We start from the raw sequence: 137,634 nt of genomic DNA on the forward strand, positions 1-137,634 counted from the left end.
GCGCCGCCAAGCCGCATCCGCCACAGCCACCAGCGTCCGCTAAGCGTAAGGCGGCGCCGCTCAGGGCCCGGCCATAGTCGAGCCTGGCGCATGCGCCGCAGCCCCTCCTCCGCTCCCGGCCCCCTCCCCTCCCTCTTCCCGGCGGGTCTGGGGCGGCGGCGGCGGCGCGGTGACGTCAGGGCGTTGGGGCAGCTCCTGTGACAGACGGAGCTGGAGCGGCGGGGCGGCGGCGGACTCCGGCGGCCGAGATAGCGAGGGAGCGAGCGAACGAGCAGCGACCCGGGGTCTAGGATCGAGAGAGAGAAGGAGGGGAACGCTCGGGCGCGAGCGAGAGAAACCGCGAGCGCCGGACTTGCGCTCGAGCCCCGGAACGGCAGCGGAGCCCGTCCGCTCCCCTCCCCTCCCCCTCCCCGGGACCGGGCCCAGCGCGCCATCCTCCCCCTCCCTCCTTCCCTCCCTCCCTCCTTCCTCCCTTCCCTCTCCCTCCCCCCTCCCCTGCCGGTGGATGGGAGTGAAGGACGGAAGAGGCCCTGCGGAGGCGGCGGTGCAGCGCTCCGGTAAGGCGGCGAGGGTCTGCGCCCTCCTCTCTGTCTTCTCTACCACGCTCGGGCTGCTGCGGGCCGGGCCCGGCGGCCTGACGATGTGGCTGCGCCGGTCCCCTCCCTCCCATTCTCCCCTCCCCCTGCCGCCGCCTCCTCCTTCTTCTTCTCTCCTCGCTCTCAAAATGGCGGCCGCGACGGCCGTTGAGTGAGAGACACGGGAGGAGGGGGGACAGGCCGGGAAGGGCGCTGGCCTCGCTGCCCTGTTCTCCTGCCCGGGTTCGGGGGTGCCGGGGCCGCCGGGACTCCGCCCGCAGCCCTTCCCGAGAAAAGATCGTCCTCCTCCCCTGGTGACTTAGCAAAAAAGTATTCTGGGCTAGGAAGGGCGTGGGGAGCAGGTCGCTTTCTGATCTTGGGAAGAAGGTTCGGCTCTTCCCTCCCCGGCCGCGGAAGGCGAGCGCCGCAGTCCCCACCCCATCCGCGGTCGGCGGCTCGGGGACCAGGCTCAGCCCCGCGCCGCCTTGGCGGCCACAGGGCCTTTCAGGCGTTCCGTCCCCCACCTGTCCTTAGGATGGGGTTGACCTGAGGAGGGTGGGCCGCCCCCTTCCTGGTCCCCTCTGCGGTGGTCCACCCTCGGCCCCCACTGAGGGGGAGCGACCCGACCCAGCGACCCATCCGCAGTATCTGTCCACGGCCGGGCAGGATTTTCCTCCTGCCACCGGCTCCTCAAGCGGGAGCTGCCCTTTGACGTTCTGACACTGAGCTTCAAGGCCCTCATCCGTTCCCCTTCATCTAATCTCCCTACACCTTTAGGAAACGCATTACCCGTATACCTCCTCTAGCCTCCCAGGTGAGAAAAAATGCCTCTGAGGTGGTAGGCAGATTTTAACTCTTAACTACCTCCCTAAACATGAACGTAGAGAGGAGGTTTTCTGTATCGAGATAGGAGAGCACTAGGTGCCTCGGCTTTATTTCTTATTTTGCCTTTTTTTTTTTTTCAGTGACTTAGCAAGAAACTCCTTGGAAGGAGAGTAGGAAATTGTCTTTTGAGGCTGGGGTTTGCCTCCAATTTATACCAACCCTTTGGTTAAGAAATTGTGCTTTTGAAGAGAAGGACCAGATTTGTGGTCTCCTTCTCAATGGGCGATGTCATGCCAAGCCCTCCCCCTCTCCCTTTTCCTTACGAGGCAATTGGAAGAGAATAAAGATATTGTTATTCTGATCTCTACTTTAGGTACACAATCCCCGAGATTCATAGTGTTTTAAAGATTAAGCAAAAAAAAAAAAAAAAGCCATTTTATAATACTATTTCTGTTGGAGGGTGAATTGTTTTGTGTGAATTTCATTTTGAGGCTAGGGTGGAGGAGATAGTGCTTGGGCCTTTCATACCAGTGAGGATGTCATCCCTTCCCTTTTGCTACAGTAGTGTTTGCTTAAATTTTTTTTTTTTTTTTTTTTTTTGCTGCAGCAGGGCTTGATTGCTGCAGGGTCCAATCCCTTATCAGGAAAATTTCCTGCTTGGTTATGGTGATAGTGCTATAATGTTGGCTATATATATAAAAAGCTTTTACTTAGCCTTTATTGAAAAAAAATTCTGGTTTGGTTCTAAGGCTTTAGCTAGCCTTTAATCCCTAATTGGTGTCATTTAGGACAGTTTTGCAAAATAATTGTTAGTTGCAAATTGCAGTTTTTACTAAAGCAGAAGAGTAATCTGTAGAGTGATATATTTTTTCATGTCCTATTATAAATGATCATTGTTTGGATTGTTCAGAAAGGGAGGGGATCTCCTAAAACAGATTTGAAGGTTGGTATGTATTTTTTTGAATCAGAGTAAGGAACTCAATTTTTCACGTAAAATATTTCTGCACATGTTGATTTTTGATGGAGCAGGCTCTAGTTTGGTGCTGCCCCCACCTCCTTTTTAAAAAAATTGGCTAATATTTGTGGATGCTGTGAACAGCCATTGAGAGGAGAAGACTGGGTGGAGTAAGAGAGCAAAAGCTGTGAAATGCTAGCTTGCCCTTTCAATAGCATTTTTCTCTTGCTTATGTTATTTCATGCTAATTCGTGCTACAACAAAGGCGTTTCTCTGTAGTAAGTCTTAAAATCCTCTTGTTTTAAATTTCCCCCTTTTTTGCAAGGGTGGGTGTTGAATGATTTGGGTACAAAGCAGTGTCCCAGCTCTAAAGCAGACACTTATTTTCTGGCTATATATATACACTCTTGTTAATTTTATTGTTTAAGTCAACTAAGTGTAAATTAATGCCAGAAATACTTGGATACAAATAATAATAGAAATATTTTGAAAATCTAATAAGGATGCTAGAGATGTTTTCTTTTACTTTAGTTTGTGTTGAAACAGTAAATATTTGTGATTTTTAAATAATGAGCATCAAAGATGAGAAAAAAGGATAAGATAATTTGCATTAAAGGTCGTTTATTTAAACCTTTTTTCTTGGGTGGCCTTGAAGGGGGCCTTTTTGTAAGGTACTAGCATGAGAGGGTAGGTCACTTTAACGTCTTGTGTCAAGCACTCACGTGAAAGGACATCTTCAAAAGAATTTCAAATTCATGTGATAAATGTGACTTTGATCAGCATTTATGAATGTCAATATTCTTACATTTTTTTACATTTTCATAGTTTTTTAATGTGATTAAAAAGTGGAAGGGCTCATATATGGCGAAGAATGAGAGAGGTTAGAAATGATAGTTCACTGTATTATGTATCTGACATATTCGTATCACTGCTGTCTGTAGCTATAAAAGTGTACCTAAAAGTATGATTTTTCAGTAGATTATTACTTGATCAGGAGCTTAAGATAAGGTGGCTTAAGAGAGCATTAGTTCTAAGTGTTTGTGTGTTTCTGATTCTGTGGCAGAATCTTTTGCATAATTTGGAGACCTGTTTTGAAAAATTTTCATAATCTTACATTTATAAAACTTTTAATGAGATTGGAATGGATTTTAGTAGAGCTACTTGACATATATATTTTTCCAGCTAAAATACCTAGTATAAAAGATTTGGAGATGTTTCTGGTAGGGAAAAATCAGTATCTCATAATTTTTGGTTTTCTAGCTACATCATTCATGTTTCACAGTGTGTATTCTACATATATATCTTTTAGTTGTAAATGTTTCCCTCTTGGTTGCGTACTAAATAATAGATGGCAATATATAACTTCACCTTATGGCATGTTTTTTAAATGCGTAGGAAAAATAAGGACCTCAATTCTTGTTTACATGTGATTTGTAATATTCACAACTTGTCATCTTAATAAATAAGCCATAAAAACACACACACACACACTGCCATCAAGTCGATTGCGACTCAGCAACCCTACAGGACAGAGTAGAACTGCCCCATAGTTTCCAAGGAGCGCCTGATGGATTTGAACTGCCAGCCTTGTGGTTAGCACCCATAGCACTTAACCGCTACGCCACCAGGGTTTCCAAATAAGCTGTAGAAGCTATCAAAGTTATTAACATTAGGTTGGAGATGTCTTAAAAAACAAACCCATAGTAAAATCTTAGGGCACTGAGAGTGCGTTTTCCCTTAACCGTTGAGGTCTAAAGCAGTGAGTCATGCACTCTTGCTAAAGGGACTTAAGGCTCAGTTGGCTTTAAATCTGGCTGGCCATGTCTGCTTGTGGTCCTAAAAGAGATTATTTACTTGCCTCTCACTCTCTGTTTTGAAAATATTTTGTTGTGCCAGATAACCGGTTTTTATATGCTTTGGGAAGAGAGAAATAGTTAACTTCGAAGTGGAAATTCTCTGCCACTGATCTAATGTCTTCCGTGATACAACTGTAATTGTCTTTTATTTATTAAGTTGCTTTGTTTAGAATAAAACCAATGAGTATGCGGTATGAGTTCTGAAAAGAAAAAAGCAGACCTACAGTTGCACATGTTTAGCTGTAGAGTGAATCCTAGTTGTTGAAGGCCAAACGTGAGAAACCTGCACTTTGTGTGAAGGATGCTTTATTGCGTAAGCGTAATAGTTGACTGCAATAAAGGCTTTTTGGACTGTTGTAGCTTTGTTGCTGGTTTGGTATGACACTTTGGCTAGTCATTTAAATTGAACCTTGGTTTAACTTCTGCTATGTATGTAATTTTTAACTTTGCACTGGAGTTATAGATTTTAATTGATATTTTTGAAATGCTTTGCTCTCAGTGGAGGCAGGCGTCATAGGTACTTATTATTTTAGTTTGTTTCCTCTTAAAAGATGATGCCTTTCGGTTGAAACTTAGCTTACCTAGTTAGGACTGATCTGAGCATTTGTCCAGGATGTTTCTGGAAAGGTAGTCCCTTAAGGTGTTGTCATTAAACATTTCCCTAACCCGTTGCTGTCGAGTCCATTCTGACTCAGAGACCCTATGGGACAGTAGAACTGCCCCATAGGGTTTCCAAGGAGCATCTGGTAGATTCAAACTGCCGACTTTTTGGTTAGCAGCTGAGCTCTTAACCACTGTACCATCAGGACTCCAAACATTTCCCTAGAACTTTGCAAATATATTGAAATTGGTACTCATTTTTGTGTGTTCTGGCAGTTACTTTTTGAGAGAGATTGGTGTTTTTATGGATGAGTGGACTAAAATTTAGGGAATTTCTTTTCCTAAGGTCACAGGTTAGGTTAGTGGCTAGAACAAAGTAAACGTTTTAGCCACTGAACCACTCAGGTATTGCCTTGCGTGATCAAACATTCCTTTTTCTTTTGACAAATGGATTTCTTTTGTAACTAACTTTTTTGTTAATTTCTTCTTGCATTTATTTCCTGCGTAGTTTAAATTGGCAATTACTAGCATATGGTCTTATGTTAACTATTGCTAACTATTTCACATGCATATGACCTTAGGCATTTGAATAGGGACTTCCAGAAGGTGTCTAATAAATGATGATAATATGAAGATGAGTACTTGTTGAATTTGATGGAACGAAGGATTATGTGAAAGGAAATGTGCTCTCCTAAAGTTCTTTGTAATATTTAACTTCCTGTGGTCTCTCTGGAATTAAGATGATAGAGGGAAGAGTGTTTACTACTTTCTGTACAGAAATCGTACGTTGTCCTGGGGAAGAGAGTCACACTTCTGATTTAGTCATGTCAGGGCCACAAAATTGTCGACTATAAGAAGTGGATTAACTCAACTGGAAAAATTACCTATACATCGTGATTATTTGCTTTTGAGGCTTTTACGTGTTGAAAAGATTTACTTACAGTTAATTGGGGCTGTTAAGAAATATTCTGAGAAACTGTCTCTTGATAAGTGAAGTTAAGAATCTGGGGAAATTTTAAGGGATTTAATGTTTGAAATCATTGTAGAAAGCTTTTTGTGTATTAAGATTTTGTACTTTGTTGATTAAACTAATCCACTTTCAATCTATGGTAAAGACAGTAAGTTTTATGATATTAGTGTTTTAAATGCATAAAGCATATATTTCATGTGGTCATCTTTCCATGTTCGTTTTTAATTTATCAAAAATATGCTGAGTATCAAAAGAAGGAAAAAGAAGATAATCAGTTGTTTGATTATTTGGGGATTTTGTTGTTAATTTTTTCTTGTTGACTAAAACCATATATTTTGGCTTCTAATCTCAACTCCACAATTCACTAGCTATGTGCCTTAGACAAGAACCTCAATTTCCTTATCTATAAATGGATAACGATAATAGTACCTAACTCAGGATTGTTGTGACTGCTGAATAATAACTGAAAACCATACCCATTGTGGTTGAGTTAATTTCAACTCATAGCTACCCTATACCAAAAAAACCTAGTACTATCCAGTCGATTCCGACTCATAGTGACCCTATAGGACAGAATAGGACAGAGTAAAAGTGTCGCATAGAGTTACTGACCTTTCGGTCAACAGCCCAACGCTTAACTACTATGCCGCCAGAATCCTTATCGAATGATAAAAGGACTATAAATTCCTCAGTAAATGCTTATTATTGTTGGAGACTCTTTCTTAGGAAGATAATTAATTTATCCTACAGTTTAGCCATGTAAGAATGCGGTTACTAATGTATTTTTGTTCTTGTAGTTTTGAGTATGTTTCCTAAAAATTACTATTAGGGATTCTTTCTCCTGTGGTAGCCATAGAGTGTATCTGAAACCAGTTGGCTTCAAAACTGCTTAGTGAGCCAGAAGGGCTGTGTAAATCATCGTCACGTTGAAAAATTAATGTTTTTAATATAAAATTACATTGCAACCAGGCCTTTTTATTTAAACTGCAAAGTATGATTTATTTTTATTTTAACAATCAAAAATTTTGTTTAAAATTTTAAATACTATTAATTTAAATAACACTATATTTTCCCTGTTTTTTAATAAATAAACTTTTTATTTTGAAATAATTTTAGATTTACAGAAAAGCTGTAAAAATACTGTAGACTTCCCTTATATACCCTACACCCAATTTTCCCTGTTAACATCATGCTTTTATCATACATTTGTCAAAACCTGGTACAGTTGTCAAAGCTAAAAGATCAGATGTGGTACATTACTGTGAGCTAAACTCCAGACCTTCTTTGGTTTTTACGAGTTTTTCCATTAACGGCCTCTCTTTTGTTCCAGATCCAGTCAGGTTTACCACATTACGTTTGATTGTCACGTCTCCCTAGTTTCCTCTGGTCGGTGACAGTTCTCAGTTGTTCCTTGTTTTCCACGACCTTGACAGTTTTGAGTACTGGTCACGTATCCTCTAGAATGTACCCCAAACTGGGTTTGTCTTTTTTTTTTTTTAATGATTAGATTCAGGTTTTTGGAAAGAAGACCACAGAGGTAAAGTACCTTTTTCATTACATCATACCGGGGATTCACAATATCCATGTGACATCACTGATGATGTTAAACAGCACCACTTGGACAATGTAACGTTTGCCAGTTTCTCTCCCATAAAGTTGTTGTTTTTTTGTTTTTTGTTTTTTTTTCATTTCCCTACTTTATTCTTTGGAAGCTAGTTCTTAAGTCTAGCCTACCTGGGAAAGAGGGGTGGGGAACAAGCTCCACTTCCTAGAAGGGGGAATACGTACGTACATTACTTGGAATTCTGCTATAAGGAAGATGAGTCTCCTCTCCCCCATTTTTAAAAACCGTTTACATCCTTATTTTAATTATAAGAAAAATTGTGTTTAGAATTTTAAATATTATTTAATTTAAAAATCTAATTTTTTTCTGGTTTGTATTTAAGATAAAATGTTTTGATGTATATACTAGTTTGGAGAATAAAGATCAGAGAAAGCCTTTGAAGAAGCTACATTTGAGTATATTATACATGAGTCAGAATTGACTCGACGGCAATGGGTCAATGGCTATATCATCCAGTAATTACTCTGAGAGTAAAACTCAGTGTTGACTAACTATCCAGACTGATGTGGTTACATGGTTTATAAATACCTGTTGCTGTCGTGTCCATTACAACTGATAAAGACCCTATAGGACAGAGTAGAACTCCCCCACAGGTTTCCAAGAAGCAGCTGGTAGATTCCAACTAACAGCCTTTCGGTTAGCAGCCATAGCTCTTAACTGTGCTACCAGGGCTCCAGTTTATATATAAAAGAGTTGAATTTTAGAGAAGAAGAGCTCCATTATGGGACTTGTTTAGAGAGAGACTACTGTAATCTGAAAAGCAAAGCTTATTAAGGTATCTCATTCATTGGTTCTGTGCTATCGAATGTACCTCTTTCTCCCCCCACACACAATTTTTAAATAATACAGCAAAAAATAAAATATTTAGATTGATTAGACTCTTAGTTTCAAAATGAAATTGGTAGCTCTATGTCCTGAAAAGGAAAATTTATTCTGCAATAAGTAGAATTTATAATTTGAGGGTAAGATAAATACTTGAGAATTGCAGTTCTGTTTTTATACCTTGTGCTTCCATTATAACATTTCTGTATAGAGACCCTCATTGGGTTTCTGCTTTTTAAAAAATTATCTGACGCCGTTACGTATTTTTGTTTTCTAAGTTTTCATCAGTTTTTTCCCCCCAACAAACATTTGTTTAACTATTCAGTGAAACCTGAGAACCTTGCTTTTCTGTGTCTTATATGTTTTCTGTCTTTGATAGACTGCACCTGCAGTCTTACCAGTTTTTTATTGCTCATTTTAGTGGAAAACATTTGCGTTTTCCTTCTCTGGCAGGTTTCCAGCTTACACACCTCTGGCTTTTGCAGGTTTTACTATATTGTGTACCAGGCATTGGGAATGCAAACGTGATTGCCAGGCCCTGCCCTCAAAGACCTTGAAGTTTGTAAACACGTATTTAGCATACAAGGTAGCATTATAACCAAGCTTAGTTGCCATCTAGTCGATTCTGACGTAGAACTGCAACCCATAGGATTTTCAGTGGCTTGATTTTTTTGAAGGTAAGTCTCCAGGCCTTCTGCGGCACTTCTGAGTGGACTTGAACTGCCAACCTTTTGGTTGGCAGCCAAGCGCGTTAACTGTTTGTACCATTCACGTGGTAGCCTAACAGTGCTATAATCACAATACCTTGTCGAGGTCCCAGAGTTTTCAAGGAAGTCTTCACAAAGATATTGGTAGAACATTTTTGAAGAAAGCTGGTCAGGTTGCTTGGGAATAATGGGGAGGATATTCCAGGCAGAGGAAGTAATTTGTACATAGCCACAGAAGTGCAACTAGGTGGGCTAGGGAATCCCTATGTAGTTCAATATGGCTGTAGCGATGGGTAAGTGTGGAAGAGAGAACATAACTCTGTAATGGCCTGCAGACAAGTTTTTCCAAAGTGCGGTGCATGGACCATTTGCATCAGAATTATCTGTTAAAAATTGACGTTCCCGGGCCCACCTTAGACTTAGAGGCATTGATGGTTTCGTAGCAGAATTCTTTCCTACCATGTGGAAAACCTGGGTTTGATTCCCGGCCAGTGCACATCACACACAGCCACCACCCATTTGTCAGTAGAGGTTTGCATGTTGCTGTGATGTAGAACAGGTTTCAGTGGAGCTTCCAGACCAAGAAGGACTAGGGAAGAAAGGCCTAGTGATCTGCTTCTCAAGATCAGATAACGAAGCCCTGTGGATCACTGCAGTCTCCAAAGTTTTGTTCTGTTGTGCACAGGGTCATCATGAGTCAGGGGCTTAGACTGATGCAATCAGAATTCCATGAGGTGACTCCTGGGAAGTCTGCATTTTCAGTAAGCTCCCTAGTTGATTATTTCTGGGAACCACTACTTCTGCCTGGTGAAGGATTTTTAAAATTGTGCTTTAAGCGAAAGTTTAGAAATCAAGTCAGTCTCTTATACAAAAACTTATATACACCTTGCTATGTATTCCTAGCTACTCTCCCCCTAATGAGACGGCACACTCCTCTCCACCCTGTATTCCTTGTGTCCATTCAGCTAGCTCCTGTTCCCCTCTGCCTTCTCATCTCACCTCCAGACAGGAGTTACCCAAGTAGTTTCATGTGTCTACTTGGGCCAAGAAGCTCACTCCTCACCAGTGTCATCTTCTGTCTTATCGCCCACTCCAGTTCCTGTCTGAAGAGTTAACTTCAGGAATGGTTCCAGTCTTGGGCTATCAAAGGGTCTGGGGACCATGACCTCCAGGGTTCCTCTAGCTGTGTTATATTGGGTTTAGTTATGAAACTCTATGGGGCAGTTCTACTCTGTCCTATAGGGTCGCTATGAGTCGGAATCCACTCGAAGGCACTGGGTTTTTTTTTTTTTTAGGTTGTTGTGAGAAGCATTTGTCAAGCACTTTAAACAATGCCGTAGTAATTTAACTAGTAAAAAAGGTCTGCCTTGAGCATTATGCTCTTTTAAGAACTCTATGGGATCGAATTGACAACAGCAACTTGAAAGACTGGATGGGAATTTTAGGGGGCAGTGAGTTTGTGTTAATGAGGGAGGAACTGTTTCTCAATTTCACGCTTGCCTGTCTTTAGATCTCACACCCTCTTCCCTGTTCCTCCATAGAGTGAGTATAAAGGAGTATGGGGACGTAAGAGGAATACATATGTCTCAAGGGAAGGTGGAGTGGGAAGGCTCCTAGCATATGTGTATATGTAGTAAGTGCTACATAAACATTTGTTAAATAAATAAGACAATAAAGAGTTGTTTTTAAGTAGAGAAGCGATGTGATCAGATAATATTTTAGATAGATGATCCAGAGGATAGATATTAACAGGCCAAGACTGGATTTAGGGAAACTTGTTGAAATTAGTCCAGATGAACCAGTTGCTGGTGAGTCAGTTCCTACTCATGGCGGCCTCTTGTGTGTCAGAGTAGAACAGCACTCCGTACGGTTTTCAGTGGCTGATTTTTGGGGAAGTAGATCGCCAGGCCTTTCTTTCAAGGCAGCTCTGGGTAGACTCGAACCTCCAGCCTTTTATTGAGCAGCTGAGCGTGTTAACCATGTGCACCACTCAGGGACTCTCCAGTCTAAATGAGACATGATAAAGGTGTGAAGTATGGTAGTAGTGGTAAGGTTGGACAGAAGGAGAATAATTCAAAAAATATTGAGGAAAGGTGAATTTGACAGGACAAGTTCTTTGATTAGATATAGAAGAAAGAGAAGAGTCAGAGTTGACTTCTACATAAGGTGGTATTTCTAACATTTTTTAAAGCAAATATTCTTTTGAAGTACTTTAGATCTTAGATGTCTTCTGTGTTAGTGATATATGATGCTTTGGGGCCAAGTTGTGATAGTTTATAAAATGAGGATTAAAGGCCTGAGATAGTTTTTAATCTGTAAATTTACAGGCCATTGCTATTTTTCTTCTTAGGTAGAGATAATTTCTCTTTAAGGACATACCATTATGCAGAAAACTCTTATTTAGCCCAAGTCCAAAAAGCTCGACTGTTATGTTGTTTTTATGTTACATTTTTACATTGAGATTTGTGATGATAAACATAGTACCATGGTAATACTGTAAGACTTTGAAATGACTGCTCAATCATTAAAGACAAACTAAAATTTGTAAATTCTGTTGTATCTATTTTTTTTATTGTTCATTTATAAATGATAAACTTTGATAGCTGTTCATTCCTTGAATAAATTTTAGCTCCCAGTTTCTAGATTGGAGCCCTGGTGGCTAAGAGCTACAGCTGCTAACCAAAAGCTTAGCAGTTTGAATCCACCAGCCGCCCCTTGGAAACCCCCTGTGGGACAGTCCTCCCCTGTGGGGCAGTCCTCCTCTGCCCTATGGGGTGGCTATGCGTCTGAATTGACTCTATGGCAGTGGGTCTTTTTAATTCTGGATTTAGCTTGTAAAAATATTTTTTCTCGCTGTTCAGTTTTATAAAACAGGGAAAAACTTAATTAAAAGTGAATAATTAGAATTTGCTTGAATTTGTATTTTAGGTTCTTAATAAAATGATGAAATGCATGGGAAATTCATGTCCTCATATTATCTTGAATCTGGATCCTATATTGTTGTGGTGTACATTGTCCATTTCCTTTTATTCCTGTTACAGACTTTTCCAAGCATTGAAAAATACAGAATACAGTTCATTGGCAGCTTTGTTCTTCTGTCTGGCTCTTTTTCATTCCTCTCTTTCCTTTGCTACCCACATCCAATCTGTTGACAAATTCTGTTGAATCTGCTTCTGTAATAGAGTTAGACTTTAGACTCCTTGAGGATAGGAGTATTCCTGGAGCAAATCAGTATACTAGTATTTGAATGAGTGTTTTTATGATACTGCTCCCATTCTAGGTGCTCCAAAACTGGTACATGATATCAAAAATCCTTACTGAAGACAGTTAAGAGAGGAGATGATATTTGAACTGAATCTTGAAGGATTAATAATTGCAGTGGATATGGGAGGTCATTTAGATAATGGGAACAGCAACATACACAAGAAGCATGAAAAACTATTATGTGTATGTTGATAAGTAGTTGGGAGGGGGTGGGTTGTAGAGTACATGTGGTATATGAGGCTGGGAAGTACCTATAAGTCAGATTGATAGCATTTGTATGTTACATTCTGTTTACTTTGTAGGTGGCTTGGAAATGATTGAAGAATTTCAGGCAAAGGCAAGCATTATGTATAATCAGATCTGTATTTTAGATAGATTATGTGAGTAACAGGGAGGAAATTGAAATTTGGAGGTAACTTAGGAGACTTGTTCAGGAAGAAATGATTGGTGCTTGAAATAAGATAGTGACAGTGAAGGTTGTTGAGAAAGGTTTAAGAGGTAGAATTATGAATGAACAGTGTGTTGGGCAGAGGGAAGTGTAGATGACAACTCAGATTTCTGGCTTGGATGACTGAGTGGATTTGAGAAACTGGGTGTTAGTCATAGTGGAGACTAAGAAGAGGAGTTGTGTAGGATATTACATAAAACATGAATTTTCCTGAACCACAGTCCTCAAGTCACTTTCTTGCCAGAAACCCACCACCAGCTCTTTACTGTGTTTACTGAGCTATGTTACATGAAAATGCTCGACGGCAGTGGGTTTTTTTATTGCCAGAAACGTGGTGCTTAATAGATGTTAGTTTAATTCTGAATGGACATTCAAGGACTTTTCTCATGTGCCTCAGCTCATGTTTTCATCCTTTTTCTCTCATTGCCTGCCGTGTATCCTGTGATTCAGCCTTATGAAGATAATTTCTGTTCCTTATGCTGCTTTCACTCTTTTTTTTTTTTTTTTCAAATTTTGGTGAAAATATACACAGCCGAAGGAGCCCTGGTTGCACAGTGGTTAACGCTTGGCTGCTAACTGAAAGGTTGGTTAAAACCCACCAGCCGCTCTGCGGGAGAAAGATGTGGGCAGTCTGCTTCCGTAAAGATTTACAGCTTTGGAATCCCTGCGGGGCAGCTGTACTCTGTTCTGTATAGGGTCACAATGAGTCGGAATCAACTTGGTGGCATTCGGGTTTGATTTGGGGATACACAGCCGAAGATAAACCATTTCAGCAACTTCTACCTGTACAATTCAGTTACTGTTGATTACATTCTTCAAATTGCGCTACCACTCTTGCTATCCTTTTTCAATTTATTCCACCACTATTATCTTAAACTCACTGTCGCCTTTCAAGTTGTTGCTTTCACTCTTCACTGCTCGCTTCCTCCCCTTGTCCTGTGTATACCCAAGTCCTTTTTGTATCTGCATACCAAGTTCTCCTTTTCCAGGCAGCCTCCGTGTAATGGTCAAGATTGTGTGTCAACTTGGCTGGGCCATGATTCTCTGTTTATATGTGATCACCCAATGATGGGATCTGCTGTGAGTAGCCAGTCTGGTGAAAGGGAGTTTCCTTGAGCATGTGGCCTGCATCTGAGTAAAAGTGGACATTCTGGCTTTTGCCCTCTCTGGATCCTGCAGCTGCCTTCTGTTCGTCTGACCTCTGGCTCTTGGGACTTGAGCTAGCAGCTTACTTGCCGACCTTGGGATTCGTGGATCTTCACAACCTGTGAGCAAGGGCCCTGCTCACCAACCTGCTGATCTTGGGTTCGGTTAGCCCCTGCAGCTGCATGAGTCAGGAGAAGCCTTTCTGTCTTGCCTGCTGATCTTGGGATTCGTCGATCTTCACAGCCTGTCAACAAGAGCCCTGTTCTTCAACCTGCCAGTGTTGGGTTTGCCAGCCCCTGCAGCTACGTGAATCAGGAGGAGCCTCTGTCCTGATCCATGGACTTGGGATGTTTCAACCGTGTGAACCGTTTCCTTGATATAAATCTCTCTCTATAAACGCTGGTGGCGTAGTGGTTCAGTGTTATGGGTGCTAACCAAGAGGTCGGCAGTTCGAGTCCACCAGGCACTCTTTGGAAACTCTATTGGGCAGTTCTAGTCTCTCATATAGGGCCTCTATGAGTCGGAATTGACTTGATGGCAACGGTTTTTTTGTGTGTGTGTATGTGTTCATACGCTCTGCTGGTTTTGCTTCTCTAGGGAACCCAGCCTAAGACGCTCCTCTAATTTATTCAACTTGGAAGAAATTTTCTTTTCTCCAAATTCATGATCTTAGGATACCTAGTTAGCACCTTTTCTTTGATTTATATAAAATGTTTTGTTATCTGATAAAATCTGAGACAATGCATTTAAAAATAGAATAGTTCCTAGCACATAGTAAGTACTCAATAAATGTTAGTCATTATTATTATGGTGATGATGAAGGTGGTTAACATGAAATGATAGTAGTCCATCTTTACTTTCTGCCTACTCTTAATGGCAGACTGATTTGCTCTCTGTCCTCAGACACTAGGAAAGCAGTGTGTTTTGTTTTATAGTGGTATGTGAAAGTGCCAAAGGCACTATACAATATCATCTTCAGAGTAAAATTACTGTCTTTGTATTTCCTTACTATTCCTGAGCTGTAGGAAGGTGAGTAGAAGGGTAGGTACACGCATGCATTGTACAAGCCCTAAACATTGATTTTCTTATTAAATCTCACCACAGCTACTCACTACTACATAATCGCGCTACAGCTGTTCACTGCAGCAACTGTTTGAGGTCGATGGTGATACTAGTCCCTTTAATATGTGGGCAAATAGGCTAAGAACTTTTGAAAATTTGGGCTCACACAGTTTGTAAGTGGCCAAGCTGGCATTTGAATCTTGACTACTTGATTCCAAAATTTTCTACAATAGGGCCTCAGAAGTGTAGGGCTCATTCCTTAAGTGCTTTCACATAATTTACTTATCTATTTTGCCATCTGTCAGAGGGCCTATCATGGGACTTATACTCAATCAGAAAAGTGCTTTTTGTTTTTTCTTAAATTTTTTTTTTTCTGCATATTTATAGTTTAAAATGTTAGGTATTTTTATTATGGACTATGTCAAACATTCCAGAAAAATACCTTAATATAACAAAATTACTACTACCAGAATTGACAGATGCTAACATTTCATCATGTTTGCTTCAGAGTATTGTAGTCTTTTCTTTTTTAAAGAAATAAAACTTTATTAACAGTTACAGTTGAGGTCTCTTTTGTATGTTTTTCCGATCCCATTCCTCTCCCTCTACCTGATGGTAAAGTCTCTCCTAAAGTTTGTACATATTCTTTTGTTCTTTGTTTTAATACTTTTTACAACATATGTATGTACCCATCAACAATGTATAATAATGCTTTGTGAATTGTTAAAATTTACGTGACGGTTATGATACTGTATATTATTCTACAGCTCGGTTTTTCATCTAACAAAATATTTTCTAGATGTGTTGACATATGTAGATTTAGTTTATGGAGTCCTTGGGAGGTACACAGTTAACACACGGGGTAGCTAACCAAAAGATCGGCGGTTCAGGCCACCCGGAGGCGACTCAGGTCACCCTGCTAATCTACCTCTGAAAAATCAACCATGGAAAACCCCGTGGAGCACAGTTGTACTCTGACATATATGGGGTGGCCGTAAGTTGGAGTCAACTTGATGACAACTGGTTTAGTCTGTTAAGTATTGTTAAATTTCTTATATATAATTACACTATAGTCTACATCTGGACTACAGGAATGAGCATTTAGGTTGTTCATAATTTTAGCTTACAGACAATGATGCAATAAACATGAGGAAGGTATCTGCAGACAAGATGGTATAATTTGGTTTTTGTTTGTTTTCACATGCAGAATTCATCCCCATGTTAATTAGATACTTGTTCCTTAGTAATTTTTGTGCTTTGAATTGAATGAGTAGAATGAACAATACTGTTAGCATCTGTTTTATTAGACCATAAATTCCTAAACTTTTGTACCACTTTTTTTTTTTTTTGCCTCTCAACCATTCAGACAACTTACATTTTTTTAGTACCTAGCCAGAGGTTGTACACTGGCAGCCTGCAGGCCAAACTCAGCCTGGAGATGTATTTCTCTTGGCCTTTTATAGTTAAACTCTTTTTTGAGTCAATACTTAAAAAATAATGATTTTACATAAAATCTGTATTATTAGATTCTAAAAAATTAGAAGCTCTGGCAACAGTATGGCCCAGATTTCCCCATGGCAACAGTTGACTCAAGCTGAGTCACAGCTGCCCCGCTTTACATGGGACACAGATACATGTTGTTTGATTTGAAGACTGGGCACCTCGTAGATCCTTGGTAAATAAATTCAGTAATTGACACTGAGAAAATAGCTATTTCTCAGTTACTTCCCCCAGTGGAGGTCAACATTGGTGTGAATAATAGTGAATTAGAAATCAGTTCAATTGAGTGACATTGTGCAGGTTTTCCAGTTGGTTTTGTCATAACATCTGGGCAGTTGCCACTGGTTGTAAACAGCAGGGGATCAGCCTCTAGAGGACCATGATCCTACCCTCGCAAAGACCAGCTTCCAGAGGAGGAGCAAGTACTGGACGATGCACACCCCCTGCCCCCTGTAAAAAAATCTGCCTTTGTATAATTGTGATTTGAACATAAAGCTCTTTTTTTCAAATCTTCATTCCCGTTGCTTCCATCCTTCTCCAGGCCCCTGTCTGCTACTTCCAGCCTTTCCTTGCTCTTCTCTAATCTATACATTACATCCAGGACAGTCACCATGAAACATCAGTTTCAGAACACTGCTCCTTTGCTCCAGAATTGCGTGATACCTGCATCGTCAGAATTCTTTTAGGCTGTCTGCGTTAGTATTCACCATTACCTTGTGCTCAAAAACAAAACGAAAAAACCACACAGAACAATTTTGTCCTCTATTGTTTGTATGGTTGGAAATATTATGTAAGCTTTTGTCTCTTGTTTTAAAGCAATGTATTTTTTCCCTCTTTTGGTTGCTGTTAACTTAGTTTTGACTTAAAAAAGACGTCAACTCAGAATCACAGGGCTATTGTAACTCTTTGTTATTTGAAAACATAGCATTTGTAAGCAGACATCAGAAGGGTGGTATGAATGATGCCGGAAGGTTAAAAGGTCTTTAATTTTTAAAGTTTTCGTAAAGTCGGAACAGCCACTTGATTTTCTACAGGATTTAAAACTTGGTATACTTTCCCTGACATATTTTAACTAGTGTTCAATTAAAAAAAAAATTACATTGAAACCAGGCTTAAGCAGCTGAACTTTGATGTATCTTATTGCCCGTATTTAAGAATTTTGTTATTTGGAATTTTTTTTTTTTTAAGAAAAGGATGAGAATAAAGTGACAAAATGTGTCTTTAGTTTCTGAGAACACGGTAAGTTTTCATCTTAGTTTTATTATGATGCCTCCAATAATCATTTAGAACTACTTACGAGGTACCTACTATGTGTTAATTACGGTGATATTTGGTAGCGATACAGTGAGAAATGTGTCAAGATTGTGGCTTTGGAGGAGTGTTGTTGGAGAGACAACATGAAAGCAGATAATTTTAGTGTAGTGTGAGAAGTGTTAAATATGTGTACATACAAAGTACTGTGAAATCAGAGGAGGGGGTTAAACTCTGCTCAATTTTTTTTTGTCAAAACTATGTTAAAATGGTAAATAAAACCTTCAAAGTCTACTTTATGTTAGCTTCTGAGAGCCTTGCTACTGTGGCTTAAATACCATTGATAAGTAATAGGTTAAACTTCTGTAATTGCCGTTATTGGCACTTTATGTGGTTCAACTAATATTTCAGTATGACAGTTAAAACAAAATTAAACATAGTTATTGTCCTTTGTCAATACTATTTGACGATTATTGGATAATTAATATTTTATTAAAATGAAGCTTCGAATATTGAATAAATGTGCTATTTTGGGAAAACATTTTTAAAAGTTCAACTTGTTTTCTCTTACTAAGAAGATAGCACACATAAAGAATTTTATTAACTATCAACCCAGTGCCGTCGAGTCCATTCCAACTCATGGCGACCCTCTAGGACAGAGTAGAACTGCCCCATAGAGTTCCCAAGGAGCACCTGGCGGATTCGAACTGCCGATCCTTTGGTTAGCAGCGGTAGCACTTAACCACTACGCCACCAGGGTTTGATAGTATTAACTATCAAGTACTGTGTAATTATAAATTATTTTATAATTGCCTACAGACACGGAAATATAGTTATTTAATTTGGAAAGTCTTTAAACAAAATTCGATTCCCTACAAATGTTTCTTTTTGATTGCCAAACACTGTGCTTGGTACAAGAGTTGCAAAGGTTCAGTCTAGTTTAGTGTTTGCCCCTAAAGAGGTCAGTCTAGCACAGAGTCAGCAGTGTATACAGTTATAAGGAATGTGGGAGGCAGCATAGTGTAGAACCAAGTAATTTTTCAAATTTATTTTAACAGTGGACACTTTTTTCCTGAAAAACTCTTATGTAGAAGCCCAATAGATAAATAGGTAAAAATGGAATCCTCCCTACTTGGCCTGCGCACTGTGTCCTCATCCCTGCTGTTTGAAATCACTGGTGCGAGAGTCAAAAACAAACCTTTTTTTGAGTCCTAGCCCTGCCACTTTCTAACTATTTGACTGTGGGTAAATGACCTAACCTAGTGAACTTATTTCATCATCTGTTAAATGGAGATGTTAGTTTTCTTGCTGGATGTTGTAAGGACTAAACAATGTAGGAAAGGCTGCTGGCATGTAATTTCACTCAGTAAGTATTAGCTATTAGGATTATATGTACAGGGCACAGTGAGACACTAGAAGAGAGTGGACTGGTCAGGGAAGGCTTCACAGAACTCATATGGGCTGCCTTCAGGCTGCATCTTGAAGGAGAATGGAAAATTGCCAGACATAAGAAGGGTCACAAGCATGTCCTCAACATTCCAATAATGAAGACTCGGGAATGTGAAATGCTGCTTCATTACACCTTTGTAGAGATAAATGTCCTGACCCGAGTTCAGGGTATCAATTCCTTGCATTTTTTGACTCACTTTAGTGCTAGGCCAGGCCAGACCAGGGTGAGAGACGCTAACTTTCTGTGGTTTATTACATTTTCTACTTAAATTAAAAAAAACTCTAAACTTGATTTTTTTTTAATTTTTTTTTTTTTTTTTTAAGGGAAAAACATTTTTTGTTGGGAAGAGGGTGTGGGGGAAGAGTTCTTCATCTCCCCTGACATCTTGTACAGAGTGTTTTGGTCATAAAGTAGTGGTACATTTAGAAATTCTTCCTAATTACATTTACATTAGTTTATTGAAAGTGAGGAACCTGTATGCCCTCCTCTCAGGTAAGTATTTTTGCCTGAGATCAAGTCAGTGGGACTGCTTCCATGGCTAAATTGTGGGCACCTACACTGACCTTGGGATTTTTGAGAAAGAGGACTGGGAAGTTTCTAGGAAAAGTTGATGAATCAGGAGTATTTTTCCTACCTCAGCCATGGGAGATCTTTCCTCATTTATAACAATAAGATTTTGGCAAAACATTTCAGTGTTAAAGGCTATCGCCACGAGAAGGTGGCATTAAACCAAGTGAAGGAGAGCTGAAGAAATTAAGATATACACGCAGTCATATAGCACTTATATGTGTTAACTCATTTATAGCATTTTTAACTCATTTAATCTGCCCAATAACCATTTGAAATAGCTACTGTTATTAAAAGTAAGCTGTCCCAGATAACTTAATTCATTTTCCATGCGAGGGGTTTGTAAACTACTGCTGACTGGTCAAATCTTGCCTGTTTTTGTACTGCCTGTGAGCTAAGAATGGTTTTGAAATGGTTAGAAAAAAATCAAAAGAAAAATAATACTCAAGTTTCACTGTCCATAAAGCATTATTGGAACAGAACCATACCCATTTCTTTACATGTTGGTTATTGCAGTTTTCTTGCTATAGTGCCAGAGTCGAATAGTTGCTGCACAAACCGTATGGCTCAGAAAGCCTAAATTTTTATTACCTGGCCTTTTACCAGAAAAGTTTGTAGACCCCTGGTCTAGATACAAAGAGGAGAGGACACAGTGGAGGTAAAAAGAACAAAGTTAATGTAGATGCAAAATAATGTGTTGTTATTAGTCATTTAGAACATACGAGGAAGACTAGTTAGATGTAATGAACAACAATAAAAAAATGAACAAGCAGACAGTATTTTCTTATTGAAAGATTTTTTTTGAAGTCTTTAAAGCTTAACTGTAATCAAAGATGTGTACTTGTTTAAAAGTGTTGGGGTGACCTCTTTTTCCTGTTAATATCGCCAAGGTATACCTGAGGGCTTTTGTAAACATTTCTTTGAGTTTGACTGACAGTTGTTGCAGTTACTACAGAAATCTGAATTCCTTGGCCTCCCAGTTGATCTTGCACTTGAGTCCAAGTAATATTTTCTGACACTGAAGGTTTCTCGATTTCTGCTGCTTTGAGCTTTTGCCTTTGACCCTTTAGTATTAGCTGTGGTTTGTGCTGCTGAGTGTGTGGTTGTCCACTGAGGATGGGCACCAGAATCACCTGCAGAAACTTCTAGAATTCGGATGCCTCCTCAGGATCTGAGGAGAAGGCCTGCCGGTGATTGTTCTCAGAAAGTCCCTCAGATGATGCTGACGCATGTTCATACTTAAGATTGATAGTTACATCTTTATTTTAGCAAATCCAATTTGGAAAAAAAAAAAAACACACAGATGTGACATTTACTGTTCTGTTTCCCAGAGGTGCTTTCCAATCTAATGAATCAATGCCTAAATGTATGTAGATTCTCCGAGTTCAACAGCCTGAGTTTAGTGAATTAGTTCTTTCATTTGATGTCATGCATTTAATAGAATAATGGAATCCAAGTTGGAAGTTACGTTAGTGAGAGCAAGTAGTATGATTTTTTGGTCTTCATTTCTATGAGGTATTTATTTGGCATCATAGGATTCTAGTGAATCTGGAAGTAATGGATTTCATAGGCTAGAACACAATTCACAGGAAACCTGACATTTTTAGAAGGAGTAGTTTACCTTGCAGAATCATTTAGTTTTGTCATCTTGCATATCAGGCTGTATATCTGTATAATAACTACAAATTGTCTTTTCCTCTTGTTTTCATGTATTCAAGTGTATTTTAACACTGAAGTAAACTTAAAAGGAAAGTATGAACCACAGTCTGTAAAACCATATCAGTAAAACAAATGTTTGTCTTCATTTCACATTGCCTTCCACTGTTTGATTATAGGCATACGTAGTTGTATCATACAGAACAACTGGTTTGAATAGAAAGCTACATACAGCAAAGTCTAAGCAAGTCAGAAGTCAGTTTCTTTGGAACCTTCACGTGTTCAAGATGGCTTCATGCCTGAGTCAAGGAAAATGAGGAAAACTTTATATTATTTTTGTTTTGGGTAGTGTCGAGCACCCTTAAGCAAATGGAAAGAAGTAAAGGTTATATCTAACATGTGATTGGTGGGTGTGCCGTGAGAATGGGGATGTTTTCTAATTAATGCCCGTAAAGGAAAACTAAGAAATGATGAGGTTAGACAGGCCGATAAAGTAGAACAAGGAGAGAAAAGGGAGGAGATGAAAGATCAGCAGAAGAACAGGATAGAATGCACTGTCCTGTACCTTCAGACCTAGGTGAAGCAGCTACCTGCTTTGCACCTGAGTAACTTTTGTTCAGGACATTGCTCTTGTTTGTTGTGAGTGGAAAACAACTGTTGACATTTGGCATCAGTTTGCCTGGAGACTACCCAGGCAGTTTAAATAGTATGAGGGTGAAGGGTATGCATTCCAGTATAGCGATGGGCTATATTACCTATAGTAATAAAGGTTCTGCTGCTATAAAAGTTTTAAAAAGCAAAGGTGCCACTTTGGTGACTAAGGCATGCCTGACCCAAGCTGTGGTCTTCTCGGTTACCTCATATACATGCAAAAGTTGGATAGTGAAAAAGGAAAAGAGAAAATTTGATGGCATTCAAACTGTGGTATTGGCAAAGAATATTGAATATACCAGGGATTGCCAGGAGAATGAGCAGATCAGCCTTAAAAGACATACAACCAGAATACTCTGTAGAAGTGAGAATGGCAAGACTATTGGTCGCTTTCTTTGGACACATCATCAGGAAAGATCAATCGCTAGAAAAGGACATCATGATTGGTAAAGTAGAGGGTCAGCAAAAACAAGGGAAACCCTCAGTGAGATGAACCGATGTAATAGCTGCTGCATTGGACTCAAACGTACCGATGGTTATGGAGATGGTGCAGGACCGGGTGGCCTTTCGTTCTCCTACGCTTAAGGTTGCTGTGAGTCCAAGCCTGCTCAACAGCACTTAGCAACAATAACAAATTTTATTACAGAGACCCGGGGTGGCTACAAACGGTAACGCACTTAGCTGCTAACCAAAAGGTTGGAGGCTTGAGTTCGCCCATAGGCACCTCACAAGACAGGCCTGGCAATTAACTTCCAAAAAGTAATGGAAACCCTGTGGAGCACAGTTCTACTTTGACACATATGGGGTTGTCATGAGTCAGAATTGACTTGATGGCAGCTGATTTTGTATTATTGTAACAGAACTAGAGGTTTAAGAGAAACCATCTGGTAATATGGATTCTAGTCTGCTAATGAAAAGCAAAGAACAAAGCCAAAAATGATGGATCTTAAAAGAAAAAGTACACATCTGAATATGACTTACGTTTTGTTGTCATAAATATCTAACGCTGATTTCAAAGCTCAAAAACTATTTCTGCTTCATTTCTTCAGATTAACAGTCTAATATTGTAGTTGTTGTGAGTGGAAAACAACTTTTGACATTTGGCATCAGTTTGCCTGGAGACTACCCGGGCAGTTTAAACAAAACAGCCTTTAATATTGTAGTTACTAGAGTTGATTGGTAGGATTGATCCTCGAAGAAAAAAGTGATATATTACTCTTTGGCCCAAGGGTAATTGAAAATGCAAAAGATTTTTAATAGCATGTGAAGTTTGAATGGGGGACTTAAATGTGGCAAAATGAGATGTGGTGGTTAGCTGCAACTAATAGAAGAGTGATGAAATGAGACTGCTGTTTCCTCCTCTCCCACCCCCCACCATCCCCAGTTTGCTTCTTAAACCTTGGTCAGATTTTTTTTTTTAACACTGTTTAGACCCAGCATAACTATAAGTAGTTTTTACTTCTGTAACTCAAACTGAGATCTTAATTCACTAAATTATTATAGAGAACATAGTTTTTGTATTCTTTTTTTTTTTTAACCATCTTTTTAAAAAGATTAACCTCCCCCCCCCCCCCGAAAAAAGCCAAACCCCCCAGGGCTGTCGAGTCGATTCTTACTCATAGCGACCCTATAAGACAGAGTAGAACTGCTGGCGGATTACAGCTGCCAGTCTCAAAATCACAGCTATGTTTGAGCCCATTGTTGAAGCCACTGTGTCAGTCTGTCTCGTCGAGGGTCTTTTTCGCTCACCCTCTACTTTACCAAGCGTGATGTCCTTCTCCAGGGACTAGTCCCTCTTCATAGTCTGTCCAAAGTACATGAGGCAAAGTCTCAGCATTCTAAGGAGCATTCTGGCTGTGCTTCTACCAAGACGTATTTATTTGTTCGTCCCGCTGTCCGTGGTGTATCCAGTGTTCTTCACCAGCACCATAACTCAAAGGCGTCACTTCTTCCGTCCTCCTCATTCGTCGTCCAGCTTTTGCGTGCACATGAGGCTGCTGGAAGCACCATGGCATGGGTCAGGCGCACCTGAGCCCTTAAAATGACATCTTTGATTTAAAGAGATCTTGTGCAGCACGTTTGCCCAATGTAATATATCCTTTGATTTCTTGACTGCTGCTTCCATGGGTGTTGATTGTGGATCCAAGTAAAATGCAATCCTTGACAGTTTCAGTATTTTCTTCATTTATCCTGATGTTGCTTATTGGTCCAGTTGTGAGGATTTTTGTTTTCTTTATGTTGAGGTGTAATGCATACTGAAGGCTGTAGTGTTTGATCTTTATCAGTAAGTGCTTCAAGTCCTCTTCACTTTCAGCAAGCAAAGTTGTGTCATCTGCATATTGTAGGTTGTTAATGAGTCTTCCCCCAGTACTGATGCTGTGTTCTTCATATAGCCCAGCTTCTCGGATTATTTGCTCAGCATACAGATTAGATAAGTAGGATGACAGGATACAACCCTGACACACACCCTTCTTGACTTTAAACCACACGGTATCCCCTTGTTGTGTTGGAACAACTGTGTCTTGGTCTATGTACAGGTTCCACATGAGCACAATCAGGTGTTCTGGAATTCCCATTCTTTGCAATGTTATCCGTGATTTGTTACGATCCACACACTTGAATGCCTTTGCATAGTCAATAAAACACAGATAAACATCTTTCTGGTATTCTCTGCTTTTAGCTACGATCCATCTGACATCAGCAGTAGATATCCCTTGTTCCACGTCCTCTTCTGAATCTCACTTGAGTTTCTGGCGGTTCCCTGTAAATGTACTGCTCCAGCCACTTTTGAATGATCTTCAGCAAAATTTGTAGCTGTGTGGATGTTATCCTATCACTGACAGCATTATACTTCAGGATTGACCTCGATCTGTTCTTTTTGACAATAAATGTGATGCCATTCCTCTTCAATTTGTCATTCCCGGCGTAGTAGGCCATATGATTGATTCGGAATGGCCGGTACTAGTCCATTTCAGCTCACTGATGCCTAGTATATCAATGTTTACGTGCTCCAGTTTCATTTTTGATGATTTCCAGTTTTCCTAGATTCACACTTTGTACATTCCATGTTATTAAGGGATGTTTGCAGGTGTTTTTTCTCATTTTGAGTCATGCCACATCAGCAAATGAAGGTCCCGAAAGCTTTAGTCCGTCCATGTTATTAAAGTCTACCCTGCTTTGAGGAGGCAGCTCTTCTGCAGTTGTATTTTGAGTACCTTCCCACCTGAGGGGTCATCTTCTGGCTCTGTACCAGATAGTGTTCCACTGCTGCTGTTCCTAAGGTTTTCACTGGCCAATTTTTTTTTTTTTTTAATAAGTGGATCGTCAGGTCCTTGTTCGTAGCCTGTCTTAGTCTGGAAGCTCAGCTGAAACCTGTCCACCATGGGTGACCCTGCTGGTATTTGAAATACTGGTGGCATAGCTTCCAGCATCACAGCAACATGCAGACCACCACAGTGCAACAAACCGGCAGACAGGTGGTGGTTCTTTAGTGTGTTTTGTACAAAATCTATGTAATAATGATAATTGGCAAATTATGTAAATAGCAAAGATAGTTAGAAACATCAAGGGGAGTATATATAATACCAGCAGCCATATAAATTATTGAAATATTTTGTTTCATCAGTGAATTTGAGAACTGTTGAATATGAAACTAGTTTTCTGAAAACCTGGTAATTTACAGGGTGTCATGAAGCAGATAGTTTATTGAAAAAAGTTGCTTAACAGATTTTATTAACTTTTGAAAATTAACTAGTGTGAAAAGATACTCAATTTTGCCTTGCCTTTTTGCTGTTTTGGAAAATATTGTTTGGATTAGGATTATGAGCCATAATATAATGTGTGCCATTCAAGCAAGATAGATAACCTGACCTTATTTAAATAAAACTTTATCAAGTGACAATTTCATAGGGTATGAACCATTGGTAATTATTCAATTATTATACAAACTTTATAAACGCCGGTGGCGTAGTGGTTAAGTGCTACGACTGCTAACCAAAGGCTCAGCAGTTCGAATCTGCCAGGCACTCCTTGGAAACTCTGTGGGACAGTTCTACCCTGTCCTGTAGGGTTGCTATGAGTCGGAATCGACTCGACAGCACTGAGTTTGGTTTTGGTTTATATAAACTTTTAGTGACTCTCTTATTAAAGTCTTATTTTTATATCTAATAATAATTAAACCTAATGACTTCCATTTTTATGTTAATATTCTGTTGATACATAATTAGTTTTCCCTCACACGTATCCCTTAATATACTTTCTGTATTATTTCCCCCTATTTCTAATTATAAGCTCCTAGTTGGGAGGGACTAATATATGGAATCAATGGTTAATAAAATGATTTTTTATAAAGGCTGTTTTGATAAGTGTGAAACCTGTTTTGTTTAACACATACACACTTAAAATGGGAGGACTTTAATAATTCATTCACTGTTTTGTTTTATAAAATTATTTCTTAGTATTCTGTTCTTTCCTTTTTACTTTATCCCTTTTTATCTGTGATGAGGTACTTAAGCAATAAACACATTCTTATCTAGGAATTGCGTTGGTGTAGCAGACAAATGCACTTAATATTAGAATATTAGAATATAGAATACCTAAGAGTTCTGCATACCACAAAGAGTCTTCTCAGTCATTATCTTGACTTTGGGAGGATTTATGAACCCACTTAAAATGCATGCAAACTTCTGTTTATCTTCATATGTGCTCCTTTAAGGGGAAAGATCTTAACTTTCATCACATTCAGAAAGGAACGTAGTGACCCCCAGAAAGGTTAAGAACTCCTCCTACGGAGGGAAATACTGCCTGGTTTATTTGTGCTGTTGTTTCTAAATAGTTCATTGCAAAATAGCAATTCTGAAGAGTTTCTTTTGCTTCCATTTGAGAACCATTTATTTGTCTTGTCATGTGATATTTTGCAATTAAGGTATATGTTTAAACATTAATCAAGCTGAAAAGTAACAAAAGGTAAATCTGCTAAGAAATACATAATCTTTAAAATTCTGTTCTTAAGTATGATAATTCAATCACGTGCACGTGGTTTCTGTTAACCAAAAAAAAAAATAAAGATAAATTATAGACGATGAAAGAATCTGAGTTAGAAAGAACCTTAGATGTTATCTATTTTTCATGTTATAAAAAAGGCCCAGAAAATTGAAGTGAGTTACTTAGAGTTATAGTAAGACTTCAAGTATAGACAGACTTGAACCCACATCTTCTTTCTTAACCTTTATCTACTATGCATCATAAGGAAGTCTGGTGGTGCAGTGGTTAAACACTTGCCTACCAGCTGAAAGGCTGGTGGTTCAAACTCACCAGGCACTCTTCAGGAGGAAAGACCTGGCCATCTGCTCCTATAAAAATTTCAGCCTAGGAAGCCCTGTGAGGCAGTTCTACTCTGCCCTATAGGGTCACTATGAGTTACAAACAACTTGACCACACCTAAAAGGCTCATAACCATTTCTGTCTTTACATCATCATTGCTCAGCCAGTTGTAATCAAAACATTAGTTATTAAATTGGGAAATGTTAAATTTAGTCATTCCACTCTCTGACTACAGCCTTCCAATTCTCCCAGGACATGTACACCTTTATTTCCCTTTGTCTCTAATCTCTATTTGTCCCTCCCGATTTTTACTTTCTACATAACACAACTTAGACTCTGATCCATCATTTCATTCTCCTCATCATGCTTTCATCACATATACCTTGCAGACCCTCCACCCAACCCTCGATCATTCTAAATGTGTGCCTTTTCTGTGTCTGCAACCAGACTGTCCATACCTGCTAAGGAAAAATTACCTGTCTTTGTAGGTTGGTGCCTCTTAAAAATTCAAGGTTTTCAACCTCAAAAATGTCCTTCCTATACCACCTATTCATTTCTTTTCTCTGAATCTTGATAGCAGCTATTTCAAGTGTTTTAATGCCTTCTTCCTTTTTCTCCTTCAGCAAATGACCTTACTTGGTATTTTCCAGAAATATAAAGGACATATTTGCATTTTTTTCCCCTTTCTGACAGTGTGGAAGAGGTGATCCTTCATTTTCTACATGGAGATCCTGTTCCTTTCTCCTCCTCTTCCTCCTCGTCCCCTCTGTCTTAGTCATCTAGTGCTGCTATAACAAATACCACAAGTGGATGGCTTTAGAAAGAGAAATTTATTTCCTCACAGTAAAGTAAGATCAAAACCCAAATTCAGGGCATCGGCTCCAGGGGAAGGCTTTTTCTCTTGGCTCTGGAGGAAGGTCCTTTTCATCAATCTTCCCCTGGCCTAGGAGCTTCTCCGCGTAGGAACCCTGAATCCAAAGGATGCACTCTGCTCCCGGCACTGCTTCCCTGGTGATGTGATGTCCCCCTGCCGCTGCTTGCTTTTCTCTCTTATATCACAAAAGAAACTGGCTAAAGACATTATCCAGTCCTGTAGGTTGAGTCCTGCCTCATCAACCTAGCTGCCACCCATCCCCCTCACTGACATCATAGAGGCAGGATACAACACAGGAAAATCACATCAGATGACAAAGTGGTGGACAGTCACACAATACCGGGAATCATGGCCCAGCCAAATAGATGCATATATTTTTGGGGGACACAGTTCAATCCATGACACCCCCTTAGATCCTTGCTCCAGTGACTATTTCCTTCTTATGATTTTTTCTTTAAACTGTTTTGGAAAATGTCAAATCCATAAATTAGAGAATAGTGTAATGAAGCCTCATGTATCCATTACCCAGCTTCAGCAGTTACTAACTCAGTCCTGTTTCAAGTATATCCCACCATTTAGTCTCACTACGCAAATTATTTTGAAGCAAATCCCAGAAATCTCATTTCTCCTCTAAATTTTTCACTATGTGTTTCTAAAAGACTTTTTGAAATAACCACAGTATTATTATTGCACCTAATAAATTCACAGTTATTAATTAATATCATCAGATATGCAGTCAGTATTCAAAGTTTCCCAGATGATTCATTTATTTTATAGTGTGTTTGAATCCAAATCTAAACAAGGTCTGCAAATTGCAATTGTTGATGTTACTTGCTCTTTTTTATCTATTGGCTTGTCTTTCCATCTCTTTTTCTTTTTTTCCTTGGAATTTATATGTTGAAGGAACTGGGTCATTTGTTCTGTTGGGCTTTTCTTAATCAGGATGTTGGTGATTATTATATCCCCTTGGTGTCCTTAACATACTTCTGTGCCCTCTATACTTCTTGCAAATTGATAGTTGGAGTCAGAGACTTGATCGGATTCAAATTTGCTTTTTTGGGCAAGAATACTTCATAGCTCTTACAGTGTTATTCCATCAGGGGATACATAATGTCTGGCTGTCTCTTTGTTATGTTAGCAGCAGATAGTGATTTTAAAGTTCTTCATTTCTCCTTTTTTTTCTTCACCATCAGTGTTTAAGCATGTTCTTTCATGTGGTTGAGAAAAACAGCAACCAGAAAAACTACATTTTAACATTTCTATCTATTTCTGCCTTTTGCCATTCTTTCACAGCTGCACTTCTTAAAACGTGTTTATGGTACCATCTCTACTGCACCTCCTTACACACATCCCATTTAGATCTGGTTTCTGCGTGTTAAACCATTTCCATACCATTTTGTTGAAACTGTTCTCGCCAACCATGCTGAGTGCGGACAATCCCTTTCAGACCTTATTTTGCTTGATAGTTGGGCATCCTTTGGATATAACATCCTTGAAATACTCCCTTGGCTTCTGTGATGTTCTCTTTCCTTTTTTTTGCATTTACCTCTTTAACTGCATGCTCTCAGCCTCAATTGTGAACTTTTCTGCTCCCTGTCATTCAAGTGTTGATGTTGCTCTGCCTGGCTGTAGCCTAGGCCTAGGCCCTCTGCTCGTCTTGCTCTACACATTCTCCATGGGTCATCTCATTCATTGCCATGACTTCACTTAACCATCTCTAAGCCAGTACCTTCCAAACCTCTTTTTTGTAGGTTGGTTCTCTTCAGAGCTGACTTGCTCGTACAATTCCTGCTGGAAATCTCACAGACTCCTTGGAATCAACCTGTCTAAAACAGAATTAATCATACTTTTCCTCATCCCTTCACACTTAGGAGTTTCCCCAGCTTCTAAGCCAAAAACCTAATCTGTGGAAGAAAGATCTGGCAGTGTGCTTCTGTAAAGATTTACATCCTTGGAAACGCTCTGGGGCAGCTTCTCTCTGGCCTATAGGGTTGCTATGAGTCGGAATTGACTCGATGGCAACTTTTTTCTTTGAATACTTCCTGGAATCTAGTGGGAATTCTAGGTGGCTGAATTTTTTTTGCAGCCTGATAAAACCCAAAAAACCAAACCCTCTGCTGTTGAGTTGATTTCAACTCGTAGCAACCCTATAGGACAGAGTAGAACTGCACCATAGAGTTTCCAAGGAGCGCCTGGTGGATTCTAACTGCTGACCTTTTTGGTTGGCAGCCGTAGCACTTAACCACTACGCCCCCAGGGTTTCCGCAGTGTGGTAAGACAAGCTAAACTTTAATTTTCTTTAAATAGGAGATTTAAAGAATGATTCTTTAAGGAATAATTATCTTACTTTTACCTACTTATACACTGATTGAGTTGACCATAATATCTTTTAGATAAAAACCACCAAACCCACTGCTGTCAAGTTGATTCCGACACATAGCGACCCAATAGGACAGAGTAGAGCTGCCCCACAGAGTTTCCAAGGAGCGCCTGGCTGATTCGAACTGCTGACCTTTTGGTTAGCAGCCGTAGCACTTAACCACTATGCCACCAGGGTTTCCACCTTTTAGATACTGTATAAAAATGGATTTTATGTGGTTGGAGTTATAAAGAACTCTGAAACGCTGTTAAATAATATCGAAAAATTAGGTTAGAGAAATAGATTACTGTGTGAGCACATAGAATCCAGAGTAGTCCATTCATTTTCTTGTTTTTAAAACACATGCTTCTAAGGGACACAAAATAAATTGAAATAATATTAAATTGGTTTCTGGATTAAGTGCATCAGTTAAGAGTGCATGAGATTGTTAAGTAGATACTTACATTACAAATATCAGCCATTTAAGGTTATTGGTGGCTGGCATTCGTCCCTGAACTTACTTCCAGTATAGTTGTCACTGTTTGATTTGTGTACAGTTTATGAAATCCTTATCTGTTTAACTTTTTTCAGGTTAAACTTTTTTTGTAAATTTGATTTTTATCTCTATGGAAGATTTATATTTATATGTTGATTGACGTAATGAATTTGATAGTTTTTATGTCTGGCATGTGACATGGTTGGGAGTGGGTAAGCAAATATTAATTTAAAAATAGTGCTGTTTGGCTCAGTAAACTATTAAAAATAATTTTAAAATACTCTGTATTTTGGCATTAATTGATTTCAACGTGGATTGAAAACATCTAATATTTGTATTAGCATTACAGTAAACCTCATCCTTGAAAGTGTGTACTACAAATAATTAGAAATATTCAGATTTTAAGTGAAAGAAATAATCTTTTTTTTTCTTCTCTTTTTTCCCTTAGGTGGAATGAACCTTACTTGTTGAATATCTCCTGGTTACTGGTTGGATTCACTTGTAAAAGGATCATTTTCCCCTGTGTGGAAGCCACTTCGTGGCATATTTAATTATAAATCCAGGGATTACAAAGCTTTTTGATTTCCCAAAGGAGGGAGATACCACTATATCAAATAAGCTTGACATTACAGCCAAAATGGTGCTCTCCCAGAGACAACGAGATGAACTGTAAGTTACTCTGTTTTGTGCTTTAAAAAAAAAATTCTTTCTCGTACGGGACAAAGCACTAAATTAAAATATAGTTTTGGGAGATTAAAGCCATTGTTGTGTGCGGTCAAGTCAATTCTGATACATACTAACCTTATAGGACAGAGTTGAACTGTCCCATAGAATGTCATAGGCCGAAATCTTCACTGGAGCAGATCTCCAGGTCTTTTATCCCACAGAACAGCTGGTGGGTTCGATCTGCTGACCCTTTAGTTGGCACCCAAGCATGTAACCATTGTACCACCAAGGGCTCCTTTAAGGTATTGTTGCCAGTGTTTAAATATGGGTTTGGGCAGTTTGATGTGATTTTAAAACTGAGTCTTACTTTGACATAGAATTAGTTTAGCCTTGTCACTTTGTGTATAAGCTTAAAGCAAAACGGTTATTTGGGATAAGTTTTATCTTAAGCTTGTCTTTTAAATGGATTATGTTCAGTAGGAAGATAGGTGCTTCAGTTTTTTTTTTTGTCTGGAATCCATATGTTAGAAAAATGAAAGCCTTTTGTCGTTGTTACTGTTAATGCCTTTCCTTTGCCTTGTATTTTTTCTCTTTTATCATCCAGTGGCTGTTACAGGATTTAAACTTTATGAAATGGCTAATTATGATAGTTAATGCAAATACGTTAGTGAGAGAGGCGTGAAATGGCTTGTCACTGCTGGGTTAAAGCATTCCATTTTTGTAGGTGAAGAATATAAATAAAAGTAAAATTTTAATGGATTTTCTTTTAAACAAAGAAACTATAGTTAGTTAATATAAGTTGCAGTGGAGAGATCTTATGTCAGCCTTACGTTTTTCTGTGCTTTTCTGCTTAGGTGTCCATAGTGTCCTTTCTCTTACCGTCGTGTTCACTAAAATCTATTATTTTGCTTCCATCTTCTCTGTTAAGGAAGTTTGTTAGACTGAGAAGGACAGAATGAACCTTGGTAAGAGAATTGAAACCTAAGATGGATAAAGAGATTTTACGAGAATACCTGGCTACTTCAAATGAATTCAGGTCTTCTGTCCCTGATAAATTACATCTACATCCCTGATTATCGAAAGAATGAGATTTACAAGAGAAAAAGAAAGTGTATGCCAGTGAATTTGAGATTAATCTTTAAACTATTCCGCTTTAAAATATTACTGTCCCAGCCTGGATTTGCAAAGAACAAGTTAGGTCAGACTTTATTTCCTTAAAGATTTAAAATTTTATTCTTATATAAAAGTATTATATACATGATAAACAGAAAAGTCATATAAAAGTATATTAAAAAATTTCTTTAATCTCTACTTGGGTTCCAGTTCTTCTCAGGGCAATCATGTTAACCTTTCATTTTTTAGACATGTTACTAATCTGCTATATAGAATGAGTGTCGTACACACAGTATGTTGGTTATCAGAAACGTATGTAAGAAATAATCCTTGTGGACAGGGTGGATAAATATGGACTGAATGGCAGTAATAGTACAAAAGAGTAGTTACTTCTAATGAGAAGTTTGAGTCACTGAAATTTGTCTTGTTTCGAGTTTTAAAAATAGAGGCCACTCTTTCAATTTTGTAAATTACACGAAGCTATAAAATATATTGAAAAACTGAACCAGAATCCCAAATAGCTGGAAAGGTGATTGAATATAAGGATGATGTAATTTAATAAAAACAGATATTGGGATCTAGTGGATAAGACATGATTTAAGGATTTTAGATAGTAATAAATCTTATTTTAAGGTAAGTTACTATAAAAGCTAATTTGATTATAGATTCATTTTAAGTTTCTTATTTTTTAAACTAGTGTAGGATAGTGTGTAGACAAATAGACATGCAAGATTGTACTTAGGGAGGAGAGTGTTAGGGATTGAATTTTGTCTCCCAAAAAGATATGTTGAAGCCCTAATCGCCATGCCTGTGAATGTGATCCTTTTTCAGAAATAGAGTTATTACAGATGCAATTAGTTAAGATGAGGTCATTAGGGTAGATTTTAATCTCTTGATAACTGATGTCCTTACAAGAACTTAAAAGACAGAGTGAGCAGAAGGTCAGTTTGAAGACAAACAGGGATGAAGGTCATATGAAGATGGAAGCAGAGATTAGAATTAGCCTGTCACAAACCAACGAACACCTGGGGCTGCCAGAAGCTGGGAAAGACAAGAAAGATCTTCCCCTGGAGCCTTCGGAGAGAACATAGTCTTGCCAGTGACACTGTGAATTCAGAACTGTCAAAGGATAAATTTCTGCTGTTTTAAACCATATAACCAGTTGCTGTCCATGGCAATCGTCGTGTGAGTCAACATAGAACTGTGTAGGTGCTCCATAGGTTTAAACCACATCCGTAACCAAAAAACCAGACTCGTAACTGCTGAGTCAGTTTTGACTTACAGTGACCCTATAGGACAGAGTAGGACAGGGTTTCCAAGGCTGCGATCTTTACTGAAGCCGACTGCCATATCTTTCTCCTGCGGAGGCTGGTGGGTTCAAACCACCGACCCTTTGGATAGCAGCTGAGTGCTTAGCTGCTGTGCCACCAGGGCTCCTTTAAACCACACAGTTTGTGGTAATTTGTTACAGCAGCCTTAGGAAACTAACGGGGTAGAATTGTAATCATCTTGCAGGACGTTCTGGTGGTGTTTGTTAAAATTTAAATTTAAAATTATTGGTGACTTTTTTTTCTAACCATTTCACCTCTTGAAATGTAACAGAAACACCTAAGTACACAATTCCTAGAAACTGGGACTAAGATCAATGAGAGAGACTGACTAGGACCCAGTTTCTAGATTCCCTGTGTTAAATGTCACGTATTAATAGACTTTGAATATACAAGTAGAACACTTAGGACTATTTGAAATTTGGTAATTAGGAAAAATTTTTAAGTAGTATTTTTAATGTTAGAAAATACAGAAAAAGAAAAAAAATATTTCCAGATGCCACCTGTAGGCAGCAACCCAGTGCTACCGTTTTGGTATATAGTCCCTCCAGATTTTCCAGTTTCACAGTTGTTTTTTTGTTGCTGTTGTTTTTTGAAATTTAGAGTGAGATCATTTAAATCACATAACATAGTAGGTAAGAGCTTTTGGAGTCACAAACATGGGTTCTAGCACTGGCACTGTAGTTGCCTATACCGCTGTACGGATTTAAACAAGTCAGTCAGCTTCTCAGTCTGTTTCCATCTATAGCACTAGGGATATTTTATCATAGAGTTATGAGAATTAAATATACAGCATGTAAAATGCTTGGCTGGTGTGGTGCCTGGTATGAAGTAAATGCTTCATAAGTCTTGGCTGCTTTTGTTGTACATAATGTTCAGTTGTCTTTTTTTTTTTTAAAGCTTTACTGTTTATTTTCTCATAATATCAGGAATTGCAAAAATCAAAGTTGTAATCCCACAATTCATAGAAATTTTTGTTTTAAAGTTATTGTGAGTTAGAAAATGTTTTGTGTGTATGTGTTTTGCCTTTTGTCGTTCTTGTGAGAACTGCCTAATCATGGCATTGCTACCTTTTTTTTTCTATTGGGGTATTTATATTTTTCTTGTTGACTCATAAGGGGATTTTAGTTAACTAAGGATAGTTAGCGTAGTTACCCTTTTTCCTGTGTTGCAAATAGGTTTCATTTAGTGAAATCTGTGTCTTTTCCTTGGTTATTTCCTTTAGAGTCAGCCTTGGGATGATCTTCACTAATCATAAATACATAAATGTCCATTTTTATGTATGTTATTGTGCTTTAGGTAAAAGTGTACAGCTCAAGTTAGTTTCTCATACAAAATTTTATATATACATCGTTATGAACCTTAGTTGCTATCCCTATGATGTGACCGCACATTCCTCCTTTCTACCCCAGATTTTCCGTGTCCATTCAACCAGTTCTTACCCTTTTCTGCCTTTTCATCTCACCTCCAGCCAGGAGTTGCCCATTTAGTCTCGTGTATCTGCTTGAACTAAGATGCACACTGTTCACAAGTATCATTTTATGTCTTATAGTCCAGTCTATTCTTTGTCTGAAGAGTTTGCTTCAGGAATGGTTTTAGTTCTGAGTTAACAGAACCTGGGGGCCATGTCTTCTGGGGTTCCTCCAGTCTCAGTCAGACCACTAAGTCTGGTCTTTTTACTAGAATTTGAGTTCTGCACCCCACTTTTCTTTTGCTCCCTCAGGGACTCTCTTTTGTGTTTCCTGTCAGGGTAGTCATTGGTGGTAGCCAGGCACCATCTAGTTCTGGACCCAGGCTGATGAAGTCTCTGGTTTATGTGGTCTCTTTTGTCTCTTGGGCTAGTATTTTCCTCGTGTCTTTGGGGTTCTTCATTCACCTTTGCTCCAGGTGGGTTGGAACCAATTGATGCATCTTAAATGACCGCTCACTAGCCTTTAAGACCCCAGACGCCACTCACCAAAGTGAAATGCAGAACATTTTCTTAATAAACTTCGTCATGCCAATTGACCTAAATGTCCCCTGAATCTATAGTCCTCAGACTCCTGCCCCTGCTACTCTGTCCCTCGAAGTGTGTGGTTGTGTTCAGCAAACTTCCTAGCTTTTGGCTTAGTCCAGTAGTGCTGACTTCCCTGTATTGTGTGTGCTTGCACTTTATAATTAAGTCTAAGTCATCTGTAATTTATTTTTGCTGGTTACGTGAAGAAGGAATCTAACTGCCTTTTCCCTGAGTCATTATCAGCTTGACCAAACATTATTTATTGAATAGTCCTTTCTTCATTGATTTGAAAGCACCTTCTTAAAAAGACTTGCTTTGGATTTTGGATTGTTTTGCTTTCAGGAAACAGAAAAACAATTTTGATTATTATAGCTTTATAATGAATTTCAACAGCAAATAAAAAGTTCTAGTTTTTTGTGTTTTATAATTTTCTTTTCCTCATATTTGTGTTCTTCTGATAAACTTTAACATCGTTTTATGAATTTTTTTTTAAATGCCTTAAGCAGTAAATTTGAGAATGGGTTAAATTTATAAAATATTTTGGAGGCAAGTCCGTATCTTGAATATTTTGAGTTATCTCATTCAAAAAACATGGACTCTAGAAGTAAAATACCTGAATAGACAGATAACTGTGGAAACATTTGAGAAAATAATCTAAGAATAACAACAGAAATACCCTATCCTTAGATGGTTTCAGGATAAGCCCTTTCAGAGCTTCAAAGAACAGGTAATTCCTTTGTTATTTAAACTATTCTAGGACTTGGAAAAAATAGCAGCTCTTTTTATGAAGCTAGCATTGCATGATATCAAAATCTGTGATAATTGTAAACTCGTCTCATTCATAAATACAAAAGCATAAATTCTAATTAAAATATCAGCAAATAGAATATAAATATAAAATAATGTATCATGACCACCTAGGCTGTCTTCTGGGAATAGAGGCGTGATTCAGCATTAGAAGACTTTCATATAATTCATCGTGTTCAAGAAATAACATTTAATCCCCTACACTGAACCGGAGTCCTTAGGTGGTGCAAACAGTTAAGCGCTCAACTATGAGCCAAAAGTTTGGTGGTCAGACCCCCCCAGGCACCTCAGAAGACAGGCCTGGCAATCTGCTTCTGAAAGGTCACAGCCGTGGAAACCCTGTGGAGCAATTCAGCTCTGCACACGTGGCGTACCATGAGTCCCAGTCAACTCGACAGCAGTACCAACAACAACATATACCAAAATGTCATCCGATAAAACTCCAAATAGGTTTCTTATTTAGAAATTAAAAAAAAAAAAAACTTTTTAAGTGTGGAAGGATTCTTTATTAAATTGAAAAACCAGAGATCAACAGCTCATGTTATATTTAATGATATAATTTAATTCAAGAATGATTTGTCCATGATCACTGTGGTTATATAGCATTGTTCAGATGTACTAATCAATTCATTAAACCAAGAAAACTTAATACAGGTATAAATGTTGAAAAAGAGATGGCAGATATTTTTTCCGTATGATATGGTTACCTAGATAAGCCAAAAGAATCCATTGAAAAATATTAAAAATAATAGAAGAAAGTTCAATGAAGCAGTTGGTTTCAAAATAATTTAAAAATATATGTTTTACTATTTTAGTTTCATTACAGTAAAGTTGAACTTTTTTAAAGATTTGTTTACTTGTATTCGTTCTTTTGTTCACGCTCTTTCCTGTTATTGATCTTACATCTTTGAATAAGGCTTTTTATGAAAGATATTATTTCCTTGTGGTATTTTAAAGCAAATATTTTCTTTCTTTTCCTTATAATTATTTGTATGTTTCTTGTATAGTTAAACCTCTCTCCCTTTTAAAAAGTTTTTCTTAAATTACTTCGGTTCATACGCCATTGACTTTATATTATTGTTGAGTCAAATACATTATAATATTTTTCACCTGGATTCAGTAATTTTTTTATTATAAGTTTGGTTTTCAAAAAAAAAGATCAACAGAAACAAGAAAACTTACCACCCCATAATTCCACCACCCTAGCCAAACCATACTAGCACTTTTGTGTATTTACTTTTTTTGTCTCTGTGTATGTGCCACCATCCCATATTTGTAATTAGTCTATAAAATTTATCTTTTTTCTCCTACTCAGCATTTTCATAAATGTTATCTATATTACCTATGAAACCAAAAACCAAACCCGTTGCCATTGAGTCAACTCCGACTCGCAACAACCGTGTAGGACGGAGTAGAACTGTGTGTAAGGTTTCCAGGGAACAGCTGGTGGATTTGAACTGCTGACCCTTGCCAACCTTGTGGTTAGCAGCCGGAGCTCTTAACCACTGTGCCAGCAGTGCTCTGTTCTCTATTACCATATATGTCTTATTTAACTTAATTACTTTCTTCTTGAATATCCATATCATTTCAACTTTTATGTTATTCTGAATAGTGCTTTGCCGAGTATCAGTATGCATGTGTTTTTCTGATTTAGGATTATGTCTTTCAGTTAAACTCCTGGAGTAGAAATACTGGGTCTCAAAATTTATGCACGTATTTCTAGCTCTTTATTCTTTTGCCAAATGGTTTTCCAAAATGGTGGTGCCAGTTTACATTGTTACTAATCTATGAAGCATTGAGTATTAATATTTAAATTTGTTATATTAATTTAACAGCTGAACAGTTTTTTATATATATATATATAGCCCAGTTAGGCATGTGATTAGATCCCTGTTTTACATAATGGGGAAATTGGGATCTAGAGAGTTAAATAACTTTCTTCAAAAGTTTAGTTAGTTGCAGATTTGGAACTCAAATCTAGGTCTTTTGAAGCCACATTCTTCATAATACCTTTTTTAAGCTATTTTTTGCTTTAAAAAAGTTAGTTGAAAGAGCCTGGGTGGCACAGGTGATTTGCAATCAGCTGCTAACCTAAAGATTGGCATTTCCACAGAAGAAAAGCCTGGCAAACTGCTTCCGTAAAGACTACAGCCAAGAAAACACAGTGGCACAGTTCTGCTCTGTAACAACACATAGGGTCTCTGAAGTCACAAATCAATAACAAAAGTTTGACAATCATGGAAACTATAGCCATATTGCCGATACCACTTCCCATACAATGATTAAAACGTTTCTTACTCTTGCCTCAAAATAAAAGATTCTTAAGGGCCTTCTGAGTCATCAAAAGAAGACTAAAGTATTCTCAGTTTCTATTATATTTAACAGTTTGTTCTTTGAAAGTTTTTTTATTTTATTCTTTGGAAGTTTTTTTTAATTAAAATATTTCATTCAGTAGAATGCATCATATCCTGATCATGCCAGATTTAAAAAAACTACAATCTGACGTGCTGTACTGTAGGGGTACTGGTATTTTTCCTTGTTGTTAATGTTATACATGCCAAAACATAAGCCAGTAAACAAAAACACATATTTGAGAGCTTGAACCAAAATTATGAAGTTACTGATTGCTTCAAAAAGTATATTTCAGCATTTGTTGATAAAAGTGAAATGTAAACATCTCCAAAGATGATCAAGATATGGTGAGAAAGTTATATACCTGAAGCTCCTATTTTGTACGTGGGGTTGAAGGTCAGCCTAACTGCAATGCAGTTAGGGTATTTATGAATGAGGAAAGGGACCAGGGACACCAAAAAAAAAAAAAAAAACCATTGCTGTCTAGTTGATTCCAACTCATAGCAACCTTATAGGACAGAGTAGAACTGCCCCATAGTTCTACACCATCAGGGTTTCCGACCAGGGACAAGTAAATGATTAATAAGGCAGCACTGGAATGACAACCATGTATTATGACTCAGCCCATAGTAATTTTAAAAATATAAATCTGTAATTAGCAATATTATAGATTATCGAACACCCTCCTGTTCACTGGAGAGAAAAAACCGTGCTTCATCCACAAATGGGACCTATATTTACCCAGATACTTCTGGGGATGCTTATTATGAATATGACCTAATTTTAAAGGATCTTCATTTTCATGCTTTAGGGCTTGACTTACTGCAAGGTGGGCTTCTTCTTTTTAGTTGTTCTCTAATCTGCCTGCACACTTCTGATAAGTAGGTCTTTTAAAAATATCACTTTCATTATATTACTGTTTCTGTCATATTTTTTCAACCATTTCTCTCATTGCAGTGCCACCCCATTTCCAATACATATATCAGTTATTTAGATGAATTCTTTTTAGAACAGTTTTAAATAATAGTAGTGATTATAGGCATCCTTGGCTTGTTTTTGGCTTCAATGCAAATGTTTCTAGTGTTTCACTACTAACAATTAGTTGAGGGTTTTGTTTTTTTTTTTCCATGTTAACAGAGAACCTTCCATTGTTAAGGAATGTTTTAAAATAAAGAATATTGAAGAATTTATCAGATGCCTTTTGATATATATTGAGATCTGTCATATGTCTGTTTCTCAGTCTCCTGCTTTGTGTACTTGGAAGGCTGAACCCAAATTTTGCTTTTATAAAAAGGTTCTTCCATTTAATCTCATTTAGTTCTTGCCTGAGTTAAGTTTCACATACTTTGGCAACTTTGCTTTTGCTCCTCTGATACATTTACATATTCTAGAAGGCAAGGGACCGTAACATAACCTTTTTATATTCTCTACTCTGTCCTTTTTTTTTTTACTCTGTCCTATAGGGTCGCTATGAGTTGGAATCGACTGGACGACGGTGCTGGATATGGGTCAGTGTGGCATTAGAAATATAACAGACACTCATCCCCTTCTGAGTTCCTTCTTTCTTTTCTTCCTTCCTTGTTTTGTAGTGAAAATTGGCTTTACATTTAAAAAAACATTAATGTTTCAAATTTCAAACTTCTCAGTAATTACAGCCGTATCGGCTGTCCTGCTTATTGTGCAGCCTGAATTTACAACAACAACAATAATATTCTAAATAAGAAGGGATGTCTTACTATTACTATTTAAAAAAAAAAAAAAAAAAATGTTGCCGTCAAGTTGATTTCCCACTCATGGTGACCCTGTGTGCTACAGAGTAGAACTGCTACATAGGATTTTATTGGCCATAATCTGTATGGAAGCAGGTCTCCAGTGTCTTTCTTCCCCAAGACCAGTGGGTGGGTTCAAACCACCAACCTTTACATTAGTAGTCAGCGTAAACCATTTTCGCCACCTAGGGACCCTGCTATATAGACCTGTATTAAAGGAACAGTGGAAAGGATTTTGAAAGTTGCAGGTTTTCCTGAGGAACTAAGGCAAGATCTTCCGGTCTTTAGAGACATAGCTGACCTCTGACCTTACTAAGCTGAGTAACTTTTTTTAAATCTAATGTCAGTCAATAATTTATGTGTGTAGCAGTAACTTAAAACAACGTAATTAGGAGTCTAGTCGAGTGAGTCATACATATATTTCAGTTATCTTAGTTTTCAGTAAAGTTATTTTCTTAAGTTAAAAGGGTAAAGAAGAAAATACAAGCAGTGGTATGGTGGGATGAAAACTGAACTGTTCAGTGGCTCTCCTCTACTTCCTGGCTCCATTACTCAAAACATTTAAATATGAAAATGAGCAACAATAATGGTTTTGCTTTAAAAAAAAAAAAAAAAAATCAGCCTGGTTTACTTATTTGCTAGTTTTGTTGCTGCTGGAGTGTTGGGGGATGGGGCGACGGGGTGGGTGAGTTAAGTGTCAGGATGTTACCTCTGACCCAGTGACTGTTAAAGGGAAATTGTAACTGACAAGCTAGTATATATGAAGCAGGTGTTCTTTTGCTTGATGGTGAATATGAAGGTCCACTCACCTTGACTTGACCAAATTTCATTCTCCTTTACTCGTCCCCGTTATGGATAAGGTTTCATTGTAACCTCTTCCTGGACTTGTTCTTGTCACAAGATTGGCGATAATTGAATCTTGCCTTTGCAGTAGCTTTGTTCAAGTGTGATAGTGGAGGATGATAATTGTAACCCTTGGTCAGACAGATATGTCAGGGGACACTAGGTTGGAGCAGTGTAAGCCCTGTGGTCTAGAACTCTCTTTCCCCAAAGACTCAGTGCGCAATTTAATCATATTTAAGAGGTCGTGTTATGCATCTGAGACTTGGTTGATGTCTTGTGGCAGCAGCTTATGGAATGGCCCTGTCTAGCATCTCTGCCTTTGAGAATGAATTTGTTCACATTTTCCCCCAGGGTTACATAGTTTATCTTTGTATTTATTTAAAATGGTGTAGCCCAGGTGGTGTGACAGAGGGATGTCTTTTGGAGCAGTGTAGTAAAGACGGGCTCCTGATGGTGTGAACCTGCATGCTTGATCCCATTCCGCCTGGTCTTCTCTGTTACCCTCACAGTATGCTCCATAGCCTTCACCCTTCCCAGATTCACCAGGCCTTTCCTTAGCTCTTGTTTCCCTAATTTCTAAAATCTGTGAAATCAGTCTTTGTAGTGTATCCCTTTTAATGGGCCTGGTAAAGGAAACAAGTTAGCCTTTTTTTAAAACCTTGTTTTTCCTCATATAAACAATGAATTTTAAGTATCTATTTTTTTTATAGAACTCTCGATGGCAACGTGTTTTTTTTTTTTATAGAACTCTTAGTATATTTTTATTAAACCTTAGGGTGCTAGAAGGAGCCCTGGTGGTACAGTGGTTAAGCACTTGGCTGCTAGCCAAAAGGTCAGCAGCTTGAACCCACCAGCCACTCCACGGAAGAAAAATGTGGCCGTCTGCTTTTGTGAAGATGAGAGCCTTGGGAACTATGGGTCAATTCTGCCTTGTCCTGTAGGGTCGCTGTGAGTCAGGATTGACTCCACGGCACACAGCAGGCTGCTAGAGTACAGTTTGAAAAACATTGTTATCCTCATCTGGGCTTCAAAAAAACCTGAATTTGATTTCCAGCTCTACCACTTGCTAACCAAAAAGTCACTGAAGCCCTGTGAGCCTCACTTCCTTTACCTGTGAAAACAGGCCCCTCCCTCCATCCCCACTAACGCATGCTCTGTGAGTCCCTCTGCTCTGATGGAACTTTGCAGGAGCTGCAGGGGCGGCTGGCGTATTTTGCTTTTGTTGCTGGTGTTATCCAGTCTCTTTAGAGTTGTTATTGTTTAGCAGTCTTTAGCATTCAGAGTAACTTTTTAAATCTCACTTCCCTTTTTAAGAGTGTGAATGTGTGTGTGGATGGTGATGGGGATGTGTATGATTGATGTCACAGCTACGGAAAGTATCCTGGGGGATAGAAGAACAATTAAAAGCAGTAGGAAGTCAGCTAAAGTGCTTAAAATCTGATCTACTTAAGCTCTGTCTAGCCAAGGTCTGTTTATTGATGGATAAAGGTCTTTGATCTCAGTTCTTTTGATTTTTAACCGTTTTCTCTGATTCTAGACAGGGTTACTGGTTTTTGGTTTTCATTTATGGGGAGATTAATTTAAATTGCGTGTACTAAGTTTCTTTGAGAAATTATCATACCTTTGTCCACTTATCCATTTTCTTTTTTCAAAAGAGACAAAAGCCTGAACTCAGTAGCAGGCCCCAGAAGTACCCTTTAGGCTGTTAGAATCATAAGATTCCTCAGTCTTAATTCTTACTTTAAGTGATGGTGGTACATCTTGCCTTAATAAGAGGTTCCACATCACTGGAGCAGACAGTTGGTTTAGATATTGAGAGGTGGGGCGGTGGTGGTGGTTGTGAAAAATTAACTGGCCGGGGGACCGGACTTTTTCTAACCTGATAAGTGGCTAGAAGCTGGCTGTGACTGAATTGTATCTGATATGGGAATAGAATTGACTAGAGCTCTTCTGGGACTAGGCTGTAGCCTTTGTATATCATTGATGTGTTGCACAATTATACTTAATGCTATCAGACTCTAATTCAACTCTCATTTATTGACTGTATTTTTGTACACATATACCTTCCTCTTCGATGGTTCAGTATTAGATTATTAATATCATGTGATAGCACTTAATTTTCTAAACTTACCTGTCAGTGGTTTTTTTAGTTATATGAGCAAGTATCTACAGTATGTTTGTCACAGTGTTATAAATTTTGTAACTAAGGATTTTACTTTCATTGGGTAGAAAGAGAACCTTTCCCTGATATTCTCCTTCCCCAAACGTCACTGCTCTATCCCGACTACAATATTTTACGTTATTGGAGAACAGAATATTGAGGCGGCTTTAAGTTCTGAAACCACTCTTGCTAGGTGGGGCGGTGGTGGTGGTGAAAATACGTCTCCCACATCCAGCCATTACTAGAACCGTAAAGCCCAGTGGTTAAGAATGTGAATTTCTCAGTCAGATCTGGTTTTAAGGATTTGTGTATGGGGATTTTTAAAGAGCCATATTGTAAAAACGACGTGGGGGAGGTGTGTGATCTCCTCTCTCTCCACAAGGGGGAAAGAGAATCAACATCAGTAGCTCAAGGCTGATTTCTATGAGGTGGAGGTCAGACATGCCTTCTCTCTCAGCCATCATTACCAATTCTGAAACCGAATGTCCCTCCCATGGCACTCTCTACTTCTGTGGTGGGGTCTATAATTCATTGCAGTGGCCGCACAGAAACTCACAGACCATACTCACGATTATGGGGTTGTTAGGGAAGTAACAGGTTATAATTCAGGCTCAGGAACACTCAGGATACAGTTCTTCCTCAGGACAGCCTCTTTTCAGCTATGTTTGCAGGCACACCTCTCTCTGACCCTAGGCCTCTGCCCTGCTGAGGCGAGTGTTACAAAGCCTTTTTAGCCCGTGTACAGTGGTTAAGATCTCAGGTTGCTGACCAAAAGGTTGGCAGTTCTAATCCCCTAGCTGCTTATTGGAAACTCTGTGGGGCAGTTCTGCTCTGTCCTGTAGAGTCACTATGAATCGGAATTGATAAGACGGTAACAGGTTTGGTTTTTTGAGGGGTTTAATAAATCCCCAGAGGCACCCCAGGCACTCAGCTTTCTCACTCCATGGGCCAGGAAACCCACTGCAAGATCTCCTGCCAGTTTCTCCTGCCACTGCTTCCTGCCGTTGTCTAGGTTACAGCTCACTCTCTAGGTCTCCTGGTTCCAGGAGTTTTCTCAGAGCAGGGACCCCAGGTGCAAAGGACACACTGTCTGCTCATGGCTGTTCTTCCTTGGTGGTGGTAGAATCCTCCCTCTGCTATGGAATTGACTTTTTGAAGACAAAACTGACCGATCCCTTGGTGGGCCACAATTACCACATTTGCACAGTCCCACACGATGACATGGGTGGGAGTTACAAGACCATGGAGAAGAAGGCCACACAAAAGCGATCCATCTCACTGCATGTGTAAATCCACTTTTAAATAATTTATGAAGAAATACATGAAGATACATAAAAAGGAAACTACTCTGGTTGAAGAAGGGGATGCTGAGCTACACTTGCTTAGCCTGTTTCTTTCTTGCCCACTCAAGAAATGTTGGTTGAAATTGCTTTTACTACTTATTAGCCGTGATACATAGACAGACAGACAGCCAGCTCCGATGCATGGCAGCCTTACATCCAACAGAATGAAATGTTCCCCAATCCTGCATCATTCTCACAGTAGCTGGCATTTTCGAGTCCGCCTTTGTGGCTGTTTTGCCAGTCCATCTCGCTGAGGGTTTCCTTCATCCTTGTTGGCCCCCTACTTCACCAAACATGATGTCTTCCTCTAGCAATTGATGCCTTCTAATGACATGTCCATAGCAAGCAAGTCCAACAGTGTTCTGTTTTGATAAGGTTTTCACTGGCTAATTTTTAGAAGTAGATCGCCAGGCATTTTTTCCTTATCTCTTTTAGTCGAAAGCTCCACTGAGACGCGTCCATCCTGACTCTGCTGGTATTTGAAACACCAGTGACATAGCTTCCAGCATCACAGCAACATGCAAGCCGCCACAGTATGACAGGGTGGGTGGTGATGCTGTGTGGCCTCAGATAAGTCAGCCTTTCAGTATGTACTATTGGGAGTAATGCTACCCTCTGGTAATTTAACAGAATGGTGTTAGGGTCAAATGAGACAGTGAATGTTGGACTTTTTGTTTGTATTGGATTTAAAATTTTAAAATGTATCAATGTGAAATATGGCTATTTTGAGGTGCTGCTTTATGCACATGTGGAATTACCTACATCTTTCTAATTAATCATACTTGATTAACATATCTTTTTAAAAATACATTCGGTTAAGCCACACAGGATTTGGATATGTTGCAAAAGTTTTAGAAATTTAACCTCTAGTCTATTACAAAAGTTATATAAGCAAAGTCTCAGGGTATCAAACCCCCTCCCCACCTTTAAAGTCGGTAAATGTTAACCCAAGTGTTTGAAAAGTAAAGGTAGTGGGGAGACATTCATAACTGCTGGTATGAGCATAAATTGGTACCATTTTTCTAGGAAGCAGTTCGACAGTACCGATCAAAATGTCGCTTTATAATATGTATCTCTTTTGACTCGGGTATAAAAATGTGAGAAAGGCTTTTTCTATATGGAAGTTTGTTTGCGGTATTTTTTTAAATGGTGAGAAGTAGAAACAACCTGGGATCCAGCAATAGATTAAAGCTTAATATTATTAATAAAAAAAATTAATAGCTTAGGTAAAACTTGCTGCTCTGTAGAATGGAATATTGTTTGAGCATTAATAACTGATATTGTAAAAGAATATTATTGACAAGGAAAGATTTTCACAACTTGTTGAATAAATTTAGCAGGTTAAAATACTTGTTTAAAATTCGTATATATGCATGCATGGTGATGTGAATATATAGACAGAGAAAATGGTATGAGAAGACTACTAAAAAGGTAGTGGTAGTCTCGAAGTGTTGGGGTTATTTATTTATTATTTTTTTAAGTTTTCACATCATGGTTTTATTCCAACTTCTGGCAAAGGTCCATCCAAAGTTATGAGACCCAACTGACTTTGGAACAGGAGACTTGTGGTAGCTAAGCTGATCCCTTATCAAGAGGAGAGGTACATGGAGAACGTTCTGAGCTCACACCAGACATAGAGCTTGGGCTGGCAACTCTTTCCTACCAAATTACTAAATGCTAGTTTATCGCGTTGTCCACTTGGTTCCTAAGCACTGTCCATCAGGAGTGAAGGGAACTTGATTCTTCAAATGTTGAATCAAGAGACTGGATCATATCAATATCAATTTTCTGGTTGTGAAAATGTGCTATAGTTATGCAAAATGTTAGCACTGGAGGAAACTGGGTAAAAGGAAAATGGGGTATCTCTGTATTACTTTTTTTTTTTTATTAACTTTTATTAAGCTTCAAGTGAACATTTACAAATCCAATCAGTCTGTCACATATAAGTTTACATATGTCTTACTCCGTACTCCCACTTGCTCTCCCCCTATTGAGTCAGCCCTTTCAGTCTCTCCTTTCGTGGGGGTTATTTTTAATAAGAAAAATGTTCTCAGTTACAAAAAGAGTATTCATTTTACATTTTTCTCCTTTTAATATTCTAACCTAGAAAAGTATCACCATTTATCTTTCCTTTACAAAAGATTTTCCTCTAAGATTATAGTTGTTGTAATTTATACATGTTACACATACATATTATCAGTTCTGTGAGCATAAGTGTTGTCACCTGTGCAGTGTGTTTAAGCAAAGTTTTTTACATTTCCCCCCTTATTTGTTAAGCTGTTTGATTTTTTTGGAATAAAAAGGAAACTAAGAAATAGATGTCTTTCAGCTTTGTTTTCCTTATTATTGGGATATTCTAACCAAAGGGAAATTTATTTTTGTTGAAGGTTTGTAACACAGGCTTTGCTAACACAGAATATTTGATGGAATATCATGAGGTTTCTTATTTTGTTTTGTGTTGGAAGGCCCAAATAGGACTGACTGGTGGAAGTTAAAAAGAAGCAAATTTTAGCTCTCTGTAAAGATCTCTCTTAATGAATTGTCACCCGTTAGTAGAACAGGCCAGAAGGGTATAGTCTGTGGTATGAGCAGCACGAAGACACAGATTTTTTTATTACATTAAGAATTTACCTCTCCTCTAACCCCATGTCCATGAGTGTGATGTGGACTGCTCCCGCTAGTTAGTATATTTTGATTTTTGGCATTCTAATAGTTACCTGGAAATTCTGGTGACATAGTGGTTAAGAGCAATGGCTGCTAACCACAAGGTCTGCAGTTCGAATCCACTGGCATTCCTTGGAAACTCTATGGGGCAGTTCTACTCTGTTCTATAGGGTCGCTATGAGTCAGAATGGACTCGATGGCAACAGGTTTGGTTTTGGGTTTTTTAATAGTTACCTGGAACAGAAGGTGTTTGTTCTAATTCCTTATTATCCTTCCCCACTATTATTATTATTATTTTTTAATATGCCATTGAATTAAAACTTAATCCCACCAATTCTACAGTACTACTAGTGTGTGTTTTTATTTTCCAAAATAATTAGGTAGGCAGTGGCATTGATGTTTATATGGCAGTATTGTTTGTAGGAACAAAATCATATATCTCTATAATGAAATATAATTTCAAAAAAGATCTACATTTGCGGATAAAGAGTGATTGCTAAGATTGTTTAAGTGGCTTTACGTCAAAGAAAGTGCAAAGCACAGGACATTATGTGTAGTGTAGTGCATTTTGTTTCAAAAACAAGTAGTGATTAGACTATATGCAGGTATGCATGTGTATGGGTAGATTATCTCTGAAAAAAGTGGATGCTTCAGAGGTGGAATATTGGGGTTCAGTGATGGACCTCTATTCTATACCTATTTACATAGTCAAAATTCGTATAACCATGTGCATCTGTTAACTTTTAAATTATAATTAACGTTGTAAAAGAAAATGCCAAGCAATTATTTCTATCTTAGACTTAAGGTTATAAAAATATTGAGACATTGGAATAAGTTGCCCAAGGCGGGAGGGGGGAGGGTTCCTTACTTCTCTGAAAGAACATAAGGAAAGCATGAAAGGGCATCTGCTAATTCAACGTCGCTAACTTTGGAGTTCTTTTTAATTCTAAATGAATGCCATTCCATGATAGTATAGTTAGTTTACAACTTGTGCCTTAAAAAAAAAAAAAAAACAGTTGTGTAAAGTTTATCTTTGATATAAAAATACTTACTAATTATAATTTTATCGAAGTATTTTTCTGGGAAACTAAATTTCAGTTGCCAGTCCTTGAGCGTATATTAGCATAATAGGTAATTGTTGTTGTTGTTAGGTGCCTTCGAGTCAGTTCCAACTCATAGCGACCCTATGCACAACAGAACGAAACACTGCCCGGTCCTGCATAAATTGTTTTTATGCTTGAGCTCATTGTTGCAGCCACTGTGTCAATACACCTCGTTGAGGGTCTTCCTCTTTTCCGCTGACCCTGTACTCTGCCAAGCATGATGTCCTTTTCCAGGGACAGATCCCTCCTGACAACGTGTCCAAAGTATGTAAGATGCAGTCTCGCCATCCTTGCCTCAAGGAGCATTCTGGCCACACTTCTTCCAAGACAGATTTGTTCGTTCTTTTGGCGGTCCATGGTATATTCAATATTCTTTGCCAGCACCATAGTTCAAAGGCATCAACTCTTCTTCGGTCTTCCTTATTCATTGTCCAGCTTTCACATGCATATGATGAGATTGAAAATACCATGGCTTGGGTCAGGCGCACCTTAGTCTTCAGGGTGACATCTTTGCTCTTCAACACTTTGAAGAGGTCCTTTGCAACAGATTTGCCCAATGCAGTGTGTCTTTTGATTTCTTGCCTGCTGCTTCCACGGCTGTTGATTGTGGATCCAAGTAAAATGAAATCCTTGACAACATCAGTCTTTTCTCCGTTTATCATGATGTTGCTCATTGATCCAGTTGTGAGGATTTTTGTTTTCTTTGTGTTGAAGTATAATCCATACTGAAGGCTGTGGTCTTTGATCTTCATTAGTAAGTGCTTCAAGTCCTCTTCACTTTCAGCAAGCAAGGTTGTGTCATCTGCATAACGCAGGTTTTTAATGAGTCTTCCTCCAATCCTGAAGCCGCATTCTTCTTCATATAGTCCAGCTTCTTGTATTATTTGTTCAGCATACAGATTAACTAGGTATGGTGAAAGAATACAACCCTGACACACACCTTTCCTGACTTCAAACCAGTCAGTATCCCCTTACTCTGTCTGAACAATTGCCTCTTGATCTACGTAAAGGTTCCTCATGAGCACAATTAAGTGTTCTGGAATTCCCATTCTTTGCAGTGTTATCCATAGTCTGTTATGATTCACGCAGCCGAATGCCTTTGCATAGTCAATAAAACACAGGTAACCATCCTTCTGGTAGTCTCTGCTTTCAGCCAGGATCCATCTGACATCAGCAATGATATCCCTGGTTCCACGTCCTCTTCTGAAACCGGCCTGAATTTCTGGCAGTTCCCTGTCGATATACTGCTGCAGCCGTTTTCGAATGATCTTCAGCAAAATTTTGCTTGCGTGTGATATTAATGATACTGTTTTATAATTTCCACATTCGGTTGGATCACTTTTCTTGGGAATAGGCATAAATATGGATCTCTTCCAGTCAGTTGGCCAGGAAGCTGTCTTCCATATTTCTTGGCATAGACGAGTGAGCACCTCCAGCGCCGCATCTGTTTGTTGAAACATCTCAATTGATATTCCATCAATTCCTGGAGCCTTGTTTTTCGCCAGTGCCTTCAGAGCAGCTTGGATTTCTTCCTTCAGTACCATCGGTTCCTAATCATGTGCTACCTCTTGAAATGGTTGGATATTGACTAATTCTTTTTGATATAATGACTCTGTATATTCCTTCCATCTTCTTTTGATGCTTCCTGTGTCGTTTAATATTTTCCCCATGGAATTCTTCACTATTGCAACTCGAGGCTTGAATTTTTTCTTTAGTTCTTACAGCTTGAGAAATGCGGAACGTGTTCTTCCCTTTTGGTTTTCCATCTCCAGCTCTTTGCACATGTCATTATAATACTTTACTTTGTCTTCTCAAGAGGCCCTTTGAAATCTTCTGGTCGGTTCTTTTACTTCATCAATTCTTCCTTTTGCTTTAGCTGCTCGATGCTCAAGAGCAAGTTTCAGAGTCTCCTCTGACATCCATCTTGGTCTTTCTTTCTTTCCTGTCTTTTCAGTGACCTTTTGCTTTCTTCATGGATGGTGTCCTTGATGTCATTCCACAACTTGTAAGTAATAAGGGAGGCAAAATTGATGATCACTGTCACAAATTAATACCTAATTATATAAGCCTTATCTTGATTTATCTTGATCTGTAGAGTGCCAAAAACTTGTGAGGTAAACAACACATGAGAAACTTATTATGAAAAACTCAAGAAGAATATTATAATGTGGATACACTGTAACTATGGCTAAGTGTTCTGGAAGCTTTGTTTTTGGTTCCTTGTGAAATACTTGTATGATTTAGAAGGAAACGTTCTTAAAAGAGTATCTTAAAGCTTAAGAAATTTTAAACAAAATGTTTCTTCAAAATAGAAATGAAAAAAAAAAATAGAAATGAGATTTTGTTAGGAGTTATTTGGATTTGTTTTCTTTCAGAAATCGAGCTATAGCAGATTATCTTCGTTCAAATGGCTATGAAGAGGCATATTCTGTTTTTAAAAAGGAAGCTGAATTAGATATGGTATGTTTGGTTTTTTTTTTTTTTTACTATTATTCATAGTATAGTTAATGAATGGATTTCACTCAGGTATCAAGTTAACAGCTCCATATTCACAAATCTCGTCATTTGTTATTGTGTTCTACTTGGCAGTTAACTTAGTTTATGCTCCTTATTTTTATATTATCAGATTTTAAGTTATCTTTGGGCTTAGAGATGGTCTATATGGCTTGAACTATCATAGCTTTTAAATGGCTCTCATGTTTTTCTCTAGAATGAAGAATTAGATAAGAAATATGCTGGTCTTTTGGAAAAAAAATGGACATCTGTTATTAGATTACAAAAAAAGGTAACTGTTTCTTCTTTAAAGTTAGCTGTATTCAGTGTGTTCTCAAAACTTTCTGAGTATGTTAATATAACAAAGTATTCTTCTGCATTAATTAGTAATTATATCTAATATCGAAAAGCAATTCAAAACACATTTTCTGTGCATTATGAAAACTTTGACCTAGGCAGATCGTTGCTAGTACATGAGCCTAACTCATGGCTCAAATCTGCACAGCCCTGACTGACTTCAAAGGCTTGATGCTGGAAGAACTGGTTGGTCACTTAGAAAGGAAGCACTTGTGGAGCCAGTATGATGCTAGCGCTAAAATGTGTTTATGGACAAGTCATTTTCATCTTTGAGCTTTTCTTTTTATCTGTAAAGTGAATACAGTAAATAGTATTTCAGGCCTAAAATTGATACTTTTAGTAGGCAAAGTTGGAATAAGGAAATTAAATAACTTTGGTTAAGAGTTAATCCATATACAACTGTTAGAAAGATACTCAGTGAATGTTAGGTTTTCTTAGGAATATCACTTTATATGTTAATGTAAATTGTAGTTTGGAGGGAATTCACTAAGAATAGCAGACTTAGAGACCAAGACAGGCTTACTTCTCTTTCTATAAATTAGTAGTAGAACACTCTGACCAAAAATAAATTTAAAATTTTCCTTGAATTAATTATAGTTAAGACACAATTGCATTGAATTTTTCTCAATTTTTAGTTTTGTCACACCGTTAAGATATTTTAACCCCAAAACCAAACTCATTGCCATGGGGTCAGTTTCAGCTTGTAGCAACCCTGTAAGAGAAAGTAGAACTGCCCCATGGGGTTTCCAAGAAGTGCCTGGTGGGTTCGAACTGCCAACATTTTGGTTAGCAGCCGAACGCTTAACCACTGCACCACCAAGGCCCTTAAGATATTTTGGTGGTATATATGTTATTTCCGATTAAATGTAACGAATGCTTTGCAGATTACTGAAATGTTTTTCAGGTATTCGGCATGTATACCTGTAAAATAAAAGCAGTTTTGAAGAGTGTCAAATATGCTATTTTTATCAGAATCTATAAATAACTGCATGTTCCTTCTCAAGGTTATGGAGTTAGAATCAAAGTTAAATGAAGCAAAAGAAGAATTTACGTCGGGTGGACCTCTTGGTCAGAAACGAGACCCAAAAGAATGGATTCCCCGTCCACCAGAAAAATATGCCTTGAGTGGTCATAGGAGTCCAGTCACTCGAGTCATTTTCCATCCTGTGTTCAGTGTTATGGTCTCTGCTTCAGAGGACGCTACAATTAAGGTAGTTTTTTTTTTTCCTTCCCCCAAATTGAAAGATGTGCAAAAGGGTAATCGTTACAAGCAGACTTAAAGTTAATTGAGTGAAAGAAATAAAAAGATCCTGAAAATGAGAACGTAAGCAGAGGGACAAGAGATTCTTTGAAACTGTGTAAGTGATTGGTACTGAACCTTAAAAGACAGAATTAGAATGAAATTTCGCTGTAGCTCCTGAGAGGCAAGCTGCCAAATAAGCTCACTGATGAATTTGAGAAAATGCAGTGCTATTAATTTAGTGTTGGGCAGTGGGTCACCTTGTGTGCTTGAATAATTTTTACTCTTGGAGAATGAAGGTGAAGTGTGTGCCTTATTCTAAGCAAAGGTGATATATGAAAATACAGATTTATAAAATTAGTGGTTCAGGGTATGAATATATTCTGCAAACAGATCCAATAGAGGGTTGGTTCATTTAAATTGGGCTCTCCTTGATATATTTCATATTGGCTTTGATTCCAAACTAAACAATAGTTTTCTCCAGGGGCGTGAGGACGTAGGAGCTTTTCATTTTATCAGCCATATATTTCTCTCTCGTTTGAATTTTGGACAGTAAGAAAATAACTACATTTTAATATTTTACGCTTTTAATCAGAAAAAAAAATTGCCATGAAGTTGATTCTGACTCATAGTGACCCTACAGGACAGAGTAGAATTGCCCCATAGAGTTTCCAAGGAGCACCTGGTGGATTTGAACTGCTGACCTTTTGGTTAACATCCATAGTTCTTAACCAAAGGTGATTTATTTGCCTGTGATACGTAATTAATTGACAGTTGTGTAAACCACCTGCAGAAAGATAATATAGTTAAAAGGTTTAGGTAGATTTCTCTACTTTAAGGGTGATTTCAGATTAAATTCTAGATTTTGTGTCATTTGTGGAGGTATAACTAAGAAAATGTGAGTAGATTATGTATATCACATAACAACAGTCCAGCATAAAATGTAGGCATGACTTAAATGTGACCATGCTTAAGCAGTTCTCCAAATTAAACATTGTTTCACTTTTTTTTTTTTTTTAATTGGTTTCTTTCATGAAGAAAACTAAAGATACAAGGGAAAGGTTAGTCCAGAGGATTAATGGACTACATCTACCACAGCCTCCACCAGACTGAGTCTAGTACAACTAGATAGTGCCCGGCTACCACCACTGACTGCTCTGACAGGGATCACAATAGAGGGTCCTGGACAGAGTGGAGAAAAATGTAGAACAAAATTCTAACTCAAAAAGAAAGACCAGGCTTGCTGGCCTGACAGAGACTGGAGAAACCCTGAGAGTATGGCCCCCAAAGACCCAATCAACTCAGTAATGAAGTCACTCCTGAGGTTCACCCTTCAGCCAGTGGGGACAGGCCCATAAAACAAAAGCAGACTAAAGGGGCACACCAGCCCTGGGGCAAGGGCTAGAAGGCAGGAGGGGATGGAAAGCTGGTAATAGGGAACCTAAGGTTGAGAAGTGAGAGTGTTGACATGTCATGGGATTGTTAACCAATGTCATAAAACTAACTGTTCAATGAGAAACTGGTTTGTTCTGTAAACCTTCATCTAAAGTACAATTAAAAAAAGAAAAATGACAGCTTAAAATAAATTGGTTTCTTTAGTTTCTAAATCAGTAGCTTCCATCCAGCCCACAGGACAGGGCTGTAAAGTATTTGGAAGGTTGTGTTAATTTAAGGTCATATGTACCACTTTTTGTAGGCTGAGATAATTACATATCTGATACATTAATGTACTACTATTTTTCAAATATATGTAGACATTAATTAAAGTATTAGTTTCATGATAGTTTTGTCATTGTGTACTAAAAAACCGCAACTGCTGTCATGAGGTAGGAGAGGGGGTAGACATTCCTTGAATAGGTTGAAAACCCTTCAAGTATTTCAATTTTGCAGCAGTGATATAAAAGTATCAATTAAGTTAACATTAAAATATTACGATAGGAAATTTAAAAATTTATGATCATACCAGGTAGCACAGCAACTACTTAGAGTTATTCCTTACATTTAGTCTTTATTTAGATGTGTACACGTGGTTGTTTCATTAATGCAAAGTGGTTATATATAATTTTGTTTTCTCTTTTGATTAAATTTTAGAAATATCTTTGTTTCTAATGAATCATTTTTAGTGATATTAAAATGATAGTTTTATTTATATATAGAGGCTGTGTAGGGTAGTTAATGGCCAAGGGAACAGGCCCTGGGTTCAAGTGCTGACTTTACCACTTAGTAATTAATTTGATCACAGGGAGGTTATAGAACTGTGTGTGCTTTTCTCTCCTCATCTATAAAATGAATGTAATATCTATCGCATAGGGCTGTTAGGAGGACTAAGTGAGTTAATTCATGAAACTGCTTAATACAGCACTCAGTAACTTAAAGCTGTGTCAGCAGTGTGTTGGCACTGTTAACACGTCCTCTGCCTTTGGCTTTTCTATGTTATTTCTCTTCATTTTTATACCTAAAGTTTCCCAATATTCTTGGATATTTTATGGAATGAAACACTTTTTACTCCTTTCTATGCTTTTTCTTCCTTCAGCTATGGTAAAGCTAGGTTTTTTCTAAATGTTGACTGTGATAGAACTACCTTCCAAAAGATTCAAAGAAGAACACAGTAGGAGACAGCATTTTTTGCAGTTTTGTGACTGTATTGGGCAAAGTGCTTAACATGTTTAAAGCTCAGTTTTCTCATTCGTTGGGTAAAGGGTGGTTAGAAATATCGACATCATAAGGCTGCTTAGAATAAAATGAAGTAGCTAAATAAACTGTAGTTAATGTTACAGTTGTTAACAAAAATTAAAAATTGTTAAATAATTTTTTGTGTGCAACTGGTAAATAAGACAGAATTGTTCCTTTTAGAGCCATCCAGTTATGTTTACTTCGTCGACATCTGAACTATGATGCTTTAGGGGAAAAAGTGACAGACGGTAGATATTTGGAACAGTTCATGATAGTTTTTTTTTTAGTTTTTATTGTGCTTTAAGTGAAAGTTCATGATAGTAGTTTAATTGAATCATTTAAATTTTTGAAATGTTATTTCTGGTTGTCATTTAGAACTAATTCTTAATAGTTTAAAAAATGAACAGCAAACAAAACTGGGAAATATGTTTAATTAATAAAACAGGTGAGAGATTGCCAACTTTAATATATATAAAGAATTCAAACAAATACGGAAAAACCTGTAACATATTTGTAGCAAAAGGGACAAAGTATATGAACAGACAGTTCATGCAAGAAGAAATAATGGCTAGCAGACATATAAAAAATTATTGGTCTCATGCTAATTATAGAAGAAATGCAAATTAAAATTGTATGTCAAATCTGCCAAGATATTTTACGTTGAGAATTCCCAGTGGTGATAAGAGTTTGATGAAGTAGGCGATCTCAATTACCTTTGATAAAATCTTCTTGGAAAGCAAGTTTAGCAGAGTATATGAAGGACCTAAACAGTTTATACTTTTTGACCCAATAATTTTTCTTCTTCACTGTTGCTGTCTGACCTAAGTATTACAAATGAGGACAGATATTTTTCAGTATTCAGAGATATAGTCACCATAACGAAAATGAAAATTTTTAGCCAACAAATAGGAATACCTTTAAAAATTTAATGTTTGCTAAATATTTAATGGCATAGAAAAATGCTTATGGTAAGCACAGAAAAAATGGGAAAAACATGCGATTGGTAGGGTAATTTTTTTTTTTTTTTTGCCTTGTCAATGTATAGATTTCCTATCACGAGCATTTATTTTATAATCAGAACATAAATATCCAGTGAAGAAAATCAAATTAGTTCTTATGATTCATTTGAAGTTGATAAACTAACTAAAATGCTGTTTGCTCAACATTTATGAAGGGACACGCTTCATTTTCAGGGTATATTTATTTTAGAGAAAATAGTGTTCTTTAATGAAGGCATGGTAAGAAACTTAACTGAAACTTTGAAGTGAACAAGACAAATATTACAAGAAAACTGTAGACCAATAGTACTCTTGGACATAGATGCAAAATCCTTAACAAATTATAGGATAGTTAATACATCATGAGAAACTAGGGTTTATCCCAGAATGCAAGATTGGTTCCAAAATCATAGGATACAAGATCAGTATACAAAAATTGTTTACTATGAACTAGTAATAAATAAAGTTCAAATTTGAAAATACCGTTTATGGTAGCATCAAAAAACCTTGAAATACTTAAGGGTAAATCTAATAAAATATGTACAAAATTAAGCACATAATTATTTCCATGTAGATGTACTTGAGCATTTAAATGGTAGAAATTTGTTTGGGGAAGGGTATGTAAGTGTTCTATAAAGGAGATATTTTTGGAAGATAGTTTATTTTTCTTTGGTGTGTTTTACATAGTTGAGATCGCATGTATAATTTTATATATTTTTTTTTCTTACATTATCGTATAAAAACCAAAGCCACTGCCATCGAGTTGATCCTAACTCGTTGCGACCCTATAGGACAGAATAGAACTGCCCTGTAGGGCTTCTAAGGCTGTAAATCTTTACAGAAGCAGACTGCCATTATCTTTCTCCCCTGGAGCATCTGGTGGGTTCAGACCACCATCATTTGGTTAGCAGCCAAGCACTTTAACCACTGTGCCATAAATTCCTTACAGATACAAATTTTATATTTACTTAACCATTCCCCTAATGTTGGATGTTTAGGTTGTTTCCAAGATTGCAAAATGTATTTTCTAAACTTCCCTAAGTCAGTCGATACCAGCCTACTACAGATCAGTTTGTACTTACCATGGGAAGAATGAAGTCAACCATTCAGTTTTAGAGCATGGAGTTGGTATTGGTTAAAAATTGAAAATTGAACTTCCAACTAGCTTTTGACTACCAGGATATGAGTTTAGTATATGTTCTTGATATCTGTTTCTTATGGTGCTTATCCTTGATAGCTCATTATTATTTCTATTGTTTTAGAAAAATTATCTAAATTATTATCTTAACTTAGAAAAATATGAAAATTGTGATTTTTTTTTTAATCAAGAAATTACATATGTTTTTGTTAATCTATTCATGGGCAGTTATATCTTTTGAATTCTTAACTTGGCTTCTGGAATGTTTGAGCTCTGCTGTTACTGCTCTGTTGTTTCCTAGTACCACATATATCATAGTACACAGCCCTCTTGAACCATTTTTTTCCCCCACTTAAATTTACTTGTTTACGTATATGTCTTGCCTGTTTCCAGACTGGGAAGGGATTGTATCTTGTTCAGCTTTATCTGCCTAACCACTAACAGAGTTAGGTATATAAAAACCAAAATAACCAAAGCTGTTGCCATCGAGTTGATTCTGACCCATAGTAAGCCTATAGGACAGAGTAGGACTGCCCCATACAGTTCCTAGGAAGCACCTGGTGGATTCAAACTGCTGACCTTTTGGTTAGCAGCCATAGCTCTTAATCACTATGCCACCGGGGTTTCCAGTTACGTATATGGCAGATGCTTAATAACTTTGGTGCTAAAGGTCTATTCTTTGTGTGTGTGTATAAACCTTGTCATGAATTTTTATAGCAGTGGTCTTATTACTAAAGGTCTATTTGAATAATTGCAACATTAGTTTTCTGTATTAAAAAATACCTGGTTTATACTAGAAGATGTGATGTTTCTAAGATTGTTATCCTTTGACACTTAGTTAATTAGCCAATAAGGTGCCAGACTGGCCTGCTGAGTACAGCTGTGAAACTGGAAGAGATGAGTTGGTGTTAACCAGTGTCCTGTTCTTTTGACAGGTGTGGGATTATGAGACTGGAGATTTTGAACGAACTCTTAAGGGCCATACAGACTCTGTACAGGATATTTCATTTGACCACAGTGGCAAGCTTCTGGCTTCCTGTTCTGCAGATATGACCATTAAACTATGGGATTTTCAGGGTTTTGAATGCATCAGAACCATGCACGGTAAGGGATAAAGGGTAGTCCATCACACCTGTTCCCCAAAGGAGATTGTTTATTATACACAGCAGTAGCAGTACCCAGAGTGTAAACATTTGTTTTGGTTCCCTGAGCCCTAACTCAGGCGATGTAAAAAGGGTCAGGTGACAACTGCATATGCAGTGGGTTAGGGAAGCTGAATGTTTTGTTGTTGTTGTTTTGTTTTTAATAGTGGTTGTGATTTGTTGTTTCACCACAACGTTATTTTGAAAAATTTTAAACCTACAAAAAAGGTCCCAAAATAGTACAGCCAACATGCCTATACCCCTCACCTAGCTCTACCAGTTGTTACCATTTTGTCACGTTTGCTGTTTGCTGAACCATTTGAGAATCGGTATAACTGTCTATATTTTGTTTTAAACACTCCGGTTTCATTAAATTCTGTTTAACCCCCCCTCCCCTTTTTTTATTTTTTGTACATTTTTCATGTTGTACCACCTGTCACTATCCTTTTAAAGGATAGTATTTTAATAGTTATTTTCTAATACAGCATTCTAGAGAGAGCAATATTGTTGCTAATAGAGTGAGCAGGTTGCCTACGATTACTCCTTATATTGGTGGAGGAACGTATAATACAGGTAGCCATGGGTAAGCCACAGTAGTTGAGAGTTCCTGTTAGGAGGTTCTGAGTACCTCTTCGTTGTTTATATAGAATGTTAACATTTTTCATGAATGTTTTTGGATAAGAAAAACTGCCAGGACATTTATCTGTGTTTGGGAGAGAAAGGGAAAATGAAGTTACTGGTGTTTCTGTTTTTCCCAATTGGGACACAGTCCTGAGAGAGTAAGTGTAGTGATTTCCCCGATCGCTTCTTAATGTTCCATGGTAGAGCCTCGTTCCAGGTCTTCTTGTGGAGACTGTTTCCTGAGGCCGTGTGGCTTTGTGGGAAGAGCACGGGCTTTGACATCAAATTTCTAGGTTCAGATTCCTACTTGTTTACTTAATGGCTTTAGGTAGTTTTTTTTCTCCTTCATCTGCAAAATGGAGATAATAATACCTAAGTCATATGGTTGTTATGAGGATAAAATGAGATCATATACCTAACATTTTGGTTTAGTACCTGATGTATAGAAGTTGCTTACTAGATAAGGGTTTCTGTTGCTGTTTGGTTCTTTAAACATGATGAAATTTCAGTGTTTGGGTTTTGTTAAAATAGATTATTCACTAAGCTAGAGTAAGCTGTGTGATTACATTAAAAAAAAAACCCAAAATACATAGAGGTGTGTTTTCCCACCAAGGTTAAATGCATTAGGTTAGGGAGGCTTACCGGTTAAAGGAATTCTAGTGAATCCTTTTGTAAAGTCTAGTATTTGTTCTTCTTTAAATAGCCTGTGTCTTTTTAGTGTAACTTGAAGAAGGTAGAGGTCCTTCCAACCATTGTATATTCTTTGGAATACATATATGAGGACTATCAGAGGCTTTTGCTTCAAAGGATAGTCATTTGGAAATGTGAATTTTATATATGTGTGTGTGTGTATATATATGCCTTTTTTTTAATCCCCAAGAACAAAAGCAACAAAAAAAGATCATTCTCAACCACTATTTTAAATATAGAACCAAATCCCCATTTTTTTTAGCCCATTCTATTTAGTTTTGTAGACCTTATTTCTGTCTTATATCTTAGAATATCAACCGTGGGAAATTCTATTTAGTTTCCTACGTAAATATTCAGACAAGGGTGCATGGATGTGTTCAAATGCTTACGATGCCAGTGCTTTGTATTTTTAAAAAGTTGTGCAGGTTTAAATGTAATCATAAATAGAACTGGCTCCTTATTTCATTGTGGATTGTTTTGTTGAGTTACTAATTCCTTAACTTTTTTGTGTAAATCCAGGCTTCTTATCAATTCATATAAAGCCCAGTGTACTTAAGTGATATTTGAAATCCACAGTGAATGACTAGTGTTTAAATATTCGTTGTGGTGTGTCACTCAGTGAGTTGCTGTGTTGTGTGTTTTAGGCCATGACCACAATGTTTCTTCAGTAGCCATCATGCCCAATGGAGATCATATAGTGTCTGCCTCAAGGGATAAAACTATAAAGATGTGGGAAGTGCAAACTGGGTAAGTAAGTTTAGTTGAAAAGGTGTCAGCTAAAGATACAATTGAGGAAAACAGTTGTGTTCTGAGTGTTCCAGTAATTTTGGCGTTAACCCAGAATGGTGACTGTGAGGGTTCTATTATACACTTTAAGTTGTAATCTCAAAGTGTCCCCCTAAAAGGAACAGAGCATGTTACAAAGAGACTTCATGTCCTTGAGAGCCATTTCTGTGTAATGGCTTATTTTCTCTGTGGTCTTCTTTTAGGTAATCTCACTGTGGGTTTAAATTAAAATGTAAATAGCATTCATGCAGGTACGCTCTGTTAGGGTGGATTTGGTTGTGCTTAGAATCATACATGATTGTTGTAATAAAACCTTAACCTACCAGTTTTACCCAGATTAGTAAAGCATGCCTTTTTCCCAACATGGCTAGAAATATTTTTAAGTTTATTGTGTGTGTTGAGTTTCGCAAAGATTTTCCTTCTAGATTTTGTTGTTTTAGTTAGCTTCTTAATGCTACTCCTGTCAGCTTATTCTACTGATTGGTTGACTTTCCAGCCTGTTTGTCCCCATCCTTTATTAACCAGGATTGTACGTTTATTCTGTTGACTTTCGTATGATTTAACTTTTACCATTCTCTTCATCCAGTGCATAGCTAGTTTTGTAACCCTTCTGGTAAGGGTCCCAGTGATTGGCATTCACAGTGCGAATTGTTACTTTTATTGACAGCTACTGTGTGAAGACATTCACAGGACACAGAGAATGGGTACGGATGGTGCGGCCAAATCAGGATGGCACCCTGATAGCCAGCTGTTCCAATGACCAGACGGTGCGCGTGTGGGTGGTAGCAACAAAGGAGTGCAAGGCCGAGCTCCGAGAACACGAGCATGTGGTAGAATGCATTTCCTGGGCTCCAGAAAGCTCATATTCTTCCATCTCTGAAGCCACAGGATCTGAGGTACCTGTGAGGTTTACGTGACATTTTTAATGATTTTATTGCTGATAACCTTAGAACTTTCAGTCGCTTTTCTGAGTCTCAATTCCAGGGCCATTTATGCATTTAGAAACCTGCCTTCTAGAATTCTGGATCTTGAAACTGTTTACCCTTTCCAGCGCACGAATGTGTTTACATTTTTTTAAGCAGTGATTATTCTCGCTGCCACTGACTCTTGACTTGTTATGTCATGTAGATGGAGATTCACCCGAAGAGTAAAAGTGCTTGTTTAAATGTATGCCATTGTTCTAAGAGTATAATGATGCAAAATAAAATTGTGGGTGAGGTTTAAATGATGTTTTTGAAAAACAGTCATCTTTATGATGAACAGAACTATTTTATTGGTAAATTTATGGTGACAGCAGTTCAGTGTTTAAACCTTTCTTTAAATGAAGACTGTTTCACATAAAGCCTTCTGTTACTGTTTTGTGATCACTAGAAGGACTCATTGAGTCTGGGGTTTTATATTTCTTCATGATTCTAAATTCATGTTTTTCATTCTTTGTGATTAATATCTTGAAAATAAATTATGGAATGTAATTTCTGTGAATAAGTTGTATGGGCCAAAATTGACATTTCTTTTTAGAGATGTTTCTGTCATACAATTTTTAAAATTATATTTCATTAAATGAAGGAGGAAAATCTCGTTTTTTCCCCAAAAAAATTACTTTTCTAAATTAAGCTTCTGTTGTAATCTCTATTTTGGCTGGCTCTTGCACTTTCAAATTATTTTTACTGCCCTCTGGTGGTGGTCACTTACCATATATCATAAATTTAATTCTGGCCTGACTTTATATAAAATCTGAATTAAAAGTTTTAAAATCCTTCTGGATTACAGAAGTCTCGAGCAGTAAATTTATCATCTGATTGTATTATAGAAACTGAATCTTTAAGTAGAGGTTTACTGTTTTTATATTATTTGTGTCTTTCCTGTGTAGCCTGGATTTAATATCGAAAGGCTTGTTTGTGCATTTCAGTAATTTTTTCTTTAATTGCATTTTTCAAAATTAGGTTATTGCTATGTAAAAGCTGTTTAAGTCCTTACCTAAAATTCTTGTGTGGGAAATTTAATTCGTCCCGTATTTTCTGTAGACTAAGAAAAGTGGCAAGCCTGGGCCGTTCTTGCTGTCTGGATCCAGAGACAAGACCATTAAGATGTGGGATGTCAGTACTGGCATGTGCCTTATGACCCTTGTAAGTTTGCACAGTCTTACTGCTGCTTTTGCACCTTCACTATGTTTATATACCTTTTGGGTTAGATTCCTTGTGTTGTCTTAATAAATGACCTGAAGCATTCCAGGCTTTAGAATAACCTCTTTATAAAGATGGCTTTTCTTGATTAAACCTTTGTAATTTTATTGTTACAGTGATATGAATTGTGTTTCTATAGACTGTCATATAAAGATTCTACAAAGCTAGTCACTGCTGAGGGAGATCCTAGCTCACTGTGTCATTAAAATGGGTCTAACATCTCTTATGAAAGGAAAACTGTATTTTTATAGACTCATTTTTTTAAGTGGCTTGCTTCTGTATTACTGTATTTCCTTTCAGTGAATGCTTTTAATTATCACCTGTTTGTTCACATGGTCTAGTTTATTTGGTTTATTTTACCGTTCTTAAATGCGTGGTTATAGCTTTTTTACTTGGAAATGCTTACTTCATTTTAGGAGCACCTTGATTTCAGTATGAGGACATATAAATGGTAGTAAAGATTTGTGGACATTCCTGTTGTTTAAAGGAATTCAAGGGAATCTGTGGATATTAATCCAGGAGTAGTTTTTATAATTTGGCATCCATGTTTGCTTAGAGATTTTTAGGTACTAGCCATATCTTGAAGTGATTGTTTCTTTTCAGGATATTATTGACAAGTGTCAAGAATTTATTAGAAAATTAAATTCTAGTAGTTTTCTGAGCTGAGTTCAGTTACACTGTGTTGCTGTTAGAAAAGATGATCTCCATTTAAAATCACAGAGCATGCTCTCCCTGTTTACCATGAATTTACCCTGCAGGTTTCTGGCTCCTTCTTTTCTGTTCATTTTGGTGTGGCCACATGAAATGTGACCTGACTTCGATTGGTGACTTTAAATTAGGGCAGTGCCAAAGCAAAGTATTCTGTTGCCTCAGTTGTCTCTGTTAGTAGTCAAAATAACTTTTGGGGGGTACTTTTTACAAAGCAGTATAACTGTTTTCTTTGTGGAAAAAGAAATACAGAGAAAGCAAAAATAATAAAACACTCCCTCAGATTACCATGTCTAATAACTCCTTCCAAGTATATTTTTCTAGACGATACCTGACCAGTAGAACTTCCTGAGATGATGTTCATTGTGTGCACTATCCAGTATGTGGCTGTTCAGCACTTGAAATGTGGCTAGTGAGATAAGGAACTGAATTCTTAATTTTATTTAATTTTAGTATAGCCACACATAGCTAGTGGGTAACCTATTAATTAGACCACACAGTTTTAAACCTTTTTCTCTGTGCTTAAATTAATGTATAGCTAACACAGTTTCTTCTTCCATGAAAATGGTATCATACCATACTTTGTAGCAAACATTTAGAATGTTTATGGTACTTCCTCATGTTGTTAGATACTCTTCTACACTGATGGCAGTGTTTTTGATGAACAACTTTGTTAACTAAATTTCTCGGTGCATTCTTGTTATTTCTTAAGATAAATCACAAGAAATGGAACTGCGGGGACAGGGGATATATAGGTAGTTGGAGGAATGAATAGACATCCTTTAAAACTTTGCTCCCAACCTTTTGTTTTGAAAAAATGTAAACCTGTAGAAGAAATGCAGGCACAGTATGGTGAATACCTGTATATTCATCAAGAGTCACAATTGTTAACATTTTACTTTGTTGTGTATATACGTGTGTACCTTTTGCTGAACCATTTGAGAGTTAACTGTAGGAATCGTGGCACTTTACCCCAGCTATTTAACATGTACCGCCTAAGAACAAGTGTATTCTTACATATAGGCACAAGAAAATTATCACACTCAAGAAATCTAACATTGATACAGTCCGTACTCAGATTTTCTCCAGTTATCCCAATAATGTCCTTTCTGTTTTTAAGGTGGGTCATGATAACTGGGTACGTGGAGTTCTGTTCCATTCTGGGGGGAAGTTTATATTGAGTTGTGCTGATGACAAGACCCTACGTGTATGGGATTTCAAGAACAAGCGATGCATGAAGACCCTCAATGCGCACGAACACTTTGTTACCTCTTTGGGTATGTATCCATTATGAGGTTTCTGAGCAATTAGAGTTTGTAGTGCAGACATAAAGTTTTATGTAACCACGTGGACTTTTCCAGGTAAGAAATGATTATGTGCTTTCATGGCAACAGGGAGAAGGCAGGTTAAAACTTTTTGGATTCTTCTGATATGTTTTAAATTCTCCTTTCCTTCAGTGTCTCCATCATCAGCCTTATAATAAAAAATTACTTTTTTCATTGTTCAACATTGGTTATAGAAACTAGAATTATGAAGAGAAAACTTACCATTCTATTAGTGTGTAAGTTTCTGAAAGGAAGTCTTACTCAGCCTTTTCCCTATGGCAGGTAATACTCATGTATTAGGAACTCAAGGAATTGTATTTAAGTTTAATAAACATCCTCAATATCATCTGCCCTTGAATCCAGAGTTCAAGGTAGTGAATACAGTAAAATACAATACACTAGGGTATGTTGAAGGAGCCCTGGTGGTGCGCTGCTCAAGTGCTTGGCTGCTAACCTAAAGGTTGGTGGTTTGAGCCCACAGCTGCTCCGTGAGACAAAAGACCTGGTAATCTGCTCCCTTAAAGATTACAGCCTAGGAAACCCTGTGGGGCAGTTCTTCACTGTCCTTCAGGGTCACTGTCAGTCAGAATCGACTGGACAGGCAACAACTGGGTATGATGGATCTAAGGATGAAGATGAGCCTCAGTCAAATAGGGTTGATACCTCTCAGGATTGTTACAAGGTTTAAATGTGAATATAAAACAGTAGTAGTAAGCCTGGGACGTAGTATTGCATAACGGATACATTGAGGCTATCCTCGTTAGATCTGAGGGTTTATTTAGCTGGAATGAGGGTGCACATTTGCATTGAAGGGTTAATGTAGGATTTTGTCATTGAGTCTCAACTTTACTAACTCAGTTGGTAAGCGTAATACCTTCTAAGTGGGGTGCGTGTGTGTAGAAAAAGAAATGGATTTCCTGGCATTTGGACTTGCTTATTTTGTGGCTCATTAAAAACCATATCTGACTCAATTTGATTTTAAAATAAGCCTTTTCTTTTTCTTCCAGATTTCCATAAGACGGCACCGTATGTGGTGACTGGCAGTGTAGATCAGACAGTAAAGGTGTGGGAGTGCCGTTGATTGATTCTCATTTGGCCCCTCCTCCCTTTCTTCCTCTGGATGCACTCTGATGATACCATGGTTACCCCATTGAGCTCTGTTTAAATAAATATTGTCCCTTCATGTAAATTATTCTGGATGTAGATTGAGCTTATTAAATGTTACACACAAAGTATTCATGCATGGTGAATCCAAATTGTATACTGTAAAATTACATGCGTTGTCTAGAGATATCATAGGGTTTAAAAACCTGGGCTGGCAGTGGTCACACCAGGCCTAAGAAGGCAGAAGTTGAATAAATTGAACTAGGGCACTAAACTGAATAGTTGACAGTGTCGTTTTATGTTGGATTATTCCTGTTTTTCTTTCTGCTGTCTGTTGGTGCCTGACTTGATGGCCTCATTTGGGGGAAGTGGTGGCTGTTAGGGCTTTTTCTGAAATGTGTATCTATGTAACATCACTTAAGTGTGCTTAACAGATCTTCTTCACGGATGTTAGATGATAAGGCTACAATTCAGAATCTTCTAAACCATCTGTGTAATTAATGAGGGTTACACATTGGAATTTTTGTCATAACTCATTTGCCAAATCAATAGGGTATATTTGTTTTGGCAGCCTAGCAGGCAAAGGCTAGTGATATATTTATGTAAGAAAATGTAAATCTCAAGAAAAATCTCAGCATCTAATATCAAGTCATTTATTTCATTTGGATCCTAATGCTTTGTAAACAGGTTTAAAAAAAAAAAAAAAAAAAAACCGTAATACTCTAAGCTTTTATTTTCCACACTAGACATACTTCCAGTTGTATTCTTCATACTGTTAGACTGTATAGTGATATGACTTCCAAGTAGAACATAATCTCCCCATTTTGTGTGTCATGGTACAATTCGCTATTTGTTTTTGATGTTTTTTAGGGATGTGCAATGTGCATTACATAATGACAGAGAAATATTGAAAAGGTTGTGTTTGCTCATTTTTAGGAAGTGGAAGAAATACAGCAGTTTGTTTTTCAACATTGATATCAGTCTGAACTGTGTATAACTTACCAGTTTAAAAAAATGACAGGGTTTAATGGAACGTGCATAAAATGTACTGTGTTTTCACCTTTTGTTTATATGTAACGTTTGTAAGTATATGGGCCTATCTATAAATGGATAAGTCTGAATATCACACACATAATGACAGCCTTCCTGTCCTCGGGTCCTAGGTTTTTTAAGAAGTGCTAAAACATGTCATTAGAATAAATCTTGCTGTGGAATACCATGCTTTAGAACAAACCCTTTTTGATCCTAACGCTTCTGAAAAAAATGGTGGGAATTTTTCCCAGCTTAAGGAAAATCATTTTAGTTATTTTTTCCCCTAATTTGGCCATTCAGCATTTTACACATCCCTGATACATTGTATATTTGATCCAAAGTTAATACAAGTAGGTTTGAGAATTTTTACCCATGACTTTCGGAACAATATTCTATTGTAGATTATTAATAAACAACTCCATTGCTTAGCCTAACCAACAGTTTTTTTTTTTAAAGAAAGTCATTTGAAGAGTTAACAGAACAATGAAATAACCATGATAGTTTAACAAAGATGAATTTATTCTGAATTGCATCTTATTCATTTGTGTAATATGTGATTTTTAAAAATGTCCCGTTTAGTATTTAATGGTAATTTGGCTCCTGAAAAAGACAAAGGGTGAGAGTTAACGTCCTGTAGATACACACAAGAGAACAGGCCATACATTCACTAGAAGCAGCTTAATGTCCAGCTTGTGTTTCTTTCCTTTTTTAAAATAATTCCTGAGAGACCTCTGGAAGAGAAAGTGTTTTGAGAACTAATGGCTATTTTTAAGGACAGTACATTACAATTCAAGCTAATTCCTTAAATATAGTAGAATAACTTTCAGGAGAATACTGCCTCACAACCCTGCTTACACTGAAGAATCTCCCCCCACCCCTCTTAGCTGTTCTGACTGGATTTTTTCTACAGAAGCTGTGGAAAATACCTTTGTTCTCGTTTGCTGCTATTTCCTGTCCTATCTCGAGAAATACAAATACATAGAAATGGTGCATCTTAACTTTTGTTTGTACATGTATAAATGTCTTGTGTTTTAATTCATTTTTAGCATGTAGCAACACGAATTGTTTTAAAGGGTAAGCCACAACATCTAGAAGTCATTCATAGAGATGAACAATAAAGGAAAAAATGGTACCGATTTAAGAGGAAACGAAGCTGCTTGTCCGCTGAGTTTCTTCCCCTGCGCCCTGCAGTGACATGTTGACAAAGGAGGAGAAACAATATTCCTCTGTAAGCCAAGTTATCCTCACTTGGGAGATGGCCACAGCCTGCTGCTTAGTTACCAGACAGCCTCCGTTTAAGAAGCAGCGAACATAGAATCTCAGGGATGGTCCTCAACTGGATCCAAATGGAACAAGCCCTGTTTGAATAATGAGGGAGGGTGGGGGAGAGCCATCCATCCACAATCCAGAATCCGATTTGCAAAGGTTTCCTGTACTGTTGTTTGACACTGCCCTGTTGATGCCCTTTCTTACTGTTTTCTCCATTTTTCTCTGTCTGCTGTCTAACCCTGTGCCTTGCCTGGGATAAGTACAATGATGAGGTTACTGGTTTGGATTGTAAGTAATTTATGAATTGGTTTAGAGGTTCACTGCTACTTTGTCACTTAATCAAATTAGCCATCTGTTTAAAAAATAAAAAGCTGGTAGAACTGCATCCTCAGATGATTGACTTGTGTGTGTGTAAAGACGAGAACAGACATTCCAGTGCCACCCAAATGTATTGTGCCCAACAAGTCCTAGCTGCACTCTGGAAAGTGCAAGCCACGGAAGCTGTGGTTGAGACATTGCGGGGAGAATAGTTGCTGTTTCACATGGCATCTTGCACTTTAGGAGACTAAGACCGTCCTGTTGTGTCTGTGTGTGGTATGACCAGTGGTGTGCCCAGAGCACTACTTTAAAACTCACTAGTGTTAGCAAGTCGTCCCGGGCTGTGGAGCGCTCGCTGTAGTCTTTTGGAAGCTTTGACTTTAGATTCACCAAGCCCAGTCTCCTTCTTGTCTGTGCCCTACTTTCCTGTCCACCTCTTTCTGTTTCTGTGTAAATTTCCAGATAATATCACTCACTTTTTTTTTTTTTAACTTGTTTAAAAAAAAAAAACTAAAAGTAAAGGATATTTTGTTTTGTTGACAGTGGTGGCTTGATAATCCTTAAGCAACTGAAGTTTAAAAACAAAATTGTTAAATTGAAGGAAAAGGCACTTAAAATGGTTACATTTTCTGTCCAGCTGTATATAAGTCTGATGTGTTAATTAATCTAGATGATGCAAAGAAGAGTTTCCTAGTAGAGAAGCGATATGTACAAAATTGGTGGAAAAAGTTTTGGTTTTTTTTTTTTCCCAGTAGGGTGGGGGAGGGCAAGATGGATGTACAAGTCACGACTGGACTGAACTGGCCTTTTTATCGTTCCACTATATCATGTAAGTAGCTGCTTTCTTGTCCTGCCTATCCTTCAGGCATCCCTAAAGCTCACTCTGAAGATGCTAGAAACAAACACAAAATCTTCAAGTTAGAAGTCGATTCTGATACTGACATGAAGGCAAGCATCGATTTCATATGAACGTTGGAGAGGTGGTAATTGGAGAAAACAGCTCCCCAGATCGTAAGAGTTAACCGAAGATATTGACACAATTTTAAAAAATCAGTCAAGGAATGTATATACTATTGCTCTTGTGTTTTACAGTAAGATTTGTTGCTCTCAGACTGTGTAAAACAAAATTTATTCATGTTTTCTGCATATTAAAAAAATCTTATTGTACCAATTGGTAAACTATTAAATGCCTATAAAACTAGATTTGTGTTTTGTTTGTTTTTTTGGTGTCTGTGCACAGATTTAAGACTGTTTTAAGTTGAGGTCTGATTAGGATATGGAACTGTGCTCACACCACTTGTGGAAAGAGTAAGGAGGGCCTCAAGATGCAAAGTGGCCGTGGGCAGCAGGGCCTCAGTGGAAGGAAGTTGTTCAGGGGGTGCCAGTAATGCCCTTGCTGTCTCCTCTTTCCCCGTTTGGGCTGAGGAAGAAGGGCTGCACTAGGGGCCCGTACAGTAGTGGGCTGGCACAGAGCAGGTTGGGCAGGGCACTTAAAAGACTGTTGCAGAGTCTCTCCCCTCAGCTGCCGTTTGACTCTACAGCTGAGGCCAAAGAGCTGAAACGAGGCGTGGCCCAGTATAGCCGCCTCTGGTGGTCCGGGCCCAGAGATGAGGATCCCTACCCCCTTTGTTGTATAATGAGTGATCTTGGCTTTGTGAAAAGCCTTATTTTCCATTTTGACCAAAATGTACCAAAGAAAAGATTTTGCTTTACCCATATTGGCTGTCCCACGTCTTATCCGCTATCCAGGGCCCAGGGTCCACCTGCTGCCCATCTCAGTGCACCCGTGAAGTCTTCAGCCCTCTTACTGTACTATACACACCTTTATTCTCCACCTTCCTGAGCAGGCACTGAGTGATGTGGTGGCTCTTCCTACAGCCCAGGTGTTTCCCTCCCTCCTACTGGGTGTAGGTGCTCCCCCAAAGTGGAAAGCTGAGCCCAGCGCAATAGGTAAATTGCCAGAAGTTTTAGTTTCTTGCCATCAGACCACCTTTCTATTTCCTTATAAGGGTCTCCTCTTTCCACCTAGGCTGAGCTCCAGGTGATGGGCCCAACCACTTTCCCTGCGAGCAGAGTTCTAGCTTTATTGTCATGCTACCCTAATGTGCTATTTATTGTCACATGCATCGAGTCTCCTTCCAAGATGTATGGTTGTGTCTGTCCCTGGCCTCAGGTTACTGGCTTAGTATTTGGTAAACACATGAGTGCAGACTGGCAGTTTTTCACCTTTGACAGGTTAGAATCCTCTACGCAAGCAGCATCATCTGGGAACTCCTTAGAGATGTAGATTTTTGGGCCCCACGGGAGTCCTGAGTCAGAAGCAATCTGAGCTCAGAGATCTACTTGCAGAAGATGTCAGTGACTTGAGGCTCAAGTTTGAGAACCACTGATCTAAATGATCCAACTTGCCACCAATGAAGAAACTTGAACAGATGTCACTGGTCCCTGGACCCCGCCGCTGGGTTTGAATTCAGATCTCTCCTCACTTAGACACATGCAGTTTGTTCCTTATGAATGCTCTCATCATTCCTACTTGGTCTCCTGTCCCTCTCAGTGAAAGCGGGAGCGGAGGGACTAGGAGAGGGAAAACACCTGACGTGTGAATGCTTGCTAGGTGCCAACACTTAATACACTACACACACCTTTATTCTCACATATATCCCTTGGTGGTGGTAGCGCAGTGGTTAAGAGCTTGGCTGCTAGCCAAAAGGTCATCAGTTCAAATCCACCAGCTGCACCTTGGAAACTCTATGGGACAGTTTTACTCTGTCCTGTAGGGTCACTATGAGTCAGAAACGACTCAATGGCAACAGGTTTGTGGTTTTTTTGGTGGCTATAACTGCATTTTGTGAATAAGAAAACAGGCTTACTTACGGGAGGTGAGTTCACGTGCCAAGGGTATCACAGCTGTGTAAGGGGGGAGCTGGGATTTGAACCCAAATATACTTACTCTTTCCCTTACCTGATTCTGCCTATATAAAACATATTGTTAGCAAGGGGGGCGGGATTCAGACATCTTTTTTAAAAAGGTAAATTAATTAAAACTTTTAATGCAGGAAACACGTCATCCCATCTCTGCCCAGCCGTCACCACACTTGAGCCCACCGCCCGCCCCATTGCAGTATGGCCTAGGAATGGATAAACCAAGGGTATCTTGCCCACACTTGCCCGCCTTAGGAAAGCTCCTCAATTATTCCATGTGAAATGACTTTATTCTCACGATAATATCCTGAATGGTCTGCAGCTCAAGTCTGATTTTTTCTCATTAATGATTGACCTGCTTAAACCAACCAAACCAAGCCGGTTGCCATCCAGTCAATTCTGACTCGTAGTGACCCTACAGGACAGAGTAGAACTGCTCCACAGTTTCCCAGAATTCAAGTTTCCAGGTGAATTCAAACTGCCAACCTTTCCGTTAACAGCCAAATGCTTAACCACTGCGCCACCAGGGCTTTGCCTGCTTTAAAAAACCAAGTAAAACTAAACCTGTTCCTGTCAATTCCAACTCATAGCAACCCTACAGGACTGAGTAGAACTGCCCCAGAGGGTTCTCAAGGAGCGGCTTGTGGATTCGAACTGCCAACTTTTTGGTTAGCAGCCGAGCTCTTAACCACTGCACAACCTGCTTAAATGGGGTATTTATTTCACTTTCCGTTTGAGGGTGGTTACCTGCCCACTGCAGCTGTCCTGGTTATGCTTGCCTTGTCTGATTTGGTATGTTCAGATCCTGAAGATAGGGGTGAGAGAATATTCAGGCCACATCGGGATACCTAATTCAGGAGCCCAGCTCCCTACCTGGAGGGTGGGGCCAGTAATGCCCTTATAGGACATCCAGGAATTCCCACAGTTTAACAGTTCTCTCGATACTCGTGTTTAACAACGATAGTTTTGGAGGGTGTGGAGACAGGTGACACACACTGAAAGTTTAATTTGGTTGTAATAGTTCTTTTTAAAGCATTATTTAAAATTATCAAAGTAATATGTGTGTTAAGAAAAAGCCAAAAGAAGAAAATTAGTAGAAAGTAAAAGCCAGGTGAGGGATTGGGATATGGAGGCAGTGGGTGTGGCTCATGAAGCTTAGTGAGTCCATTTTCCATCTCCTGTAGCTGCCCATCCAAATGGAGACCATACATAATGTAACACGTATCAGTTCTCACACTAAACATTCCTGGATGCCACTTAAAAATTCTTGAAATCTGTCAGTCGGAAGGGAAGGAGAAAGGGTGAATTCCACGCCCAGAGCCTCCACCTCCTCTAAACTACCCCTTGTCATTTGGATTGTTAGGATACCTGACAGCACTAATATGTTCAGGAGGTTGACCATGGAAAGTGGGCCGCCCAGGTGACTAGTAAGTAGTACAGCAAATGGTAATGAAATCCGATCCATTCTCACCTAAACGATGCCTCATTTCTAGGGGTGCAGTTGAGACATGTAACCCCGTGGGCACAGCACAAAGGTGTGTTACCACACGACCACGGAAACTGCTGGAGGGGGACCAGAAGGGGGATGCACATGGCGTAATAGTCAAGGTACTGATAGGTTTCAAAGACCACATGAAGGTCAGGCACTTTTCTCCAACTGGCCCGGGGAAAACAGACATTAGGGTTGGCATTTATTTTCCTTCAGAATTTCAGAGACACAAAGGGCTCTCCAAGTACTCAAGCAGGCATTCATACACCCCAGGCTGCAGGCTGGCCTGCTCAGGTGGCCACCCAGCTTAGAGACAGGCTCACTCCTCGCTCCACACTCTGCCTTCACTAGCCCTACCCCTCAAACCCAAGTGGGCTCCCCTTGCCCTTTTCCATCCAACCTCCCATCTCACTGCATCTCCAAAAGCCAGCAGTCTAAAACCTACCCTGGGATGGTAAATTCCAGACACCCTCTGTTCGCAGTTCCTGGGGATGCTGCCCAATCCTGGCTCATGGTAAGAGATACTACTGGCAAGAGCCCCACCCAGTTAGGTGCCCAGAGAGGACAGGAGCCTTAACACCTCAGCCCCCACCCTGGGAAGGGGCAGCCCTCCCCGATTGCTGACACCCCAGCCTGCACCCCAAAGCTCTGTGGAGGAGCAATCCTCAGCCTCTTCTCTCCTGTGACCAGGGACAGATGACATTCGTGTGTGACACTGCCTTGGGTCTAATGACTATGACAGATGGACAAACCGAGCCTGAGACTCCACCCCCTTCCCTCCTTAAACATTACAAGATAACCTTGAATGTGACCTAATGTATACACATTCATCTGCCTTAAACTCTCATTGGTAACACAACTTCACACAGGAGAGGCTGGCACAGCAGGTTTCAAAAACTCACTTTATTCCAATGTGAAATGAAGACGTGATGGTTTAAAAACAAGAAAAAGTTCTTGATCAGCTGTGGGGTCGCTTTGCTTGCTAGCTCATGCCCACTCCCTTTGAAACAAGGTGCCTGGACAGACCATACCCATAAGCAGCTCTTGGCAAAGCCCCCAGGCAGAGCCCCCAGCCCAGAACCGCTCCCTCAAGCTCACAAGTGTCACAACCTCCTCCCTGACCGAGGTCAGGGCTCTGACAGCAGGCAGAGTAGCAGCACAGGCAGGCGAGGAGCGAAGCAGCGGGTACGGGACCACCCTCACCCTCACCTAGCCCTCCCCTGCTACCCCCACTCTTCTGCAGAAGGTGCGGTGTGGGAGAACCAGGTAGGGAGCTAGGCTCCACGAACAGGTGACAGCCACTCTACCTGGCAACTTCCTCCAGGATCCATGATTCAGTCCTGCCCCCCTTCACCCAGCCCCACCCCCACTGTGCGTTAGGCAGCTCAGGTTAAAATGGGGAGGATACATTCAGACCGTAGCCCCCAAGGTTATCCCCATCTGGGGGGCAAGGAGGGGGAAGGCAGGTCAGAGCCTGCTGGGGCCCACAGCTGAGAGGTCGGGCTGGGCACAGAAACATCAGGGCACCCTACTGCTGCCCCCCAGTCCCTAAGCCACAGCCAGGTCGGCCCCTATCATGGTTAGCAAAACCGCTGCAGCTCCGATCTTGCCAAAAAGCTAAAGTGCACCCAACCCTCTGTCTCTGCCACAGAGCTCTGTCTCCCCACCCTCAAGACACAGGAAAGCCCCCCATTTTTCTGGCTTAAAACCTGGACTTCAAGCCAGGTTGGGCCTGGGGGGGTAGTGGCAGCAAAAGCAGCAGCCATAATGTCAAACATACAAACGACCTGAGAAATCGCATCTGCATTCACCCACTCAGGGCTGACTCGGGGCTATGTACAGGCGAGGGAGGACGCGTCGGGGCACTTGCGGGCAGGGCCACCCTCGCACACGTCTGCTGGAAGGCAGGGGACCGGCGGGCACCTGCCTGTGCGGGGAGCTGACGCTCACACACTCCATCACGTGTCTGCAATGGGCCTCGCCTTCGTAATTCTTTGAACCAGTGCAAAAACATCGTTGGGGGCAGGCGGGCCGGGCCGGGGTCCCAGGAGGATGCTGGGGGTAGGGTGGGGTTGGAAATGTGAAGGAAGAGGGGGCTCTTTCCTCTCCCAGTCTGCAGGGCATGCCCCCTTCTCCTGGAGTCTGGGCAATGGGGCAGCTGACTGACTGTCCGTCTGTCTCTCCCCTTCTACCCCTGCAAGCTTGGAGAAGGATCCTTGGCCACCCGGGGCTGAGAGCTGGCCTCCTCTGGGGGCCCCACAGGCTCAGGCTCAGTGGCCATGGGCTCCTCGGCCTTATCCCTGTTTCTGCTGGCCTCCTGGAGTTGGTGCCGCCGCGCCACCTCGGCCTTCAGGTTCTCCAGGTCTTTTTGGCTGAGTAGAAGAATGGGGTAAGGGGGCAGGGTGTCAGAGCCACCTACTGGCTTTCTTGTTACACTTGTCTTGGGACAAGATCAGGCTCTGGGCTTTATTCAGTGACGGACAGGTGGGGAGCAAGTGCTTCCCCCACAGCAGAAAAGCCCCGAAGGGGTAAAAAAGGAAGAACCCCGTGCGACTGGCACCCACCCTCCAGGTAGGCCAGGCCCGCTCCTGCAGGTTACGCTAGCGGAATGGCGGCGCGGCGGTGGACGCACACTAGGTGCGCTGTGAACACCCTCACCCCTGCTGCCGCACCACTTCCCACACTGGCGGGAGGGGGCGCAGAACCCGCTGGTTCGTGGCGGCAACGCTGGCGCCACTCAGGGTCCATTACATCAGGCACATCCCTACCTAAGGATATCAGGCAACCAGAAAAAGATAAGAAGCCAGTCCTCATGTACTGAGACAGAAGGATCACCAAGGCATATCCATAAGTGAAGAAAAAAAAAAGCCAAAAAGCCACATGCATCGTATGCGACACTGTGCGCACAAAAGGAGGAAAGGTTACAAATATGTACTTGCTCAGTTACGCACAGAGTATCTCTGGAAGGATTCACAACGGCCCTCTTATCACTGCTCATGCTTTTCAATTTTAAGCCATGTCAATGTACCCCATGTTTAAAGAAAACAGAAAAACTGAAGGTTTCTGAAGGGTAGGGTGCTGGTGGGGGAGGGGCCTCACCTGAGAGGAATGAAGAGGATGCCGTTGATGACGTTGAGCTGTTCCAAGACACTGGCCATGCTGGGGGCTGTGAACTGAGGGCGACGGGGAAGGTGAGCCAACGAGAGCTGGGAGGCTGGGGTGTGGAAGCCCCCCTCAGAGACTGGGTGACATACCTTGAGGGGTGGGATGTTGGCGCTGGAGCCGTTGCGGTAGATCTCGTTCATGGTGCGCTGCAGGGCCACGGCCTGCTGGGTCAGGCACTTGAGGTACTCAGAGCTCTCCTTGGTTTTCTCATGGTCCTCGCCCAGCTACAAGGGGACAAGGGGCGCAGGCAGGAAAGGGGCAGGGCTGCTGTGAGCCTATAGGCCTGGCTCTGCCCTCAAGCCCTGCCTCACCCGAGTCTTTGTTTTTAATTTCACTGTGGTGAAAATACATGTAACAAAATGTATGCCATCTCAACAACCCCTTCATGTACAATTCAGTGACACTGACTACGTTCTTCAAGTTGTGCAACCATCCTCCCTGTTCTTTTCCAAATCACTCTACCACCATTCACATAAGCTCAACACCCCCTAAGCAAAAACCGCCTTTCCCCACTCCTCCCACCCCTGGTTACCACTGAGAATCCTCGGTTCCTATGCATTTGCTTACTTGACACCCACCTGGGTCTTGTAGATGGTATAGCCTTCCTTCTCGTGCTGCAGGGCTGACCGGAACTCAGCTTTGCTCTCATAGACTCGGGCAACAAGGTGGTGGCTGCAGGGGGACATGGGCCCGGGTGATGGAGGGACATGAGTGGGCTGGGCAGTGGGGTGGGATTTTGAAGGGAGAGATGACAGAGTCTACTCTAGGTCCCTCCCTGAATCTCTAACACAAACAAGTCTAGACTCAGAGAGGAGGTGGAAGTTGAGAGAAGGTCCCTGAGGAACCAGATGAAAGACAGCACTGAGCCCCTTCCCACCCTAACCCAGGGGCTTCTGGGGAGTCCGGGGCGGGGGGGTGGGGTGTTTGGGTAGAGTGCTCCCATTCGCCAGCACAGCCTCACCTGAGGGCCACCTTGAGGGACTTGGGCCCATGGTACTTGGTGCTGACAGCCAGCGCGTTCTCCAGGAAGCGCAACGACAGGTCGTACTCCATCACTCCATGCAGCACCAGCCCGATGTTGTTCTGCGGGGCAGGCGGGAGGGCTCTGGTCAGCTCCTGGTGCCCTGAGATTCCAAGGCCAGTCCCCGCGGCCCCCTGCCCCGGCACTCACGTCCAGCAATGCCATCTCGGGGTGGTCTTCCCCAAACACAAGCAGCATGAGGTAGCGGGCACGGTACAGCAGGCTCAGGGCTGTGGACAGCTGGCTGCTGGCGAAGCAATACAGGGCCAGGTGCATCTGCAGGGCAGGCCGAGGTCAGGCCAGGCCAGGCCAGCCTGCAGGCCCCACCCATGCAGACCCTGTCCCCGAGGGCTACGCACGTATTCCTGGATGGTGTTGGGGTGCTCAATGCCCATTACGCGCTCGCTCATGAGGACAGCCTTCTGTTGGTTGCTCAGGGCCTGGTGAGATAAGTGGGGTCAATCCCAGGGCAGGTCTGCATTCCCCCAGCAACAGCCCCAGCCCCTCTGCTTTGCCACCTGTGGCCACACTTCCTGTCTTTACTCTGCACACAGGCAGTGGCCAAGGGTCAACATGGAGTCTGCGGCCCTATGCTCTATGCCCTTCTCTGAGACTGTTCGTGACCTTAAACCTTTTTATCCTAGGGAATCTGTGTAAAAAACACACATACTAATCTAAAGGTGTTCGAAAAAGTAAGTGTTAATTAAAATACAAACGTACCCATACACACACAAACAGTTCCTTTGGTTGAAGTGGGGTGGGGAAGCCTAAAGCCCCCCTGGCCCCTGAGACAGCCCCTAGAAGCCCCAGAGCCAGAGGTGGCTGAATGAAAACCTCAAGTATAGAAACAGTAACAGGGACACTTCAGCAGCTTCCATGTGGCGCTGACCAGGCACTGGGTATCGTGCTCAACGTTCCACTGTGGAGCCTCAGAGTCTAGCTGCCCGGCATCCCTGAGGGAAGTCCTGTCACCACTCCCACTTCACAGACAGGCCCAGGGAGGTGGGAAGCTCTCCAGACAGGACAACTCCCAGGGTCTCCCTGGTCTGTGGGGAATCCCAAGTTAAGAATTCTAATCCCCTCCTCAGGCAGGGCCCCAGGCCTGAACTCCCGTTTCCTGCGGCTGCCTGGGGGTGACACCACAGCCCAAGTCCCTCGCTCTCCCCCCACACCAGGCCAGGCCCCGAGGCCTATGCTGCCACAGCCCAGGTGCTCCAGGCCCACCTCGGCGTAGTCGCCCATGATGTAATGGAGCCGGGCAAGCAGGCGCAGGCAGGCGCAGATCTCCACGTGCATGGCCCCATACACGTTGTTGAACAGGTTCAGGGCCTCGTTGATGAGCTCGCAGCCCTCCTTCAGGAAGCCTGTGGGGTGCCACAGTGTGGCAGGTCATTGTGGGGGGACAGGAGGAGGCCCTGCCCCCACCCGGGCCCACCCCACCACGCACCCTGCTGTACTTTGGCCTGCCCGCTCTGGAAGAAGTGGAAGGCGTCCGAGGCCTTGGGGCTGACGTGCTTGACCACAGGGAAGATGTTGAGCACGTCCTCCTCAGTGAACGCTGGCTTGTGGCGGCTGTCGAAGCTGTATTCCTTCAGCAGGATCTGAGGACACAACCCGGCACCCTGACGGGCAGCCTCAGGCCCGGTTCCAGTGGCCTCCCCATCAGCGTGTGCCAAGGGACGGCCCCACAGCAGACCCGCCACCCATAAAGGCCCCGTGGGTCTTGCCAGAAGGTGGGGAGCCTGCTAGAGGCTAGGGAACAGGATGGCAGCAGGACACGGTGCCCACCTGGACCCCAGTTTTCAGGGAGATCTCCCGCAGCAGCGTGATCTTCTGCAGACCATAGGTCTCCACAGCCTGGTCCACGGTCTCACTGGGTGGGCGAGGAGTAGGTTGGCACCCACCTCTGCCTTTTCCCAACAGCGGCAACTCCACCTGACCACCCAGCCCCAGGAGCCCCACCCCAGCCACTCTCACCCTCTAACCAGCGCTTAGAACCAACCACCTGTCCTTACTCCTCAAACTGCACTCCTGAGAGCTAATCCTGTTCATTTCTCCCCATTCCACTCCTCAGTGACCACGGGCCAGGGGTGTGAGGGGATGTCAGGGTCCACACCCCCCGCACTGGCCAGTCCCAACGTTCTCTCCCTCTCCCGCCGCCGTGCCCCCACTGAGCCTGCTTCCGCACCACTCAAGGTTGAAGTCAAAGTAGTTCTTGGCCTCCTGGCAGATGTTCTTCCAGAGCTCCTGGGGGGTCATGACAGCCCAGGCTGTGTGATCCGCAGCCCCTGGGGGCCGGTTTTTCCTCCTCTTGTTCCTCTTCTTGGAGACCAGCTCGTCGGCAGGCAGGTGGGCCACAGGGTTGGGGTAGGAGCTCAGGAAGCAGTTCAGGAAGTGGCTGATGGCAGCCGAGAGGCCTGAGAGCTCGACCCCCTGCAAGGGAGGTTTGGCCCGAAGTCACAAAGGCCTCGGCCCAACACGGGCTTCTTCCCCAGTGGCCCACACCACCCAGGGAGGCCCGGGCTGGGATGGCAGCTTGGGGAAGGAGCAGAGAGCATTACCTGTAAGTATGTCTTGAAGATGTGCTTGGCAGAGCGGGTGATAAGTTCTCCAATGCCAATTTTCTGCAAGGATTCAAAACAGGGAGTCTTGGTCAGGCCCCAGGCCTCCCTCCTGACCCCTTCTGTCTCACGGCCCACGCTAAAGCACCACTCACATAGATGTGGTCCAGTTGGTCGCGGGCAGGGCTCCGGAGCACCAGGTCCAGCACCTTGCCCAGGTAGCGCATGTTGATGCCCCGCTGGCGCATCACCTCCGCCAGCGTGGCCCCGTCCATGGGCAGCACCGCGTGGTCTGTGCAGTCCTTCACCTGTGGGCTGCAGCAGGTCAGGCCCCACCAGCCCAGGGCCCTCTGCCCTCCTCCCTGCCCCGGCTTTTCCTGGAGGCCACACTATCCTGGGCTCTGAGGAAGGAGGGAGACTAAGACCCAAGCTCCCAGCCAGGAAAGGGGAAGGAGACAGTCGGCAGCAAGGAGGTGAGGACCTGTCCCAGCCTTCCACATCCCCTGAATTCAGGATGGGCCATGAGCCCTGGGACTTCCAGGCCCTCCCTCCTGGGAAGCTGGGTGAGGGAGCACCTATAGGGGATGAGCTAAGACAGCCCAACAGACAGGCGGCACAGGATCCCCTCAGAGCACATGGGGAGAGCAGTGAGGGCGACGTGGGGCATCTGCCTAGCAGGGTGAGCACCCTCCACCTGCAGGGCTCAAGAACAAACACTTGTGGTCATGAGGACGGAAACCCACCCTATCTTTCCCCAGGTCCCATCCTGCCCCACCTCTGTCAGGACTCTGCTCCAGGCCCTCCTACCACACAGGGGCTCAGAGCACCAGAGCCCCGGGGCCATCAGCCCACACGGAGCACGGCAAAGTGGGCCCCAGCCTGGTGCCTCCCATCATCTCTCTGGCCAGCTCCCCCATCCAGCAATCGGGCCATGCTGCCTGCCGAGAGGCCAGGAGGTGCTAAAGCCCCTGCAAAGCTCTCAGCTCCTGGTCCCTGTCCCAGAGCTCTCCCTGCAGCCCCCACCATGCCCCTCACCAAGCCCGGGATCTGGCAGGAGAGCAGGAAGGCAGCTGCATCCTTCAACAGCTGCTTCTGGTCCCGAACTTCCTCCTGGCAGGACTCGGGGAAGCGGACCCCTGGGGGAAGGAGGAAGAGAGGCTTGAACCAGGCAGGAAGGGAGGAGGGGAGTAGAAAGACAGAGGCCCATTTGGAGCTGCAAGGCAGTGCCCAGACAGGTGGAAGGGCCCACAGGACTGAGAGACCCACGATTGCCCGCCATGCCCTGTCCCGCAGTGCTCCCACGCCCACCAGGCAACACTGCTTGCCTGGCGAGAAGATGTCGGGGTTGAATCGAATGTCAAAGGCTGTGCTGCTGATGGAGCCCACGGCCTTGCAGGCATTGCGGATGACCTCCCTGCTCCGAGGATCTGCTGTGGAGAGGCAGCCCACCTTGCCCTCAGTGAGGCTGCCCCATGCCAGACCGCAGAGGGCAGCCCCACCGGGGGGCAAAGGAGCCAGTACAGCACTGAAGCTCCCTCTCCCCTCACGTCCCTGCAGTCCCACCTGCACCGTCGTCTGAGGCAATGGTCTCCGCCAGCTCCTTCACCTTGGCCAGGCCACTAGCACTGCCACTTTCCTCCTCACTGCCCACCTCAGGTCCTGGGGAGACTTCAGGCTTGGGCTCCAATGACGGGAGGCTACCATTTTCCAGGGAGGTGGGGGTCTCCATCTTGCTGGCTTTCTGCTGCATCAGCTGCAGGGCCGCCAGCTTCATGAAGAGGAGGTACCTAGCGCAGAGCAGGGGAAGGCACGTGCTAAAGCTCAGCTGGCCTGGCAATCTCGTGCCAGCTGCAGCCCCAGGTCCCTAGCTGGGGCTCGGGAATGTGGGATGGATACCCCATGGGCACAGGACACTCAACATACTAGCAAACATGCCAGCCCACCAACTCGGCCTGGAGGTCAGGGCGGAAGACCAGGTTCTCCCGAGACAGGCAGAGGACAACAGGGTAGGGTGGGAGGAAAGAGAGAGTAGCTAACCACCTAGGTCCGGGGTCTCAACTGTGACAGGAATGCCACCGGCATTCTGAGAGAGGTAATTATTGATCACACGGGACTGTCCCGTGAAGTGCGAGCACAAAGTGCTGAGGTTTCGGGACTAGGTAGCTTGATGGCAACGGGTGAAGGCCGTGGCTGGGGTGAGCTCTTCTTCACTTGCCAAAGCGTCTCCCTTCAAGGGTCAGGCCCCAGCAGCACCCAGGCTCCTGAAGGCTCTTGGAGGGCCCCACCTGTGTTCCACGAAGGCGTCGACCAGCTCCTGGCGTAGGCAGCAGAGCTTGTGGCGGTGGGCACGGGGGAAGCCAGCGCGCACGCACTCCTCAGGCAGCACCTCGCCGGCCACAGGCAGGAAGTTGAGGTCGGGCGGGAAGGTGCGCAGCAGGTCCAGGATGTAGTGGCGCCCATCGTTACCGATGATGCCCTTGCACTCGACGGAGGAGCAGAGCTCCACCTCCTCCTCGCGGTCGTTGAGCACCCGGTGCCGCAGGATCTTGAGGGGCCGGCTGGTGCGCTCCAGCAGCTCCAGGTACCGCGGGTGTGACACCACCGTCTTGCCAAAGTCGATGGAGCCGTAGATGACGCTCTGCTCCTGGTCCCGCTCCAGGATGCCGGGGATGATGGACTGGGCCGTGACGCGGTAGCCACGGTAATCCACCACTACCGTGCCCAGTGTGTACAGCCCCTCGACATCCACCGCGTTGTAGGTGCGCACGCCGTTCAGGTCGTTGGCGGGGGCCACGTAGGCCGCCACATCCCCGCCGAAGTCCTTATAGTGGTCCCGGACGTCGAAGCCCAGGCTGAAGAAAATGTTGTTCCATATGAACATCTGCATCCTGGTCTCCTCGCTGGGGTTGATGGCCATCACGTTGCCGTCGACAACTGCCACGGCGCCCCGCGTCGCTGCTGCCGCGAAGTCACTGTGCACCTGGGGGGGCGGGGGGGACTGTCAGGCCCTGGCGCTGGGCCCTCAGCTTCTCTGCCTGCCCATGTTCACCTGGGCGGTAGGGGCCACTGGGGACCCTCCTCTCAGCTTCCTCAGATTTGGAAAAGGGCAAAAAATCCCTTTATTCAGGGAGACAGCACAGCTGAGGGGCTGACAAGGGGCGTGCGCTCTGAAGTCAGATTTGGGATCCACCAAATACACTGGACAAACCTGGACATGGACCCTCTCAGGCCCTTTTCTCACCTATAAAATGGTGATGATACAAGGATTAACCTCTACAAGCAGGCCGAAGGATTACCCGAGATAAGCCTCCAAAGCACTTTGCACAGCCCCTGGCCAAGTTGGGCCCAAGAAATGACAGCACTTAGGTTTATCGTTATCTCCAGGCAGTAAGACTACGGGAGACTTTAAATTTATCTTTTATAAATGCAACCATTTTTTCCTTATTTGTTTCTCTTAGTAAAAGCCTCAGTAATTATTAAATCCAAACACGGTGGAACTGCTGTGCAAACGTAGCACCGGCTCAGAAGGGTTGTGGTGGGCAATGTGTGTTCAGGCGAGGGAGAGAGGCTGGGGCAGGCCTTGCCGCTCACTCAGATTGGAGGCAGGACCCTTTCCCACGGACTCCAAGTCTCAGAGCCAGAATACGGAGCAGGCCACCTGCAGGGACCCTGACCAGCCTTAGGGAGCAGATAGGGCTGAAAGGGTCTCAGCTCCCTGTCTTCCTGTCACAAGAAAGCCAGCGGTGGTTCAGGCAGGCCAGGGGTGGGTGGTCAGGCTAGGGTCTAGAGCACCTTGAAAATGGCTCTTTCTCGCAGCAGCCGCTCGGGCAGATTCTTGCGCGGCAGCTCCCTCGTTGTCTGCAGCTCCTCATTCCAGTCCCGGGTCTGCCGAGAGAACAAGAGGAAGAGGTCAGCTGTCTCTGCCCTAAGACAGTGCCTTCTTCCATCTCCCCACGGACAGACAGCCCCACATACTCCCAAGAGTACAGACACACCAGCAGATGGAGCCCCAAAGAGGCACACAGAGCCCTAGTGGGCTTCTACTGAGGGGGCACAGGCACCTGGCCAGGAATGTGCTCCTCGTAGCCCAGCCGCGAGGTGTAGGCGTCCTCTGCACGCACACAGTCCATGGCATGCTCCGCCTGAGGGGCCGTCCAGCTGTACACCTGGAATGGGGTGGCGATCCTCTCGAACGGGTGGCGCTGGACCCTGTGGCAGGCAGAGGGGATATGGGGCAGCCCGCCAAGCTCGGAGCCCAGACACAAGCAGCCTTTTTTCTCTGAGGCCCCTCCCTGGTCTGGCGTCTCCCCTACCGAGACCTCACCCCAAGGAGTCACAGAAGCAAATGGACACCCGCCCTGGCTGACAGCTCCCTACAGGAGGACTCTTGGGCCCGCTCCCCCAAGTGACATGAGACAAGGCGGAGGTGGGGCAAAGGCACCACCTTTTCTTCTGCAGCACAGCGAAGTTTTTTTTGAAGGTCGGGCTGATCTGGTTGAGGAGCTCCACCAGGGAATGGCTGAGGAAACGGGGGCTCGCAGGCTTGGGGTTGAAGTGATATGCCGTGGACCTGTGGACGGGAGGGGGGAGTCACTAAGCAGGTGAGCGGGTAGCGGGGCTCGCCCCCCAGTGTCCGCCAGTGGTGGACATGCAGGAACTCACTGGTTCAGGTAGAAGCCCCGCGTGGAGGCAGTGATGCTGACTTGCCGGTCCTCGGCCGTGATCACAAATAGGTACATGAGGTCCCCGTGCATCTTTCGGTTCCCGGGCGGTGGGTTCCAGCCGCTCATGGTAAGCACCTTCAGGCACTGCAGGGGCTACAGGGGTGGCCAAGCGTGAGTGGGCCAGACCCCCTGGTGTGGGGGCTCTGCCCGCCAGGGTCCCTCTCCCTGACACTCCCCCAGAAGCCCCACCTTCCAGTCATGGTTCTGGGGCTGCAGGGGACACAATGGCCGCTCCCGGCTTCCTGGAAGGATGTACTCAGGTGGCGTGCAGTCAATGGGGTCCATCTCCAAGCCCTTCTTCCGCTTCCCGCTGTCTAAGGGACCGGAGGCTGGTGGTCAGCACAGGGCCCGTGTAGGGGCCAACTGGCTCTCACCTGATCCCAGCCCCTTCCCCAGCAGCCCTCTTTGCTCCCTGCTCCTCAGCACCACCCACAGGGCGATGCCCCCCGCACCTCCCAGGTCGCCGTCGGTGAAGACGCTCAGGAAGGACAAAGAGTTGCAGTCAACACCATTGAACGCATCGGACGGGTCCAGGCTCTTGAGCAGGTCTCGGACATGGCGCACATGGATGCGGGCCTCGCGCACAGTGTATGGCTCTGCCGGGATGGGGAGGGGCAGGTCTTAATCAGGGGCGAGGCTGCCAGGACCCTGCCCCCTGGAACCACCCACCTAGCAGAGAGAATAACAGTTCACAGTGGCGCCGTCATGGGTGGTTTTAATTTCCAACTTTAGGCTTCCATTCTCAAAGTCCATTATGAACACACAGGCTTGGGTTCTGGTTTCAAAACGCACCCACCTGCCTGCTGGTGGGCAGGGACTTCTGTTTGCAAAGAATCTTCTGCCAAAGGGCACAGCCCTTGGGGAGCCCACAAAAAGCCACTGGTTTTTATCCACTAATGTTGTGGCGGGTGGAATGTGCAGAGCTGCCGGGCCCCCTGAAGCCCTATCCCTGTTCTCTTAAGACATCCCAGAACCCCAAACTCTTAACACTGTGGCCCAATATCTGCTTCATGGAATTTTCTAGAGGCTCTTTGGGAGAGGAGAGAGGTTCCATGATCAAGCAAGTTTGGGCACAGTTGGGTTAAAGGTGTCTTTCACATTTACTATTAATAAGCTGACATGCCTTGGGACCTCTGAGGACCTAAGTCCTTGTTTTACAACCAAACCAGCATGTCACCCAACTACAGACGGGGAGGCTTTTTAGTTTCCTTTTGAGATGTAACTTTTCTCTTTACAGAATTGGATCTTGCTCAGGCCTGTCTAGGTTTTTGTAGAACTGCACTCTGTTCTGGGACCTGTGGCCTGAAGCGGGGAGGGTGACCAGATGCCAGCCGCCGGCCACGTGATAAGCAGAGTGGTGCTCTGCCCCACCTCACCCGCATGCAGGCACACAGATACCGCAGGGTGAGGGGAGTGGCCGCCTGGCATGCAGGGGCTCCGGTGGCCTGCCGCCATGTGCCCTCCAACTGCCCGACCCACCTTCCACCACGCGCAGCACGGAGCCCTCCTGCAGCCCCTCGACGCTGCGCAGCTCTGAGAAGTGGTCCAGCATGTTGCCATCCAGGTGCAGCGAGAAGCAGGTGCGGTGGCATGTATCTTCACGGTCCATGAGCACCTGGTGAATCTCCTGCACCATCTCCTGGGGGGACACCTGCCAGGGAGACAGCCCCAACCACCCCAGTGAGAGGCCACATGGTGGGGAGCAAGGACACAGCCCCTCTCCCTAGCCCAAGGGACCTGGGTCCCTAGAGAAAAAGGCCCCAAATACTCATTTTCCCACTTTTGGGCTTTTAAGTACCAGGCCCTCCCACACATAGCATGCCCATCTGCACGGTATGTCTGTGCAGGCATGTTGTATGTGTGGGACACTGCCTGCAGACCATGGGCAAGGCCTGAGTCCACAGCAGGAGGCAGGACAGGAGCGGAGGAAATGGCCATCTTGTCTCCTCACTTGCTCAATGCCAAGGTCCCCAGGGCAAATGACTTTTCCCTTCTAGGAGGGGATCTCTGGGGCCCAAGTTTGGGTCCAGAGGACAGAAAATGGCCTTGCCTAGTTCCCCAGTGAGTTAGCAGCCTACAAGACTCTGGGTCAGCTTTGCCTCTGCAAACCACCTAGTAGCACTCATCCCTCTTGCAGAAGTGATACACCTGAGAGCACAGAAGGCTAGGAACCCAGGGAAGCCTGGGACCCAACACTCCTCAGCCACTGCCACACCTCTGCCCAAGCAAGGCTGGTAGTCCCAGCTGGTAGTTGTCCTCCAGCAATAAGGGGGTGACCTGAACCTGGACTTAATTCCCAGGTCCACCACACTAGCTGAGTGACCTTGGGCCAGGCACAGGGACACCTGTCTGCTGCTGACAGCATGGAACCAGGATGAGCAGGAGCGAGGCTTGGCTTTCCAGCCTCATCCTCCCCCATGGGCTCAGGCCCTGGTCTCAGCATCCTACGCCCACCTCACCTGCAGGGAGAAGGGCTCAATCCCAGGGGCCAGGATCTTCACAGAAAAGCCTGTGTCTTGAATGACAATGACTTCCTGCCCAGTGGCCTCATCTCCTGGCTCAGCTTCATCCAGCCCATTTTCCCGAGGTGGCTCAGCCACCCCCTCCTCCTTCTTCAGGCTCTCTGAGCAGTCCCCATTCAACAGCATGACTGATGGTGGCTCTGGGGTGACAAGAAAGGAGCTAAGTCAGACAAGCCTAGCTGGTCAGGTAAGGCCGCCCACCTCACCTGGGTGGGCACGTGCCCCTCTACGATGATGTCTGAACATCTTCCTGAGACCTGGCTCCAGCTCAGACACATAATCCCACTTCACCCTCAGCGCACACCCTCAGCCCCGGCCTCCTCCCTTCCACAGCCAAGCTCCTCAAAACAGACCCTTCTCTCCACCTCCGTGTCCTCCCTCCCCATTCACTCCTAGCCTGGCTTCTACCTCTGAGCACACCGCCCAAATCACTCTCCCCAGGTCACTGACGCCATCCTTAGGGCCCAGGGTCTTCTCTGGCCTCTCGGCAGGATTCCATGCCACTAGTCACTTCCTCCTCTTCCCTGATCAACACTGTTACAGACTGGATTATGTCCCCCCAAAATTATGTTGTAATTCCTAACCTCTCTGCCTCTGGTTGTAATCCCATTTGGGAATGGGTTATTTTGTTATGTTAATAAGACAGGATTTGTACAGGGTGTGTTTTGAGTCAATCTCTTTTTGAGCTATGAAAGATTAAACACACAAGTGAAAGAAGCAGAGACAGGGGAAGAGAGATGCCAAGGCACATGAAGACCACCCAGGAAACACTTAGAGACAAAGACCTTCCTCCAGGGCCAACAGAGAGAGAAGGCCTTCCCCTAGAGATGGCACTCTGAATTTGGACTTCTAGCCTCCTAAACTGTGAGAAAATGATTTGTTTGTTAAAGCCATCCATTTCTGTATGGTACTTCTGCCACAGCCAACACTAGGTAACTAAAACAGAATTTGGTACTGAAAAATGGGGTGCTGCTCTAACAAATACCTACAGTGTGAAAGTAGTTTGGAATTGGGTAATGGGTGGAGGAGGCTGGAAGAGTTTTAAAGTACTTAATAGTAAAAGCCTAGATTGCCTTGAAAAGACTGTTGGTAGAATTATGGACGTCAAAGGCAAGTCTGGTGAGGGCTCAGAAGGACGTGAGGAGAGCTACAGAGAAAGTCTCTGTTGTCTTAGAGAATACATATGGTGCCAGCAATAGAATGTGGCTAGAAATATGGATGTTAAATGTGCTTTTGGTGAGGCTTTAAAAGACAAGAATGAACATGTGATTGGTAATGGAGGAAGGGAGATACCTTTCGTACAGTGGCAAAGAACTTGTCTGAATTATGTTCAAATGTTTGGTGGAAGGTAGAATTTATAAGTGATGAATTTAAGTATTTGGCTGAGATTTCTAAGCAAGACCTTAAAGAAGCTCTGTGGTTTTTCCTCACCACTTATAATAAAATGTGAGAAGGAAGAAACAGACTTAAAAATGAGCTGTGCAAAATGAAAACAGAGCTTAAAGATTTGGAAAGTACTGTTCTACAAGCTATGGACATATGTCCTAGAATATTCACCAAACATGTGGCTACAAAATCTTTTGTTAAGGAGATTAAGCATGGATCTAACCAACTACCACAGCAGAAAGTCCATCAGCTTAGACTGAAGGGGACAGAGAAAGACGGAAAGGGAAGAATGCTGTATGCCTCTTGGAATTCTACAGACAGGAAATGGGCCAAAGGAGATACACCTGTTGTTCTCCAAGAAAGACAAGGACCATCCCTGGAGCAACTCGGAGATCAGTAGAACCGCTGGAAGGAGCATCGGAAGCAGGGCCTTCTTGGTTTCGAAGGGTGGGGCCAAGGTCTCCTGGATGGATATCCAAGGGTGAGGCCACAGCCTCCTAGGTTTCAAAGAGTTGGATCTTCACCAACTCAGTTCCAGAGTGCAGGCCTGCCAGAGTTTGGGGATGCCACTAAGGTGTGCCAAGGGAATGGGGCCTCCACCCAAAGCTGAGAGGGTGGGGCTGCCATGCCCAAGAGGCAGCAGAACAGGGTCTGCTGGAACCGAGGGGGTGGGGTCGCCACTCAGATGGACTAGGAGAATGGGGCTTCCCAAAGCAGAGGGAGCAGAGCTGCTGTCCCGGTGGGTTTAGAAGGCAACCTGAAGCCCAAGGCAGAGGGGCCTCCATCCAGAATCCAGAGGGCGTAGCTAGCACTCAGAGTCTGGAGATGGGACCACTGCCCAGATGGTCCCAAAAAACAGGATTATTTTTGAGCCTTGAGAGCTAACGTAATTTATTTTGCTGGGTTTTGGACTTCTTTGGTGTCTGTTATTCCTTCTGTCCCTTCAATTTCTCTCGTTTGTAATGGAAATGTCTACCTTGTGCCCGCTCTACTATTGTACTTTAGAAGCAGATAACTTATATTCTAGACTTCACCGGTTCACAGACGGAGGAGGAATTTTGCCCCAGGATGGATCTGCTTAAAGCCTCACCCCTATTTGATTCAGATGCTTCAGAAAATGAGATTTTGGAAGTGGGGCTAATTTATGACTTCTGCAATGACGTGATGGGGTGAATGTTTTGCATGTGGCAAGGACGTGAACTTGAGGGGGCCAAAGGGTGGGATGTTATGGATTGAACTATGTTCCCCCAAATTATGCTGTAAATCCTAATCTCTATGTCTGTGGTTATAATCCCATTTGGGTTGTCTTAGTCGTGTTAATGAAACGGGATTAGCATAAAATGTATTTTGAGTCAGTCTCATTTGAGATATAAGAGCAGAGCACAGATGGGGGAAGAGATATGCCAAGGCACATGAAGACTGCCCAGGGACAGAAGCTCAAAGAGACAAGGACCTTTCTCCAGACCCAAGAGAGAGAGAAAGCCTTCCCCTAGAGTTGGTACCCTGAATGTGGACTTCTAGCCTCCTAAACTGTGAGAAAGTAAATTTGTCTGTTAAAACCACCCATTTATGGTGTTTCTGTTATAGCAGCACTAGATAACTGAGACAGAGACTAACACTGGTTCCTCCCTTTTCCAGCTCAAGGAGCTGAGTGTGTCCCTGGGCCCCAACCAGTCCTTACCATCTCCTCAGCCTCTCCTCTGGCATCAAACACCCTCATACCTCACAGCTCACACTGCCAATCCAGACCTCACTCAAACTTCAGATAAAGTTCTCCAACTGCCTCCCAGGCATAATATGTGGTCATCCCTTAAGGCATCACCAAAGATTTCTCTTGTCTGGATGGGGTTCATCTTCCTCCACAAACTGGCCCCTGCTCTGTGAACACCCCCAAACCCCCATCTAGTCACCCAAACCAAATCTGCAAACGGATTCTAGGGACTGGCCTCTGCAGCCATGGTGCTAGAGCAGGCCACCTCTCCCTCTTCCAAAGCACCAGCCTCCAGGCCACCCCTCCTATCTCACCACACCTCATATGGAGCTCTTCTGATACTACCCTGCTCGTCACTAGATACAAGCTTCCCAGGCCAGCGCTCTCAGGCACCAACCAAAAGCCAGCCTGGGCTCCTGCAGCTCGCCTTGCCGAGGTCTAGCTATGCCAAACTATTCAGATGCCTCAAAACATGCCACCACCTTCCCTCCCACCTCTGTTTTGGTTGACACTGCCCCTGCTGCCTGATACACCATTTCACTTGGCAAACTCCTACTCATCCTTCAAAGTCTAGTTGAAACAAACCCTCTTCTTTAAAGCCTGCCCAGAAGACCCCTGATTGCAGAATGTCCCCTCCCCACACATCATTTCCAGAAAACAGAGCACCAGCCTACCAGGGGCACCTGTCCCACTGCATTTGGGTGGTGGTTCACACCAGCAGCTCTATCTCCCTCCCTCTGTCTTGCAAAGGCTCAACAAAAGGGCACTGAATTAATAAATTTATTACTGCAAACCTGTAGCTAAGTCAGATATTTGTGAACAGGTGGGAGCAGGTGATGAGGCCTTCCATTTCTAACCAGGCACCAAGAAGAACAAAAGAGAGCCCCCCTCTGTGCTCAGGGAGAAGAGGGCTTCCTCATAGAGCCCTCGAGCAAAACACAGTCCTGCCTGAGCAGCCCACTTGGCAAGCAGGGGTAGTTCTACTCAGGGTCTGCCCGTCAGCCAAACTAGCCCCCTTGGCTTGTCTTGGAGAGCCAAGAAGGGTCTGGGTTCCCTTCCTGACAGGTCAGCTCAGCAAAGCCTCCAGCTCTGCTCTGGATCCCTGCCCATCCTATCCAGATGCCTCCCACCCCGACTCCCCACCCCTACCCAATAGTCAGGAGTGGGAGTGGTGTGGAGGATTCTCCAGACCAGTGAAGTTCCTGCCCAGACCCACCAGAATGTGGAGCAGGGGCCCCAGGGAAGAAGAGAAGCCCAGCCCAGAAGGGCTCACCAAGTGAGACTGGGTAAAAGAGAAGCCATTCCCTGTGTTTCAGCTTAGTGATAAACAGGAGCTCATTATCATCCCTTCCCTTATGCCAAATAAGTGTGTCCGAGGCCAGGAAAGGTGCAGAGTTTTGCCAAGGTCACAGAACCAGACTGGACCCCAGATTCCCAAACCAGAGTCCATACCACCACTCACTGCTCTAAACCCTGGCCACTGTGGGCCTTCAACTGTTCAACTCCCAAGAACCACAAGGATGGACAGGGACCCTCCCTTCCCACGACTCAACAGTTCCAGGCAGGGCAACCACAAGCCAGTAGAAAATGAGGACTTGTCTGGTTCCAGTGACAAAGCAGACAGAGACGGGGAAAGAGAGAAGGCTGGTTGCTGGTCAACTTTCAAACAAGACATATGGTAGGTATAAAAGGGAACTTCCCCAACGGGGTCCCTAAGACAGGTTTTGTGGCTGGCCAAGCCCCCCGGATGAAAAGATGCTGGAAGTGCCCTACCTGATCTGGCGGGGGACAGTTTCAGCCTCTGAGAGCCCAGAAGTGAGCCAGTCAGGATTAGGCTCATGGGGAAGTCAGAGACCTGGGCCCAGACAGGTAACCTGTGCTCCCTTGGGAGTCTGGGCCAAGCAGGACGTGGGAATGGGGGCACAACCGGGGTGCCCACAGCTCCCATTCTCCCTTCCCCAGCCCAGGGAGCCTGCCCAGAAGGTACCTCTGAAGTACCCAAGGTTCCCACCCCACAGGTATCCAGGCCTTTATCTGATTTCGCAGGAATGTGGCTGGTTCCCCAGGGGCCTCCACTCCCCCAGGAGAAACTGCACTGCCTTCCTCCCTCCTCCACGGAGCCCTGAAGGCTTCCCCACCACTGGATGAAGGCCAAATGACCTCCTAGCAAGGGGCCAGCCAATACTTGCTGTCCCACAGCCCACCTGGTTCAGCCGACAGCTGCCCTCTCCTTGGCTCGGGGGCCTCGGGTCTGCCATGGTGGGGAGGAAGCCAGCTCTCCGGCTCAGGCCCGACACTGCCTGTGTTCCTTGTTCCAGCCTCTGCCACTACCTTTGCCTCCATGCAGCTGGTCGGCCCAGGACTGGCGCGCAGGCTGGCTTCGGGTTTCAATGGGGCCAGGCCTGCTGGGGCGGCCCCAGGAAGGGCACACTCCCCCTGCCTCGCATCTTGCTCAAGGTCGGCCAGAAGGACGGCTGTGGGCCAGAAGGCCCCAGTGGCTCCAGGACCCCAGGGGGAGCTGTGACCAGTGCTCAGGCCCACCTCCCCGTGCCCCTCAGGAAGGGAGTCACTGCTGCCGAAGCCGTTGGAGGGGCAGAAGAACCCAGCATTTGGGGAACCTGGGCCCCTCAGGACTGAGGGCCCAGCGGATTCGCTGGCAGGGGCAGGGTGCAGCAAAGGGGTCCTCTCCTCGAGCCCAATCCCAGCAGAGGTGGGCAGGACCGCTTCAGCCAGCTGCCGCCAACAGCTGGTGCAGACCCGGGCCCAAGCCATGAGGTGGCCACCCCCTGTTCACCAGTCACAAGCACCAAGTGCCTGTCTGCCTCCTGAGTCAAGTAGCTGGCTCCGGCCTCTGGCTCACGGTGCCCCCTGCAGGTGACCTGGCACTTATCCCCTCCCTGAGTCACTGGTTTTGGTTGGGGGAGGAGGTGGGCCCCAGTCTCCCATAGGACAACTGCACCCGTGCCCCAGGCCTCCAGCTCCACCAAGAAGCTGGCAGGCTCCTTCTTCCCTTCCCAGCAGCCCTTGCGCTGCCAGGAGAAAACCAAGTCTCTCCCCTGGGGAAAACAGGGCTGGCAGCAAGAGGCCGAAGGCCGTTTGGCTATGGAGAGGAGCATGCCCAGCCTCGCCAGGGCGCCTTCCCAGGGCCTCCCCTGGGCTCTGACTCGTTGCCAGGGCCCAGTCAGGACAGCTCCGGCATCCATACTAACCAGGGTGGGGGCGGGGAGCCAGGCGTGCACTCCAGGCACTCTCCCCTCACCCAGTCCCAGGGACCAAGGCAGGACTGACACCTGGGCACTGATGGCCTCTCCATAGCCCTGCAAGCGGCTCTCAGCCTCACACGGGCCCAGGACAGAGAGACCCTCTCCCAAACCCACTTCCCAAGTACCCAACCCGTGGAGAAGGGAGTGGAACAGGGTTGCCTGCAATGCTCCCCCACCACCAGCAGCGCTGACAGTCAGTCACCTCCATTCTGGTTACCAGAGAGCCAATACTCGCTCTAGGCCCAGCCCACGCAGGTCTCAACCATCCCACCTCAAGGAAACCAAGGCTCTGGGAGGCTAGTAAGTAAGGTGCCCAAGTACACAGAGCAACAGGCAGCTACGTGGTCAAGAAAACACCCAGTTGGTCAGATGTCCAAACCCATGCCTTGGAGTGCCACCCTCACTGGGCACAGTCCAATCTCCCCAGCCCCGGGGGGCAAGCCACAGCTCCCCCACCAGGCAAGCAGCAGCCCCTTCCTCCTGAAGTTCTGTAAAGCCCCAGGAGGGCCCGCTCTACCTCAGACCACAGGATGCCCCCCAAGCCTCTACACCCCTGGGCTGGCACCCCCTCCTCTCACATGCCAGGGGGAATCCTGAGGACCTGAGCTTTAGGGAAAGGAGAAGGAAGGCAGCCCTCTGCAGCATGGGAAGGGTTATACTTCAAAGTCTTAACTGGTCAGGTCAGAATGAAGAGATAAGGCATACTCCCTGCCCTGGCCTGGGGGCACGGGGACCCCACAGGAAGCAGGCAGGAGGGAGAAAAGCCCCACCCCAGCCTAGGCCTCAGCAGGTGAGGCTCCAACAGGAAGTAAGGCCCCAAAAGTCACACCGCCCTATCCCACAAACCCAGGACTTCAAAAAAAGGGGGTGTAGGCAAGCAGGCAGCCTATAGGAGACTCTAAAGGGGTGGACACCTCTGTTTGCCTCCTTCCAGTCCCACCTGGGCCAGAGGCGGGTTTGCAGGGTCTGGAGGTAGTGTTCCTCAAGCTGCTCTGCTCAGACCCTACGGGAGAGAGAGCTCTGGGATCTGCTGGGGAGCTCCCCTAAGCCCCCAAGCTCCTCCCCAGCCAGTCAACCCCCTCCCGCTCCTGGCCTCAGCTCCAGGGAGTCCTCCCCCAGGCAGAAGGAACTTGACACACCACTGTGAACTTGAAAAACCTGCCGGTTCTCTTAACCCCAAAAAGCTGCTTTCTTCCCAAGAAGGTAACCAACCCTTGCCCCCCTTGTCCCTGCAAAGGCCTTGATCACCTCCTCAAGGGGACTGGGGAGCGTTCCAGAGCTGGGTCCTGAGCTCAGGGGTCTGGGCTCTGCTGTCCAGGTCAGTCTCCATAGGAGTCTCCATGAAGGCCCCTCTTTCTGTGAACAGACCCCGGCTGGCAGTAATTCAAGTCCTCCCAGAGACATAAGGAGCCACATCCATTAGTATGCTCCCAGTTTCCCCCAAACAAATAGCAGTACCCTCCCCTGACCCAGATGGAGCCCCTCAGCACACAGCTGAGAAGGGGCTTCTCTCAAGCCCTCACGAGATGCTCCAACAGATCCTCTCCCCTCTTCAGCCCCCACAATCTCTGCATAGGATCCAAGTCAACATGCCTGTCCCAGCTCTGGGACAGGTTAGGGCAGCCTTCACACACTGGCCATGCGCTGGCAACCCAAACGCTCCCCTCCACAACTAGGTTGCTGTGTGACCTTGGGCAAGTCACTTCATCTCTTCAGGGCTCTTTACTAGAAGCGAAATCAGCCAGCCCCTACTCCTTTTATCTAGCTGGCCCCACTGACTCATAACCACAGCCAGGCAAAGCCTGGCAGGTAGGAGTGGTCAACATTTCTCGTTCTGCCCAAATCTTAGCTTTGTCCAGGCAATCAAGGCTACCACAGTATTTGTCCCTCACCCAAGGTAACCCCGCTGTGGCCTAGACAGCAAGCCTACCCAGGGTGGGAGACCCTACCTAACTCTATTCCCATCCACACTCCCAAGTCAACCCCAGCCTTGGTCAGTGTAGCTGGGGAGGGGATGATGAGCTAAGACAAGCCCCTGCAGAGGAGAGCTGGGGGGAGAACTGGAGATAGTAGTTCTGCACTCCTACTACTTACACAGGGGATTTGGGGATCTGAGGAAGATTTGGACATGATGATACCCAAATTGGAGATGATAACTCAGAGACTAGAGACCAGGGCCGGAGTCTGAGACAGGAAGGAGGGAACAGAAGAGCCGAAGTGGTCCGGGAGAAAATGGAGAGGAACAGGCCCCACCCACCCGAGACAAGCTGCAGCCACTCCCACAGCCACCACCACACGACTCCAGTGGGGAGAGCTGGGAACTCGACTCCACATTGATGACCTTTGCCTTAAAACCAGCAACTCTGGGCTGACCCACTTTTCGCAATAAGGCGGTTAATGATCAAGTTCTGGCACAAACACCTCACCTTGCCAAGGAGTTTACTCGCCTTGGCCTCCCCTCCGACACACACACAGGCAGACCCCCAAGTAAGCCGACCACACCAACAACTGAAAACCTGAGCTTAAAGCCATGCCTCTAGGGAATGAACCTAAGCAGCCCCCTCACAAGACACATGCCAACTAGCGCTCTTTCCACAAAACAAGCCCGGGAAGAGTCAAGCTTTGCCTCATTCGCAGGGCTGCAGCCCTGCGCACAAGCAATGACTGGGATCCTGACGCCGACGGGTGCCTGATGGAGGATGGCCCGCAAGTGTCAGAGTGACCCCAGCCGGGAGGACTCCCCATGCTCGGGCGCAGAAGGTGTGCGGACGCAGTTCATCCGTCTGCGGCGGCTGTTCGACCCCAAAATCGCGTGTGCGCGCACGTGTCCCCGCGATCTGGCGTGCGTGTGCCCGCCACGGCCACCCTCCCCGGGACCCCACGTGCGAAGCCCGGGCCGGTGCTGGGGGCGGCAGTGAAGGTGACCTTCAGAGTGGGGGCGGCCCGGTGGAGGGCCCGGCGAGATGCATCCAGTCGCGGCGCAGAGGGAAGCGGGCGGTCCCCACAGAGCCCCGAGCCCCTCTCCACCCCGCAATCTCCCGGCTGCCTGCCGGCCCCGGCCCCACTCACCGGCCGCGCCGGGCCGCCCCTTGCCACCGGCCTGCGAGCCGGGCTCCCGGGCGCTGTCGGCCGGGGCGGCTGCCGGCAACTCGTCCGTTTTGATGACCATAGCGGCGGGAACGGGCCTCCGGCTAGGTTGTCGGCGCCGCCCGCCGCGCCACTAACCCAAGTGCCCTGCGCGCCGCGGCCGCTGCGGGAAGGACGGAGTCACCGGCCCACGTGGTGCGCGCTGTCGCCTTTGACCCCGCCGCCGCTCCCCTGCCCCGCCCCCGCGCGCCCGCCTCGGCCCAAGGAGGCCCGCGAGGGACAAAACACGCGGCGCCTACTTGGCTTGCTACAGAAGCGGTGATTTTTTTGAACGCCTTAAAGGGAACGTACCCAGACTCTGGGGAAAAGAGAGACTTCGGCCCCCTCGAGGGGCGGGGCTTCGGAAAGACGTCCCTCTGGTTCGCCCCTTGTTGGGCGGGCGCCTTGACCTTGGGTGGAGGCTCGTTTAGGACTGCCATTGCTAACCCTCCTCTTCCCCAATGATCCCCTGCTTCCTATTGCAAATCTCCAAAATGACCACGAGGTGTTAACGTGACCCTCAGCGCCCTTTCCACCGAGCGTGCTAGCCGAACTGCCCTTTCCGGCCCGTAGAACTTGGATTGGGGCGCGTCTCGCTTATTTAGGAGGCGGCGAAGTGCAACCTGGGGCAGGGTCACTAGAGGGGGGAAGGGCTAATGGGATTAAAGTGTCAGAAATGCACCCACCAAACTATTTCCTGAGCCGCAAAGGCGCCTTTCCTACCAGCGTCCTCGAAAAGCTCTCCTCCCCGACCCCACCTCACGCCCCCGCGCCAGGGGGGCACAAAAATTCAAAACCCGTTGCGGGTCGAGTCAATTCTGAATCATAGCAACACAATAGAACAGAGCAGAACTGCCCCATAGGGTTTCCAAGACTGGAATCTTTATGGAAACAGACTGCCACATCTTTCTCCCAAAGAACAGCTGGTGGGTTCAGCCGCTGACTTTTCATTTAGCAGCCCAGTACTTAATCACTGTGCCACCAGGGCTCCCTGGGACGGGCCCCTAAGCCTTGAAAAAATTGAAGGAAAAAAAACGTGAACTTTGCCCTGGAGTGCAGATGGTGGGAAAGGGAAGCCAATGAAAGCGTTAAGCAGGAGGAAGGGAGGTGAGAAGTGATAAAGATTCATATTTCAGAGCGATCCCTCTGGCTCCTGTGTAGGGGATAAGGGGAACTGGGCTAGAGTGGAGGGAGATGAGTTAGGACTGTTGCCCAAGAAGGCTGGAAATAAGAACAAGACGTGGCTACTGGGTGGACAAGTCAGGGTGGTGTATGAACCTAACACTGGATCGGATTAGAAGTCTTATAGAAAGAAATCTCTGTCCCAAAACTTCCACCTATCTGTGACCTTGAACAAGCCACTTGACTTTCACCCTACTGAATCTCAGGTGCTTCCTCCATCGAATAAAAATACCTGTTTACCTAGCCTCACCTAGCCGTTGAAAGGAAATGGTGGTCATCAAAGTGCTTTAGCAAGTGTAAAACATACAGTAATTCACTCCATCTTTCAAGTACAGACTGCAGGAGCTGAAGATCAGAGGTGAATGAGGCCTAGCCCCTCCTGGAAGAAGTTTCAGTCTGGTGGATGAAGTAAGAAGTGCACAGCAACTTCACGCCCAAGGCTGCCGAATAGGGGCCTTAAACAAGGCAATTCTGAGTGTGGGGGAGATGCAGGTACAGAGGGCTTCTGGGAAGAGCCTGGTCTGAACTGTGCTTTGAAGAGTGAGAAGGATTTTGATGAGCAAGTCAGAGGAATCTTATGGGCAGACACAGAAAGAGAATTATTTATTTAAGCATTTTAATTTTATTTAGAAATTCGACTAGGTAATATATTCACATAATTGAAACGCCAAAAAGTACAAAAGGGAATAACACTGAAATGTCTCTCACGTGCCTCCAACTATCCAGTTTCCCTCCCTGGAACACCATCCTTCTAGAGATATTGTTCCAATAAAAAAGTATACAGTATATATGTTGTTGTTGGTATCTGCCATCCAGTCGGTCTGACTCATAGTGACCCTATGTAAAACAAAGAACCAAATACTGCTTACTATGTTTGAGCCCATTGTTGCAGCCACTGTGTCAATCCATCTCATTAATGTCTTCCTCTTTTTCACTGACCCTCTACTTTACCAAGCATAATGTCCTTCTCCAGGGGCTGGTACCACCTGATACCATGTCCAAAGTATGTAAGATGAAGTCTAGCCAACTTCAATACTGGGGAGCGTTCTGGCTGTACTTCTACCAGACAGATTTGTTTGTTCTTCTGGTAGCCTGTGGTATATTCGATATTCTTCGCCAACACCATAATTCAAATGTATCAATTCTTCTTCAGTCTTCCTTATTCATTGTCCAACTTTCACATGCATATGAGGCGATTGAAAATACCATGGCTTGGGTCAGGCGTACCTTAGTCCTCAAAGTGACATCTTTGCCTTTTAACACTTTAAAGAGGTCTTTTGCAGCACATTTGCCCGATGCAATACGTTGTTTGATTTCTTGGCTGCTGCTTCCATGGCTGTTGATTGTGGATCCAAGTAAAATGAAATCCTTGACAACTTCAACCTTTTCTCTATTTATCATGATGTTCCTTATTGGTCCAGTTGTGAGGATTTTTGTTTTCTTTATGTTGAGGTGTAATCCATACCAAAGGCTCTAGTCTTTAATCTTCATCAGTAAGTACTTGAAGTCCTCTTCACTTTCAGCAAGAAAGGTTGTGTCATCTGCATATCACTGGTTGTTAACGAGTCTTCCTCCAATCCTGATGCCTCATTCTTCTTCATATAATCCAGTTTCTTGGAGTATTTGCTTAGCAAACAGGCTGAACAAGTATGGTGAAAGGATACAACACACAGCTTTCCTGATTTTAACCCACATAGTATTCCCTTGTTCTGTTTCAATGACTGCCTTTTAGTCTTTGTACAGGTTCCACATGAGCAAAATTATGTGTTCTGGAATTCCCACTCTTCACAATGTTATCCATAATTTGTTATGATCCACACATCCAAATGCCTTTGCATAGTCAATAAAACACAGGTAAACATCTTTCTGGTATTCTCTGCTTTCAGCCAGGATCTATCTGACATCAGCAATGATATCCCCTGTTCCATGTCCTGTTCTGAATCTGGCTTGAATTTCTGACAGTTCCTTGTACTGCTGCAACAATTTTTGAATGATCTTTAGCAAAATTTTATTTGCATGTGATATTAATGATATTTTCTGCATTTTTTTGGATCACCTTTCTTTGGAGTGGGCACAAATATGGATTTCTTCCAGTCAGTTGGCCAGGTAGATATCTTCCACTGTATATATCCAAAGCAAAAAAAACCAGACCTGTTGGTGTTAATTTCGACTCGTAGTGACCACACACATATATATGTACGGAGCCCTGGTGGTGCAGTGGCTTAAGAGCTCGGCTGCTAACTAAAAGTTTGGCAGTTTGAATCTACCAGCCGCTCCTTGGAAACCCTATGGGGCAGTTCTACTCTGTCCTGTAGGGTTGGAGATATATATATACACACACACACACACACACACACATACACATATGTATCTCCAGTAACAAGAAGCCCCTGTTACTTGACACAATGTTTAAGTGCTCAACTGCTAACTGAAGGATTGATGGTTTGAACCTACCCAGCAGCTGCACCGGAGAAAGACCTGGCGATCTGCTTCTGTAAAGATTACAACCAAGAAAATCCTATGGGGCGGTTCTACTCTGTCACATGAGGTCATTATGAGTTGAATCAACTCAACAGCTCTCAGCAATAACAACAACATATCCAATAACCAGTTGCCATAGTGTCAACTCCAACTCATGGGGACCCTATGTGTGTCAGAGTAGAACTGTGCTGCGTAGGATTTCCAATGGCTGACTTATTTTGGAAGTAGATTGCCAAACCTTTCTTCCAAGGTGCCTCTGGGGGGCCTTAAGCTGCCAACCTACATATTCTTTTCCTTTTTGTTGCACAAATGGTAGCATACTATACCTGCTGCTTTTCAACCTTTTTTTTTTTTTTTTTTAAGTCAACAGTATATCCTGGAGGTTGTTCCATATCAGTACACAAAGAGCTTTCTTATTCCATTATATGGGTGAATAATATTCCATTATGTGGTTGTACCATAATTCATTTAACCAGTCTCCCTATTGATGGGTACCTAGTTTGTATCCATGAAATTCAAGGAATTTGGAGAGTCCAGTGTAGCTGAAATTGGGAACCCTCTACTTGTTGGAGCACTGTTCATAATCAGAAGCATACCTCAGCTTTAACACTGGGCGGTCACCAGGTCTGAAGGTAGAGAAACAGATACCCACAGGTCACCTCTGTCCATCTTCTCTATAGTCTGGTGATCTGACCTCGGATCACATATATAAGCAGACTTTCTTGCTCCCATGCTGCCTTCGCCAGTGTCTCTTCATCACTGTTAAGTAGTCTTAACAGTGACTACGCCCACATCTTCCCCCAACTATCTCAACCACTGCCTATAACTGTTGTGCTATGGTTAAGGTGTCCAAACCAGGACATTTCCGAGAGTGAAAGTGGGCACTATTAGTAACAGTGGGACAATAGGCATAAGCCAGAACAGTCTTGGACAGACTGGGATGTCTGGTTCGCAGGTGAGAAGCCCAGCTGTTAGACCTGGTGACTTCTTGAAGGCAATGACCACACCTTGTTTATCTGGGTGTCCTTGGCATCTTTGCAGAGCCTGGTGCATGGTGGATGCTTAATGCACATTAGTTCTTAAATGGATGATCTGGGTGTAGGGAGTACCCAAGCGGCCCTTTTGAAGGCTCCCCGGGACACTGAGGGGGAGCATTGCTGACAGCCCAGGGTTTCGCCTTTGACCTCTGCCATTGTTGACAAGGAAACCCTGGTGGCAGAGTGGTGAAGTGCTATGGCTGGTAACCAAAGGGTCAGCAGTTCAAATCCACCAGGCGCTCCTTGGAAACTCTATGGGGCAATTCTACTCCGTCCTGTAGGGTCGCTATGAGTCTGAACCGACTCGACGGCACTGGGTTTGGTTTGGTTTATTGTTGATAATATCTGAGCTTTCCTTGCAGTTAGCCCCTTTCTTTGACCTTTGTATTCAGTGTTTTGGATCATTTCCACAATGCTCCCTGAGTCGAGTCCACACTGGGTGCCCAGTAGAGGCACTGGCCTGCACCACGCCCTGGCCTTCCTCTCCCTGTCCTCCTCATGGCCAGTGTGAGTGCCTGTTGGTCAGTGTGGGGGTTAGTGACTAACTGGTCCCAATAGCCTTGGAACCTGCACTTGGCCTCTGGTGGATCCCCTTTCTCTAGCAGGCTCCCATTGCACAGCCCTCACCCCCTGACCTTTGGTTTAATGAAGACTATTGGGATTTCCTCCCAGCAACGTCCTCGAAGAGCCAGGGGGACATCAGGGCTTCTGAGTTGGCTGGGTGCCACTCCTGAGCACCTCAGTTTCCCCATCTTCAAGGCCCCTGTGAAAAGATGCTAAGTATCGAGGGAGGTTTATCTAGGCTGGAGTTTAGCTGCGTAATTAGGCTGCTTAAAACCTCCTACCTTCCTAATTACTGTTATGATTGATGCACCCACTGGGCTGGGCAGTCCTACTTCCCCCTCCTTTTCAGAGTTTGCCAGGGAGCTGGAGAGGTGGGGCAGGAATACAAACCCCCTGGACTGCAGGAGGGAGTCTCCTGACTCCCTTTCCCCACTCTGGGAACCCATAGGTGTACCAGAGCAGGAAATGCTCCACCTCCCTGGAACTCACACCTCTGTGGGCAGAACTGCCAGGAGGGAGGGCATGACCACCGGTGAGACACCCTGGGCCTCTGTCTCCTTATCTGTAAAATGAAGGGGTTGTACAGATGACCTGAGTAATCCAGTGCTGGGTGCCACATCTCCACCAGGCTGCTCAGCCAAGCACCCCAGGGACCTGTGTGGGGGACCTTAAGGAGAAGAACCCTTCTTTTTTCTCTTCCCCTTCTTCAGTTTTCTTGCATCATACAGGGGATCCAAGAGTCCGGCCCAGACCTTTATCTGGAGCTAGACCTTTTCCCCTAGCTGCCCCAAGAGGTAAGAGGCCATGCTTCCTGCACCCGGCACTCCTCAGATGAGCACCTGTGCCCTATCTGAGGTATATCCCAGGCGACTCTTCTATTTCCTCCACACATCTCCCTACACCTGTGGCGACGGGGGTGGGGAGTTGGAGTGGGATGAAGTGACCCCAGAGAAGAGCCTGGCTCATGTGTTTTTCAGGTATTTTATTAAGAATAAGGCATATGATAGTCACCCCTAAAGCACAGGGCTCTATTTCCGTGGGTGAGTGAATACACTCTGAAAAGCATTGGATTAAAAAGCGCAGCCAATAAAGAATTCAGAGCAGGATCCCTCTGCCCTGCCCACTGGGCTTCTGCTGAGTGGTCTTGAAGCCCTGTGCATCCCCCCACTCAAGGCTGGCACCTCAGGGAGAGTGGGTGCTTAGAGAACCTGGGGGGGGGGTCTCCACACCAAGGAGATGCTGTTCCACCCCCCCCACCAGGATGGTGTCTATCCTGCTGCTTGTTTAGGGAAGGGCTCCCCCATTTTGGCCCTGGACTGGTCCCCAAACTGCAGGTCTCTGTGGGTGGGATATCGGGGGCAGGGGTACAAGAACCTCCCACTGCACTGACAACTGGTCCCTTGGCAGGCTTCCAGAACAGTGGGACCCCCCCCCCAGATCTTCCTGGTCTATCCACCCTTGGGGGGTGGCTGGAGCTCCAACTCAGCCCCTGAGTGTCCTTGTCAACACCCCCTCCTATGGGGCTTCATGAAGCAAATATGAAGGATGGGGAGAAGGGAAACAATCCTTTCCCTTTAGCCACCCAGACATTTCAGGAGCTGGTGGGGGTTCCTTTCCTTTGGCCAGATGGGTCCCCCAGGACAGGACCAGGCCTAGGTCAGGCTGAGTGAGGGTGAGAACTGGAAGTTGAGGGCGGGGCCTTTGTTAGGCCTTGAGGCTAAGGAGTTTTGGGTGGTGGAGGCCAAGGGTTGGCCACTGACTCCACCTCCCAACCCCTTTCAGCTGCACTGATCCTGTTCCAAACCAGGGGTTGGGAGGGGGCAGGCAGGGTCAGAGAAGTCTCTACTCCATTATTTCCTGGAGAGGGTTGGGGGAGGGGAGTTTCTGATAAAATTGGAACCCTGTATCTGCCTCAGCCCCTCTCCCGATTTGTTGTGGGAGGGGTTGCATTATTTCCTTTCCCAGGCCCCCCCCCAACACCTCAACTGACAGTCAACGAGTCAGCCACCCCAGCACCAGAACCTTTCATTTGGGGACTCTCCAAGCACCCCACAAACAATTAAGTGTCATTATCTCTGATTGCTGGAAGAGGGATAGGAACAGTGAGGTGCTGATGGGATCACGCAGGGAGAGGCATTCCAGAGAATCTTTAGCGCAGGGGTGTGATGGGGGCTCCCAGCCCGACACCCTGGGTGCCCAGGAGGGAAGGGGGAAGAGGGCTATTGCTATAGAGCTGGGGGAGGCCAGGAGGGCTTAATTATGGCTTTTAGTGGGTGGGTAGATGGATAAAGTACCTCATTATCTGTGCAGAAGAAACCATATAACCAAGTCACCATGTTCACCCCAAAAGTGTGGTTGTGGGATGTGAAGGTCTGTGGGGAAAGAGACCATTTGCCTCCTTTCCCATAGTCCCCTGGGTCTCTTCAAGTGATTGCAGCCCAGAGGGGAAAGAGACCTCCTCACAGATCGTGAAAGGCCGGGCAATAGGACTGGTGGTACAGGAGTCAGGGACCCTTGAGGGGAGACAGAGAGCAGAGGCACAACTACAGAGACCTCATGGAGGGGTGGGGAAGGGGAGGCAGAGCAAGGACCTCGGGCCACCACTGTGGCTCAAGTTAGACTGGAGAGCACTGTCTGTCCCAAGGGAGCCCCCAATTTGGCCACCTAAATCCCAATGGCTGGACGCTCCCACACCAGGCCTAGTTATTGCTTAGTGGACAGCAGTCCTGAGGGAGGTCAGCTGGGCGGGGGCTGCATGTTGACTGGCCTGGAAGTGTGCTCACTGGTTTCTGGTCCTTGCCAATTTCCAACCTATAGAGTGAAAGGGGTATGTGTGACTGGAGATTTCCCCCTTTTTCATGGAGGCCATGATGGGAGTAGAAATCTAGAGATTGACTCTTCACCTCCCCTATCCCTGGGTGACACAGGGAATTCTTGGTCTCAGCAGGGTCAGGCCCTGTCAGGGATAGGGTGTAAAGGCCTCTCCCTATCCCACTTCCTCCCCTGGCAGTCCCTGGAAGACCTCACAGGCACTTAGGACCAACAGAGGAGAGATAGCATGGGGGCTGTCTGTAATGGTTTGTCTTTCTTTCTAGGCTGGGCTTTGGTTGGGGGAACAGAGCTGGACCAGAGCTGCACTTCCTGCTTTTGGTAGTGAGGGCTGAGCAGGGGAGAAAGCAAGATAAGAGGCTGGGGGATTCCTCCTTCCATTTCTCTCCACTCCCCAACCTAGACAGAACACTGAGGACCCACCACTGTCAGGTTCTGATAGGCCTGGGACATCCCAGGAGTGGGAGGAAGGCTGGGGACTAACCTGTGCCCTGCCCCACCCTCAGCAAACCCAAAACTCTATCAATAACTGCCACTTCTAAGAGGCCAGGCCCCCTTCTTCCTGCCTGTGAGTGCAGCCAGCTAAAATTAGGAAGCTGGGCAAAATTAGCATCAATAAACAGGACCAGAAATATGCCCACAGCAGCCTCAGGTTCCTAGCTACCTGCTAAAGGGGAAGGCAGCTCCCGCCCTTCCACTAGCCTCCTAGGGCATCTCACCTTAGTTCCACCTCACCTTTCCCAGCAGTGCCTAGTTTTCTGCATACCTTCCTGCCCTCCCCTCCCCCCCAGGAAGAACTGAGCTGGGACAGAGTTCTAGTCCAGGTTCTGCCACCAAACTCATTCCGTAATTCTAAGCGTCTGTGGATGCTACCTTCCCGAAGTTCTAACTTCAATCGGGCCGCGCCTTCCCCACCGGGGACTCGGGGAGGACGTGTCCTAAAGTGTTTGGTGCTCATCTGCAAGAACCTGTCAACTGAGTAGGGAGAGGCGGCTTCCGGGTAAAGGGTCCAGCCCCTAGATCCCGCCGGCCGCTCCATGGGAGGAAGAAGGCTTGGCGGGAAGGGCAGCCGAGCGGGGCTGGGCCGGGGAGGGGAGGGGTTGAAAGGCCTAGGTGCCCCAAGTGCAGCTCACCGTTCTTGTCCGTAGGCCAGCCCAGTCTCCCCTTCTCCCCAAACGATTGTCAGCTTTCTGGGGCAGGGCGTCACCCCCGCTCCCTCCCCTCCCAGTGGCTGGGTGGGGACCAGATAAGGACCTGGACTTCCAGTGTTCTCTACAAAATAGGTGCAATCGCTCAGCCCCGCGAAGGAGTTCCTTTGCGCGGAGGGGAGAGCTGTAAGCTTCGGAAACGTTGGGAAATACAAAAGGCTGGGGCGGGCCGCGGAGATGAGTGGAGCTGGGGCCGCCTCCGTCCGCTCCCTGGAGGAGGGGCCGGCGGCCCTGAGCCCGGGGACCTGCCTGCCGGGCCGCAGCTGCATCCCAGCCGGGGTCTGAGTGGGCCTTCCCCGACCCCCGTCCCTGCCCGTCCCACGCCTACTCCGGCTCCCCGGGCGCACTAGGCGCGGCGGGCGGGCTCTGGCAGGGCCCGGGCTGCGGGCCGACGGGGTCCGGGGGCTCCTGGGGAGGCGGCTGGCGCGGGCTGCGGCCGCTGGGCCGCGGGGGTCTCCGGGCATAGAGGAAGAGCGCGGGGTCGGGCATGGGGTCGGCGTCGTCCAGGGTGCCGGCCGCGCGGTCCCAGGCGGCCCAGTCCCGGCTGGGGCCCTTGGCTGCGGCCTCGGCGGCGGCGGGGGGCAGACGGCGGGCCCGCGGTGCGCGCCGGCGCGGCCGGGGCTCGGCGGCGGTGCCACCCGGGCCCGGGCGCGGGGCCTGCAGTCTCTGGCGCACCGCGTGTAGCTGGCAGGAGAGGTAGGCGGCCGCCTCGGTGTGCTTCTGTAGCTCGGTGCCCAGCACGGTGGCGCGGTGGCTGCGGCGGCGCAGCTCCTCCAGGAAGCGGCGCTCCTCGGCCTGCAGGCTGCAGCGCAGCGCCGACACGAGAGCCTCGCGGTGCGCCACCTCCCGCCGCAGCTCGGCGTTGGCTGCTGCCCGCTCTGCCAACTGCGACTCCAGCGCGCGGCACTTGGTCTCCAGCTCCTGGGACACCACCTCTGGTAGGGACATTGGGGAGAGACTTAGAATCTAGACAGCTCACTGGGCCATGTCACAAAGCCCTGTGTCTCCCCACCTGCACGTCCGTGCCCACCCTTACTCCCCAGGCTTCAGTTACAGTGACCTTCATTTTCTTTCTCGGGCCCCTTGTACCTAAACTACCCTCTGCTTGGCCTCTCTTTCTTCAGGTTTCAGCTTAAATGCAAAGCGTCCAGAAAGGCAGCTTTCATTCCATAAATATTATCGATCCCATCCTATGTGCAATCACTATCAGTTTGTTAGACTGTGGTGGCTTGCGTGTTGCTGTGATGCTGGAAGCTATGCCACTGGTATTTCAAATACCAACAGGGTCACCCATGGTGGACAGGTTTCAATGAAGACTAGGAAGAAAGGCCTGGCAATCCACACCTGAAAAGTAGCCAATGAAAACTTTATGGATCACCACAGAACACTGTCTGACTCTCTTGCTTTGGATATGTCATCAGGAGGGATCAACTGCTGGAGGGCACCATGTTTGGTGAAGTACAGGGCCAGCAAGGGTAAGGGAGACCCTGAGTGAGATGGATTGGCACAGTGGCTGCAGTGATGGACTCCACCATGCTGGTGATCATGAGGATACAGGACTGGGCAATGTTTTGTTTTATTGTAGGTAAGGTGGCCATGAGACAGAGTCAAGTCGACAGCAGCTTCAATCTCTATCTACTATGTGCAATGTGTTACACATTGGGGATATGGTGGATAATAAAAGGGTCCTGATGAAGCTTACAGCAAGTGGGAGAGATATAGTAAATACAAACAAATGTGAGTTTGCAACTGTGACACGTGCCAGGAAGAAATAAAACAATGCCATGACTTTAACAGGGGAATCTGACATCCAGTCTGCATCTGCTCCCCACCAAGCCAAGAAGTGGCTGTCCCCAAGCCTAGGATGGGGACTGAGAGGGCTTAGCTCCTACTAAAGGGTGAGGAACATGTGACCTGTCAGGCTCCCCATGGCACTTCCCAACCAGCGGTCCTCCTCTTACCTTGCTGGTGAGATTGGGCCTCTCTCATCTCCAGGTCACGGGTCAGTTCTGGGGGGAGAGAAAAGGAAAGGTAGCTGTGTGTCTGTGATCAGGGAATCACAGCTCAGTAAAACTGGCAATAGGGAACCTTTGCAGCCATCTCAACCACCTTGCAGCCTGGAAAGGTGAAAAGGAGACGTGCCCAAGACTTGCCCTGAGCCTGGTCAGCTTGGTTCTAAGCCCAGAGCTCTTTCTAACACAAGCTCTGTGGCCTGGGTTTGGGGGTTAGTTTTTTTGTGGAACTGAGAAGCCAGGCTTAAACGTTTGGGACTGGGGGAATAGTTTCCCTATGGTGGGGGCGTGATATGCAAATATCTAGCAACCAGCATTGCAGAACCAATCAGAACATTCTGGAAGCTCCTTCCTGGGCGGGGCACTGACCCTTTAGTGTTTGGCTAATGGGTTAGGGGAGGTGGGGGAATGGGGGAAGCTGGAGTAGCAGGGCTGCTTGGGGGCCCTGGAGGGGGACTCAGGGCAGTGGCTATTTACCAACCTAAACAGATACATTTCACTATGTTAACAGCCATACTGCTGTGCCTACACTGTTTTGTGAACCTCAACCCTGCCCCTTTCCAGGCCTGAAAACCAACTGCTATCGAGCTGATTCTGACTCATAGTGACCCTGCAGGACAGAGTAGAACTGCCCCATAAGGTTTCCAAGGCTGAAATCTTCACAGAAGGAGACTGTCACATCTTTCTCCCACGGAGTAGCCAGTGGGTTTGAATTGCCGACCTTTTGGTTAGCAGCTGAGCACTTAACCACTGTCTCCAGGCCCAGGCCTTGCAGTATTCCGCAGCAGAAGTGTACTGTCTAGCAGGGAGAGGGGCTTCAATGAGGACAGCGCCACCTGGTGATAGAAACCTGCATCGCTGCTGGGCTTGGAGCAGAGCGGGCAGGGTCAGGCAGCTGAGGAGCTGCCCAAGGTCACCAGAGCCATTTCCTCCTTGCGCCCAACAGCCCAGACACCACACCTCCGCCTGCCAGTCCTCAAAGTCCTCACTCCTCAGCGCCCAGAATGCTCCAATCCTCAGTCCAGCTGAGTTGGATAATTTTCCCAGCCCCACTCACCCCCACCTCCCCAACTCCATGGGGGCTGCAGAATGGGAAAAGGCAGGAGGGAGCCCAGGAGTCACAGCTGCTGTGATGGAGGAGACCTACCAGTGCTCAAAAGGAGAAGGTGTGAACCTGGTGTGTGTGTGTGGAGGGGGGAGGGGGCACTTAAGTGCTTGGCTGCTAACCAAAAGGTCAGCGGTTTGAACCCACCAGACGCTCCATGGGAGAAAGATGTGGCAGTGTGCTTCCGTAAAGATTACAGCCTTGGAAAACCCTGTGGGCAGTTCTACTCATAATGAGTCAGAACTGACTCAAAAGCAATGGGTTTACAGATATATAAGAAGCCCTGGTGATGCAACAGTTAAGCACTCAGCTGCTGTCTGAAAGGTTGGGGGTTCAAATCCATCCAGTGGTTCCAAACTCAACCTGGTGATCTGCTCCTGTAAGTATTACAGCCAAGAAAACCCTATGGCACAGTTCTACTCTGTCCCTATGGGGTCATTATGAGTTGAAATCTGCTTGACAACAAATACATACATATACACACACATACATATATATATGTACATACACACATACATATATATATGTACATACACACATACATATATATATGTACATACACACATACATATATATATGTACATACATATATATATATATATATATATATATATATATATATATATATATATATATATATATCACCCTATGAGGTTGACTAGCCTTGCAGCCCCTCTGCCTGGTCTTCCTTGCTGCCCTCACTGGGTTCTTCTAAAGACCAGAGGCTTTGCTAGAGGTGCGTTCTCTGGGGAGGCTAACTGTTGCTAGGAAGCGGGGAGCCCTGGGTGCCTGGAGCCTGGAGCTGTGACCGGAGTTTGAACCTTCTTTCTCCCTGGGGCCCCTGCGGGCACTTTGATGCCTCCACCCCTCAGGGTTTCCTGGGACCAACTTGGCCCCACCTCCAAGGCTCCAAAATGTAGCTTCAAGGGACCTTGACTCTGGCTCTGCCACTAGCTCCTTGTGAGCCGTTTTCTCTTTAGCCCTGAACCAGGGATATATGAGGCTGGGAGTTGGGAGGGGAAGGGGGAGATGGAATCCCAACTGCGCTCCACGCCCCACCCATCAAATCTCTCTGCTTGTTTTCTGGCCAGATGCACTAACTGGGTGACCTTGCGCCAATGATGGCACCTCTCTGATCCTCAGTTTCTCATCTGGAAAATGGGGGCAAAACAGAACTTGCCTCAGAGGAGGCTGTTGCCAGGAGAGGGCTAAGCCCAGGGCTGAATCAGTGCTTAATACGGGGCGGGGGCGGGGGGGGGGGGGAGTTCTGAACGCGTCTTCCCCCCAGCCACTTAAATCTCCGCCCTCGCCATCTCTGACAGCCTCTCCCGTGGCTCCTACACCAGCCCCTCCTCTCTTCCCTCCCCCTCCCAGCCTCTAGGTCTCTTTTTAGACTCCTCCCCTTATCTTCTTTGTTCTTCTCCCTTCTCCTCCTCACCCCCCACCCCTTGGAGGGAGGGCCTTATTTAGTCATTTCAGCCCAAGAGTGGCTGCTCCAGCTCTGCCAAGAGTTATTTTTATCTCCTTAATCAATAACCCAGAGCCTGCAGGCACACACTCTCTGGGGAGGCTGGTGGGGGCTGAGGCCCCTCTGGTCTTGCCTGTTACACTCTCTTGGGTGATCCTGGCCTGTGTCCTGAGCAGAGGGATCCGGTCCTCAGAATTAGGGCAAAGCAAAAAGAAATCCAAGGAAGAGCTGTAGGGTCACAGAGTTCCCCAGCTCTAATTTTCCTTTAATGTTGTAACTGCAATGAAGAAGTGGCATCAGGCAGGGGTGAGTCAGTGAGGGCCATCCCTGCCTCTGGGCTGGCCTCTGCAACTATCCAGTCTTTGAGGAAACTGCGGGGAGCTTGATCTTGGGATGTGGCAGCTGAACCTGTATATGGAGCTGGAGGAGGCAGTGGTGGGTGAGAGTCAGGACTACTGGTTTCTATTGCCATAATTTGAAAAGGCAAGCCGGCCACTCAAATACCTCTAGGCCTCAGAGTTTCCTTCTGGGGAGGAGGAGTCTCCCATGTTCAGGGGTTGAAAGGGGGGATAGAAGTCTGAGCATCTTGGGGAGAAAATGTCCAAAAAGCTGCAGAGGCACATAGGACTGGGAGTCAGGAGCTCTGGGCTCTAATCCTGGCTCTGACACTAACATACTGTATCATTATCTCTCTGTGGGCCTCAGTTTACCTCTTTGTATAATAAAGAGTTTGGGCCCCGCCAGCTGGGATATTCTATGAGTTATTGGCTCTGAAGCCTGCATTTGAGACTACTCAACCTGGATGAGCATTTGTGCCAGAGCCAAGCCTCTGAGAGGCCTAGGCAGCTGAGGCCCAAGGTCAAGAGGAGAGGCCAGGCCTGGGATTTAGCTTCGTCCTTTGCTCCTCTCTGACCTGCTCACAAATCCAATCAGTTGCCAAGTCCTTTCTTCGATCTGCCTCTCACTGGTCCTCTCCTTTCCATCCTTCCTTCATCTCTCCCCTGGACCATCTCATCAGCCCTGCCCCTAGTCTCCCTGCCTCCCTCTCCCACCAATTCATCTTCCATACAACTGCCACACAGAGTTTCTAAATGCAGCATAATGTTGATCACCTGGCACTCTGCTGCTCAAGAACCTTCTTTGGCTCCCCATTACCCAGGAGGACAGGCCAAACTCCTCAGCTATCCTGGTATTTGTCAAGACCTTCCACAAGCTGACTGTATTTCTCATCAGCCCCCTTTAAGTACAGTCTTATCCAGTCAAATAGAACTTTTCATGAGCTCTGGTTCCCTATCTCCTGTCCTTTACCATGCTGTTTCTTTCATTTGGAATACTTTCCCCACTCCCCTCTTCTCAGATCTCAACCCGTCTAAATCTCACTCATCCTTAAGGAGCCAAAATACTGCTTCTCTGGGGGGGGCCTTAGATACCTGGGATCCCCCTCCCTCACCCACTCCTCCAGCTGGGCATAGTCCTGCCCATGAACTCTCCTCGGCCCTCTTTATTTTCTGCTGTATCTCAATATCACGTGTTGGCACGTGTGTCTTCCCCACTAGGCAGAAGGCTTCCTGAGGCCTGGAAGGTGCTCGAGGAGCATTTACTAGAAAAGGGAGGGAATCCAGAGGGACAGCTTCTCAGGCTTCCCTCTGCAAAGATCTCTTTGCCCAGAAACTCTTAGTGAACCTCCCCAAGTCTCAGTTTCCCCATCCAGAAAAAAGGTGACAAACACCCACTTGGCAGGACTGTTGTGCTTACAGAGGTTCAGGGTGGGCATCCCTTCAGAGATGAGATTACGTCGATGACAGTCGCCCCTCCCTGCCCACCTGGCCATATCTCTTGGCCTCACCTGAGCAGCGTTTCTGAAGCCTCAGGATCTCCAGGTGCAGGTCTCGTAGCAGGGCCATCTGCTCCTTTTTCAGAAAGCTGATGTGGCGCTGCACGCTCTGGATCTGATGCTCCAGGGACACGGTATCCATGGCAACCCAGGCCTGGGCCCCACCTGGGAAGGAGGACAAGGTGAACCCACACCTTCTGGGCTGTCTGCCCTGCCCTGCCCTCAGATCCCTCATTGTCTCCTCCACTCTGGGGTCCCACTGCCAACAGACAATTCAGCCACTGCTGTCATTTCTCCCAGTTAGCTGCTGAAGCTGCATGAACAGGTGGGTGTATTTTCAGGGAAGTACAACCATTCCCATTGAACAGATGATAAAGCAGAGGCCCAAAGGAAAATGGCTTCACTTCCCTGCCCCCATGTAACTTCAGCCTCTTCTACTTCTCAGAGAGGAAAACAAATGGGGCAGCAAAGTCCATAAAGAGAGAAGACTTGGGTTCTAGCCTGCCCCTTAACCAGCTGTTTGACTTTGGGCAAGCCTTCTTCCACTCTGGACTCTTAGTTTTCTCATGGGTAGAATGAGGGGGCGGTGAAGTGGGTGAACCCTGCCTCTCCCAGATCAGACATCCCGTAAATATCCAAGCTCAAGGGCGTCCATCAACTGGCAGGGCAGCATGGTTGTTCGGAGCACAGCTGTCTATCAGTTTCAACTCTGTTTCTCTGACTTCATCCCAACCCAAGGCTCTGGGTTCTCCCCAGCCCTACAGTCCAGAGGAGGAGGATCTAGTGAACATTTTACTCCTGCTGTGTCTGTAGGCTGAAGGCAGGTAGTGGAGTCACTTTTAAAAGAGGAACGGGGGCGGGGGGAGAGGGCAATTGGGACCAATGCAGTGACTCCCATGTGACGGAGGGGAGATGTGCATCCCTGGATCCATATCCCCACTCTAATGATGGTCTGGCTCTCCAGCTCTCCCTCTCCTGCTGCACCCCTTACCTGTGAGTCTCTTCTGCCCTCTGGATCCTAGGACCTAGAGAGGATGTCTTCAAGGCCAAAGCTCTCTAAGCTTTTGAAGGACCTGCCTCTACTTGCCCCACGAATTCCCAGGGCAGTGGGAGAGGGTGGTCAGTTTGATGAATAGTTCTGTTCGGTATATGATCCCCACCACAGCTTCCATGTAAGTTTCTGCAAATCTGGATTTTCACTTGTAGGGTCACATTCATAGGCTCCCCTTTGGGCCCCTTTCCATGGTAGCCCCTGACTCCTGTAATCTGACCAAATAAGGCTTTCATTTCTGCAGGGGGTGGCCCTTTGGCTTGTGAGGATCACTGACTGCATTTACTATCTGCTATGTGCAAGGTACTTTATACACATTATCTTCCTTCTAGTAGGTATTTTGGAGCCCTGGTGGTGCAGTGGCTAAGAGCTTGGCTGCTAACCAAAAGGTCTGTGGTTCGAATCCGCCAGCTGCCCCTTGAAAACCCTATGGGGCAGTTCTACTCTGTCCTATAGGGTCGCTATAAGTCAGAATCGACTCAGTGGCAATGGGTTTGGTTTTTTGGGGGGTTAGTAGGTATTACCACTCGTATTTTATAAAGAAACTGAGACTCGGAGTGCTGAAGTGCCTTGCGCCAGTTCACATGGCCAGTAAGTAAGTGGAGGCAGACCCAATTCTCCAACCAAGTTTTTTGACTCCAGAGAAGGTTCCCAATATTTACACTTTGGGTTCTGAAATCAGAAGGCCCTGGGTTTGGATCCTAGCTCTTTCACTTACTTACTCTGTGACTTTGGGCAAGCAAGTCAACTTCTCTGAGCCTTTTTTCCCTTCTCTGTAAAATGGGTCTACTAATGGCAACTATGTCCCAAGGCAGGAGGGTCAGCAGAAGTGAGGAAACCCTTGATGAGATGGATTGACACAATAGTCACAACAATGGACTCAAACATACCAACAGTCATGAAGAGGGCACAGGACTGGGTGATGTTTCGTTCTGTTAAACATAAAGTCACCATGAGTCTGGGCCGACGCTACAGCAGCTCACAACAACTAGGTAGTTGTGAGGATTACGTACGATGAGAAATGTAAAGCACTTACCACAAGACCTGGTTTAATAAATGCTGCATGCCTTCTCCCTTCTCTTCTCTATTTAATGTGTGAGTAGGTTAGTCCCTCTCTTGATTTGCTCACCTGTCCATTCATTCATTCAATGATCTACTATTGTCAAGCACTGTGCTGGGCATGGGGGATACAGCGAAAAACAAGGCAAAGTCCCTGCTCTCATGGAACCCACAGGGAAATGAGGAGTGAGACATCAAACGAATACATAATACATCAAACAAATAATAACACAAATAAGTATGTGCTTACAAACTGTGGTAAATGTGATATAGGAAACCTACAGGGTAATGTAAAAGAATATAAAGGAGAACCTAATTTAGATTTTTGAGAAAGTGACTTTTAGGCTTCGACCTTGTGGTAGACAGCATTTGAAGATGGCCCTTGAGATTCTTGCCCTCTGGTGTACATGCTATCCTGTATAATCCCCTCCCCTTGAGTGTGGGTAGGGCTGTGAATATGATGGATTTCACTCCTGTGATAAAGATGAAAGGATTCTGTGGATTAATTATGGTCCCCAATTTGTTGACTTTGAGTTAATCAAAAGGGAGACTATTCTGGGTGGGTCTGGTCTAATGAGGTGAGCCCTTAAAAGAACTAGGTCTTAACGAAAGGAAGAGATCTGAAGAATGAAAGAGGCAAGCTGCCATGTTGTGGGAGCATATGGAGGGGGCCACATGGCAAAGACCTGAGAGTGGCCTCTAGGAGCTGAGAATGGTCCCTGGCAACACCTAGTAAGACAACTGGACTTCAGTGCTACAAAATCAAGAAAATAAATTCTGCTAACAGCCTCAGGGATCTTGGAAGAGGATCTTTCCCTAATTCAACCTTCAGACGAGGATGAAGCCGAATGACACCTTGGTTTTGGCCTTGTAAGACCCTGAGCAAAGGGCCCAGCTAAAATTGTGCCAGGCTCTTGACCCTTGAAAACTGTGACATGGTAAATTTGTTACACAGTAATAGCAAATACAAACCTGAATAAGGGATAGGAGTTAGTCAGAAGGGTAAAGGCTTCGAAGTGCATTCTAAACAGAGAATAGGATCTGTGAAGGCTCAGAGATAGGAAAGAACTAATGATAATGATAATGATAGCTGGTAATAATGATAGCTTACATTTACTGAGGGCCTACTATGTGCCAAACTTGTGCTAAGTGCTTCATGTGGTTGGTCTGAGGAGCTGAGACACTGCCACAGCCAGTGAGGGCTGAAGTCTAAGGTATTGGGGGAGGGTCACAGGAAGTGAGGTTAGTAAGGGAAGGTTCACACAGGGCCTTGTAAACCATGCTAAGAATTTTAGATGAATCCTAAGTAAACTGGGAAGTTATTAAAGGATTTTAAACAGGGGAGGGACATGATGTGATTTGCATTTTCAAAAGATCACGCTGACTGCTGTGGGGAGAGTAACTAGAGGGGGCAGAGTGAGTGACGGAGGTCAGCTGGGAGAATGCTGTAGTGGTCAAAGTGAGAAATGATGATAGCCTGAACCAGATGAAAGGGGCGAAGATGGATAGAAGCTCCCAATGTATTCTGGAGACAGAATCAGCAGGACCTGGGAATGAACTGGACTAGGCCATGGAGATGGGGAGGGGAATGCCCAGGACATCTCTCAGTTTTCTGGCTTGGGCAACTTAAGCATGAAGGTGCATTTTCTGGGTCTACCCCCACAGCCCCATCTTTCCCATTAGATCTCTTTCTCATTGGACTTCTTTTCTGTCCATAATCACTCCCTAGACGATTTCGTTCAATCCCATAGCTGCAGACACTACTTGTATGCTGCTGACCCCTAAACTAACTCTCCCCTGAATGCTAGACTGGCTACCTAACACTTCCATTTGGCTGTCCAATAGGTCCCTTAAGCTTACAAGTCCCAATATGGGCACTTGCTCTTTCTCCTGCCCATTGTCTGCTATCTCAATAAATGGCACTGCTATTTGCCTATTAATAGGTTCCTGGGAAACCCTGCTGGTGTAGTGGTTAAGAGCCATGGCTGCTAACCAAAGCCTGGCAGTCTGAATCTACCAGGTGCTCCTTGGAAACTCTATGAGGCAGTTCTACTCTGTCCTACAGGGTTGCTATGAGTCGGAATCGATTCGACGGTAACAGGTTTTTTTTTTAGTTTCCTGGGTGGCTCAAATGGTTTGCACTCAACTAACTGAAAGGCTGGTGGTTTGAACCCACTCAGCAGTCCTGCAGAAGAAAGGTCTGGCAGTCTGCTTCTGTAAATACTGCAGCCAAGAAAACTCTATGGAGTTCAGTTCTACTCTGTTAACACATGGGGTCTCCATGAGTCAGAACTGACTTGGCCACAACAATATTTGCCTATTTATTGACCCAGTTGCTAAGGCCAAAGACTTGGGAGTCATCTTTGACTCCTCTCTTTCTTTATGTTCCACATCTAACCCATTTGCAAACCCTGTTGGCTCTACCTTCAAACAATATCCAAATTCAATCACTCCTCACTATCTCCATTGCATCCACTCTAGTCCAAGCCACTGCCATCCCTCTGTGCCTTCTTGCAGTAGCCTCCTAACTGGCTTCCCACTTCCACCCTTGTCCCTTATTCTCCATGAAGCAGCCAGAGTTCCTTTAGCAAAGATAAGTCAGAATATGTCTCCCCGTTCCCCACTCAAAACCCTCTAAACCCAATATTCTTAAAGTCTGCCCCTGGCTCCCTCTCTGGCCTCATCTCCTACCACTCTCCCCATTTCTGACTCCACTCCAGCCACTCTGGACTCCTGGCTGCTTCCTGAACATGCCAAGCACAATCTTGCCTCAGGAACTTTGAGCTTTGAACTCTGCCAGGAATGCCCTTCACCAAGATACTCTCATGCCCTGTTCCTCCCCTTTATTCAAGGCTCTGCTCAAATGGCACCTCTTTAGGGCCCTGATTATCTTATTCAAAATAGAATCCTTCGTCACTCTCCACTCCTTTAATCTGCATTCTATTACTTCAGTGAACTTATCACCACATGAATATATTAAGTTTGTGTTTATTGTCTGTTTCCCTTGCCAGATTGTTAGCAACATAAGATCAAGGACTTTGCCTTGTTTCCTCCTGTTCCCCAGTACCTAGCTCAGTCTCTGGCAAATAGGAGGTACTCAGGAAATATTTGTAGATCGTATGAGTGAGTGAATTTGTGAAGATGGGGTAGACTGATGGAAGAGCTGATTAACAGGGAGGGTAAGAGCAAAGACTGAGATAGGTTGGACATGCCCAAGAGACCTCAAACAAGGAGAAATAGATGTCAACCGGGTCGTAGAATATACTGGTGCATAACTCAGGAGAAAGAGGTGAGGTGTATGTCTGTGTTATTTATGTCTATGTTGGAATGCGTGTGTCTGTGTATCTGTAACGTGTGCCTAAGCCTGTGTATGGCCTTGTGGAATGCGTGCGTGTGTGTGTGTGTGTTTCTTGCTTCTCTTGCATGTCTGTCTGCTGTGTGTGCACCTGGAGGATGAAGGTGTGTGGGCCTGTGCTTAGGATGAAGGAAGAAAATATCTTCTCCCAGCTGCTGGAATGAAAACGTCTCTGAAGAGTAAAAGCCCTTCCCATACAACTCTGGAGACTGGACCCTATAGCCACAGCGAGAAGCTGAGCCAACCAGCTGTTCCTGTGCCTTCCCAGGAGGACTCGAAGGTTTGCTTCCAACTAGGCAGGCTGCTCTTCTCAGGGCAGAAATTTGGGTCACAAAAGCCTCTTGGCAAATGTTCTTTCTTAGACATTTTTGTTTAGTTTGTTTGGGGAAGGTGGAGAGATGGTGTAGGGAAGGGGGAACAAGGGACGATACAAACTTCTCTGGGTAGCTGTGGAGTCACAAGCACCTCAGAAGATCTGAGCCAGGGAAACGTCAGGTTTTCAGATCAGAAATACAGTCCTGGAACCTGCCGACGTCAGAAGCTCATGCTTGAGGCTTTGGTCCAGGCCAGTGGCAGGAGCTGGAGGGTTAGAGGATCAGCTCTATCTTTTCCCCAAACCCAATCCTAGATGCAGAGCCTCATGGGTCAACATGCTTACTGGAGAGGGTCACTTGCCTCTGTCCACTGTCTTACCCACTTCATGGCCTGCACTGCTTCTGCTTCCTGCCTCCTCCTGGCACCCCTAGTTCTTCTTTGTTTTGATTTTCCATCTTGATAAAAAACGTTCATTAAAAAAACTGTCACCGAGGGGAGGGGGGGTGAACCTGTAACACTGGGTTCACAGTTTAAAGAATTAATTCCAAGTACTTCTGACACATGTCTCAAGTGTCTGAAGGTTACAAATATTTCTCCCCTGGGGGAGTTGGGGGTGGAAGGACACGTCTTTGTACAGGTCCCCAACCACAAAGGAGGTGTCAGGCTCAGGAGCCTTCTGACCCTGGCACAATTCTGACTCCCTGAGGTCTGGGCTCTTGACCCCTGCAAATGACTTCTGCTCCTGCTTGTCTCTTTGGAGCTTCTGGGTACCTACTTCCTTCCCAGCTATCTGTCTACTATTGACTTGAAAAGTTGGAGATTATAGTTATCTCCTTTCTCCAGATTCTGCCAGTACCAGTTGGCTGTCAAGTCAATTCCAACTCATGGAGACCCCACGTGTGTCAGAGGGCTGTGCTCCACAGGGTTTTGACCTTTCAGAAGTAGATCACTGGTCCTTTCTTCTGAGGTGCCTCTGGGTGGGTTTGAACCACCAACCTTTTGGTTAGTAGCCCAGCACTTAACCATTTACACATCTCTCCAGATTCCAGATGGCCGCAAATGTATTTGACTTAGAGAATTCTAGTTCTCTGGGTTGAAAAAACCATTTAAAGGACAGAATCATAGCACACTGAACTCAAGAGGCCTTCAGCAGCACCTCAACCAATGGTTCTCAAACTCTGCTCCACGGTTCCCCAGAATTCTGCAGCGGAGTCTGAGATGTTGCCACCGGGGTTGGGGGGAAAGGGCAGGGCTGAAAGCTTTTCTTTTTCTCTTTTATATGTTGGGTTTGTGCATATAAATTCACTGGAGAAAAAGTTTCTGCTAACCAGAAGTATGAAAACCATTTTCAAAGTCCAAACTCCGTTTGAATGCTTAAATCTGGCCCTCCCTTTAGTGTGCCCAATGTCCTTCCTGGCCTCTGCTGCCCCCATCTCTCTCTGAGACTGGAAAGCGACCAGAATTTAGGCCTCTTGCTTTCTGCGAGCTCGGACTTTGCATTGTTTGCCACTCCTACCCCTTGCCTGCTTCTCTTATCCCAGTTTCAAATTCATTCTTAGTGTTTCTTTTCTCTTTGGGACTGAAAATATTAATCAAATCAACAAATATTCTTGTACTGTTCTGAACACTGAATACCCATGTTTTCTTAAAATTCTTTAAGTATGCCTTCTTGTTTCGAGGAGAATATTAAGCTTGTTTCTGTTTCATCCTTCTAGCCAGGGCAGGTGTATGAGATAGGAAGACACAGAATAAATGAATAAATTAATATGTGCTTTACTTTTCATAGTCTTTCTGCTCCAGAGGTCTGGGGCAAGGGGCAGGCAGGAACTCAAGAAACCTTTCATAGACCTGCATAGCTAAAACTATTTATAATAATAATATGTTAATATACAATAATATTATTATTATAAACATAGTAATTATTACATTTATAATAACAAATGACTGGCACTAGTCTAAGCATTTGACATATATTAACTCATTTATCTTTACAACGACCCTACATCGAAGGTTGTATTATTATATCCTCTCCATAGATAAGGAAACAGAGGCTCAGAGAGGTTAAGTATTTGCCCAGTATATACTACTTAAGTGCTTGGCAACCAGGAACACCCTAGTGGGCGCTCACCCTGGTATTTAAGGCCCTTTACAATTTAAATGCAACCCACATTTGCAGTCTGATCTCCTCCTCTCATGGATTCTACTTTCTGTTGCTTCCAAACTCTCCCTACACTCATGGACATACCGGAACTTAATGTGCCCTGCCATATCTCTGCCTCCTGAAGCCTGACCTTCAGGGCCCTGCTGGAATTACTCTTCCACCTCTGCTCCCCAGGCAGTTTGTTGGAATCTCGGTGGCAGCTCACACCACATGAAGCAGTATCATGCTTCACTCTGCGTGTGTGTGTGCACTTGTATGTGTGCATGAGTGTGCCTGGCCTCTGCTCTAAGCCAAAATCTTCCTGAAGGCAGGGGTTTGTCTCTGGGAATCTCTTGCATGGAACAGGCATATGAATGTTGGTAAAAGAGAGAATGAGTTGAGTCTTACTGGGACTCATGGGGCAAGTAAGTACATGTATTAAAAAATGATTACCCCCTCCCTCCTTCCCCCAGTCCCTGGCTCTCCTGGGACTTGAGTAGGGAACAAGGACTCAGCCCTTGACAAATCTCTCAGACTCTGTCTTTAAGGTGAGGCCATCTGGCCAGTGGTGAGGCCACCTTCACCAGGGGTCTTGGGGTCCTCTCCACTTCAGGGCCCCTCCCTCCTCCCCCCAATACCACTTGGGTATGGCTCTCCTGGCTCCACTGAAGATCCCAGAATCCCCAACCTCAGCAAAGTTGAGGACTTAGGCACACGAGAGTAAGGGATATGGGGAAACGAGTCCCCCATCCCCTTCAGTCTCAGTGTTCTGCCCTGGTTATGCATCTAACATGACTCCCAGAGAAGGCGGTGGGGGGGGGGGCATATGGAGACTCAAGAGGACGGTGAAGACAAGTACGAGGGAGGACGAGGAAAAGGCAGGCAGAAGGAAAGGTGTGTGGCGGGAGGTGGCAGGAGGGGGTGGAGACTCGACCTCTGGTCGCTCTGGACTAGCCGCTAGGGCCGAGCAGGGCCCAGGTCCGGGCGACGGTGGACAACTTCTGCCAGCAGCCCACGGGTCCTGTCTGCCTCCAGCGCGCTGTGGTGCCCAGCCCCGCGCCAGCCCTCCCGGGGGAGCTGGAGCTGGGTCTGCGCTGCTCCCCACCTTTGGCCACCCCGGTGCCCACCTCCTACGCCCACAGACCTCCTCACCTTCGGGACCTGAGGGAGAGACGGCCCCACGGGCCCTGGGTCGGGGCCGGGCTGGGTGGGGGAGGCGCTCTTCCCCCCGCGCTAGCTGCGCCCGGGGTACTGCAGCGCCCGCCCCGGCTGCGGCGCCATCAGCTGCTGCGAGCCTGCCGGGCGGTCGGGCCGGGGCTCCTGGGGGCTCCGGGGCGCCGAGGGGGGCGCCGGGGCGGGCTCGAGGCGTAAACACCCAGCAACGTGACCGGAACTAGCGAACGAGCTGGAGGGGGGCGGGGGGGCGGGAGAGATAAGGGGGGAGGGGCGGGACCTGGGACTGGCGGGGAGGGGCCGTGGGCGGGGCGGGGGGAGGGGAGGCTGTCGGGGAGCTGTCGGGGGAGGGGGAACCCCGGGAAGCCCGGGAGCCCCGGGAGCAGGGCCTAAGGACCCCGGCGGGCGGCCGGACTCGCAGAGCGGGCTTTGGCAGGGAGCTGGAAGGGGAACCCGGGAAACCCGCCAGCGATTTGGCGAGCGAGGGAGCGGCGGGTGGATCAGCACCGCGGACAGCGCCCAGGCGGGCAGGCCCTGATCCGCTCCGCCCTTCTGCCGGCCCCCGGCTTAGGAAGCAGAGCCAGTGCCCGCACAGGCCCAGGGAAGGGTTGGAGCCAGCGAGCAAGCTGACCAGGAGTCAGAAAACCTGCGCCACTTCTAGTCGCTGCAAAGCCACCTACATCTCTCAGTAGCTGTGCGACCTTGGGGGAATCACGTCACCTCTCTGGGCCCCAGTTGGTAAAAGCATCCCTCTTCCTCCTTGTGGGAGGGACCCTAGAGCCAAAGGAAGATCCTTTGTAAACTCTCAAGTCTAGGACAAGAGTAAGGCACTGATGTTGATTCGGAGCCGCAGTTTCCTAGCTCATAATGTCCGGACTGTCATGAGTTAAGTGAATTAATACTTCTAAAGTGCTTAGAACAGTGCCTGGCACATTTGGAGTGATCACTAGCCATTCACATTCATGATGGCAGGGGACCAGGTGGCATTGTGTGAGTGGCAGGTGACTCAGAGCTCCCTCTGGATAAGTCGCTCCCACCCTTGCTTTGAGGGACGAGAGGAAGGGGCTGAGGGGAGTCAGACTAAAGGGCTAGTCTGGCCTTTTCCACTCTACCGCCAGGGAAATACTCCCTGTCCTGTCTTCCTGGGCCAAATTTCCAGAAAAGGCCCTACCCGCCACCTTTGTTTCCAGAACTGGGGGACCTTGGCATCTGCCATGAAGGCCTTGGGGAAGGTCCCAGGAACTCCTTGGTCACAAGGGCACCCTGCCTTCTCTCTATGGGCCCCCCCTTTTTTTTTCTGCCCTCCCGTGCCAAGGGTTAACTGGACTTGAGTGTCAGTGAATGTGATAGTTAAGGTGTGTGTCAACTTGGCTGGGCCATGATTCTCAGTGGTTTGGCAGTTATGTAATGATGTAGTCATCCTCCATGATGTGATCTGCCAATCAGTTGTAAGGGGAGTTTGGGGGTGTGGCCTGCATTCAATATATTTATGGACTATCTGGCAAAGCTTGATGGCTTGCTCTGGATCCTGCATCCAGCTTGTTATCATCTGATCACTGCTCTTGGTACTTAAGCCATCAGCCTGCTGTATTGCCTGCCATTCTTGGGATTCGTTAGCCTCCACAGCCTGTGAGCCAACAGCCTGCCCTCTGACTTGCCGGTTTTGGGTTTGTTAGCCCCTGCAGCTATGTGAGTCAGGAGAAGCCTCCAGCCTGATGCCTGACCCACAGACTTAGGACTTGTCAGCCTCTACAACCATGTGAACCATTTCCTTGAGGTAAATCTCTGTCTGTCTGTCTCTCTATATATTTATATGTATATATACTTCACTAGTTTTGTTTTTTTAGAGAACCCACCCTAAGACAGTGGATAAAAGCTTTAGCTGCCCCTGACAGATCCTAAGCCTCAAAGAGTTGAAGGACTGACTCTCTAAGGTCGCTTGACAGGCAGTGGGACTCGTATTTTGTCCAAAGGCTGCTCAAATCCCACCTTGTTGAAACTCCAGCTTGTAGCTGTAGCCATGGGTAGCCACTCTTCGTGCCGTCTGAGTAAACTCTTGAGAGAGGGCCACAAAGGCCAGCCCCATCTGCTTCCTAGTTCCTTGCTGTGCCTCCTAGGGAACCGTGTTCCTGGGCTGTGCGTCCCCCTGGCCCTGTGTGTGTCTCCAGGAGGAGCAGGAGTTCTGATGAACCCTCCACATCTCCTCAACTTCATGGTATATCTGTAAGAAGGATGTATGTTTTGTATCCTCAAAAGACTAGTGGTATGAGGGAGCCCGAGACCTGGTTTCCGATTCTAGCTCTGTCACTTACTAGTTGGGTGATTCTGGCCACTACCACCCATCTGTCACTTTGTTATACTGTGATGGTTTGTGTGTTGATATGATACTGGAAGCTATGTCACTGGTATTTCGAATACCAGCAGAATCACCCATGGTGGATAGGTTTCAGTGGAGCTTCCAGACTAAGTCAGACTAGGAAGGAAGACCTAGTGTTCTACTTTCAAAAATTCACAATGACAACACTGTGGATCACAGCAGAGTAGTGTCTGAGGTAGTCCTGGAAGATAAGACCTCTAGGTTGGAAGGCAGTCAAAATACACAGTGGCCACAGCAATAGATTTAAGCATGCCAGTAATTGTGAAAATGGCACAGGACTAGGCAACATTTCTTTCTGTTGTACATGGAGTCATCATGAACTGGAACTGGTTCGATGGTAACCAACAATAGCAATTCTGGGAAAGTCTTCACCTCTCTGAACTCCAGTTGTTCCTAGGTAGAATGGGAGGAATACCATCTCCTCTGCCAACAGGATCACTGTGAAGGTTTCATCAGGTCAGTGCGAAGGGGTTTTGTAAAGTGTGTGGGGATGGGATTGTTATGACCAAGCCCCAAATGTTTTTCTCCTTGATGTGCATCAGAACGAACACTAGGACTGTGGCTTTTCACCAGCTGCAGAAGACTGTTCCCTATGTCTGTCTGATGTGTAGCCTTGACTGTTTTCGTGGGCTGCAGCCTTTCTGCATAAAGCACTTGATCCTGCACTGGACCAAGCTCTTGGCTGGGCATGAAAGGCTGAAGGCAGCCCTCAGGAAGCTTGCAACGTATTTGACTGGAAAAATATTCACATGTGAAACAACAAATCCATGTGCAAAGCACCCAAGGGACAGCTGAAAGCGACTGAGCCAGCAGAGCTGAAAAATCACTGTGTGGTGTGTAGCAAGGTGTACATAAGTTTTTGTGTGAGAGACTGACTTGATTTGTAAGCTTTCACTTAAAGCACAATAAAAAAAAAAAAATCACTGCGTGAAGGCACAGCTAGGGCCTACACTCAGGTTCCGGGGTGTTGGGGGGTGCCTCCTTGAAGGAGGTTTAGTGATCGGTCAATCAACATGCAGAGTAATATGGAGCAAAGCTGACTGCACAGGACCGTATCTGGGGTTGTGGGGAGACACAGAGACATTAGGAAATGCAATATTGGAGATAATGTTGATACTAATAATTAGCATTTATTAAACACTTTCTTTTTTTTTTTTATTGTGCCTTAGATGAAAGTTTACAGCTCAAGTTAATTTCTCATACAAAAATTTATACACATAATGTTATGTGACACTAGTTGTAATCCTGATGATGTGACAGCGTACTCTCCCTTTCCACCCCTGGATTCCAGTGTTCATCCAGCTAGCTTCTGTCCCTTTCAGCCTCCTCGTTGTGCCTCTGGACAGGAGCCACCCATCTGGTATCATGTATCTGCTTGAATGAAGAAACATGCTCTTCACGAGTTTTTTTTTTTTTTTTTTTTTTTAATGTCTTATAGTCCAGTCTAACCTTTGTCTGAAGAGTGGGTTTCAGGAATGGTTTTAGTTCTGGGTTAACAGAGTGTCCAGGGGCCATGGCTTCGAGGGTTCCTCCAGCCTCAGTCAGATCATTAAGTCTGACTTTATACATGAATTTGAGTTCTGCACCCTACTTTTCTTCTGCTCCATCAGGGACTCTCTGCTGTGTTCCCTGTCAGGGAAGTCATTGTTGGTAGCCGGGCACCGTCTAGTTCTTCCAGTCTCAGGCTGATGGAGCCTCTGGCTTATGTGGCCCTTTCTGTCTCTTGCGCTCTTATTTTTCTTGTGTCTTTGGCGTTCTTCATTCTCCTTTGCTCCGAGTGGATTGGGACCAATTGATACATCTTGGATGGCCGTTCACAAGCTTTTAAGACCCCAGATGCCACTCACCAAAGTAGGTTGCAGAAGATTTTCTTAAATTTTGTTATGCCATTTGACCTAGATGTCTCCTGAAACCGTGGTCTCCAGTCCCCTGCCCCTGCTACACTGTCACTTGAAGTGTTTGGATGTTTTCAGAAAACTTCTTAGCTTTTGGTTTAGTCCAGCTGTGCTGACTTCCCCTGTATTGGGTGTTGTCATTCCCTTCACCTAGGATGATTCTTGTCTATTATCTGGTTAGTGAATTCCCCTCTCCCTCCCTCCCCACCCTTCTAACCATCAAAGAATGTTTTCTTCTGTGTTTAAACCTTTTCTTGAGTTGTTATAATTGTGGTCTCATTCAATATTTGTCCTTTTGTGACTGACTAATTTCACTCAGCATAATGCCTTTCAGATTCATCCATGTTGTGAGATGTTCTGAGGATTCATCATTGTTCTTATTAACACTCACTATGTGCCACACAGAGTCCTTGGGTGGTGCAAATGGTTAAGGACTTGACTACGAGCTGAAAGGTTGGTGGTTGGAACCCACTCAGAAGCACCTCAGAAGAAAAGCCTGGAGATCTGCTTCTGAAAGGTCACAGCCTTGAAAACCCTATGGAGTGCAGTTCTACTCTGCACACATGGGGTCGTCGTGAGTAGGAACTGACTTAATTGCAACTAGTTTGTTTTTTTTTTATGCACGAGGCAGTATGCTAAATGCTTGTTAAAAAATCTTTTCTATTTTCAAAATTAAACTTGTAACAAAATGAAAAAAAAAACTATAGTCTACAAAAAGTGTATGCCTTTCCTAAGAAGTAGCCATCATTTTGAGCTAAGAACTTTACGCACATAATCTCATTTAAACTTCAGAAAAACTCTATTGTAAAAGTTTATCCCTGTTTTGCAGGTGGAGAAAATGAGGCTCAAGAGAGGTTAAACTTAACACCATACAGTTTGTAAGTAGTGGAGCCAGGGCTCAAACCCCAGCCCAGGCATGGCTACAGATAAGTTTATAATCAGAGTGCCATTAGGCCTCCTGATGAGGCGATGAATTCAGTTGCAGTAAAATGTGCTGTCATGGATTGAATTATGTCCCCCCAAAAATGTGTGTATCAGTTTGGCTGGGCCATGATTCCCAGTATTGTGTGGTTGTCCTCCACCTTGTGATTGTAATTTTGTGTTAAAGAGGATTAGGGTGGGGTTGTAACACCCTTACCCAAGTCACATCCCTGATCCAATGTAAAGAGAGCTTCCCTGGTGTGTGGCTTGCACTGTCTTTCATCTCTCAAGAGATAAAAAGGAAATGGAAGCAAGCAGACAGTGGGGACCTCATACCACCAAGATAGGAGCACCGGGAGCAGAGTGCGTCCTTTGGTCCCGGGGTTCCTGCAAGTAGAAGCTCCTAGTCCAGGGGAAGATTGATGAGGAGGACCTTCCTCCCGAGCCAACAGAGAGAGAAAGCCTTCCCCTGGAGCTGATGCCCTAAATTTGGACTTCTAGCCTACTAGACTGTGAGAAAATAAGTTTCTCTTTGTTGAAACCATCCACTTGTGGTATTTCTGTTACAGCAGCACTAGATGACTAAGGCAGGTGCCCACAGTGGTCACGGGCTTTATAGCTGACAGGGAAAGTAAGAGCCAAAGAGTGCAGGGCCTCGAATGCCAGTTAGGACAACGAGGTCTTGATGGCAGAGAAGGCCTAGAGGTTTCCTCTATCTGTCTCTTTATGACAGCTAGGAATTCTGTTTGGGTAACAGCTCTGTATCAGTCAGCGTCCTGGCAGGGAGCAGATGGCACATTGAAAATGGATAATTTGCTGAGAGTTAAGGGACTATTTGGAGTTCCTGGTGCAAATGAATAATATGCTCAGCTGCTAACTGGAAGGTTGCCAGCTTGAGTCCACCCAGAGATGCCTCAGAAGAAAGTCTTGGCAATCCACTTTCAAAAAATCAACCATTGATCATAAAATAAATAATATCACCATGAGAACTGTGGAGTAGTATTTAAATAATCATCTGAATTAAACCAAAGGGTAAACATTTTCCCTAGACCAAAGATGAGAAGATAAGGGGGGACAGGGAAGCTAGATTAAGGGAAACAGAATAACCAGAATGGAAATAATGAGAATACTGGTTTAATGTGAAAATGTAACCAATGTTACTCAACAATATGTATAGAATTGTTAAATAAGAACCTAATTTCCTGTGTAAACTTTTACCCAAAACAATAAAATATTAAAAAATAAATAAACAAAAATAATTGCAAAACTAAAAACAAAACAGCCACTGAAAATCCTATGGAGCACAGTTCTACTCTGACACGCATGGTATTGCCATGAGTTAAAGTCAAGTTGGCAGCAACTGATTGGCTAAGGGACTATTTGCAAAGACGAGGGCAGAGTTTAAGGGCAAGGAATAGGACAGCAGCCTGGGCAAGTAAGGAGGCAGAACCATTACCGTCCCTAAACCTGAAGGGACGAGAAAAGGGGGCACTTACGGGAACTTGAAAAGGACCCCTGTGGGGAGAGGGTTGCCTGGCAGGAGCTATGGCCTTCCTTAAAGGAATGTAAGGGACCCACGGTGACCTGGCGGGGAGGGAGTTAAGGAGTAAACGCCCCATTCTCACTCTCCTGTCTACTGATCCCCTGCTGGTGTCTTCTCCAGCCAATCCCAATCTGAAGCCAGGAGATAAAGGAGTCCATTGATGTTGCCTGTACAGGTGGGCTTTTCAGGACACAGGCAGGGCTGACAGGGTCGGAAGGTCCTGGAGGGATGAGATACCTGGCACATCTTTCCTTACCAGCTAGGGCCGCATTTGCTGTTCTCTGCTGAACTGCTGCCCATTGTGGTGCTCCAGCACTGGGGGGGTGGGTGCCACAACTCCCTCTCCAGCCAGTGGAGGAGATGGAGGCAGGTGACAGGTTACAGGAGTCACCTTCTTCTTCCGCATTCTGACCATATTGTCCTGGCTTCCTCCGTTCAACTTGGGGCCCAAAAGACAACCCAATCTATGTCATTTGGGAGTCTGTGCCCAGAAGGATAGTGTGATAGGAAGTGCTGGGGGTAGAAAGCCAAGCCAGGGGCTCCTGTGGACAAGCCTCTAACCCAGGTCGCTTTTGGAATGAAAGGTTAAAGAGCAAGGCTGCATGCTCCAAGGATGTAAAGTGCCTGCGTTGGACAAAATGGTCCCTAAAATCCTAAACCATTAGCATGGCAACAGGAAATAAGTGTGTGCATGCGTGGTGTGTGTCTGTGTGTGCATGTGAGTACACGTGCATATTGTTGTTAGTAGCTGTCATGGATTGAATTGTGTCCCCCCCAAAGTATGTGTCAACTTGGTTAGGCCATGATTCCCAGGATTGTGTGGTTGTCCTCCATTTTGTGAATGATATAATTTTCCTGTGTGTTTTAAATCCTAATCTCTGCCTGTGGTTAATGAGGTAAGATTAGATTACGTTAAAGAGGATGAGGGTGGGATGTAACACCCTTACTAAGGTCACATCCCTGATTCACCATAAAGGAAGTTTCCTGGGGTGTGGCCTGCACCACCTTTTGTCTTACAAGAGATAAAAGGAAAGGGAAGCAAGCAGAGAGTGGGGGATTTCATAGCAGCAAGAAAGCAGCGCTGGGAGCAGAGCCAGTCCTTTGGACCCAGAGTTCCTTCACAGAGAAGCTCCTAGTCCAGGGGAAGATTGATGACAAGGACCTTCCTCCAGAGCCAACAGAGAAAGAAAGGCTTCCCATGGAGCTGACGCCCTGAATTTGGACTTGTAACCTACTAGATTGTGAGAGAATAAATTTCCCTTTGTTAAAGCCATCCACTTGTGGTATTTCTGTTATAGCAGCACTAGATGACTAAGATACTAGCCACTGAGTCAACTAGCCTCATGGCGACCTTATGTATAACGGAAGGAAATGTTGCTGGGTCCTGCAAGTATCTTAATATGTGTGTGTGTACTAGGCTACTACGATTTGGCCTCAGGGATATTCTCTCTGCCTCAACCTTGCCCACATATTCTTCCATCTAGGGCAGAGAGTTCACTTGGCAGACATCATTTAAAGGATACTGAGGGGTTCCACCGCCTCTTGTTGTTCTTAGTTGCCATTGAGTTGGCTCTGACTTAAGTTGTCTTGCCCTGTGCCAGCTTTATGATTGTTGGTATGTCCATTGCTACAGTGCCTTAAATCCTTCCATTTCAGATCAGTTTCCATGACCTTCAGCAATTGGCTCCAAAAATCTTTGGTGATCTGCTGTAACAGTAGGCCCCCCCCTTTTTTGTACAATTTTTCCACAATTCCTGCAACATCTTAAAGATGACTGGCCGTTTGTGTTAGTTTTGTCTTTTATTTGTTGGAAATTCAACATTATTTTTAAAAATTATTTTAAAAATTTCTAATAACAAATAGAGTTCATAATCTCACCATCAAGACCACACAGAATTCTACACATATTATCCTGATAGAAAACCAAAACACCAAACCCTATAGGACACAGTAGAACTGCCCCATAGTGTTTCCAAGGAGCAACTGGTAGATTTGAACTGCTGACCTTTTGGTTAACAGCCTACGCTCTTAATCACTGTGCCACCATGGCTCCTATTATCCTGATAACAACAATAACAACAAAAAAAACCAAACCTGTTGCTGTTACCAGGGCCATGTTGTCCTAATAGTTTTTATGAAATACTTACAAAATATGCTCATTCTTAAAAGAGTAAAAGCTTTCTAATCCTCCATCCTCAATTACTCTCCCTAAATTCTTGTCTTTCCTTCCAGAGGAGACACATACACACACACACACACAGACACACACATCCCTAAAGAAATTAACATCATATACTACTGTACTCTGTTCTGCCCTGTGCTTTTTCCCCTTCTATCTTGGAGATCTCCTAAAGATTTTTAAACGTTTTCTTTCACTAATAAATGCCTATGCATTTAAATTTTTAATTTTTTTCCCTCATTAGTCACTAGGAAATTTAGGAATTCTAGATAAGCAAAGATATGAAAATAAAATCACCCCCAATTCTACCCCCTGGTCATAACAACTCTTAACGTTTGGTGTATCTTTTTTTTTTCTTTTTGGTCTTTTCTTTGCATGTGTAAACATTATACATGATTTTAGCATCCTGCTTCGTAGCCTGCTTTTTCACTCAGCAATATAGTGTGAACATTTTTCTCCTGTAACTAGACATTTCTCTGCTGCAGGGTGTTGTTCCACTGTACCAATGAATTACAGTTTACTGTATCTATCCATTTTCTTACCGTTTGATAATTGGGTTGTTTCTACTGTTTTACGTTATAAACAATGATGTGATGAACATTTTGGTAATCATTTAAAAAATGACTTGTATATTTTCTTCTTGTGCATAAATATTTATTTAGAAAAATTAGAATATATGAATAAGAAAAAGAATAAAATAAAAATCACCGTAACTTCACCAACCCAGATGTAAGTCACTTAAAAAAAAATATGTCCTGGTCATTCTTCTAGATTTTTATACAAATGTGTATTAACATACTAGTTCTATTTGGTAGTCCTTAGGTGGTGCAAAGAGTTAACATACTTGACTGCTAACTGAAAGGTTGGAGGTTCAAGTTCACCCAGAGATGCCTTGTCAGAAAGCCCTAGTGATCTGCTTCTGAAAAATCAGTCGTTGAAAACTCTATGAATGGTACAGCCACTGTGGAAAAGTTTAGCGGTTCCTCCAAAAGTTGAGCATAGAATTACCATATGACCCAGCCATCCCAATCCTAGGTATACACCCAGGAGAAGTGAAGGCAGGAAAGCAAACAGAATGCTGTACACCAAGTTCATTGCAGCACTTTTCACAATAGCCAAAAGCGGAAAAAAACAAAATGTCCAGCAACAGATGAGTGGATAAACAAAATGTGGTATATACACACAATGGAATATTATGCAGTCATAAAGAGAAATGAAGTTCTGAATGCATGCCACAACATAGGTGAACTTTGAAAACACTATGCTGAGTGAAATAAGCCAGTCACAAAAGGACATATACTATATAATCTCATGAAATAAGCAAATATATTGAAACCAAGGATTATTAATGGCTACCAGGGTTGGGAGAGAGAGCGGAAGGGGGAGTGTTTGTTTGGCAAGCATTGAGTTTACCTTAACGGTGGTTTTGGGGAAGGCGCAATATGAAAATGCAATCAATGTCATTGAATTGTAAATGTGAAAGTCCTGTTGATTTGGTGTGTATATTTTCACCACAATAGAAAAAAGAGAAAAAAAATGTATGGATTGAATTATGTCCCCCCCAAAAATGTGTGTATTAACTTGGTTAGGCCATGATTTCCAGTATTCTGTGGTTGTCCTCCATTTTGTGATTGTAATTTTATGTTGAGAGGATTAGGGTGGGATTGTAATGTCATCCTTACTCAGGTCACCTCCCTGATCCAAGATAAAGGGAGTTTCCCCAGGGTGTGGCCTGTATCACCTTTCATCTCTTAAGAGATAAAAGGAAAGGGAAGCAAGCAGAGAGTGGGGGACCTCATACCACCCAGAAAGCAGCACTGGGAGCAGAGTGCATCCTTTGGACCTGGGGTCCCTGTGCCTGAGAAGCTTCTCAACCAGGGGAAGACTGACGACAAGGAATCTTCCTCCAGAGCCGACAGAGGGAGAAAGCTGTCCCCTGGAGATGACACCCTGAATTTGGGCTTGTAACCTACTAGACTGAGAGAAAACAAATTTCTCTTTGTTAAAGCCATCCACTTGGGGTATTTCTGTTATAGCAGCACTAGATGACAGAGACAAAAAATAATAAGGAGAGAGGAAACCTAAGGAGCAGAGTTTTCTGAGACAATTAGGTCACCATGAGTTGGAATGGACTCAACAGCAACTGGTTGGTTCTATACAGTAACTTTTGTTTGTTCATTTGTTTCAAAATATATCTTGATTTTTTTGATACCTATAAAAGTCTTCCTTCAAAAATGAAATCTGTTGCCATCCAGTTGATTCCGAATCATAGCAACCCTATAGGACAGAGTAGAACTGCCCCATAGGGTTTCCAAGGAGCAGCTGGTGGATTCGAACTGTTGACCTTTTGGTTAGCAGACATATGCTTAACCACTGCGCCACCAGGGCTCCAAAAATCTTCCTTAGCAGCTGCGTAATACTCCATGGTATGGACATGCTTTTTTACTTAACTAGTCCCCTGCTGGACTTTTCTTCCCAATTTTACCGTCTTATAAATACTCTGGCAATCGCCATTCTTCTACAGGCACATTTTTTCACATTTCTGATTATCTTCTTAGGATAAATTTCAAAAGTGAAATTACTGAGTTAAAAGACAAGCACATTTGATAATACAATCAAATTACCATCTGCAGTGGTTGGATCAATTTGTCCCCCTGCCAGCAATGATTGCACATTTCCCTCCTCCATACCGACCTTGAGTGAGATAATTAAAAATGATTACCGACTTTTACAGATTTGACAAGTAAAAAAATTGTATCACATTTAAACTTTCAAGCAGTTGATTTCCAGTAGGATTGAACTTTTAAAATGTGAATATTATGTCTGGGGTCTTAAAAGTTAGCAAGCGCCCATCTAAGATGCATCAATTGGTCTCAACCCACCTGGAGCAAAGGAGAATGAAGAACACCAAAGACACAAGGAAAATAAGAGCCCAAGAGACAGAAAGGGCCACATAAACCAGAGACTCCATCAGCCTGAGACCAGAAGAACTAGACAGTGCCCGGCTACCAACAATGACTGCCCTGACAGGGAACACAACAGAGAATCCCAGATGGAGCAGGAGAAAAGTGGGATGCAGAACTCCAATTCTACTAAAAAGACCAGACTTAATTGTCTGAGACTGGAGGAACCCCGGAGGACATGGCCCCTGGACTCTCTGTTAGCCCAAAACTAAAACCATTCCCGAAGCCAACTTTTCAGACAAAGATTAGGCGGGACTGTAAGACATAAAATGATACTGGTGAGGAGTGTGCTTTTTAGCTCAAGTAGACACATGAGACTGTGTGGGCAGCTCCTGTCTGGAGGCAAGATGAGAAGGCAGAGGGGGACAGGAGCTGGTTGAATGGACACAGGAAATAGGGTGGAGAGGAGGAGTGTGCTGTCACATTATAGAGAGAGCAACTACGGTCACCTAACAATGTATGTATAAGTTTTTATATGAGAAACTGACTTGAACTGTAGACTTTCACTTAAAGCACAATAAAAAAAAGAGAAAAAATGCAAATATTAGCCATTTATATTTCATTTGTGAATTGTTTCTTCATGTCCTATTTTTCTACTGGAGTGTTCACCATTTCTTATTACTTTGTAAGAACTTTTACCATGTTAAGGATATAAAACCTTTGGCACGTCTTTTTTTTTTTTTTTATTTAACCAGTTGGACATTTGTTTTTTAATCTTGTTTATGGTGTTTTGTGTGTGTGCAGAAGTTAAAAAATTTTATTAAAACATTTATTTTACTGACAGACTAGAGGAATCCCGGCAGTCATGGTGCCCAAACCTTCTGTTGGCCCAGGACAGGAACCATTCCCGAAGACTACTTGTCAGACATGGAAGGGACTGGACAATGGCTAGGAGAGAGATGCTGATGAGGAGTGAGCTACTTGTATTATGTGGACGATTGAGACTGTGTTGGCATCTCCGGTCTGGAGGGGAGATGGGAGGGTTAGAGAGGGTTAGAAACTGGCAAAATTATCACGAAAGGAGGGACTGGAAGAGCTGACTCATTAGGGGCAGAATAAGTGGGAGTATGGAGTAAGGTGTGTATAAGCTTATATGTGACAGACTGACTTGATTTGTAAACGCTCACTTAAAGCTCAATAAAAATTATTAAAAAAATTTATTTTAGTCAAACCCATTAGCTTCGTCCTTTATAGCTTCTGCCATTGGTGTCATCCTTAAAAAAAATCTGTCCCTGCTTTATATAATAACAATATTTATCTGTGTATTTTCTAGTCCTTTGTATATATATTTTATACACTTACATTTATAATCCATTTGAAATTTATTTATTTATGTGAAATAGAGGCCTTGCTTCATTTTTCCCCTCCCGTATGGTTAACTAATTGCCCCATCACCATTTCCCACTAATTTGTTGTTAGCTGCTGTCGAGTTAGCTCTGACTCATGGTGACCCCATGAGCGATAGAATGAAATGTTTCCTAGCCCTGCACTATCTTCAAGATTGCTGGCATACTTGAATCCATTGTTGCCTTCCAATCTAGGGGGCTCATTTTCCAGCACTATATCGGACAATATTCTGTTGTGATCCATAAGATTTTCATTGACTAATTTTCAGAAGTAGATTACAAGCCTTTCTTCCTAGTTCATTTTAGTCTGGGAAGCTCTGCTGAAACCTGTCCGCCATGGGTGAACCTACTGGTATTTGAAATACCGGAGGCATAGCTTCCAGCATCACAACAACATGCAAGCCACCACATTGCGGCAAAATGACAAGTGGGTAACCAACAACAACAACAAAAAAAACAAAACAAAACCCACTGCTGTCAAGTCGATTCCAGCTCGTAGTAACCCTACAGGACAGAGTAGAACTGCCCTGTAGAGTTTCCAAGGAGCACCTGGCGAATTCAAACTGCCAATCTTGTGGTTAGCAGCCTTAGCACTTAACCACTATGCTACCAGGGTTTCTGACAGGTGGGTGGTGGCCACTAATTTGAAATGTATATATTACACACACACACACACACCCACACACACACACCCTTGGGCTTGGGGATCTTTCCATACCTTCTGTTCTACTTCCTTGGTCTCCACGTTAATTCTGGTGGAAAAGCTTAAAGAAAAGATGTTCGAATGGAATTACCAGATTCATGCTAGACACTTCAGTTAAGGGTCAGAGGCCATCCTACCTTGTCTGTATTTCCTTCTCCTTTTGCATGTTGCTTTTGTGTTGGTTACATTCTTCATCTCCTGTTGCTTTCTGTCCCTTGTTTAGTTGGGACATAGTGGAAAGCCCAGGTGGAGATTCTTAGGGTTTATGTAATCTTAGTTTTTGTTAAGCCTTGAAGGGGCACCTATCAGAAGCCTAAGGATTCCCCTGGAAACTTTTCCAGTGCTCCTGGGCATAAGCCATAGTCATCAAGAGCACTCCAAACTCCTAGGATCTTCACGCTGGGAGCCAGGTTTGCTTTGCTCTCTTCCTAAGTTTCCCCCTGCTTATTAAAGGGTGTGGGTTGTCATGGTTATGGGAGGCAGCTGAATTGGGAGGGCACGGTGCAGTGTGCAGACAATCTCTATATTTATATACAAACATCTCCAAAATTCAGCTCCTTCAGACAGGCTTGGCTTGCAAGGCTGCTCCCATGATGCTGTGGGCCAGATTGGTCTCTGCCGGTTCTGCCCAACTGCAGGCATTACAGATTCTGGGGTGGAACTTCCGAAGGTAGGTCAAAGGCCTGGGTGGGGTTGCTCCTAGGGCTGGGCAGTGTGGTGGGCAATGCCATACTGTTTCATTATTGTCACTTCAAAATATTTTAATAATTTGTAGGGCACATCAATTTTTATCTTAGGCATTTAGAGTAGGTTTTTTTTTTTTAATGCTTAACTTTCAGGGCAGATAGAACAGGTGTTACAAGGGTGTAAGACGCAGAAGGGTGAAGTGCTCGGCAAGCCAGGTTTCCCCTCACAGTCGAACTTGGACGGCCTGACTCCCCGCCCAGTGCTCCAAAAGACACCCAGTTCTTCTGCGCGGCCCTGCCGGCCGGCGGGGGAGAAGGAGGTGAAGGGGACAGGGTGCCTTTTCGCTCGCTGCGGAGGAGCGCGGAGACCCAGCCCTAGACTGCTCCAGGGGCGGGGCCGGTGGCGGTAGCCGGGGGATGCGCGCGGCACCACCCGCACCGCCTGGGCTCGGGCCTGAGTCGCCTCGCCCGCGCCCCGCCCGCTGGGCCCCGCGCCCCACCCCGCGAGCGACGAGCACGCCCTAGGCACTAGCCCTGCAGCAGCCGGAGCCACCTTCCGCCGTGCGGCTCGCGGCGGGCAGGGAGCGGCCGGGCGAGGCATGGCTGGCCGCCGGGCGCCGGGGGAGAAGCGCTGGCAGCTGGTGCGCTGGTGAGTGGGCGCCTGGGGGCTGCGGGGTCTGCGGCCGGGCGCGAACCGCGCGCGCTGTGGTGCCTTGCGCCCGGAGACTCGGCCGCGCGCGGGAAGGAGCCGGGGCCCGGGTCCAAAGTTTCTTCCCGAGCTGAGGTTGTGGGGCCGGGTTTGCAGAGAGGCACTGGGCCGCCCCCGCGCTTGGTCTCTGCGACTCTGCGGCGAGGTTGGCGCTCTGACCCGGGACCCTGCCTGTGACGTCAAGCTTTAGGGGGACCCAGTCCTCCTTCCACGAGCTCGGGTTCTCTCTCCTCCCACCCTGCACCTCAGCTTTACCATTTGTGAATGGGAGTCCCCCGCCCCTCTCCATTCCTTCTGCTGCTCAGGGCCCGGCCATGGACTTGAGCCCTTAGGGGGCACAACCTACAGCTCTCAACTCCCAGGTTCAAGGAGATGCCCCCACCGCAGTCCCTCCTAGCCTGGGAATC

At 44.7% G+C, this 137,634-nt stretch overlaps 3 protein-coding genes across 9 annotated transcripts; 1 reads left to right on the forward strand and 2 right to left on the reverse strand.

Annotated features, from left to right (window-relative positions):
- The first annotated feature begins 208 nt into the window (after nucleotides 1-208).
- On the forward strand, nucleotides 209-66,671 carry PAFAH1B1 (platelet activating factor acetylhydrolase 1b regulatory subunit 1). 2 transcript variants are annotated; one of them, XM_064271562.1, is made up of 12 exons: nucleotides 209-557; nucleotides 31,429-31,649; nucleotides 45,794-45,901; nucleotides 51,501-51,585; nucleotides 51,836-51,910; nucleotides 52,980-53,186; nucleotides 58,960-59,128; nucleotides 61,122-61,224; nucleotides 61,931-62,159; nucleotides 63,288-63,389; nucleotides 65,275-65,431; nucleotides 66,487-66,671. In XM_064271562.1, exons 3-12 carry the CDS (start codon nucleotides 45,894-45,896, stop codon nucleotides 66,558-66,560), a joined length of 1,209 nt encoding a protein of 402 aa, XP_064127632.1. In that variant the 5' UTR covers nucleotides 209-557; nucleotides 31,429-31,649; nucleotides 45,794-45,893; the 3' UTR covers nucleotides 66,561-66,671. The 2 variants fall into 2 exon arrangements, with proteins under 2 accessions (XP_064127632.1, XP_064127631.1); XM_064271561.1 differs by lacking the exon at nucleotides 45,794-45,901 and having other exon boundaries at nucleotides 210-557.
- Nucleotides 66,672-69,896: 3,225 nt separating this feature from the next.
- Nucleotides 69,897-97,555, reverse strand: CLUH (clustered mitochondria homolog). 6 transcript variants are annotated; one of them, XM_064271560.1, is made up of 26 exons: nucleotides 97,405-97,555; nucleotides 87,544-87,746; nucleotides 86,564-86,735; nucleotides 85,537-85,680; nucleotides 85,274-85,398; nucleotides 85,023-85,177; nucleotides 84,805-84,930; nucleotides 84,422-84,569; nucleotides 84,153-84,245; nucleotides 82,646-83,340; nucleotides 81,924-82,147; nucleotides 81,686-81,790; nucleotides 81,396-81,496; nucleotides 80,516-80,668; nucleotides 80,361-80,423; nucleotides 79,988-80,232; nucleotides 79,588-79,672; nucleotides 79,247-79,400; nucleotides 79,024-79,163; nucleotides 78,159-78,239; nucleotides 77,950-78,075; nucleotides 77,740-77,861; nucleotides 77,357-77,450; nucleotides 76,868-77,002; nucleotides 76,713-76,786; nucleotides 69,897-75,985 (listed from the first exon to the last, which is right to left on the reverse strand). In XM_064271560.1, the coding sequence occupies exons 2-26, from the start codon at nucleotides 87,730-87,732 to the stop codon at nucleotides 75,802-75,804; spliced, it is 3,933 nt and encodes a 1,310-aa protein (XP_064127630.1). In that variant the 5' UTR covers nucleotides 87,733-87,746; nucleotides 97,405-97,555; the 3' UTR covers nucleotides 69,897-75,801. The 6 variants fall into 6 exon arrangements, with proteins under 6 accessions (XP_064127630.1, XP_064127629.1, XP_064127628.1 ...); XM_064271559.1 differs by lacking the exon at nucleotides 97,405-97,555 and adding an exon at nucleotides 97,036-97,196 and having other exon boundaries at nucleotides 81,686-81,787; XM_064271558.1 differs by lacking the exon at nucleotides 97,405-97,555 and adding an exon at nucleotides 97,036-97,193.
- A 9,162-nt stretch (nucleotides 97,556-106,717) lies between these two features.
- Nucleotides 106,718-113,000, reverse strand: CCDC92B (coiled-coil domain containing 92B). The gene is made up of 3 exons (XM_023556136.2): nucleotides 112,825-113,000; nucleotides 108,355-108,402; nucleotides 106,718-107,328 (listed from the first exon to the last, which is right to left on the reverse strand). The coding sequence occupies exons 1-3, from the start codon at nucleotides 112,952-112,954 to the stop codon at nucleotides 106,718-106,720; spliced, it is 789 nt and encodes a 262-aa protein (XP_023411904.2). The 5' UTR covers nucleotides 112,955-113,000.
- Nucleotides 113,001-137,634: the final 24,634 nt, after the last annotated feature.

Source organism: Loxodonta africana, chromosome 18 (assembly GCF_030014295.1).
Source record: "Loxodonta africana isolate mLoxAfr1 chromosome 18, mLoxAfr1.hap2, whole genome shotgun sequence".
Classification (NCBI taxonomy): Eukaryota; Metazoa; Chordata; class Mammalia; order Proboscidea; family Elephantidae; genus Loxodonta; species Loxodonta africana.

What these genes read in the sequence shown, in the direction of transcription:
- CCDC92B (XM_023556136.2), bottom strand. Translation starts at nt 112,954, where the DNA reads ATGGATACCGTGTCCCTGGAGCATCAGATCCAGAGCGTGCAGCGCCAC. An exon ending in GCTTCAGAAACGCTGCTCAG is followed by an intron (nt 108,403 to 112,824) that starts GTGAGGCCAAGA and finishes CTCTCCCCCCAG; the next exon opens with AACTGACCCGTGACCTGGAG. An exon ending in GGCCCAATCTCACCAGCAAG is followed by an intron (nt 107,329 to 108,354) that starts GTAAGAGGAGGA and finishes TGTCCCTACCAG; the next exon opens with AGGTGGTGTCCCAGGAGCTG.
- PAFAH1B1 (XM_064271561.1), top strand. Translation starts at nt 31,618, where the DNA reads ATGGTGCTCTCCCAGAGACAACGAGATGAACT. An exon ending in ATGCATCAGAACCATGCACG is followed by an intron (nt 59,129 to 61,121) that starts GTAAGGGATAAA and finishes TGTGTGTTTTAG; the next exon opens with GCCATGACCACAATGTTTCT. An exon ending in CTGAAGCCACAGGATCTGAG is followed by an intron (nt 62,160 to 63,287) that starts GTACCTGTGAGG and finishes TATTTTCTGTAG; the next exon opens with ACTAAGAAAAGTGGCAAGCC.
- CLUH (XM_064271555.1), bottom strand. Translation starts at nt 93,475, where the DNA reads ATGGCTTGGGCCCGGGTCTGCACCAGCTGTTGGCGGCAGCTGGCTGAA. An exon ending in TCATGGGCGACTACGCCGAG is followed by an intron (nt 78,240 to 79,023) that starts GTGGGCCTGGAG and finishes TTATCTCACCAG; the next exon opens with GCCCTGAGCAACCAACAGAA. An exon ending in ATACCATCTACAAGACCCAG is followed by an intron (nt 77,003 to 77,356) that starts GTGGGTGTCAAG and finishes GTCCCCTTGTAG; the next exon opens with CTGGGCGAGGACCATGAGAA.